Source organism: Lissotriton vulgaris, chromosome 6 (genome assembly GCF_964263255.1).
Source record: "Lissotriton vulgaris chromosome 6, aLisVul1.2, whole genome shotgun sequence".
NCBI lineage: Eukaryota > Metazoa > Chordata > Amphibia > Caudata > Salamandridae > Lissotriton > Lissotriton vulgaris.
The window spans coordinates 1,609,921,238-1,610,065,416 of NC_141694.1; the positions used below are offsets into that span (position 1 = coordinate 1,609,921,238).

General features: G+C 44.1%; 1 protein-coding gene across 2 annotated transcripts; it reads right to left on the reverse strand.

Moving 5' to 3' along the window:
* Positions 1-38,197: 38,197 nt before the first annotated feature.
* Positions 38,198-115,905, reverse strand: SOCS5 (suppressor of cytokine signaling 5). Of its 2 annotated transcripts, XM_086927777.1 has the most exons (4): positions 115,713-115,905; positions 112,350-112,452; positions 67,671-67,802; positions 38,198-41,405 (listed from the first exon to the last, which is right to left on the reverse strand). In XM_086927777.1, the coding sequence occupies exon 4, from the start codon at positions 41,391-41,393 to the stop codon at positions 39,786-39,788; it is 1,608 nt and encodes a 535-aa protein (XP_086783903.1). In that variant the 5' UTR covers positions 41,394-41,405; positions 67,671-67,802; positions 112,350-112,452; positions 115,713-115,905; the 3' UTR covers positions 38,198-39,785. The 2 variants fall into 2 exon arrangements, with proteins under 2 accessions (XP_086783903.1, XP_086783904.1); XM_086927778.1 differs by lacking the exon at positions 112,350-112,452 and having other exon boundaries at positions 115,713-115,899.
* Between the last annotated feature and the right edge of the window lie 28,274 nt (positions 115,906-144,179).

Sequence of the window (144,179 nt, forward strand, 5' to 3'; positions counted from 1 at the left end):
TATTTAATATATATGTCAGAGGGTCCTCAGGTGTCGAAGGCACATAGACTATCGGTCCTAGACCAGGAGTTGTCATCTATATAAAAAAAGGCAGGGATCATTGTCGCAGGTGATTTCAACTGCAACTTCGAGCCCTTGAGCAACGAAGATATTCTGGGCACCAGGGATGAGGACTCCAAATGGGCTATACCATCATTAAACTTACCCCCTATAAAGAAATGGTCCCAAAGAGCCATACAAATCAATGCCTTGGCCTTAGAACATAACTTGAGAGCAGCCAGTGGCAGGACCCGCTCAGATCCCCATGGGTCATGTACCTTTAATAGGATCAGTTCTCCCTCCCGCATCGATTACATCTTGTAAGACGTGTCTCTCTGGGCTGACCTTCTCGATATGGAGGTCATCCCTAGTTTAGACAGTGACCACAATCCCCTGTCCATGCAACTTTTAAGAGATATAGAAAACTCATTCATTGATAAGGGCATCATACGACTGCAGCCTACTAGGGAGGTTTTACCTTCTCACTGCAATCGGCGCTTAAAGTGGCACATGGTCGCTAAACAGGACCAGGCCCTTGAAAGTATCAAGGATCTAGTGGAACTGAAGATCCAATAACTCGATAATCTACCTAGTCTCATTCCACCGGTCACGCAGGACTCCAAATTCAGTGACATATATCAGGAAACCACTGACAGGATAGGGGAGTTTTTTCGTACAAGGGACATTGGGGACCGCAAATCTCACTCTTTGCAACCAACGAACCTGTGGTACATTGCCCTTTGTCGGGAAAAGAGACAGGAGCTGACTTTGGCCCTTCGAGCAAAGGATCAGCTAAAAAAATCCTTGGCAAGAAAGTCCTATTACAGGACCATAGACAAAGCCAAGCGGGAGTGTGAAGAAGCGCATTGGCAGGAGCTTAAATCTGCCGCTCAGTTGAAAGACTCAACTCCATTTTGGGAGCTCATTAAGGTCAGCACAAGAAAGGGAGAGGCCCTAATCCCAAACCATATTACAGGTAGACAATGGTTTGAGCACTTTCAGGGCCTGTACTCCGGAAGGGAGGGGATCTTGACAACAGAGCAAGGGAGAAGGTTGACTCCTGCTGGTTTCCCCAAGGAGGGGGCTACCTTTGAACTCAAGGAGATCCAATCGGCCATTGCAAGTATTGCGCCTGGTAAGGCGGCAGGTCCAGATGGCCTACCAGGCGACCTACTACGCCATGATGGCGAGCTCAGGTCTCGTTTTGTTCTTCGGGTCCTGAATTGCATCGTGGGTGGTCACCCTGTCCCAGAGTCATGGAGGGGTACAGAGGTGGTAACTATTTACAAGAAGGGGGATAGGGAGGACCCCGCCAATTACAGGCCGATTAGTTTAATCAATGTAATGCAGAAAGTGGTTGGCAGGGTCCTTCTCACGCAATTGAGGTCATGGATAGACAAAGATAAGATCTTGTCCCATTTTCAGGCGGGATTCAGACATGGGGTAGGCACGATGGATCAGGTCTTGATATATTGGAAATCTGTAAAGATTGAAAAAGGCAGGCTTTACCTGGCGTTTATCGCTCTCAAAACGGCCTTCGACCTGGTCCCTCGTGCCAAGCTCTGGCGGGTCCTGTCTGAGCTGGGCATCTCCCCCTTGATCCTGGATCTGATCGTGCGTTTGCACGAGGAGAACTATGCTAGAGTGAGGTAGGGCCACTTGACAGAGAGAGTTGGGGTAGAGAGAGGGGTACGTCAGGGGTGTGTCCTGGCCCCAACCCGGTTTTCTCTTTTTGTTAACCGGGTTGTGGAGTACCCGAGGGAGGACCCTGCTGATGCGCCAACTGTGGCAGGGGAAAAATCACCCACGCTGCTTTTCGCAGACGACACCCTCCTGATCTCTAAAAGCCCGATGGGACTACAAAAATTGCTGGATCGGTTCAGCCAATTTTGCAAGGCCAGAGGCTTATGTATTAATACATCTAAGACCAAGCTAATGGCTTTGGCACCATCAAAGCGCTTTAGAAACATCATCAAGCTGGATGACTCCCCTTTAGATTTAGTGGAAGCTTTTGACTATTTGGGTGTACGGGTCAACAGCTCGATGAAATGGAACTCCCATCTGTCAAAAATGTTATTAAATCACAAACGTGTGTCTGGGGCAATAGCAAGGCACCAGCGCCTCTCTTATAGACGACCTGCTGCCGCTGTCATCAAGGTATACAAGGGGAAAGCCCTGCCCTCTTCTATGTATGGGGCGGAACTGTGGGGGTTCGAGAAAATCGAGGAGTCAGTGAAATCTGAAAACAAATTTTTTAGGGACCTGGTCTCGCATTCTCCATCTACTCCTCTGGTCCCCCTTCACCACGGTTTCGGGAGGCACTCGATCAGAGATATAGCTAGGGTGCGCCCTCTCCTATTCTGGGTACGTCTCAGAAGGACCCCTGAACTGCACAACTATGCTTCCGGCCTGAGCGAACTGCTGCGCATAGGTGCAGGCCAAAAGATACCCTGGGTCTCTAACCTGAGACACCTGGTGGGGTCCATTGGCTTAGCCGATGCCTGGGAAAGCCAGTCCCCGCCTCCCAAGCAAATAGTCAAGAAGGCCTATTGGGAGTGGGTGTCAAATGAAACATTATGAAACCTGAAGCATGGCTCCCTGACGGAGAAGTTTCTAGATTCCAAGCCATCCCCTAAAATAGAACCCTTCTTAGACCGCATTGAATCCCCAAGAGATAGGGCATTGTACTTGAAATTCAGGCTTGGCACACTACATTTGAACGCTTTCACGGTGGGGTGGAAAACCTTGGGTGAGAAGGAAGAAGGCTGCCCTGGCTGTACCTCCCCTACAGAATCCAGCCCACTTCCTCTTTGCCTGCCCAGCGTATGGCCAGGCAAGACGGAAATGGTTGAAACCTGTGTGCTCCAATTTAGGAACCAAGCACCATAGGGAGGCACTGCGCATTCTTACATCAGACCCCACTGTTTCCAGTGGTGTGTGGGACAGCTAAATACCTGGGATGTGCCTGGCTAGTTAGATCTAAGCTTCGGGAGGCGCACTAGCTGTAGACCACGGACCCCTTGTAATGTCCTATGCTCTTTGAGGTCTCCCATTGATGTGATAATGCTTTTTAAAATCTACGTTTTAATGGGTTTTTTAACTGTTTAAGAAAAAAAATTACTGTATTTCTATATTCTCTATTTTTGTACTGTATGACAATGCGATATCGCTTCTTTTTTTAATATAGATGTATGATCTGTATACACTTATGATCTATTTTATCGAATAAAGTCATACAACAACAACAACATCGGAATTATGATGGATTCCCCCCAAGTCGGCGGGACACCATTACTCACAGCGGCATTAAATACAGTGGTTAACACAGGGCTCCACAACTTTGGGGCTGTTTTATACACGTCAATAGGAACCCCATCTGGTCGCTGGGCCTTCCCGCCTTTACTAGCATTGATGCCTAGTTCTACCTCGGCAATTGTGAAATCCAGAGGGACTACAGGCCAAGAACTATTATTGACTCAGTGGGGGTTGTCAGACTTAAATATGGTAGAAAAGTGAACTACCCATGTCTCACTGGTAACATTAGATGCAAGTTCAGGGACCAAATCGTCTTTTAGAAAAGGGGAATTGACTGTTGCCCAGAATAATGCGCTATTTGAAGTTTCTGCGGCCTCTGTCAATGTTTCTCAGGCCTCTTGTTGTAGCTCTACCTTTCTACGCTTGAGGGCTGCTTTATAGTCGAATCTCAGTTGGCTTACCGCTATCTTATCTCTCGGCCTGACCGCTAGGACTCGCTTTAATGCGGTTTGCAGTGCTGTACAGGCGTGGTCAAACCACCCTTTATTACGTGTAGTTATCCCCGGGTCAGTTTTTGTGAACATAGTGTCAATAACTTCATTAATAAACATAACATTTCTTAGAATGCAATCGGGGTCATGATCGGTATTTAAAATAGCATTAATTTCCCCAGTGCACCCTTTTACAATAGATTTTAAAACCTATTCTGATTTTTCCCCCTTCCATCTTAATCGCACGCCGTTGGGTCTGTGGGGTTCAATATTCATCACAATACGTGAGATGGGTGGTGGTCTGCCTTCCCAGATAGTAATTTCTAAAATAATACAATTGTGATCACTCAACAAGGTTTCTACCATCTTTGGCGCCTTACATAGCGGGGAGATATTAGATGATACATATACATGGTCAATCACCGTGTTAGCATTTCTACCCGTATATGTAGACTTGCCATAAGTCAAAAGTTCCAAATCTTGGTCCGCCATTATTTTATTTAGTGACTCACCATATAAGTTATGAGGGAAATGCAAGTCCTCCTCCTCTAATTACCTTTTACCCCAGACACCCCTAGGTTGGACAGTGGACAAGTAGGTATATTAAAATCACCCACCCAAATGAAATCAAAAATAACATTTTCCCCTGCTATCCGTTCACCTAGAGCAATCTCTAGATTTTTCACAACTAGGTGCCGCGTATTGTCAAAAACATTATTATAAAAGTTCATTAAAAGGACATTGCGGGCTTGTTTTTCTAGCAGCCATAGAACTTGTGAATGTGCCCCAACCTTCAAGTACCTCTTCACAATAATGGGGAGGTCAACTGATACCAGTGTCAAAAGGCCTCCTTTGGCTCTGGCAGAAACAGAGCCCACCGCTGGTAAATTATAGGAGGTGTAACCATCGTAGGTAATCTGATCCTGATACCAAGTTTCCTGGAAACAAATGATGTCATCAGAATGAATAAAGTCTGACCAGCCCAATGTATCCCCTTTTGAGGCTAGTCCGGCAATGTTCCAACCAACTATAGAGTAATGTGAGAGATGATTGTCTTTGTTCTGCGGGAAAACTATTTGCTCCGGGTCGGGGGCTCCAGACCTCTAGACCCCCTCCGATTGCATAATAATCAAGCTAGCCCTATCCTGGACGTCGTTACTGGATTCAGCCACATATATGGCCCCTGACTCCCTTGTATAGCCCTCTCAATTTCAACGCGTGTGGGTCTAACCAGCTCACCCATTGCAATATGATCCTGATTGAGTCAATCATTTGTGTCTAGGGTGCTCAGGTATTGATATCGATTAGATACGGGTACCTGAAACGTGCTGGGTATGTCAGGGGTGGGCATAACTCTCTAATAGGTCCAACACTATTTTGATACAGTAGGTGGCTATAAAAATAACCAGGGGGGGTAATGTAATTCCTTGTACATTGTGTGGTAATGATGTTACTCTGATCAAGGACGTTGTAGCAAAGTGAGGGTTTCTAACATTAATGAGAACACAGTCTCCCCTGGTGTTCTTAGTTGATTTTCCAATTCAATTGACCCTTCTCGTGGTAAGGATCTGGTCAGATAAAGCCACCGGGAATCCACACTGGTTATTAAGCCACTAGACAGTTTTGTTTTTAAGGGATTCATGGGACTCCATCTGGTTTGGAGCCAGGTTTTCGTTTAATGGTGGAACATTGGTTAGGACAGCCATGTATGGGGCACAACCAGGGGGTAGGTTGATCCTCTTACTTCGTTTAGCATTGTGATTTATTCTGCCCCCCACCCTGGGTTCAAAGACTGTTTTACTCTTTTTAATTTCAGGAATTTGCCTATTTAATTATCAAAGAAAAAACAGGCATTGATCAGGCACCCTCACAAGATATGTAATCTTCCAAATGATTATTCAGAGTTTATAATAAATAGTTCATTGCTAGGAGAAAGGCTTCCAAAACACGGATCCAGAGCCAGGTGTTAGACTTCAAATCTTTTATTTCAAAATTATTAAAAATTGTTTCCAGCTTGTCCTGCCAACTTAAAAAATTACTTCTTTTTCAACCTGAGATCTGGCGAAATAATCCTTTCATGTAAGGTAATCGACAACAAGGCTGACTGCTAAGCTTTTTTGATATAAAATAATCGTAGTGAATTTCTCCCAAAAATCTAAGTCTGTTTCTATTTTATGTCCTTTATGTGCAGGCAAACCTACATCCATTTTTGTAACGTATGGTAATAAAATATCCAAGCGCAATTATTGTGCTCAATGAGAAGATCCCACCCTGTCTTATTTGTCAATGAGAATATTAGTTGTAAGTTCATATAACAGACGTACGTTTTAACACCTGGAACCAATATGTATATAATGTCCCAATGATAATATCCTGTTTTCCTAGCTTAAGCGACCTGTACCATACGGTTAAAGATTTCAAGCACACTGTATGTGCTATATGAGACGAAGCCCATCAGCCATTCTTGTTCAGTATTAGTGGTAAGTCCTTGTCATAGGCCTATGCTTTGTTACCCAGAATCCACATAAAATGCATCAATGCTAATACTCTGTTTCCCTATTTAAGGTGACAGTATTCATAAAGTTTTTTATGAACCCAGTATTGAATCCTCCAGTTCGTCCAGCTTTATCTCTAAAAGTATAAGTGGTAAGGCCTCGGCTATGCTCTACCTGTGTTGATTGTAATCACTTATCCGATGTAACAACAACAAATTTAAGAATTTAGGCCAATAACCTGTCTGATTACTTTAGGAGAACGATCCACCACTTCCTTGGTTTGACCATTGGACCTCAAGGGCGCTAGAGAACTTTCTGGGAACAGGGTGTAACCTTGATCTGATGACTAAACAATATCCATCATCCACCATCTCCCAACTCTTGAGATAGGTGAGCCTATGACTAGATTCTGTACAAATCTTTGACGTATAAGTACGTGCTTTAGGCACGACTTGACAACACGTTTTTAATTGATGAACTGTTTCTTCATCCTCCCACCCTCCTTGTAATTAACTGACAGGCAGGGTGCTTTCTCTAATTTGGTTCCTTAACTATTCCCTAGGAGAAGCCCACCCACAACTTTCTCCGTCCTGACGAAGATCCGACCTGTAAGGAGCACTATCCTACGCCTATTCCGGGTCGAAACGTAGACCACGTAATCCTTGACCTACTCCGATCCCAAGCAAGACATTTACAGCTCCAACGGAGTCAGGCCTTTGTTTATTAGTTACACTCTCGGACTCTTTTTGAGCTTCCTGTGTGGCCTTGTATCCAAAGGACCACATGTACGCAGTTTTGAAAATTTAGATTGATGATTTGTCACTGAATGACACTGATTACCCTTACCCTTTTGACACTTTCCTCACTCACACCCCTCCCCCTTCCTGTTGTGTATGTGGGCACGAATATTTAAACCTGTAATGTTCATAATATGATGTACCATAGTTATTACCTTTGATTAAGATGAACATGCAAATCCTAATTAAATTCATTTGCATTCAATAGCTTTGCTCTCCGAATTTATTGTATATTAATTGTATTTAGTTTGTATTATTTGTTTCGGTCTTGGAACCCTTCCTTTCATATTGTGCCAGAATACAAGCAAGGACCAGGTGGCTTCAGATGCAAAAAAAAAAAAGAAAAAAAAAGTTTTGTTTTCCGCTTTAACTTTATCTTTTCTTAGACTTTAGACCTTATTAAAGCTGTTATTCAAGGGCACAGTGGGTGAATACGCAGGTATTACACGCTGTCAATCCATCTTGTGTTACAGTCTCCAGCCAGAAAAAGTGACAGAAGGAGCCCGGAAACAGCCTCGAGGCCTCAGCACTAGCAGCACAACCGAGAAAGAGGAACCCAGGGAGACAGCCTGCCATCACTTTCAAATCTCCAGCCTCCCTCTCCTCTCCTCACCTTCCTGCCTCTGGCCGGCGTCCAAGAAGAAGCAGCAGCCCAGGCGTTAGGAAAAAAGAAACGTGCTCCTCCGCACCACAGACTTAGTCCAAGGAAAGCAGCACCGCTCCGACACGAAAACTAAGCGAAGGAGCAATGACTCTCCTACCGGTTCGGATCCAGCTCCCCGCCACACCGCACTGCCGCGCAGAAGCTACGGCCTCGGTTGGGGAAAGAGAAGAGCGCCAGCTGTCCGTAGGCTCACCAGGTACAGAAACACTCAATGTGTATTGCTTACCAGCACTTATCCACGTATAGAACCGATCCCTGTGACTGAAGTGGATTTGAATGCTGGAGAAAGACATCACGGCTCTAACAATAAATTGTGCACTTACAACAGTTAAAGAAGCGGTAGCTTCAATTAACCTAAAGCTCCAACAGTTTAGGACATTGTGCAAATTATTTATATAACACCTCTGAGAAGTTAGCAGGCTGGTGGGAGAAGGGTGGTGGTCAATCCCCAGATGATAAAACAAAATGTCCCAAAAGTGGAGCTTTTGCGGCCAATATTGTACATTTGTTTGCTACTTGTCCCTCAATTTTGGCATTCGGGGGGTGGGGGGGGGGGGGGGGGGGGGTAGATAAGTTTGCAAAGCTAGTTTTGGTTTAGAATGAACTTTTACTATGTAGGAGATTATGATGGGATAAAAGGCTGACCCTAGTCCTGCACGCCGAGCATTTTTTCTATCATATTAGTCACTGCTAGGCTTACCATTGCAAGGGCCTGGATTTCCTCGAAACCTGCAGCACAGTAGAGTGGTGGACAATATTGGTCGAGATTTTTGAGAGAAAAAAAACTTTGGCTAAAGCCAGAGGTATACGCTCAATGCGGAAATTCCAAGCTGTTTGGCACAATTTATTTATGGATGAAAAATGTAATCTGATTTTCCGGTTGCTTTTTTGGGGTTGGATTGGTCCATATAAAGTACATGATTGTGAAGCTACCCTCTATTACCATTGCTGAATTTCTGTATGTACTTTGATGATCTCCTTTGCATCAATACAAATAATTAAAAAAAGATTTACCTGTATGCCTGTCTAGTTCTGTATCCTGTACTCTACATTAAAACAAACACTTGAATTAAAAAAAAATAACAAAAAATTATTTGATTATGGCACACCGATTTTCACTTCACACTGCACCATCACTTGGAGCACCATTTTGGACAATAGATCAGTCTCTTTAAAAGCCTTGTTGTAAATGTAAACTTTGTGGCAAGTACAAAAATTGGAATGATTTACATTCTCAGCTGGATTTGTTCCAAAATCTTGAAATATTTTGATACAATTTTTCGAAACCTTTGTCCATATTTTTTTCCGTTTGTAAAAATATAAAATCCTTGTACAACTTTTGTTCATTTGTAGCTTTATTAGCCTTGTTCTAGGGATTACAGTGTGCCCCATTGGTTTGTTACTTCCAAGGATTACCTACCACATTTAATGGAGTAAAAGTAGCTGAATAAACCCTTTAACTGTCAAGGCTTTTTCACCCCAGTTCTGAGCCTTTTTTTGGCTATTTGAGGAATTTCACGCCTAAGCCTCCAAAATCTTTTTTCAACATAATGTATCCACATCAAATTTGCGTCCTTTTCCCAACATCATGGGGGAGTGTGGGGGTTGGGCGGGGCTAAAAGATTTTTTATTTTAAACGTTTTATATAGCGGTAGCTAGACCCAAAGTTATTAGATCGATCCCTTTACATGATCGAGAACAGAAATAACGTAAATCAGGCGTGTAAACACAAATGAGGCAAGAATTTAAATAGATAATAGTAAACATCAAAAAAAATAAGTACCAAAGAAAAGAGAAGAAATTCAAGAGGATCTAACAGACTGCATACATAAATAACTATGATCGTAGGCAATAATTAACCAAAATCAATAATTTAGGAGTTAAAGTATTTATTGAGGAGGAGGAGTTTCAGGATTCTTTCGAAGCAAGGGAAAGAGGGGTTTCATCGTAGGTCACAAGGTATAGAGTTAATATGCTCTGAGCGTTTCTGCAAAAAGAGCAAGACTTGGTTGGTGAATATTTTAGATTAGGAGGTTTCCGAAGGGCCGAATGGAGCCCTCTGAGAATATGTTTCAGAGAAAACTTAAAACTTTTCTCTTCCCTCTGGCATAACCTTGTTCCGTCTGTTCCCTTCTGACCCACCCCTGTTCCTTCCTCTAAGCTATTCTGCAGTATTCAGCGCGGGGACACACTGTTTTTGGGTAACCAGGCGCTTTATAAATGGTTTTATTATTATTATTATTATTGAGTAAAAGTGTGTTGGAGCTTCTCAAAGATCTGGAAGTCCCAGTTTTCGTCGGCTTGTTTTCTAGGTAGTTGGGTATTTGTGAGTGAAGTGCTTTGTGGATGATGCAGGCAGTCTTGTAAGTACATCTTCCTTCGATGGGAAGCTAGTTGAGGTTCTTGAGGTCAGGAGTGATGTGCTTAAATTGTTTGACATCTGAAATGAGCCGGGCTGCCAATTTAAGAACGGATCTAGGGGGGAGCAGGCGAGGTGAGGTGAGGTGAGTTTTCAGCGTCCCAGCGAGAATGGCATTACAATAGTCTAGTTTGGAAAGGACCAATGATTGCACCACAATCGTGAAATCATCAGCGGGTATGAAAGGTTTAATTTTCTTAATATTTTTTTTGTGTGTACAGCGCTGCTTTTGCTGAATTTGTGATGTGTTCTTTCATGGACATGTTGTCCAGGAAGAAGCCAAAGGGACTTTGCAGAGTTGGATAGAGTGAGAGAGCAATTTAATGCATTCAGGTCGTTGACCCATTCATGGATTGGTACGTGGTTGCTTTTGGGGGAGAATAGAATTACTTCTGTTTTTATGGGTTTTAGCTTAAGGTGATTAGAGCAAAACCAGGATTGTAGCTCCATCAGTGTGGCGTTAAGATGTAGAATGTCACTGGGTGATTTGATTTTGTAGTAAAGTTCAGTGTCATCAGCATACAGGTGGTATTTGATCCCTGCCTGCTTAAAGATGGACAGAAGGGGTTCCATGAGGAGATTGAAAAGGGAGGAGGATAGAATTGAGCGCTGAGTCACTCCAAGATTGACCCGTGAGGGTTTAGATAGAAGTGCTGATTTTGATTTGTTGCGAATGGTGTAGGTAGGATGTGAACAATTAGAGATGGTGCCATTGATGCGGAAGCAAAACTTCAGAGATTTAAGATGGGCTGGGTGATTAACAGTATTGGACTGTGCCAATAGGTCAAGTAGGATAGGTAGGAAAGCGTCACCCTCGTCTAAGTATCTGTGAGCATGGCTGTTTCAGTTAGACAGCCTTTTCTGAACCCGGATTGGAAGGTGTCCAGAGGGTGATTTTTTGTATATGATGATTAAGTTGCTGTAAGACACATTTTTTCCAACGTCTTGGCTAGGAACAGGAGGTTTGAGATAGGATTGAGGTTTTTGAGATAGTTAGGGTCAGCCCTGAGATTTTGGGGAATGGGAGTGATTTGTCCTCTTTGGGGAGAGATTAGTACACAGCCCGTGTTGGGTGATGTGTTCATGAGTAGAGTCCAAAAAGGGGCGATGATGTGGTTGAGATTTTTCATCATCGTGGATGGGAGGGGGTCCTTGGTATGGACTGATGGCTTTAGATTCCTGGCTATATTGAAAACTTCCTTTGAAGTCAGACCAGTTTGCGTTGTTTTTCAGTTTGAATTGACTAAGGAAGCTGTTTGTACCTTTAGGGGTCGTTTGGTCAGCAGTGGGAACTGGAGCTGGCGTACGGGGGTGGGGGCAGGAGGTGATTTGGAGACGGAGGTAAGGACGGGGGAAAGAGAGGAGACTTATAAGAAGGATTGCTCAATTTTGGTGACTGTCAGAGGAAAAGCAAGCAATTTCTTCACATCGTTCATTAGTGGAGATTAAAGCAAGGAAAGGTGGGGCCGGGGTCAGACTCGGTTTATCTTTTCACAATTTTGAAGAGCTCCTTGGGTCTGTTTTTGCACGGTCCATTTGCGGAAGAAGGAGGCTTTTTCTCTACAGATGTTTTTGTTGTTGTAGGATAGCCTTGTAGTTTTAAGTAGAGCTTGGTGGGTAGTCGAGGTGTTTTGTTTGTTTGTCCTTTCTGCGTGTCTGAGTTTTCTTCTTTCACTGTTGAGATCTTAATTAAGCCATGAATTTGAAGCTCTCAGTTGTTTTAATTTGGGTGAGGCCAATTGATCGAGATCATTTGAGATCGATGAGTTGTAGTGTGAAGTGAGCGCTTCAGCTGTGTACGAGAGAGGGAGATGCTGTAGTTGTTCACAAATCTTGGACAAGTTCAAGAATTGGGACTTGTTTGATATTTTTGGCTAATTGCTTAGGATTTTTAGTAACACCTGGGAGGGGTCTCGCTGTGGTATTGATAATGAAAAGAATTAGTTGGGGGTCTGACCAATCAATAGGTGATATGGAGCTGATGGGGATCTTGTCATTTTTAGTGATAATCGCATCTAGGGTGGAGCCTTTGATGTGTGTTGGTTCACTACAGAGTTGATTTAGGTCATCAAGATCCAGAAGGTTCGTAAGTAGTCGCACTGAGGGGTCTTCTTTGTTGTTCCAATGAATGTTGAAATCGCCCAGGTACATATCCTTTGTGTCAGTTAAGGCAACCAGAGTAATAAGGTCTGAAAACTCTTCGCGAAGAGGGCTCAATCACCAGGAGGATGGCACATAGTGTGGCATTTGATAAGATGAGAGCCTTTGGTTATAATTTCCGCCCAAGGTATTCAAAGGTCGAGTATTTTGCCTTACTTAACGTGGAGAGTTTGAATCATATTTTGTGAATTATGGCTACACCTCCCCCACATCTTTTAGGTCTGTCCTGTCGAATGATAGTATACCCGGGGAGATACTCAGGGATAGTTAATTCCCCTGAGGAAAAGAAAACAGCCAAAATATATCTAAATTGAGTTTTTGAGGAAAAATGTGCTGCACCAAAAAGTATTTCACCTGAAATGTAAGGAAAATGCATAATTTTAGGCAAAGTTTGAGGTTTCCAGGGCATTTTAGGTGAGAAAATCTAGTGTGATTCACACAAGGCACACCACACTGGAATACCCTAGGTGTCTAGTTTTCACAAATGACTGTGGTTGGTAGGTTTCCATAGGTGGCAGCCAAAACAAGCCCAAAAGGTGCAGCCGCTCACTAGGGCAAGTGGGAAGATACTTGGATTTTGCTCCATTCTCCTGGCCCATATGTAAAATCAACATCCAAAAGAATCAAATGTCTTTTGGACTGCCGCTGGGATGGCATGTATAATCAGCAGAAGTACTATTGAGGCTTTAGGGGTGAGTATGGGGACCTTATGTCAGAATGGGCCAGACCCAGTTCATTTTAGATTTACAAATATAAAGAAAAGTCATGCTATCAGTCCCGCCAGTCCTCCCCAAAACCCCTGTCTGCCTCTGGTTGGGACAGAAAGTCTGGTTTGCCCCTTTTGGTGTGAGAGTGTAACCAATACCAGAGTGCAACACCCGCACCTCTTTCCTTTGGTCCACTTAAAATATCCCCAGTGTCTAGAGGGCTTTCTATTCCCTAAGGGCAGATTTGCGGCAACCTCCTCAATTGGGACAAACCTATCTGCCCGCTCCATTTTGAATACCCCGGTGTCTAGTAAGCCTTCTTTTTTAACCCGCACTCCAGGAGGAGGCAGATTGGGTCAAACCTCCAAAAGCTTGAGCATTGCAGAAATCTAGTGGCTTTTACAATGCTTGTTTGGTATGGATGGGGTCTTGCTGAACAAATGTGGAAGTGATAGTTGAGTAATTTTGAAGTGAAGTGGGGATGTGGCATAACGACCAGAGCTACCAAAAGGGGAACTGGAGAACCAGGTTTTAATCTCTGGGTCGGCTGAACAGCTTGTCATTCTAGGCAAATCACTTATGCTCCCCGCTGCGTACGACAATGAATGGGTCATTGTATAATGTAACTGGTGAACACCTAAAGCTCTACAAAATCATTGGCTGGTGTTAGCACTATGGCAAGATGGAGGCCGGAACAAGTGCTTCAATACCATTGAATCGCGGACAAAAAAATACATAAAAGCAGCAGCGACATGAAGCAGGAAGGGATAGGGAGATGAGCAAGCAACGACGGGAGAGTGCGGTTAGAAGCAACAATGAAAGGGGATATAAATATTTGAATTGAAGCATGATCAGCAACAAAAATTATTGTCTCATTGTGTAATGTAGCTGGCGGAGCTACGTGGTATTGCAAGATGGAAGACGGAGTGAGCGCTCAAATACCACTAAGTGCTATTCGTGTTTTAACAATTTACTAAGAAATGCATTTATGTACACATGCATTAGTTAGTGGTATGTGTGTATGAGTACAAGGGAGACAGCCTGAACACACATTTAGTCCTATGGAGTGCTTGAAAACACAGAAAACTGTGAGCAGCCTAAGGAGAAATGTACTTGGTTCATGCGCTATGGGAGGGTGAAACAAGAGGGCATGATGCCTGCACACCACGACGAACTGCATCAAAGATAATGAGAGCAATGCTGAAGTTTACCAATAGTAGGAGATGGACGACCTGTAAGCCCACAAATGGAACACAGCATGTGCTGTTCAGCCGAGACATAAAAATAGATTTAGCACAGACACCTCCTGGCTTTGCCAATGCTTGTTGTGTTTGCTGTGTTTAGAAATGGGAAGTTTAAGTGATTTAGCCTTAATAACAAAATGTGGACTGGAGGCAGAGGCTAGCAAGATGACATGGTGTTCCTTCTGGAGAGGATGTGGCATAAGGGCCAGAGCTGCTGACTATGGAGCTGGTCGGTAAATAGGGTTCAAGTTTCAGCATCTTCTCAACATCTTTGATTTTGGTCAAATCATTTAATCTGGCTGTGCCTACAAAAATTAATATGGCCATGTGTAAAGTAACTAGTGCTAATGTGAAGCACTCCAATACCTTCAGGTGGTGTCTGCGCTACATAAAACTGCACAAAAATGTTTGAAAAACTGAGTGGTGGGGCATCTGTAATACGGAGTTCAGGGGGACAAGCAGCGACGGGAGGTGGGCGGAACACAAACAGCAAATGAGGGCAGCCATAAAGAGAGTAAGTGTTTTGCTCATAATCACAAAAAGTGAAACCGAGGATTTGAAGCAATATAGTGAGAGGATGTGGTGTAAGGGCCAGAGCTGCCAATTATGGAGCTGGGAAACTGGGGTTGAGTTTCGGTGATGGCTTAACATCCTTGAGTCTAGGACATCGCTTAATCCCCTGTGCCTTCAAAAAATGCATGAGCCCTTGTGTAAAGGAGCTGGGCTAATGTAAAGTGCCCCAATACCTTCGGGTGGTGCTGGCACTATATAAAACTGCACAAAAAACCCCAGAAAGAATCACAATGTTAGGCGCGTTTACAGTAGCGAACATGAAGAAATACATTACATCAGCAACCACATTAAAAGGACTACTTTTGTCCTGGACACTGAGGGCAGGCAGTCCTTGATGACATCAATACTCCGTCTGGCTCCTTTGAAGAGAATTCAAGTTAAAAAACAATGGTGCAGGTCTACTTTGGTAATGTCCGCATTGGAACTTAGTGACATGCCATTAATATTGTCAACATTATGCCTACATATGCTGAATCGATGCCAATTTCTTTTTTTCAGGAATTTGCAACTTGCAAATGGAAAAATGAAGTTTAAAAAAAAACCACAATGGTGCAAGGAAACACCACTATGAATGCAGTAAAAGGAAAGTGTCCAGAGGGCAGAAATTTGAAGAAGAAAAAAAAAGTCACACACTTTGAAATAAGAGGCAACAAGGCGAAACACGAAAATTTCAATCATTTTGCACAGTCGAAACGTGGCAATGAAATTACAGCAAAAGACACAGGTACTTTAGAAGGTCTGACTTGCTGTGTGATAATGCATACCGGATACACTCGAGGTCTGATTTTCCATAATAAACACCATTGCCAATAGACCATATAGGATATAAACATGCGCACCTCCTGGTACCCACACATGCAGAAAACAGACTACACGTTTGTCAAGTAATCACAGGCGTGCACACATGCTCCAATCAGCATGTCGGCTATAATCTAAAAGGACACTTGAAGGCAGACCACCACCACTCACTAAAACGAAACAGACTACAATGTGGGTTTAAATCAGTAAGTGGTTCAGGGGAAAGGGTGATTTGTGGAAGGGTCAAGCACCGAAACGTGCGAGGGAGCAAGCGGAGACAGGAAGGAGGTGGTTGGCGAAACGGAAATCAGCAAAAAAGGGAAAGGCAGAAATAGGGGAGAGGGTAATCTATGGATGGGGGATGATGCGGGAAGGAGGAGACAGAGCTAATAAAACAATGCGCACTGTAAAGAGTGCTGAAAAAGAAAGAAAAATATAGGTCGTAAAATGTATGTAAAAACTGGAGCAGTGGAGTGTTTACAAGTACTTGGTCTTTGCTCAGGGAGAGTGCTAAACACAAGTAGCATGCCCATGCATGCTAGGAGCAAATAATGACCAAGCATACGATAGACGATGAGGTGAGCTAATGGGAAGCGTGAGGGAGACCTGAAGCCCACATACTAAACACAACATGTGTCTTCAAGACAGCGCATGTGAGGTCTAGCTAAGACCTAAACAGGTATACCTCTGGAGAGCAGTGTGGGCATCAGCCATCTAATACAAGCATTAGTAGTTTTTTTACAAAGATAAAGCAGGAGCATTTATTATCTATACATAGTATTCTTATGGTTACAAAAAGAGCTGCACCATGATCATTTTATACATTTCTTATTGCAGATCTCATTGATGTTGGAAATATTGCATAAGTACATCAAATCCGACCCGAATGTACAGGAATCTCAATTAGTATTGAAATGTAGACATGTGGTCTTTATGCAAAATTTCTTGATTTCTATTCTTTTGGAGATACAAATAGCCCAGCCAACTCGTTTTGTCCTGGTGGACTTCATCAAGGCTGAAAAATGTTAAACATATACAACAATTCATATAGTACTTCTCAAAAAAAAAAAAAAAAAAAAAATTATATATATATATATACATATATATACATATACACACACACACACACATACACACAAATATTTACAAGCAACTTGACATGCATCTTACTTCTACTAGTACAAGATCCAATATCCTTAATTTCATATACCTAAAATGCATATATGTACATAAAAATAAGTCAAACTTTTTATAAAACATGTTTAACAGGCAAAGAAGTTACAATGAAGATTAGTCACCTATACTATCCTAAACAAGCATTTAAAACGTAAAATGTCTCGCAATAGAGAGATTTTGACCTATTGCCATTGTAAATGGCAATGCCTTTTATAATTTTAAAAGGCATTGTCATTTACAATACCAATAGGTCAAACTTTAGCGAAAGCAAGACCTATTGTATTGTAGAGTGCAGTGTCTGGTAAGCGGGCGCTGCGCTCACCAATAAAGTAAAATAAAAAAACAAAAAAATCAGAGAGCAGAGTCTCTGAAGTGGGCTCTGCGCTCAACGTTATAGTTAAACACTGAACTGAGCACGGTTGATCGAATTATTGTACCCAGGAGTCACAGGTGCCCACCGTCCTTAAAGACCAGAATATTTCTCTATGCAGATTGTATAGATAAAGAGGTCCTTTCTTAATCGTATAAATGCACCTGTATCAATTAAACATCTGCACGCCCTTCAACAATGTATGCATTTCTGCACTGACACCTAACTGAGACATATCCTGCTCAGACTCCTGGGCCCGCTTCTGCCTAGGCATCCTGCAGAGTTCGGGCTTCTGGGCCTTGGCGCTGGTATCAGAAGAGTGTCCGGGGAAAGAGGAGCATTTTGTTCTCCGTAGTTAACAACAGAACTGCTTTATGTACATCCCTTCTATCTGTTTTATGGAAAATACTGATAAGTTGAAACTCGGGTGTGGGCAGTCCAAGGGCTCTGTGAAGAGAGGAATATCTGGATTCAAGCAATCTAAGCTGTTTCAATCGCTGCCTATTCAGCTGCCAACATAAATGGCCTGGAGGAGTGTGGGAAGCAAGGTATTATATCTCCCAGGCGTCGCGCTCAACATTGTAGTTAAAAAATAAAATGAACTGAGCGGGATGTCCCTAAAGCAGGCGTCGTGCTCAGCATGCAATAAAAAAATATATATATATATATATATATATATATTTTTTTTTTTTAAAAGGTGAAAGAACGTGCAGTGTTCATGAAGCGGACGCCGCGTTCTTCTAAAAAAAAGTAATAATTCAAAAAAAGCTTTGCCATTGCGCAGTGGGGGTAGGGGGCAGCCGCTTTTAAAGTTAGAGTGGCATAGCACTCTACGAAATAAAAAAGCAGCTGCAATTGTTTGTCCCCATAGTCAATAAACAAAATAGTGCTCACCCACATATAATGCAGACCATGTAACAAGCAGAGTAAAAGGTCCAGTCATTATGGGGGGCAACAAATGCAGACATAGTGGTACCAAGGAGGACTAACAAGCCTACTTAAGAATCAGAAGCAAGCATTTATGAAGGACAGTGACACAAGCCAATGACAAATATGAGCAGTGAGTGGGCGGGGGATCAAGTGCATACCCTAATACGGCATGCCTCGCACAGCATGCGTGCTGCCCTTAGGCTCGACCTAAAAAAGGAAAACTTGTAACTTATATGCTCCATCAACACTCACTTGCAATTTATCTCCAATGTTCAGATAAGGCTTCTATAGAAGTGCCCTGCAATGTGTGAAAACATATATCCAACGACAACCTAATTTTCTTTAGCCGTGAATTAAAATGATTTAGGTGTAGGTTGGATTTCACCATTCCGGGGGGTTGATCGAGGAAATATGTTAGGCTGAGCAGCTAGGTGGACCAGAGGGAAAACTACTTTCGGATGTAGGATTGTGTTCGATTGGAGAGAATCTAACCGGGATTTCTATTTGTTGGGAAATATATTTAAATACCTAATAGGGATTTTTTTTAGCCTTTAACATCCTGAATCTTGAAGAGTGAGGTTGTTGCTTGATTCGTTATGAAATACAAAAAAGTACCTATGATATCCGGTCCAGCTAAGCCAGTAGAGTTGTTGGGTTGGAGGGGTTGTCAGGCAGTACTATGTTTTTAGATTGATTAAGGGATATGTTGGTACATGTATTGATCTTTAATTGTTGGAAACTACTATTTAATAAGAAAACAAATAAAACTATTAGCAGTTTTTATAGCGGATATCCTATTCCCCACTAAATTTAGATCCCAGTAAGGAGACCCTATCCCTTTAGACTAAGGACAAGTAGAACAGCAAATATTGACTTACATACACACTGATGGGGATAGAGATACACTTTTGATGCAAGTAATTAGGTTTTGGAGAACATATCTTTAGGATATTTATATTACCATTAGTTATTATTAGTTAGTATGAATCATGTTTTTCCACAGATTTTTGTCAGATATTTTTTTACACAGTTCAAGACACTTCCACAGAAGACTTATCTGAACATGGGAGATAAATTGCAAGTGAGTGTTGATAGAGAATGTCAGTTACTAGTTTTCCTTTTTTATGATATTATAGGTGACTAATGTTCATTGTAACTTCTTTCCCTGTTAAAACCGTTTTATAAAAACGTGGTCTTATTTTTTGTACATATATGCATTTTAGGTATATGCAATTAAGGATACTGTATCTTGTACTAGTGTATAAAGGTTTCTGGTGGTTGAGTCATGCTTTATTCTGTATCTATTTTCCTTTTTGTATAAATAAGATGTATGTTAAAATGCGTGTAAATATGTATTCATATTTGATAAATACTGTATCAATTGTATATATTTTTTTTTTACATTTTTCAGCATGATGAAGTCTGTATCCAATACAGAATAAAAATAAAGCAAGCAATTTTGCATTAAGACCACATGACTCAATTGCATTACTAATTAAGATTCCTGTTGGATTTGATGTACTTATAGCAGATATCGTTGATGTTGGAAATATTGCATAAGAAATTGATATGGTCATGGTACGGCTCTTTTCGGAACCACAAGAATATTATATGTCTGGATAATAAAACACTCCTGCTTTATCTTTGTAAAACAAGCTTTTCTATGTGGCGATTCATGGGCAGTAAGATCACAAACAGTTGAGCGTTTTTCTGTGTTACTAATAGGATAGATACAATACGGGTGTGATTGTCCAATAAGCCTTAATTGGTTCCTCGCCTTTACTCCCATTAAGAAGGGTTAAGGGATACTCTCTGCAATACATTTTCAAATGGTAAGGAGTACTCCAAGGGATTTTCTTTTTTCTATTTACCACCATTTCACTCATTTGATGTAAATCCACAAGATCTCCCATAAATTCATGCACAAGGCACATACACAGGTAGAAGCAAGGTTGTGTTTAGAATACCAAATAATAGCTCTGTTAGTCAAAAACGCAATTTAACACCTGCTTTCATTTACCCTCACTACCTATTAATGCAGGAGCCTGTCTGTACAGATATGACAAAAAAGTAGGACATTTGTGCTCAGTGATCTCTTTATCTATCCTGGCACCTTCAACTATATGAGGGGCACCTTACGTTGTACCTGGTTAGTCCTACAGGTTCTTCGAGCTGGGTAACAAACCCAAAGCCAACAGTTTTACATTTCCCATTAGTAGGATAAAGTACAAGCAGCACCCTACATGAATATCATAAAGCAGCATTATCTCTAAAAAGTAATTCATCAGACGTGCGCAGTTTATTTTTTACAGCTATCTGTTGGTTGGCCTACTTTTTCTAATTCATAACATGCTTACAGTAAGTTTGAAAAGGAACGGGTTTGAGTTGGGAGAACAGGAAGCAATGGCGCTCTGAGCAGTGTGATCTTGCTGCTGAAATTTTCGTGCAGCATGCACACGGTGCAAAATGGGACAGGGGAACACAAACCGAAAGGGAAAACAACCCCAGAGATGGTCTTGGTAGGCCTAAACCAAAAAGGAAGAACAGATCCTGTGCACACGCTTGTGAGGTGCGTTGTCCTGATTTAGGGACTTGTGTACAACCCCTAACACAGATATTTTGCGTCAAAGTACAAAAAAGTCAAACACAAAGGTTCTTGTGAGTGAAAGTTTGTTTATAAGTCAATTGTTGGTCAGTACAAAATAGTAGCCAGCTATTTTGTACTTTGACGCAAAATATCTTTGTTAGGGGTTGTACACAAGTCCCTAAATCAGGACAACGCACCTCACTAGCGTGTGCATAGGATCTGTTCTTCATGCTTACAGTAAGCCATTTGCTGAAGACTGGGGTTGATTTTTGTTGTGTAATCTTGATTCAGTGACTTTCTGACCTATTCTGATTTGTAATCCTCACCCCTCCCCCAAGGAGCATTTTAGTCTCAGTGTTCCGATTGGAGGAGTTTTATTTCTTTCTGTGCCTGACTTCTACAAGTAACCTTTTCATTGTGCCCACTCCGCTCCCTGTCCCGACCCCACTAAATATAAAACATTTATTTTTTTACATTTTATTTAATGCTGTAGTTGAACTGCAGGTGCAAAGTGCTGCCATGCAGCTCGCGTCCTGTGTGGGGCTTCATGCATAATATTTTTTACATTTTAATCTACTGTTCTTACACAGCAAGCACCATGTTAGAAAATTATAAATGGCTGCCATGCATCAAAATGCATGCATGTGCTTCGACTGATATCTTAGCACACATTTTCTGTAAGGGAAACCCTCTAGTAAAATGTCTTGGCGCATGTGCGATTGCCAAAAACCATTGACAAAGACATGTACAGTCCAGCAGGTTAATGCAACTATGACAGCAACCCCTACTCTGCATAATGGTGGGCAACAAGCCTGTGCAGCCTTCCAAAGTTTTTATACTTCTCACCTCTGAAAAGGGTGTTTCTAGAACCAATCTGAAGCATGGCAGTAAGTAAACCTTGCGCTAGACTGTGCCACCACACCATTTAGCAATTAACATTGGTCAGTCATGTCAACATATCAGAAATCCCCTTAATAGAGAAAATAATATATACGTTACAAGGGAGCGTTTGCTCTTCATGCATACACCGCGACCTTCCCCGAGACACTGTCTGCAACCGCACCCTACGCACACGCTTCCACAATGTAGGGATCTGAGACAAGGCTCTGGAATGGACCACCTCCTTCCTCTCAAGCAGAACTCAGAGCCACCGCCTGACCCCTTTCCGATACGAAGCCTGCGAGATCACCTGCGGCGTACCCCAAGGATCGTCTCTCAGCCCGACATTGTTCAACTTCTACATGGCACCGCTTGCCCATATCGCCCAACTGTACTACCTCAAATTCTCCTACGCCACAACACCCAGATGATCCTCTCCCCGTTACCAAGGACCCGCCAAAGCCAACCTCCACGAAGGAATGAAAGCCGTCGCCGAGTGGATGAAGACCAGCCGTCTGAAACTGAACTCTGACAAGACAGAGGTCCTCATCCTCGGTTCCACCCCCCTCAGCCTGGGATGACTCCTGGTGGCCCACCGCACTGGGGGCAGCACCGACTCCCACCAACCACGCACGCAACCTGGGATACATCCTCGACTCTACACTCTCCATGACCAAGCAAGTCAACGACGTCTCTTCCGCCTACTTCCGCACCATCCGCAAGATCTACATGTGGGTCCCCTCTGAAACAAGTATAACAGTCACCGAGGCCCTCATCATCAGCAGACTGGACTACGGCAACGCCCTCTACGCAGGAACAACAACCAAACTCCAGAAAAGACTCCAACACATACAGAACGCCTCCGGCCGCCTGGTCCTGGACATCCCCGTCGCAGCCACATCACTGCACTGGCTCCCTGTCAACAAGAGGATCACCTTCAAGCCCCTCACCCGCGCACACAAAGCACTGTACAACACCGGACCAGCATACTTAAACAGACGACTCACCTTCTACGCCCCGAACAGACAGCTCCACTCCGCCGACCTCGCCCTTGCAACCGAAGAGCAACCACTGGCGGTAGGTCATTCTCCCACCTCGCCGCCAAGACCTGGAACACCCTCTCCATCCTCCTACGGCACACACAGGACCTACTAACCTTCAGGAGACTTCTCAAGACCTGGCTATTCGACGAGTAGCAGTAGCAGCTCCGAAACCCCCCCCCAGCACCTTGAGACCCTCACGGGTGATTTGCGTGCTTTACGAATGTTGTGCTTGATTGATACACACTGTAGCAGGAATATAAGTTAAGCAAGCAGCACTGATATGGAAGTGATAGGGAGGCAGTGGGTTGTCATACACAAGACTCTCAGAAAAAATAACCACCATTCAACTGCATAGTAGCAGCTTCCTGCTTTTTAGGTCTAGCCTAGTGCAGCGCACATGCGCTACTCTGACCTCTTGTAATCGCTTCAGCTTTTGAGCGAACTCACTGAAGTGATTTGCCGTTGATTGTGGCTTTCAAAAATGTAAAGCCTGCAATTGGCAAAAGACAGATGCATGTCCCGGTTCTCCCTAAACGTTAACTCCTCTGGCCTAGGGAGCACGGGAGGGAGCACAGGAGCGAGCAGCAGCTCGGCTGGATGCCAGCTGCATTCCCGACATTCCTTGTTAGCATTGTCACTTTAACTTTCCCTGCCGCGCTTGTTTATAGAGCATTGTGCTCATTCTGTCCAAAGCATTTGCTGTTCCTAAGATGGCGCCAGAGGACCTGCACTCCGAGCCTCACACCAGCAATCGATCAAAGGTTCCAGGGGTGGGATGGTCAAATCCATTTTCTCTCAGTCTGCTTTGAGGGCACAGAGATACATTGCTTTGCTCTGCAAGCTTTATTCATCAGTCAGTTGTTTCCCTCTGTATATTTACAACCCAATCATAGCCTGGGCTGAAGAGAGCACATCTACAGACCTACCCACCCCACCTCAGTCAAAGGGCACGGTCTCCAGAGGGGCGTGAACAATTGGTTTATTCTGGTCAAGCTCCTTGCCTTGTGCGTGCCAGTTGAGGTGTTGGCGCAGAGGGAGGATGGTGAGACTAGGGACACGGGGCTAATGCGCCTCGCATCTTTGAAAGGCAACTGCTTTAAATTGGCCTGCAGACATAGCTGCTAGGTGGTGTCTGCATGTCGAGCCAGTTCTCATAAGAAATGCACAACATCTGTCTGTGAGAGGGTCCTATCCTAAGTGTTCATTCACCAGAATGACATGGCTAAGTACGGAGAGGGTTTTGAGCCGCAATCTTTTCATTTCATGAGTGAACCATAGCAGGTTAACCCAACGTGCAGGCAGGATTGTTACGCGGTAGGTGGGGTGTTGGGCGGGGCAGGCTCTCGGGCCCCAAGCTGCCCTCTTTTATGGGCCCTTCGCTGCCACTAGTAAATGTAGTTTTATATCACAAAAGCCTAACTTGTGTTTGTGACATTCATGGTGATGCAGCTAATGCTTGTCACCACTAGAGGTGGCGCAATATACAGCAGCTGCCTGGAAATGGATTCCAGGGCAGTGTTTTTCTTTCGAAGGAGGTGCTCCTGCTACAAGAGAGGAGCTCCGCATGGCGTTAGGTACCCGTGCTCGCAAAAGCTTCTGTCAGCTCTGCAAATAGGAAGGGAAAAATCAATGCTGCGCTGTGATGAATGTGTGAATGTGAACTTAGGGAGAGAGTCACTGTGGGGAAGAATGACTAGTGTATGTTTAGAGAGAGTCGTTATGAGGACGAATGACTAGTGTATTTTTAGTGTTATGAGGGCCCAGAATGTGTCAGAAAGCATTGTGAAAATGAAGTTTTTTTAAACTCACAATATACTCAGAATACAGTAGGCAGTCATAAAATGTGCAAAAAAATGAAGAAAAAAGAATAGATTTTAGTAATACACCTTCAGACTGTACCTTGTGCAAACATTTGTATGTGTCCATTAAAATCACGCACAACAGTTCAGCTGCTGACACCCATACAGCACCTCTCTAGTAGAATAAATCTGTCATCACAAGGCTTCAAGGGGCTCCATCAATTAAAGCCAATGCCAGCTTCCAAGCATCCTTTACATTTGCTGATTAACCAATTGCACACATTTGCATTTCTTTCTCTCTCAGGCTCTACTCTTCTACCTTCTCTCTTTCTTATCCCACATTTACCCACAAACTCATCCTCTATTTCAATAAATATCTCTACATTCACGCTCAATATAACACAATATCTAATTCTCGCTCTTACTTTCATTATCTCAAGATCAACAACAAACACACATTATTTCTTTCTTTGTCTCTTGTTTCAAAAGGCTAATCACCCATGAGGCCCCAAAGGCGAGACCTACTGGCTGTGCCAATGCTTGTTCTAACTTGGATCCATGAGCGCTTTGGTGTCTTGTAGGCTTTGCTATCAACAGTTCCAACTTCCGTATGCACATAGTTGTGTGGGTGTCCACAACAATGGAAAGTGAAAATGAGTAATAGAGATTCAGTATGGAGGGAGTGTGCAGCAAACCAGTGATTATTACCAATGAGGATTTCTTCTTTGAGGTTTTGTAGATAGCTTGTATAGAAAGAAAATGGAAGACCTACCCAATTCTTGATATCTTCTGCTCATGCATAATTTTAAACATGAATGTCAAACCTTGCTTGAACACTTTCAAACAAAAAAGAACTTGATAGGAGGCATACTTTTAGACATTTCTTTATTTTGTTAAGACAGAATAATGAATATTAAGCACCAAGAGTGTCAGCCTTAACCATTAGAAACTGTGATTACCCTAGTTGCTAAATTGGTATCTAACAGGATTCACTATAAACTGAGACCAAAAGTTGATAAGAGCATGAGCAAAAAAATACACAAAGCAATTTTAACATAGACATTTGTATAACATTTAGAATATTTCCATAAAGATGTAACAGGTTACTACATTTGAAGCCTAGTAGAATTTTAACACGTTAAATACCGTAGACATGAAATTTACAGGAACTGCACCGAATCAATTGACTAAGGCTTGGAGGCTAACTTTGTATCACAGACGTTTGAGTTAAAATCTCTGTATATTCTCTGCAAATTGAAAAACGCTTCCAACTGTACCAGTTACTGTATGAACACTACTAATTCAAAGTAATGCTCCACACTTCAAACGGAATATAAAAGTGAAGGAGAAAGTGCCTTCAATGCGGGCTGTAGAATTAAAGTTATGAGTTGCTGCAAAGCATATTTACATGGCAAAATCATAAGTGCGTAGAAAACCAGGTTTGAGCCAACTGAAATTAAATATCAGCTACTTTGTGCTAGTACACCCTACTAAGGAGCAGCAATCATTTCTACCCACGGGGAATGCACAGGCCTTGTCAATGTAACGAAGATGATCGAACTTCTTTATTTGACTTTTGTACCAAGTAACGGCACTGCATATTTCCTCTTTCCCCCCACTGCTTCGATCTCGCAACAAGAGTGGTTTCAGATGTTCTGCATGGCATTAATGGCAAACCAACCCAGATTTCACAACCATAAAATCGTCAGTGGTAAAAGGCAGCATGAGCAGTCGTGGTTACGATTAAATCCGAAAAATAGACGGTGAAGTTACAATTTAGTGTGTGCCATGCAAATTTGAATTATAGAGGCGCCCTTTACTTTAGCAGTCCTTTAAAATGCTGATGCAGTCCACGACTAATATTTAAGATTTTCAAGTGTTAAGTGAGTTATCTGCAGCATTGGTATAGTGCATTTAGCAATTCATTAAACCGTTCCTTGCAGTTGGCATTAGAACTACAATCTCAATTACAGACAGTTTTCCGGAAACTAGCAGATCACTAAAATATGGATATATCCACCAATAGTGTTTCATAAATTCTTTTATCATAAGTGAATACTTCTGTCCACACACAGGCTTCAGACAAGGCTTTAAAACATGCATCCAATTGAATACCAGTGCTTAAAGCTGCATCTGGCATGCCCACTATTTTTCAGCAGTTTATTAGTTGGTTAAGCCGATCAGTAAAAATTAGTATATAGTCATTCTAACATAGGTCACCGACAGTAGGTTACTCTATAGGTCTGTTAGTGAAATTAGCCTGTTTGGAAGCTTCTTTTAACATTACTGCACTATCCTGGCTAATTCAGAACCAAAAACAGCCAAGCATCTGATTAATAGGAAACTTGAATCTATATTTAAATTCATTAAAACTATTTGCACATATTAAAACTGCTCCACCATGGGAAAAAAATATAACTTCAACAACATAGCCATGGTAAATGAGAAACATTCACTGTAAGTTCTACTCTGAATAGTCTCCAGTCCACCTCATCAATGACTTGGAAATAATGCATAAATTAACTTTTAGTAATCTATGTTACATAACAATTTCCAACACTACCCAATTCATCACTCAAGTGGGGCCGCCAACCCTCTGGAAAATAGTTTCTTTCCATTAACTAAATGCTTAACTTGCCCTTGATTGGGTTGGAGGCCAAAATGAATGCAACTGCAAGCATAGCATGTCAACCAAGCATGCAGAACAGCAAGTCCAGGTACAGATGAGGAACAGACTGAAAATCGGTATACAGAGCGGCAGCAAAAAGTAGGTAATTTTGGTACAGCACTTGACAAAAGGTAACAATGAAATTAGCAGCTATTTCTTAAAATGTCCAGTGGCTTCATCCTAGAAAACAAAATCACTATTTTTATGAAAAGCAAACTTCTGCATCCCATTTAGAGTGCCATGCACTAGACCTGTTACAAAATCTGTTGAGGATGAGCGTAAAAATAAATACAGAACCGTTACATACCCTGCCCCGCAAACAGGTTAATGAAGGGAAAAAAATGTGACAGAGGAGTTTGTTTGGGAGAAAAGTGAGAAAAAGATAATGAAGAGCAGGAAGAATACAAAGGAAAGGAAAGAAGGCCTCCTCTGCCATTGTATTAAGAAAAATGCATCTAAAGCATCAGAAATCCAGAAGCAGGTGGGGGAAGGTGCATTCGAAATTCAACAGACCAGGATTGACTGAGAAACGAGGGATCCAAAAATGTGAACTTTTATTACTACTGCCTAAGCTTCGCCATCAACCCCTTTCTTACGATAATAGGTGGAAAATCCATGTTAAAGGATAGCCAATTGATGTGTGCAGTTCAAAACACCAGAAATCATTCAACACCATGGCCCTTATTATGGTGCAGTCTCAGCTTTGAAGCAAGCTCACGCATTACAAGTCATGGCAGTGATAAGATAATGGAGTGTGTATCCAATAGAACTGGAAGGACAGTTCAACCTCTGTCTTGCTGTAGTTTGTGAGGCCTTGTCATGTAATAGGTCTGTCCATTCACAGTTAACTCAACAGGAAACCATTCCATTCACAAATTATTTCAGACCTTCCCTTCTTGAGCAGAGTCTTCTAAGTGGTAGTGCAATCTCTTCCACCATATGACCTCACAAGATGCTTGCTAGGATCCAAATCATAGATTAGTGCAAATAGCTAGCCCAAGAAAATGATTACTTTTGAAAAGGTTTCCTAAAGGCAACAGACAAACTGTTTGGATTTTCACTGAGCCTTTACATGGGAAAAGCAAGTTACCTAAATGTATAGCAAGGCTTTTTGTAGAAGGAATGCAAACTTTTGCTTCATGTGATACGAAATAATGTTATGTAAAGTTAGTGATTCTAAAAAGACATATCTTTTATGCTTTAAGATATGCCACCGAATTGTCTAAGGATCTTAGAGCATCACTACCTATTAGCACAAACCAAACTGCTGCGGATACTACAACAAAGTGGATATTATTGACAGTCTAAGATCTAAACTAGAAGTAGAAACTGTTGATGCAACCAAGCACAATACATCAATCGTCTAGATGCATGGTAACTTTGGAGTCAAAAGGGCAGCAATGTATGGAACCTCCAAATAAAAGCAGGAAAACTTGAGCTTTCTATTTTGGGACACCACGTCAACGCTTCACTCCTCTGCAAGCTCATAGCTCTACATTGAGTGGCAGCTTTGGTATTTTGGCATACTGGATTCAGGACGATTAACTCAAATGATCAAGTGTATGCTTACGCCAATAGGGCCATTTATATGTTATACAACAGATGGCTGAATACGGTTATACAGCATGTATATCCCTGGGAAGTCACCAAGCCAAATTAAAAACAAAAGTGCCTTAAATGAAAAATCTTGAAGCGATGATCAATGGTTTTCCACTAAATGCTGTTCTTCAATGAAAAAGCAGGCCCCCACGAGCCAGGTACTTTGAGAACATGTTTTGGCAAGAAAAAGGTTTCATAGCCCAAAGACTGAACTGTGGTGTGACATTTACTTCTACCCTGCGAGTGTAGTGATTGACGAGGAAGTGAGGAAGGAAGGCTAAGTGAATGAAGAAAAGAACATGAGTAAGAAAAAGAGGGAGTCATTGCACACAAATTATTTTTGGGATGAAACTCCCTAATACTTCACAGAAGGAGGAATACCCAGCATTTCTGTCCTTAAATCAGATGTACATGCACAGCAAAGCCATTGGAATGGCAGTTTTAAACAGTCCTGATGAATGAGGTAAGAAAGTGGGCATTTACGCAGCATGGTTACCCAAACTGTTGCGAACACCCAAAAACCTAGAGGGTTTTCACAAACTATTCCAAGTCAAGAAGAGCTTGCGAATGTATTAATTTTAAATTCTGAAGTAAGTACATTTCCTGGGTGGGGAAAAACTACCATCTATCCCCAATACTTAAAGGGGTACAACGGAACTTTTTCCGAACAGGGAAAAGGGATTTTATAATAGTGAATACTTACACACATTTTGTTGTATTTTTAATTGCGTAAACTTCCATCATGGCGCCAATCAAACAGGCTAGTACAACGCTGTGTACAGCAACCCAAAGACATGCAAAATTGGTGATGGAGCAGAGTTCCCATGAAAAAATTGTACCCTGTACTACGTATGCAGAGATTGATCTTATTAAAGCACTGTGAAGAAGGCACAGAGACTAAAACATCGAATTCTTTCATCCAATACCAGAAAAGACATGAGAAATTCACAAAAGACTGCCAATTTAAAAAACAAAAAACATAATTATCAGTCTGCCCATTTCGAATTCCCAATACCAGAAGGTGATCATAGTTTTGATAGTCCCGTTCATAAAACGAGAATTAATGACATCAACTCAGTTAGCCAATGCAAGAAGGATTTAGCTAATAAAAGACAGTGCTGTAACTAAGTCAAACAAATATAGAGATCAGACAACAGAGGGCAAAATTAATGCCTGTATCAAGTTGAACCGGTCATATCTAGAACACATAAAATTACTTATGAGAACAATTGTACTTGAAGGCAGGTAACTCGCTATTGGATACCTTCCTTCTTCAGATTGTCGCTTATGAAAGTCTCAAAGTGACAAATGCCCAATTGGAAAAGATCCCTGTTGCAGGAAAATTCTGATCACTTGCCCAAAAGGATCATCATTTACTGCAGCAGAATATGCACAGCAATACCAGGTAACTGTATGACTAGAGGACTAGGTAGGCAGATGTTCAAGATAGGAACACAGCAGTGTAAGTCCATAGCTGTAGATCTACCACAGATGAATAGGGCCGGATATCGTTTTGACCAAATGACGTTTGAAATACTAGAACATCGACTGCTATATAGTCTGGTCACCTACTTTGATCCAACAACGCCTACATATGTAGCTTATCAAGCTTCCTGAACTCTGATGATCACTGGATGAAAGGCATTTGAATTCTCAAGATGTCTCTGCCTTTGAGGCAGTCCAAAGAAACATTTGCAATGCGATGCAATGCAAAAGGTCTCACATTTGAGAGAGTTTAAGCTATTGGTATTGTAAATGACAATGTTATGTTTATCTAGTTTGATAATTAACATATAATTAAAAGACACTCTCATTTACAAGGCCAATAGCTCAAACTCTTGTAAATGTGAGACCTATTTCATTTAAAAGAAGCGGCCGCCATTGTCCCGGGTTGCTTGGAAAGTGAAATCATGCATGGCATGCTGATTATTGCAGGAGAGCATGTCATGCATGCAGTAGGAGAAACTCATTGAAGAATACAGTGCTTACAAACTAAATAAGACTTACTGTGTAACAACAGAAGTAAAAGGGCAAGTCCTCATGGGAGGTTACAAATGAAGACAAGACGGTACTAAGTAGGGACCAACAAGCCTATTAACGAATCAGAAGCCAGCGTTTACAATGGACAATGACAAGCCAATGAAAAATATGGGCGGAGCTTCAAGTCCATACTCTAATACCACATGCCTCGCAGAGCAGCGCATGCACTGCCCACTCGACCTAAAAAGAAGCTTATGCGGATGGTGATGGCAGCTAACTTTTAAAGCAGAAACGGCTAGCACAAGAAAGATGGCAATCATCAGAATCTTCAAGAAACTAGACTGCATGTGCTCAAATGAATCTGCCATCAAGATTCAAGTGAGCGAGAATATTTGATTAGTTTCTTAAATTAAGACCTTTCTAAACTTCATCACTGTGGGAACTGAAAAGTAGGACTCTTGATCAAGCAAACTAGAACAAAGCACTAGCAAAGCTAATAGGCCTGGGATTTGGTTAAGAGAAGCGTTTTTAAATGTTCGAGCGATGTGTGTTGCGTTCAGCTGTCATGCAAATAAAACCCCTTAAAGAAGCAAAATACTGGATAAACCTATGTAAACCGGGAGTAAGGCTAGTTTAAAAAACAGACCATATTAGCAGAGTTGAGCTGCACCCGTAAAGAAGAGTGTTAGGAAAAGGCGCCAGGGGCGGACATCTAAAATTTGGGAACATAAGAGGCACAGGAAGCAAAATATTGTACAGCACATATTTATGACACTCCATCACAAAAACCTGTTGGAAAAACAATCTGGACTGTGTAACCATCCTTGAAATGCCATGGCCCTGGATGGTCTATCCAAACAATGGTAAAGCATGAAAAACATAAAAGTCAAAAACGGAAGGAGGCGGATTAAAAGCCCACTTTCTCTTTGTTTTATTTGTATAGAACCTTTTTTGAACTATTGAGATGAGATCTTCCAATCAGCTAAAGGTGCCGGTCACCAACTATAAAAATGTACAGCATAGACGGACAGCACACAAAAGCTGCAACAATTTCAAGACTTCAGCTGTCTTGACTGAATGGATCACACTGGAAGTCAGTGCATTATGATGATACTGTCACCACCAGTCCGCATAATCTTTACTTAAAAGAGGAAGGGGGGGCAGGACAAAAGCCAGTTTGAAGGGCCCTCGGTGCCAGGGTGTACAGATTGAGTTTGCTGTTCTTAGGTTCTACTTGTTGCTCATCAACAAGCCTGCCAAATAAGACATTCCTCTAAAGACAGAGGACTACACCCATGTCAGGTTTCCACAGGCAGAGGGCATTTATCGTATGTATGAGTTTGTTGCAGCTGAACCAAGTCTCTGATAATCAAGGAACGTCTACCCAAAGAAATCAAACAATCATTCTCCATCAAACGGCAGGCTTATTTATGTTAATGCGAGACCTGGTAATAGAAGTGCCTTCATGAAAGACTAACCTCAGACTAAAATTTTATTTTAGAACGCGTTATTTTCGTAACAGATTTGAAGCAAATAATCAGAGCATCTGTCACTTTAGAACTCTTGTGAAAGAAGACAAGTCCCATGGGTCTACCATAATGCATGGAGTACTCCAACTCTGCTGAATTGTTGGTCCAGCACAGGTGAATTGTTAAGTCCACTGGATGTAGGCACACCTGTAAAGGAACTGGGGAAAAGAGATCCCCATGGTCGTCACGTCTCTAATGGCTGCTTTTTATCTCCACAAACCCACATCACTCTCAGCAATAATCCAGAGATTAATGGTCCTTGTGAATAAATAATTTAAAATATGGCAGAAAGCCCATGAACATCCACTTTGTGTGTAATCTTAACTTGCAGATCAACCTCACATGAGGGGAAATCTTGGGGTAGTACAGAATTCAGTTTGGTACCAGAGCAGTTTATCATGGTCAGAAAGGCTTTGATCTGAGCATAGCTCTGACAATCTAATGGACAGCTGTCATGGGGCAGACCTGAAGAAAAACAGTGGGACTACAGAGGGCAAATGGGAGCCAAGACATGTTAGGGAGGGAGCAGACTGGGACACAGAATGGCAGATTTCTTAAAGACCGACAGTATGGTCCTATATTAAACCTGCAGATGATTTATGGTGGCAGATGGAATGATATCTCCCCACTTTTCATTGCAGTGCCTTCTGGGAGATCAACATTTGGGTGGTTCTAGAGACTTATTAGAAGGTGCTTGCTTTTCAGTGAATGAAGAACCATAACTGTGGTCTCTTTTATACTATTGCACAAAGGATGGTGTCTGTTCAGTCTAGCGATGCTGAAGTTGAAAGGGGATAAAGGGGCTTTGACTGGTGGAGGATGGGAGATGTCGAGAAGGGCTTCTGCTGGTGAGTCAGCTTCAGTGAACAGCCACTTTTATCCAATACAATAGGAACAACGAGGACCTTCATCACTCATTCCCAAACAACCATCAGATTTATCAACTAAATAAACTGCTGTACCAGAGTTTGTGTGATGGTTGTAACTAATACAATACATGCAATGGCACATTGAGTCAATCACAGTTTACTGAAATCTGTTGAGGTTTTCAATGGTAGCATACTGACAAACATCTCAGAAAAAAAACCTTTGCGAAGAAGGCAAACATCTAAACAAGACTGTACTGCAGAAAAGGTGACTAACGTAAAAGGGTATACGTGTCATCATAGATATGTATGAAGACCTTATGCTGGGTCAATACTTTATGGTGTACAAACATTTATGAATCCCATCTACACCTGGAGACAAATGATTTTAAGGTGAGAAATTCTTGCCAACAAACGTTAGCACTCTATTTGAAGAAGCTTGCTTCCTCAATCACCGATTGTCCTCCTTTAAAAGGCATGCATACATTCAAAGTCTCTTTCTAACTTTAGCGGAATACTGATTGGATTAGGCCATGGAATTGTGTGACAAAAAGACAACTGTGTTTAAAAGAAGAACGGTGGAAGCATTTCTAGAGAAGATTTTTTTAAACCTTGTGCAAACGGCATTCTATGTTAGTATGTTAAAGTAAAATGCAGCGAGCAAAATATAAAAAAAGTCCACTATTGAAATGTTTGATGTGAAAAATAATAAAGAGCTAGAAATTCTCAAAAACCCCACTGCTGATTTTTGCGAGCATATTTCGTTTTAGAACAATTCATTCACTGAACTGTGCTGGGCTCTCATTCTCCCAATTAGTTTTGAGCCCCTTATCCCACCTGTACTTTTGCCTGGTGCCTCACAATTTTTCTGCCATCTCCCTCTCTCCAAGACAATGTGCATCTATCAGGCAAATAGTTCGGGAGTGACTATATTTCATACATGTCACAATTTTTCTTAGTTTAACTATTCTTTCTTTATTCCAAATATTATGAAATGTGATAGTTTGTTTTTACGCACTACCATTTAAGTCGGAAGGGGTATGGGTATTGACACTTACTCAAAAAGCTCTCTGGCTCTGGCCAAACTTGGTTTACATTTTTCTCTTAAAACAAAATGTGGAACAACTTATAGCTACTCGTTTGTTTATACCATGACATGCCCAAAGAAGCAACGTTTTCAAATTAAGTGCTTGTGGAAGATTCCTTTTCCTAAATTCCTTCCATTATTAAATTTACCATTTCTTTTCTGGCTTTTTTTATATAAAAAAAAAAGCCTTTTTCTGATGATCAATTCATTAAATAACAAGACCAAACCTTGTTCACACAGTTATGTATTTGTTGTGTAAACCTATGTGAATTCTGTGGCATTACATATTTTCATGCTACACTTTTGTCAAGCACAGAGTGATCACCTAGAATGTTTTCAGCATTCAAAATGTTTGCATAGGCAAACAATTGAATTTTGAGACTGTTCAACGTAGTAGGCTGCTGTCTCTCGGTCTCTCTCTCTCTCTGTACATTTGCGATCCTAGTTATACTCAAAGATTAATGTCACTAAATGTGTCACATCCTTTTATCAATGAAAACATTTGAGAGACAACAAACAACAAACATCTTTTAAAAATGCAGCTGTTTAAATACATTGATTCTAGCTTTAAACCAACAAAGTCCCACATTACATCTGAAAAGACCAAAAGAGCACGAGTCACCCATGCAGATCATTAAACATGGTGGCAAAGAAAGTTTCAGGCAACCAAGGGACAGCCAGAGACAGCATAAAAGACATCCGCACTACAGAACATGCACACAATGTAACACTTTAGTATAGTCACAGTTCTCCTAAAAACAAAGGAACAGTTTGTGGATAGGTGTCTGCTAGAGAGCAAGAAAAACTATAAGTAAATTGTATATAGCAAGACATCAATGCCTGCATGAAATTAAGCTATGTACATGTTTGCTGATTGGAAAAAGAAAAGCATACTTGTAATCTCATAAAACAAGAATGTTGCCTAAATGAAAATCAGATACAGGACTAAAGGTGAATACGCCATTGTTTCCCTTGCACTCCAAAGGGAACATAGAAGTTATAACAGAGAGCACTCCTTTTTTAGGATTATAGAAATTGCATCGTCCTAAAGTAATGCAAAGCTAGAGGATGCAACAGCCTCCATAAATTTCCAATGGATCTTCTAGAACCACAGAGAGCATTCTTCAGTAAATCACTGCAACCTTTTCAGACCTCCTGCTGGTTATCGATATCATATACTGGAAAAAATAAGAACTGGACATCGAGTCAATACAAAGTTTTTCCATCAAAGGTTGATTACCAGATGCAATACAAAAAGTGAATATAAATAATAATAAAGAATATAGGCTGAACAAAACGGACAGCAAATGTCATAGTACTTAAAACAGCGATGCCCAAGTGGATAGATGTATGTATTACTAAAGCAAACTGGACATCTTGGTCGAAAATATTATGCCTATTTGAAGAATGGCAATAATGAATAGTAATAGGTAGTCTATACATATACCGGTATAAGGACTTTCAAATGGCTCCATCAGTTTTTTTTAAGCTATATAGTGAGGTTTATTTACCATGAACTGGGGAAAATATTTGTAGTGCACCAGCCAATAAGAAGATATCACAGTAGCCAATATAGTCACAAAACACAAACTTTGAACTGAAAACAACATCAGAAATCTATTAGATGACAGAATTAGATAATAGTTAACATTTCTTGATGTGTTTTGGGATTCAAACTTCTCACAATGTGTATCTTGCACAGTTTTAGCACATTTAAAGAGCAAGACAACACCTTTGTTATTGATAGTAAAGGTAACATACACAGAGTGCTTAACATTTAATCTAAGCTCAAACCCCGTATTGTTTTACATAACAAGACTTAAAAGTGCTCCATGTGTAAAGGTTACTATATTTGCCCTTTATCGCTCAGTTATGGTTCACCATTTCACTCATGTATAACCATGCACCAAAATAAAAATAAAATAGTTATACAGGCAATGTACACCATATCAACCAATTCAATGCTGTTGATTAAGCAAATAGTCACTTTGGTGGAATATTTAGTAGTTACAATTTTGGCTCTATGTGCCACCAAAGCTAGCAGTCTATTTTATCCCAATATGAACCTTTGGACAGCTGAAAAGAACTTTAAAAATATGAAGTTTGATTTCTATTAAAGTGGGGGGTTCAAAACAATGACATGGTCATTGAAGGCTACATAACCAACAAGCCTGGTACAATGGTCCAGTAATGGGAAGCTGAGTGGGTGTTTAAATGATATCACATGGCAATACAATGAACAAAATACATGGCACATGGAGAACGTTCATTTCGAAATTGTGCACTATTAGAGGATGTGTCAAGTATTAAATGCTTGGAAGCTCAGCACTGAAAGGACTATACAGTATGAATTGCAAGTTTGACGGATTGTCTATAAATTTATTAATGTAAATATTTAAAGGTTTTTAGCACTCCATGATAAACATGGTAAAGGCTGATGAAAAAACTGTCAAAGCTATTTGCGCAGGAGTTCAAAATACAACTGAATTTACAAAAAGACATGTCCAAAAAAAGTTCTTTACAAATACTCCAACGTACCTGGAGTAAACCTTTAAAATAATTGAATACAAAACTGCAGACCAAGAATGAAGTATTCACTAATATTCAAAATAAGCAAAAGCAACTTTTTCAAAAGTTTGCTAAATACACTGCATAGTGAAAGGAATAAAATATGTTTAGCTTCACCGTTCGCAAATCTCACTGTGTAAATCTAACTGATCCACAAAAAGGGACCTGCATCATGATTTCTTTGTTGACAGCCTGTAGATAGCACACTCACTGGAAAAATGCATTCAATTTTAGCTTGTAGATTACTTTTATATTTTTAGCTTCTATAGTTTTTGGAAAAATGTTATGAAAATATATCACTTTCACCAGTCTTCAGATATTTGTATGGCATAAAACAAGCCTCTATGCTTAGACATATAACTTTCAAGCCAAACCATAGGCAATAATATCAGCAGCAGTTAGCAGCACAAGAATTTGTAATCGCATAAACTCAGTGCATTGTGTAAATAGGAATCGTGGAAGGTGTTTGTCTTTAAGAGATTGCATTCCTAGTGATGTGCAAACAAAAACATTTCAATTATTTTACAAAACGGGGGGGGGGGGGGGGGAGGACTTCACACTGACTTTCTACAGAACTGTAGCAAGCTCATTCAAAGAATATGAACAGGAATTACAGAGAGACGCAGCTTACTGACACTTGGTGCAATTTCATGCTGGTGATTTAGTTTAAGGAGCAAGTCAGATTTTTGTAACTGAAGAGGTCATGTTCATAGTCACTACATACATACGCACGCACATATTCACTTAAGTTACTATTAGTTTTACACTTTCACATAAAAATCACAGAACATGTACGCATGTTCATATATTTGTTTTCAACATCTGAAATGCGACAAAGTGCGTTAGCTAGAAAAGAGGCAACAGGCTAGGGCTCAGTTTCCTACAAGCATACTTGGTGTCTTTTGAGAAGTGAATGCTATTGGTCAAATACATGCTCCTCAGGACACTTTCCATAGAGGTACTTTTCATACTCATCCCAGGTATTTGCTAATTACAATGTGAATTGCCAGAATCCCTATTGGCTTGAAAAAATAAATGTTTCAAATTCAACCCCATTTTACTGTTTCAACTGTATTGCACATAAAGTTAACAAGGATCAAACTATACGTGTAAAATACTTTGGTTTACTAATGTTTGGGAAAGAAGGATCACAAAACTTTTTTTAGACTCCCTTTGCACACAAGTATTTAAAAATGATCTTTGGCAATTAAATCAAAATAAAGATGGAATATTTTGAGGAGATGTTTAACCCTTTCGATGCTGATGACGAGCTCAGCTCGTCATCACCCACGGGTGTCGTGTGCTGATGACGAGCTGAGCTCATCATGGTGCCACTAAAATGGCATTTTCCAGCACAGGGGGGGGAAAACGCCTAGCAGCCATGTGGTTAAAGGGTCCCAAAGCTCATAACAAATGGTGTAAATAAGTCATCTGTTATGTTAGGACAGCCCAAACGTACTCTCAATACAATGTGAGGGTTGGGGCGATGGGAGGCGGCTTAGAAAGTTAACATCCCTACTAGTAAAGGAAGATGTGCAACCAATGCTAATTAACCCCAGCAAGATGTGGAAACGTCACCAATGCAACTACAAGGAAACTGTACAGTCCACAATATACACTGAGACAACATAAAAGGTGAAGATTTCTAAAAATGTGTAACAATTGTATCAGAGCTAAGCTTATTTTCACTATAATTCACACCATATATCTGCATTTAATTTGCTAACTGAGAAATGAGCTCATATAATGATAAACGTAACCCAATTAGCTGCTACAGAAAATGCAAGCATTATAACTAGCTTACACCACAGAAAACTAAACTTATTCGAGAAGCAGCCACAAAAAAGCCATATACGGGCACCACAAGAAAGACAGAACAGGAAATAATGTTGCATACAAATATAGTCTATTTTTCCAGCTTGTCAGTCACAAGCTCATAGTCTTTCCATCAAAAGATGAAATGTTCTGTAGAAGGTGGTAAAGAAGCTAGGGAACAGTAACCAGTACTATGTGGTCAGAACAACATTAATTTGAAAAAGGAACTTCGCTTATATTTAATAATTGCTGAAAGTAATTATGTTCCACCAAACGCTTTCCGAATGCTTTTGTGATTTAAAATTACATTTTGCCAGAGGTCATCATGAAGCATGACTTTCTAAAGTACTGAAGTGTCATAAAGTGCTAATGCAAATACAAAATATTTACAATTCTGAAACTTTTCTGTCACTTATAAGGAATCGATGATCAGATTTTCCAGCGAACAGATTTTTCTTAATGGAACATTTCATGTTATGACCCACCCACTTAGTTAAGGAAAGCTCAGCACAAACACCTAGTATTACTGCCCTAAAACATTTTTCTAAATTTCGAACATTATTTCTTCACTATCTGGATTTTAAAAAAAAATGAAATCCCACTCCAGCCTTCTGTAAACACAAATGCGTACATAGCGGCTTCTGTGACACGTAGGAATCCAAATTATGTGTAGCCGGTCTTTGATTTCAGTAAATGCCTAAGTACAAAAATGTGAAAAACGTGGCATTAAGCAACTGCAGTTATTCAATTATCTGCCAGAAGTAAGGCACCAATTAAATAGTTTTGCTATTACAATGCCCTTTTTAATTCCTTCATTATTCATACAACTACATTAAGTAGTTACAGATGAATCTTAATTAGAGAGGAGCGTTTCACAAAGAAACCGATTTTGAAAACTTCAAAAGTGAGTGTGTTCTTTAAGGAAGTTAAAGTGTAACACTGATGAAAGCCCATGCTTCAATTGCTACTACTGTGGTTAAAGGAACACAACAACTGAGAGATTAGTAAGGATATTATAGTTTCGGCCTTGATGAACACATGCAGGTTCGTTTCCTGCAATGTTCTTTTGAGCTCTGATGACTGAACCAGACAGCAGGAGAAAGAAGAAACTAAAATATAGAAAGCTCAACTGTACATTACGTAAGAACTCTAAACTCTGTCACACATGTGCTTATGAATCCTCTGTTATGAGCACAATGTAGCAGATCTGGAACAAAAGTCTAGTGGGCTCTTAAAGCGGTTCCAATTTATTTTGCTTTAACAGGCTCCCGTTCCAGCCAGCGGACCCGGACTTTTTGTTTATAGTGATACTCCTTTAGAAAGTCTTGCAATATTGACGGCAATGGAAGGGCATCAATTCCATCGTATGTGGTAGATCTGCAGATGACTGCCCTGCAGACATACTGAAGATTAAAAGGAAAAGTTCTGTTGAGAGGAACAGTTAGCAATGGTTCGAAAAACATGCATGAGCTCGGATCTTTATAATGTTCAAGGAGGCCTGTAACGGTGGAGGAGTGAAACACACAAGGGTCATGGGCATCAAAACTGAAATTGTGATTCCACTGTTCAATACGAGCATGTAATGATCGGTTGTACCGACGGAAGCTCACGGAGAAGAGGTAATCCTCCTGTGCAGAATCCCTGAGCAAAAAAGTGCCTTCGGGTTTGCCCTCTAGAAGTGCTTCTGCTTCATAACGGTCCATCACACCCCAATAACAAGGATTGCTCGTGATCTGAATCAAATCTGGTACAAGGCAGTGTATATAATCAATCTGAGTGTGCACTTTCCAAGCACCTTGTCGGATGGTCTGGGCATGACTGTCTCCGGAAACCTGGCGTTGCTTCTGCCTACGCGATTGTAGGCAGAGAGTAGTTGTGTCCCCTTCTGGTTCACTGTTCCCCTGTGAGGCTGCACTACTCTCACCTGGAGAATCAGCCATTCCAGCAGCTAATTTTGGTCCAAGTTTATATATGGGGTTAACCTGTGCTGTGGCCTCAAATGTATGTATTTGAGCATTTGGAGGGGGATCAACTCCTTCTTCAATACTGAGCCTCCGTCTCTCTCGTAGCCTATCCTCTTCGTCCTCAGCAGAAATCAAAGTAGAATCAAATGTATCAAAAATTGTTGAATGAGGGCTCACAGGAGCAGTATGTTGTTTAATTAGATGCCACTTCTGAGCAAGATCTGATCCAGGGGCAAATGGACAATTCTCCAGCATCAGTTCAGAGAGATGGATTTTTCTTTTAGTAGCAAACATAGATCGGGTCTGTTTGCTCCCAGTTCGCATGGGGAAACACAAACCTACAGTATCATGCAGTCGCTGACGCAATGATCGAGCTCCAACAGCTCTGTTTGAAACACTCTCCATATCATGAACAGAGCTAACCCCATACCTTCGCTCCCTTCTTTGCAGTCCACTCCTTGTTCTTCCAAATCGTTTGTCTGTGTCAACTGAGCTCTGTGTTTTGGTGGAACATGAATGCTTTTTCTTTCCCCCCCAAGGAGCATGACGGGTGTATGAGTCTCTCCGGGCAATTCGGGTCCCACTGCAAACCGTCAAATCATTTTCTTTTTCAACACTTATTTCAACAATCTGTGGAATCTCTGCAGCACAGTTTTGACTCCGCCTGAGAGAGTTATTTAAAGGGCCCAATGCAAGATGTAAACTAATGTTCTCCCGTAAAGGACTGCTGGGTGGCTGCAGATCAACATTTGGTGCACCATCACTTTGATCTTTCGAAAAACACTCTTTGGCATTCACCTCTACAGATTCATTGCGATTTTCACCCTCATGGTTAAAGAGGCTCTGGCATCGGTACTTAAAGTTATTCCACATCTTGCTCAACTTATCCATTAACTTGTTCACCTGCATTTAAAAGAAGAAAACGGTCAGTAGGCATGTCAATTTTAATTTCATATTTAAATGTTAAGTGAAACATTGTAATCTGGATCGGTAAAGAAAAACATTGCCAACATAATCTTAAACATAAGCACTATTATAACAAAGGGCAATATTGCATGTAGGAGATGAGGTCTTGGTTCACAGTCACTAGAATCCAAACATAATAGAATAACAGCAAATTGTTGGACTAGGTGAAGGGAATTCAATCTACTCTGGTAAAAATACCTAGTATTTTTGCTTTGTAGACCCTTCAGTTTTACCTAGGATGGGATCTGTGGAACACAGCCTATGTGAAATGACTATGTTGCTGCATTGTCAGAGCATCACTGCCACAATGGGATTGCGCTGTTTAATTTGGAAGCCATCCTATTTTAGTTTAATTAAATAAGGGCACAAGGCACCATTCCTCCGTTCAAAGACTCAGTTATCAAGCTTTGAATTAACATAGGTGTGGCCCACAATTTGGAAATGCTGTTACAATGTAAGGCCAGGAGGATCCTAATGTTATGATCTATACAGGGAAAAGATAGTTTTGTTTGTAACAAGCCAAAAATCTAAATTTAATGTTATTTAAAAAAACATAAATAAGAGCAACAATAGTTTAAAATTTCCTAGTCGGAAAAAACTCATGGAGCTATAGAGCACTCCTCAACAGAGCAAGGAAATCAAATTTAGCTTACAATAATTTAGTCTGCTGAAATCTGCAAGTAATGTGCATATCAACATCTATCAGCACAAGAGATGGATAAATATATTTCCTCCCCTGCCAGGAGCATTTGACTAGCTTCTTTACTGAAGCTTCTACTCATGACCTACCTGGACTGGTCCATTTCTTTCACAAGCACATGTGGAGTATGCTGGTTACATTAAGGTAACCTTTGTGACAGTAGGAGCATTTCATTTAACAACACCTCTTTTCCAGTGGTAAAATTTTCATTTTACCCACATGTCTGCGGTGTGATTGGATAAGTTTGAAACCAACTATAAAAAATGAATTACAATATTTTGCTTAGAAGAGATTGCGATGAGGAATTAGCTTCTTAGGCTAGACCATCCCTAACTAAAGACATGAATAGATTAGTCAATAAAATGTCCAACGCCTTGCATTAGTGTGAGTTGCAGGCCTGCAACGGTTGTGGGTAGTTGACATGCTTGGTATTTTCCAATGGAAGGTGTGCCTTGGAAAAACAAATCTGGTCAAAAGGAAGCTGCTGACCTGTGTTGTACTCTGGAGAGCTGGAACAGTAAACCATAACGGGACGAGTTGTGAAAAGCAAACTGGTCTTGCGTGAACGCCATTCCTATGCTGCCACTACTATCGTATCACCCACAAGTGGAATGAGTCAATGGTGAGTTGTCATACAGGATTTCAAAAAGATTTGAGGAAAGTATAACTACCTATGAGCATAAACAAAAATCTCATCTTTGTATTAGGAGATGGCTCAATATTAACCAATCAAGCTGGCGTTGAACCATATACACTGAAATGATCACTCTCAAAGGTTTTAGGGACCCCAACTGATGTTTCGATTGCTTGTGGAGCGGACAGTAAGGGATCTGGTTGTGAGGCAGCCTCACCAGGTACCTAGTGTGCAGCTTGCATCACTAAAAATAAAAAAAAATAACCAACTACCAAAATGGAACTGGAACCCTGAGCGAACTACAACTTTTAGCTGGTAGCATTCACATGCTGAGCACCTCAGGTTTAGGAGTTTGTAATGCTTGGAATACTTCAGCCAAATGCCCATGTGTGATCGAAACCTCCTTCTACACAGATCCAACTATCTTGGAGCCCGCCTAGGACAGTCTCTCCAGTACCATCAGACAATTTTACTTTGCTTTTTGTTGAAAAAAAAAAATATATATATATATTTATTTAAAAAAACTTTAATACTTTCTCGCGGTTTTTGAGTATTCCACTGCCTTTTAAGGTTTTTAACATTATTCTATTGGTGACATTGTGGTTGCAACATTATTTAAATTGTGATATTTTAATTCATGTTTGGACCTTGTATAGCCAGGCAATTCTTTAACACCAATTTTTTTATTTTATTTAGCATGTGTAACTATTTTTGATTTTCCAAGGATTTTTGGTAACATTTTCCATTTAGTGTTTATAAGTAATATTTTTTGCATTTCTTATAACCTTCAAACCCTCACCTGGTTTTCTTCCTTTTTTCCAAGTATTTATTTAGCTACTCTTACTTAGATATGTATTAGATATTAAACTACGTGCAAGCTCAGTTTTTTGGGGAATACTAAATTCTTTACTGCATTTCTGAAAGTGCTGTACAGAAATGCAAGAGGTATTTAAGATTATCTGCAGAGGAGGTGTTTACATAACAATATGGTGACATATGACATCGCATTTAGAGAGGTGTGGCTCACTGGTTAGAGGAGGCAGACCCGGAGGCTGAGAACGGCCCGGGACCAGGGTTCGATTCCCGACGCGGCAGGGTCGAGGACCAGGGTCAGCGGACTGATAATTCTCGCCTCGGTGCCCACTTTGGGCAGTGATCACACTCGGTAACTCTGGGCATTAAGCTTGCCTCATCTCTACAACGGCCCCCCACAGACGCCGGGGATGCCTGGCTTCACCTGGGAGATACCCAGCATGGGACCATCTCACAGGGAAAGCCAGGACGGGTTCCCCAGCGGTCATTCGCGCCAGGATACTCCGGTAGTAATTGAGCGCGCTACAAAAACACCTTACATTTACATTTACATTTACATTTAAACTCAAAGGTGGTAGGGCAGAATACCTCAGGAGAGGACTAACTAGTTTACATAGTCCAAAACTTGATATAGTACCAGAGACTTGGTAGAATAAGAAATGTTAGCAGATGTAGAGAACTTTAATAGGTATCTCATTGCGACAAAGTAAGGCCATTCAGAGTATGGCTTTGGTTCAAAATGCGCTGTACCTTGCATCTGACAGACAACCAACTTGGAGGAATTTCCTAAAAGAGCTGCCAGAATTTAATGGCATTTAGGAGTTCTTTATTTTACCGATTTATTTAATATTAGAACATTGGAATGTTGGGAGCTCCATTGCAGACAATGGAGTGCTCCCTGCTTCTACGGGCCGGTAAAGGCCAGCAGAGCAACATTCCAATGTTCTACAAAGGCTTCTCGAAGCTCGAAGGGATTTATATCCCCTGGATCTTCGAGAACCCTTTGTTTAATTTGTTAGAACATTCTGCCCTCTAGTGGCAGAATGTTCTAATAGCCTTATATCCCTTCGTAGCAGGGCTATACCGGCAATTAAAATCCCGCTGTCTCGTTAAAGTCCCTCGCCTTCGGCTCGGGCCTTTAACGATTCAGCGGGCCTTTAATAGCCGGTATAGCCCACTAAGGCGGGCTATAAGGCTATAGTAATGGTCAGTCATGGTTGTACTCATTGAATTCTGAGGTGGCTAGTTAACCACACAGGGAAAATGTGATGAAAACTAAAAAGTGTGGATGTATACATGAAGAAAGAGGAAGGGCCATAGGGTACAAAAGAAAAGTACACATTTAATACATCTTTATATTGGTGTAACCTTTATATATTGTTCTACTTTAAGAATTCACAGATGCAGGTTAAATTTTGCATAGAAAACAGAATAAAGCAATATTTAAACAGATATTAATTTGAAATCAAATTAGAGCACATATTTCAAGCTAAAATAATTTTGGGTTCCCTTACAACAAATTGCAAATAACTATTATTTTGCACCACCTATTTAGCAAACAGCACACAGACAAGGAGGGCCTAGTAGCAAAGCATAGTTTATTAGTTAATAAAAACCATGAACATGAAACAAAGAAAAACTAATCCTACATTTAACCATTAGACCTAGATTTAAAAACAAGGATGCAACATGCCTATCCCTAGGGGGCCTTGCGCAGGCATCCTCCTCATAAAAGTAAGGAAAAGACCCAGTACTGCTTGGGACCTGCAAAGGGCAAGGTGCAAAGCAGCATGGTTCTCCAGGAGGGTCTCACCATGACAGATTAGTTTATCCACTATCGCAGGTTGTCCTTAGTGTAGCGTCTTCCTCACCCTGTTGCTTTGAGGTTCTTTGGAACCTAGAATGTCATGCCTGTTTGTGTTCCCTGAAGATCAGTTGCTTGCTGGTAGCTGATGGATGGGGTGTTTTCCAATAAACCTCTTTGACATACCATAAACCTGTATGTCTTTATTCTACTGAACTTTTCACTTAGCATGGACTATAAACATTCACAAGAAACAAAGGGGTTTCCAGCTGCTGTGATCAGACATCTAAGTGCAAGGCCAATTACCAGGGTTCTTGTATGTACAACTTATCTTTGCAGATAGCTTGGAGCTCACACATATGGCTAGTCCACCTTTTGCTATTCCAAAGGGTTTGCTTGTGCATGCAAACCTGCTGTATCCCACAAAAGTTAAACAAACTCAGGTCTCTTAAATCGCTATTATATCAAACTTAAAAATAAAATAAAATCCACCGAAGGGGCATCCTCCGTTTTTGACAGCAATCCTGTCAGATTCCAGAAGCATAAAGGTAGACTACTCTTTTCTTAGTGGCGCCAGTCGGGTTCATTGCTATTCAGTCTGTGTGGTTGGCCACAGATAGGGCAGATGGGAGCCAGCTCCAGCATGCGTGTTTTTGCCTAACTATAGTTCTTCTCTGTGTGGGAAGCAGGTACTCCACTTTTGTGTGAATCGTCAAACCATAGACCCGAGAAGCCGCACTTCTCAATATTGATTTTGTAAGGCCATTCCCCTTGACATGGTGGTCTTGCTGTTGGAGGGAGGGCGGTGGGGAGGAAGAGAAAGCGTAGATTTAAGCTGGGGGAAGGGGAATAGCAGTCCTCCTGGAAAATATTTTAATATCCCCAGCTTCTTAACAGCTCTTTAGTTTCTAGTATTTTTGTTGGGAGGAGCTTTGCATTTAATGTAATCAGGGTGGATTAGGATACCAGGTTTCTTTAGACTGGTAGGAACTTGATAGAGAAGACATCATCAGTCACTACTCGCTCCAGGCCCGGCAGGGCCCTTATCAACTTGAGGACATTTACACGGTTTAGAACATTCTGAAGGCCCCTTCGTGTTCAATTCTGGGATCCACACAATTCTTATTTACTGTCCATTCAGTTTCTACCTGTGGTTCAGTACTTTCTTTTTCTTGATCGAACACAGGCTAGAGCTGGAGCATGGATTTCTTCAGCAAACTGTGCCTTCATATGAATACTTCCCAGGGTGAATGTTGACTTTTCAACCCCAGGCTGTTGGGTTTTCTGACCAGGCCCGGCTAACCTTCTTGGCAGCATACCACATGTAGTCATCACTATGTTCTGAGAGGCAGTGGGTCTTGTATGGTCTTTACTTCCTCATAGACGAAAGTATGCCTCGTTAGGTGTTGACAGGCTGCATCCCTCTTCGTGACAGGTTGAAACTATGCCACTCACTTGGGCAGTGCCAGCCAACTCCAGGCTATTAGGCAACTACAGCGTTGCTCTCTTCCTTGAAGGGGAAGGGGGCACACTTAGGTGCCCAGGCCCTGGATCTTGTTTCTACCGCTCCTGTCCCACCTGCTTTCCTGCTTCAACAGCTTCAGCAGAGGGGGGTGGGGGGTGGGGGACGGGGGGTGGAGGGGGGCGTTGAGTGTTCGGCTGTGTAGTAGCTGATTCCAGTCCATCCTTTCTTGACTCGGATAGGTTTCCAGGTTGGATTCACCTCACTGCTCAAAAGTTCTCCATGCAGACTCTCTCCCCCCCCCATTCTGTGTTTAACGATCGGAAAGTTCCTTACTTCCCCCAGAATTTCTTCAAGGACTGCTGGTAACTGTGCCAGTCTGTCTATAACTTCTGTACATCAGCATATGGTGAAATTGGTGTAATTATTTGCTTGTACTCGGATTATAAAAGTGTTTCATTTTTCAAGTTTTTTATCAATACCAGACACAAAACTGCCATGTTTTAGCAAGCAAGTAAATCTACTTCTATATCCATTTTGTTGGACCGTGGTTAACAGCACTTACAGTTGCTTGCATAGAGCTTAAGATGGCCGCCCAAAGCTTGTTAGTCTGCTGAATCTGATACAATGATGTTCAATTCCTCGTTTACAGCCACATCCCAAGGATGCAAGGCAGGGGGTGCTATATTCCAATAGTTCCGCTCCTGTGATGGGCTATTAAGTCCATGAACTCCCAGAGGAGGGACTGGACTATTGGCGGGAGCCACCTTGAATGATTCAAATGAACAGTAACCCGATTGAGAACTAGGAGTGCTTTTTGGGCTGCTTGAACTGGAGGTCAGGATTGATGAGAGCATGGATGAGGTCAAGTAGTGGGCTAGCTGGTGCCTGCACATGGGTGAGGACGTCACAGCACATTCCTTTCAAAATTGAAGCGCACAGCATGGGCACAGGGGGAGATGTTCTAAGATCACAACAGTAGGAAAAATGGACCAGCAAGGGACCTGATCAACAGGAGGGGAAGGGGGGCAGTTTAAGGCAGTGAGATGGTTCATTCAGAGGTCTACCTTGGGGGTAGGATTCTGAGGAGAAAGGAGCAAGAATTTGGTTTTGGAAGTGTTGAGTAGGAGGTGGTTCTCGGTTAGCCAGTTTTGAATGTTCAGTAGGGTAGTGTTGAGTGATGTAAGAATGTCAGGAAACTGTAGATTTTCAATTAAAGTTGTGAGTCGTCTGCGTACATATGGAAGAGAATGTTCATTGCGTTTAGAGCATTATGGCTGCTGCTAGACTACTTACTGGCACCAGGAAATTTGACCATATCTCTCCACATCTGAAAGCTTTCAACTGGCTCCCCCTGGAGGCCAGAATACAGCTGAAGCTGGCATGCATCACACACAAGGCTCTATACACAAACTCCCCTGCTTATCTGGCACAGAAACTAGTGGTATCTGGAAGAAACAGGAACTTTCGGTCTGTCAGAGACCTCTTGCTCCAAACTGCCCGTTTCCGGAATTAAAAAACCTACAATCGGGCTTTCTCCGGGGCCACACCAAGAATTTGAAACCGCCATTAGAAGAATCCCATCTTTGGCACGCTTCAAAAAGGAGGCCAAAACTTTCCTTATGGGTAAATTCCACATCTAAGCTCCGCCGTCGACCACTTCAGTTGTGCCTTACTAGTATAAGACTACCGCCTTTGCCGCAGTTCACCTATTCACACCACCAAGATTCAGTGGTGTTTTTAAAGGTCTCTAACTGTTAACGTAACCATCCACTTGTGTTTCCTTTACTCCCCATGGGTCCAGCACTACTGCCCCTCTCCAATGTTTTGTGTATACTGCTGTACATATCTGCCTTTTTATTTGTTCTCTTCTGTAAACCTTGTAAAGCGCTCTGATACCCTCACGGATCAAGTTCCGGCTCTATAAAACACGAATAAATAAGTGGGTCCAAGAATAGGTTGAATAGTAAGGGGGATAAGGTGGACCCCTGTGGGACACCCTTGGATACAGGCGTAGGCTGGGATAGGGAGTGGTTCACCTTTATTCTTTGGGATCTGTGGCGGAGGAAGGAAAATAACTATTGCAGCACCAGACCAGAGGCCCATCCTGTGTTCCAGAACAGATAATAGGTTGTCGTGATTTACAGTGTTAAATGCAGAGGAAAGGTCAAAGAGGATCAGAAGGCAGGATTCATTGTGGTCGAGCATTTTTAAGATGTCATCGAAAACATGAATGAGAGCTGATTCAGTCCGGTGTTCTCTCTGAAAGCCGGATTGGTGATGGTCTAGGAGTTTCAAATTTTCAATTTGAGCACAAAGTTGAGATTGGACAAATTTTTCAAGGAGTTTGGCCAGGGTAGTGATGTTGGAGATAGTGCAGACCTCAACAACTTCTGTCCTATCAGCATAGGGGAAACCTGATCTGCTTTTAGGTAGTCAGGGATCATAGCTTGAGACAGTGAGGCATTGACAATCTTCGCCCAGAGGGGGGTGATGACTTCCTTGATTTCTTTGAAGACAGGGTGGTAGCGGGTCATTAAAGTGATTGGATGGGTTGATACTCTGAAGTATCTTGTTATCGTCTCTTTCACAAAAAGGGGTGGTGTTGTCCCAAGAGGCATTGTTTTTGATGCTCAGGCTAGCTGGTTCGGGCTGTTCTGCAGGGGATGGAGGGTGCACAAGCCAATAGTATGGTAGAAAGGCCTTTTTAGATATTAATGAGTCTCAATTTCTCAGAGAAAAGCGTAGCCAAATCGTCGCAAGAGGGTGGGTTAAGTCCTGAGTCAGACCAAGTGGGTGCGTCACTCAATTGTTGTTTAACAATTTTAAAGAGTTTCCTGGGACGATGTGAGGCTTGCTTAAGTTAAGCTCTGAGGTCCGCCTGGGCGCTCTTGATTTGTTAAAAGAGCTCCTTACATTTCTGAGGACTTTTACCTGATCCGAGGAAGGATTGGATTGCCATTATCGTTCAGTTTTCCTTAGGTTGCGTCGTTCAGAGTTTAGGTTGTCGTTAAACCATGGTTTGGAGGTTTTTGTTGATGCATTTTTTTGTTGGATTGGTGCAAAGGAATCCATGATACTTGAGATAGAGTTGTAAAAGTCCGTAAGTAAGTGAACCTCTGGCTTGACAACTTGGGTGGAAAGGCCAAGTTTACATTGGGTTGCTAGTTCAGCTGTATTGATATGTCTACGGTCCCTTTTCTATACATTTAGCTTCTTCGATTGAGGCTTCTCGGCTGACATCTCCCGGTTGATGTAAAATAGGATGATATGATGGTCAGACCAGTCACAAGGGAAGACGTTATCCAGCGATATGGTGTTTCCTTTGGAGACAATGAGATCCAGGATTTCTCCTTTATTATGCATTGGCCTGTCACACTATTGGGTCAGCTCGTGTTCATCTAAGAAGGATTTTAGGCATGTAACATGCTGTGGTGTGTGTGATTCACCAAACCAATTCTAATAAAAAATAGACCCTTGTCAACCTGAGAAGGAAAGCCTTTGAGCCCTTATTTAAGGAAAATACCAATTTATAGCTCTTTAGGGTCTTGTAGTGCAAACACTCCTTGTGTTCAAGAAGGCCTTTGCTTTAATTTGATCTCTATACACCTACAGCAAATTCCACGTAATGTACAAAACTGTAAACAAACATTCTTAACAAGTCAAGTGTGTTATTCTATACGCTCACAAACTAAATATTTTTCAATCCTTTTCTGCGGAGGCTTATACCACCACACCAGTGCAGAGCCCAGTTTTTGATGTTTGGAACATTTGCCTAAATGTTTCATAACTTTAGTTTTCCACAAACGTTGTCCAGGGCAAACCTGCGTCTCTACACCCCCCTCACCACCCCAATGTTTAGTATTCTGAAGGAAGCATATTTTGGGTTCTAAAAATTCGCGGGCAAGTTGCGCTTCACAGATTGGGTTTTTCCTGTTCAAAGATGGCACGATTTTAAACCCTCAACGTCAGGTGATATGAGCCCAGAAGTACTATATGGGCCACGATTTCTTATAGGCGTGTTTGTTACTTATTTTTTTTTAACTTTTTCCCTTATTGTGCGCATATTAAGAATTGTTAAATTTCGTACCTGTTGGTGTCGTTTTGCAGCTTGAAGACTTTCTGGATTCACTATGCTGTGCATTATTCCGCCATCTAGTGGTTGGGTCTGGAATTGTAGTCTTTTTTTCTCTTTTTTTTCATGGCCCAGGTGGGCGTCGACATACCACCATTTGGTGTCCTTCGTAACGCCAACGTGCTTCTTCCGGAAGCTCCTACCATTGGTCGCCATCTTCGGATTCTTTTTTCTTGTCTTGTGTTATTCTTGTTTTTTCCTCATATTTTCTAAAGTCGTGTTCATCTTTAATCCCTTTTCTCCGGTCTCATCTTTCTGGCGGAGTCAAGTCAAGTCAAATAATTTATATAGCGCGCTACATACCCAGAGGGTCTCAAGGCGCTTGAGGAAGGGTGGGGAATTACTTGTCGAAAATCCAGGTTTTAAGTTGCTTTCTGAATGCTAGGTGGTTCTGAGTGAGGCGAAGGTGAATGGGAAGTGAGTTCCAGGTTTTAGCTGCCAGGTAGGAGAAGGATCTTCCTCCCATGGTGGTTTTGTTGATGCGAGGAACCGCAGCAAGGGCTTGGTTGGAGGAGCGAAGCTGGCGGGAGGGGGTGTAGAAGGAAAGTCGTGTGTTGAGGCATTCGGGTCCAAGTTCGTAAAGTGCTTTGTGTGCGTGGGTCAGGAGGCGGAATGTTATCCTCTTATTGACGGGGAGCCAGTGGAGGTTTTTCAGGTGACTAGAAATGTGGTCTTTACGCGGGATGTCTAGTAGGAGTCTGGCTGATGCGTTCTGGATGCGTTGGAGTTTTTTCTGAAGTTTTGCGGTGGTACCGGCGTATAGGGTGTTTCCGTAGTCCAGGCGGCTTGTAACCAGTGCGTGGGTGACCGTTTTTCTAGTTTCGGTGGGGATCCAGCGAAATGTTTTTTTGAGCATGCGGAGAATGTTGAAGCAAGATGATGAAACGGCGTTGACTTGTCTGGTCATCGAGAGTGAGGAGTCAAGGATGACGCCCAGGTTCCGTGCGTGGTCCGTCGGGATGGGTGCTTTTCCAAGGGCCACTGGCTACCAAGAATCATCCCAGGCGGAGGGAGAGGTACCTAAGATAAGGACTTCTGTTTTGTCTGAATTCAGTTTCAGACGGCTGTGTTTCATCCACTCGGCTACTTCTTTCATTCCCTCATGTAGGTTGGTTTTGGCGGTGTTAGGGTCTTTGGTGAGTGAGAGGATCAGTTGAGTATCATCAGCGTAGGAGATGATGTGGAGGTTGTGTTGTCGTGAGATAGCCGCGAGGGGGCTCATGTATACGTTAAAGAGGGTGGGGCTGAGTGAAGATCCTTGTGGTACGCCGCAAATGACTTCGGTGGCCTCTGACTTGAATGGTGGGAGGCGGACTCTCTGAGTTCTTCCGGTGAGGAATGAGGTGATCCATTCCAGTGCTTTTCCTTGGATTCCGATGTTTCTGAGGCGTTGTAACAGGGTGCTATGACAGACTGTGTCGAAGGCTGCGGAGAGGTCAAGGAGGATGAGGGCGACTGTGTCTCCATTGTCCGTTAGAGTTCGAATGTCGTCTGTTGCTGCAATGAGTGCGGTCTCAGTGCTATGTTTGGCTCGGAAGCCGGACTGTGAGGAGTCGAGGGATTTGTTGGTTTCGAGGAAGGCGGCGAGCTGGTTGTTGACAGCTTTCTCGATGACTTTGGCCGGGAATGGAAGGAGCGAGATGGGGCGGTAGTTTTTGAGTTCGGTGGGGTCAGCTGTAGGTTTTGTCAGAAGGGCGCCGAGTTCGGCGTCTTTCCAGCTTTCCGGGAAGGTGGCGGAGTTGAGGGAGCAGTTGATGACGTCTCGAAGGTGTGGTGCTATGATGGAGTCTGCTTTGTGGAAGATGTGGTGAGGGCATGGGTCTGTGGGGGATCCTGAGTGGATGGAGTTCATCAGGCGGATGCTGTCCTCAGTGGAGATTGGGTTCCAGTCATTAAGGATGCTCAAGGGGGGTGAAGGTACGGCAGAAGGTTGGGTGGGTTGGTTTCCTGGTTGGTTGTCGAAGCTGTTGTGGATGTCTGCGATTTTGTTGTGGAAGAACGAAGCTAGGGAGTCGCAAAAGGGTTTGAGAGGGAGTGATGTCGTTGGAGTTGGCAGTGGGGTTGGTAAACTCTTTGACGATGTTGAATAATTCCTTGCTGTTGTGGGCGTTGTCTAGTTGGTCTTTAAATGCGGCTCTCTTGGCAGTCCGGATCAGTTGGTGGTGAGTGCGGGTGGCATTTTTGAAGGCGTCCCTGGTGCTGGTGTTTGGGTCTTTTTTCCAGGCCTTCTCAAGGGAGCGACAGAGTTTCTTGGTTTTCTTAAGATCATCGTTGAACCAGGGGGCGTTTTTGCTGCCTAGTTTGATTTGGCGTTTTTTCAAAGGTGCTAGGTTGTCGGCGCTGTTGGTTAGCCAATGAGTGAGGTTAATGGCTGCTTGGTTGAGGTTCGAAGAGTGGGCAGGGGGGTTTTGAAGAAGCGATGAGGAGATCTGGTCGATGGTGATTTTGTTCCAGTTTCTTCGTAGAGTAGGTTGAGGATGGTTGTGGTCTTTTTGTAGACAAAGTGAACGCAGCTGTGGTCCGTCCAATGGAGAACTGTGGTGTGACTGAAGGAAATATGTTTGCTGGAGGTGAAGATAGGGTCGACTGTGACCTGCGTAGTGAGTGGGGGTATTAACAAGTTGTTTGAGTCCGAGGTTGGCGAGATTGTCCAGAAGGGTGGTGGCGTTGCGGTCGTTGCTCTTTTCCAGGTGAAAATTGAGGTCTCCCAATAGAATGTAGTCTTCGGAGTGGAGGGCGTGTGGGGTGATAAAGTCAGTGATGTCTTCACTGAATTGTGCACGGGGTCCTGGTGGCCTGTAGAGGAGGGTGCCTCTGAGTGTGGTCTTGGGGTCGGTGTGGATCTGGAAGTGAAGGTGTTCGGCGCTAGCGAGGTTGACGTCTGAGCTGGTTGAGATGCGGATGGAATTCTTATGGACGATGGCGATGCCTCCTCCTGTTTGGTAGGAGCGGTCTTTTCGGATGATCTTGTAGCCTTCCGGGATGGCAATGGTGATGTCTGGGGCTGAGGAGGCGTTCATCCATGTTTCGTTCAGGAAGGCGACGTCCGGAGAGATGGTGTCTAGTAGATTCCAAAGGTCGATGGCGTGTCTGTGGACCGATCGGGTGTTGAACAGGATGCATTTTAGGTGGTTGGCGTCAGATCTCTGTTTGGTGTTAGTGGATGAGGAGTTTGGTCTTGGTGCCGTCATACTTGCAGGAGTTGCAAGTGAAGGGTCCATGGGTGTGACCAGGGGCGGCTTGGGCGCAGTTGGGGAGTCGGCCGGGGTTTAGGGCTAAGAGGGTGGCGGCGTCGTATGTAATTCAGGTGGGGTGGGTGATACGGGGGCCAGGGGGTCTGGCGCTGGGCGCAGGCTTGGCGCGGACGGGCGTAGACGGGCTTACCTTTGGCGCACCTTCGGCACAACTGGGGCGCGACCGCTGCGCGTGAACGCTGCGCGTAGAGAGATCAGTCATATGTGGATAGTGGAGGGGGCGGAGCGTGGGCGGGTCAGCTGGGAGGCGGGAGTGTGGTGGAGGGGCGGTCTGGGAGGCAACAAAACAACAACAAAATGGCTGCAAACCGAAGTTGGAGCAGGACGAGATTGGGGCACAGATAAGGAAGTATCACAGATGCGGGCAGCGGCACAATCAGGCACAAAAATAAATATTTAAACAGGCAATGCGAGCTGACAAAAGCGCTACGGGGTTGCACAAGCGCGATGATGGCTAGGCACTGAAAGCGCTATGCGTGTCACGCAGGTAAATGGCAGGCTGCAACCAATAATGCGAGCAGGGCACAGATAATGGCAAAGAGATCAACAAAGCGCTGACACAGAACGCACAGAATGAGGGCACAGATATTGGCAGTTATCACCCAAGCGCTACGATACCACCAGATGAAGAGGGAGCGTAGGGGAGCGACCGCATCCGATCGAGTCAGGACGGAGGAGGGTGGGTTCACTGGTGAATCCAGAAAGTCTTCAAGGTGCAAAACTACACCGACAGGTAAGAAATTATACATTTTGCAGCGTGAATCTTTCTGGATTCAGTATGCTGTGCATAGACTTTGTAGCGGTTTGTCCTCATTGTGGTGGCTGGAGTGGAAGATGAGCACTGGTTAGTGAATATGCGTTATAAGACCTTCTGTCCCACTTGCGCTTCTTTGTTCATTGGGATATCCACACAGCAGTGCTTTGTGAACGTGTGCACTGAAGACCATGTTGCCGCTTGGCAAATGTCTTGAGTTTGTGTGTTGGCCGAAAAAGCATTTGTTGCTCCTTTCTTCCTTGTTGAGTGAGCATGAGCTGCTCCTTGTAACAGTTGTCCTGCTTGTTTGTGGCATAGTTGTATGGTTTGTGCAATCCATCGTGCAATGGTATTTTTTGGAAACTGGTCCTCCCAAAAAACTGCTTGCGAAGGAGACATCGGTGCTTGGTCTTTCTGCAATCCTTTGTCCTTTCTATATAGTGCATCACAGCCCTCCTGGCGTCCAGTGTGTGCTACGCTCCCACTGTGCTTGTGGTTAGTTTTTGGGGAAAAAACTAGGTATTTGGATTGTTTGGTTGATGTGGAACCGAGACACCATGTTTAGCATGAAGTGTGGGTCTGTTCTCATTACAATCCTATCACTGTGTATCTGCAGGTAGGGCTCTTGGAGTGTTAGCGCCTGTAACTCACTTACTCTTCGTAGTGATGTGATAGCCACTAAGAAGGCTGTCTTTAGCGTGAGCATGTGCAGTGTAGCCATGTGAATTGGCTAAAATGGGGCCTTCATCAATTGAGTCAGCACTACATTGAGGTTCCATGCTGATGCTGGCATGCTGTTTGGAGGTGAGATTCTCTTCGCTCTTGCTAGAAATCTTTTTACTACTTGGGAGGTGAAGAAGCTTCTTCCTGGTTCTCCTCTTGTGTAAGCCACTATCGCCTCCAAGTGTACCCCTAGGGATGTCTAGCTTAGTTTACTTTGCAGTAGAGGTGTTAAGTATTTTAGTACTGTTGACTCCTTTCTGATTTTCCTTTGCAGTTTCTCTCTAATGCACCATTCTCCATTTTGCTATGTAGCATTTCCTTGTGGTAAGCCTTCTTGCCTCCCTGAGCACTGCCATTGTGCTTGTCGGTAGTTTGAGGTGTGAAAACTCTAGGTTTTCAGGAGCCATGCCACCAGGCTGAGGCTCCCTGGCTCTGGGTGTAGCACCCTTCCGTTCTGCATGGTTAACAGGTCCCTTCGTTCTAGGAATCTGTGTGCTGGTGCCTGCACCATCTCCACTATTTGTGAGGACCAGGACTGTAGGGCCCACTAAGGTGCTATTAGGATCAGTGACATGTTGCTGATCCTGCGTTTGCGTAGTACTCTGTGTATCAATGGTATCGGGCGAAAAGCGTATGCAAAAGTCTTTGACCAACTCATCCATAGCGCATTCCCTGGTGACCGATGGTTGGGTTGTCTGGATGCGAAATGTTGGCATTTTGGTGACTTGAAAATAGGACTATTTGCGGTGTGCCCCACTTCCGAAATACTTTCTGTAATTCCTGTTTGTTGATCTCTCATTCGCAGGATGCTGATGTCTGCCTGCTGAGTCTGTCTGCTTCCACATTGTCCTACCCTGGGAGATGTATTGCTAGCAGGTCTATCCTTAGACCTGCTAGATCCTTATCCATATCTCTTGCACTAGCCCCGACGGTGCTACTGTGTTCCTCCATGTATGTTGATGTAGAACATGGTTGTGGTGTTGTCTGTCTAGATCAACACCCCTTTTCTGTAAAGCTCATTCTGAAAGGCTTTTAAGGCTAGGAACACTGTCTTTAGTCCCAGGTAATTGATGTGCTTGACCGCATCATGTTGCGACGATAGCCCCCTCACCTTGAGCTTGTTCATGTGCGCGCCCCACCCCAGCTGGGAGGCGTCCTTTGTGATAGTCACTGTTGGAGTTGGCTGTGTGAATGGTTTCCCCTGTGATATGTTTTTTTGTTCCACCACGCTATTTCCTGATGCACTGCGTGTGACAACCACTAGATCTTCCTAACTCTGTTGCCTGTGACCATTGCTGCTGTATCCATTCCTGGAATGGTCTCATGTGGAGTTGAATATTTTGGACTAGGTGATGATGCCATCATTCCCATCAGCTTGCTCACCGTCCTCACTGTCAGAAATTTCCCCTTCCGGTAATGAGATGTTTCCTTCAGTATCACCAATGTTCTCTTCCTGCTGGGGAACACTTTGGCCTGTATAGTGTCGATCTCTGCCCCTAAGAATATCTTGATTTACTCTGTTTCGGTTGACGATTTTTCCCAATGTTTTGAGAAACCCAGGCGTGTCAGCGTTAGTATTACTCGCTTGATGTGTTGTTTGCATTGGCTGTACAAACTTGCCTTTATGAGCCAGTTGTCAAGATAGGGGTATACGTGTATTCCTTGCCTTCGTAGGTGTGCTGCGACAGCTGCTAGGCATTTTGTTAACACCCTTGGTGCAGATTTCAGGCCGAATGCCAGTACTGTGAACTGGTAATGGCTTTGGTTGATCACAAACCTTAGTAGGAGTTTGTGGTTGATGGGAATGTGGAAGTATGCATTCTTTAAATCTATAGTTGCCATGAAATCCCCTTGTTGAATTTGTGGTATTACCTCTTGTAGGGAAGTCATCTTGAATCTGAGTTTTTATGAATTTGTTCAGGAACCTTAGATCTATGATAGGTCTTAGTGTTTCGTCCACCTTTGGCACCATGAAGTAAGTGGAGTAAACCCCTTTGTTCATTTGGTTCTGCGGCACCACCTCTATTGCCACCTTGCTGATTAGTTCTTGTGCCTCTAGTCGCAAGAGCGAGAGCTCCTTTGCTGGGTGTGCCTTTCTTCTTGGTTTTCTGTTTGGAGGTGGTTTCTCTAGATCTACACAGTATCCGTATTGTATGATGTTCAGTATCCATTTGTCTCACGTGACCTTCCTCCATTCCTTGATGAAGTCTCTTATTCTGCCCCCTACCGGTGTTGTGTGTTCGATGTACTGTGTCGTTGAACGTGCGGTTGCAGTTTTTTCTTTGGCCTCTCCAGAGGTGTTGCTAGGGTGGGGTTCTGTTTCCTGGTGAAGTCACTTGGTTGAAGGCTGTTGGCTTCCTCTTTGTGTTTGTCTTTGTCCATTTGCGTTCCCTCAAAAGGACTGTCCCCGGGGCTGGTACTGACAATTCTGCTGCTGCTGCTGCTGCTACTGGCCTTGGTTGTTCCCTTGGTATCCTTGCTGGAACGTCTGGAGCGATGTAGTCGGCATGTTTCCTCCCCTACCACCTGGCCTTCTTGTGGGCATACCCCTTCTCATTCCTCAGAACTGCAACGCTTCCATGGACCTTGCTGTCTCGCTCTCCTTCTTGAGCTGCGTTAAGCTTGTCGTCAACTGGTGTGCTAAACAGTTGCTCTCCGTTAAAAGGTGTACTCAGGATGTTGCTTTACATCTTTGGCTTGAATCCAGAAATTCTGAGCCATGCATGTCTTCTCCTTGTCATTCCTACCATCATCACTCTGCTAGATGTTTCTGCAGCATCCAATGCGGATTTTAGGTATGTGTTTGTCATCCTTTTGCCCCCTTCTACCAGGTGAGCTGCTTTTTGTTGATACTGGTCTGGTAGCTGCTTTAAGAGTTGCCCTACTTCTTCCCAGTGTTGGTATGCGTGCCTGTTGATCCGGGCGTTGGAGTTTGTGATGCGCCAATGGATTCCCGCATTTCTCTCCACCTTTCTCCCTCTGAAATCCATCCTCCTACTCTCCTTGTCTGGAGGTGGTCCGGCATTAGTAGGCACATTGGCCCTCTTCCTAGCCGTTGCTGCAATTATGGAGTCGGCTGGTACTGACCCTTGGATGTATGCAGGGTCCTTTGATGAATGTTTATACTTCTTCTCTTTTTTTGGAGTCACAGCCTTGCATACTGCTTGTTCCTTAAAGGCCTGTCTTCCTTGATGCAGCACACTAGGGAGCATTGGCAGGAATTGGTTCCTAGTTTGTTGAGGCCGTAGAGTCTCTAGGAGAAAACATGCCTTGGGCTTCTCCTCTTCCATTTTCACTCCATGTGTCTATGCAGCCTTTTAGACGACCATATTGTAGATCCCTATGTCGTCCGACGGCAAGGGCCTCGAAGGGTAAGTGTCTACCCCTTCTTCCGGCGATTCGGTGTCGAGATCGTGCCATTCTAAGTCTTGTGCCTCAGAGGACGTTGAGTCCCGGTAGGATTGCTGATGTTAGTCACCTTCGAAATAATAGATTTTGTCCTCCTGTTCCTCGATTTTGTTTGGGCGTTTGTCGGTTCGGCGTCCTCGTCGTCTCTTCAGACTTCGAGCGAGGGTTTCGGTGGGATGGTGTATTGACTCATCTTCTACAAAGTCACTCTTCGCTGCAGGATATTCGCCATTTCGGCCTCAAACAACCTCTTCTTCCTCTCCATCTCGGCTGCATGTTCGGGGTCGAGGGTTGGAGCGTCTCTCTTCTAGGCTGTTGACGTCTATGTAGGCTGACTGTCCATGGTTGCTGTTGACTTAGTCAAGTGTTTCGCGGCAATTCTCCCTTCTTGGATCGGAACGCCGAGCACGTGTTCCAGTCTTCACTGCTGTGGTCGAGCAGCAGAAAGAGGTTGCAGACTGGATGCTGGTCCTTCTGGGCATACTTGTGGTGGCAATTGGTGCAAAACTTGAACAATGTTTTGTCCATCCCCACGCTCAGGGAACCCCCTGCGAGTGCATTCTCCGTAGAACGTCGAGATCTTGGTCGAAAACCTTCTCCCTAGTCGTCCTGGTTACCTAATCTGTAGTCCGGTGTAGCTGAACACTTGATTTGTCGAATTTCCTTGATTCCTCTTCCAAAACTCTGGAACCCAGACTCAACGACGGAAAAAAGAATCTGAAGATGGCGACCAAAGGTGGGAGCTTTCAGAGGAAGTACGTCGACGTCACGAAGGACACCAAATGGTGGTATGTCGACACCCACCAAATGGTGGGATGTGGACGCCCACCTGGGCCAAGAAAGAAAGAAAAATACAATTTCGAACCCAATCACTAGATGGCGGAATAAGGCACAGCTTAGTGAATCCAGAAAGATTCACGCAGTAAAAATGGATTTGGTTCAATTACAAGACCAGGAACTCTATTGGGAGATATGTACATCTCATGCATCACTGTTCGGGACTATATATATATATCTTTATACCATTCAACGATGACGTGACTTTAATACATCCGTGTCATGTGACACGAGCCGGCTTTAATCACAAGACCCGAACCGTTTCACAGGTGTAGCGGTTTATACTTTCTTTTTTAGGTATAAAATGGTGAGATTCTCTTTTCTGAACCGGACACCATTTCAGGTGCACGGGCGACATATATGCGTAAATTAGTTGTGATTTTAGCCTAAAACGAAACACTGGGCAATAGTTCATTGTTCAGCATTATATCTATACTACTATTATAAAGGAAGAGCTTTGAGGCGGGTAAACTCGGGAACCACAGCGCCAATCCAAACACCCAATACATCGTTGGAATCCTCAGGGTGTGCAGATAGACATATGCTATATAAATTTAAGCAAGCGTTGGAAATGCAATAGGGCTCGCATTAGGAAAGTTTGAGCTATTGGTCTTATAAATCAGTTTTTTTTTATTTATGTGTTATTTTTTAAAATAGCTAAATTATTAGCTTTGTCATTTACAATGCCAATAGATATAACTTTCGCAAACACCTATAGCATTTGTAATGCAACATGTTTTGTATTTACGTGACTTAGATGTATTGATATTACAAATAACAATGGCTTTTAATTTTTAAAAATAATTAATACCTAAATAATTTATTTAATTTGTAATGGCAATAGCTTAAACTTTTGTAAACAACTTTTGTGAAGATTATGTTCAGTGTTTTTTTTTGTGACGAAAATCCAAGAACAGAAGTGAAATATTAACATCTTTTTGTGATTTGTAATAAAGCATGAAAGCTTGAAAACAGCTTGAAACATTGAAAGAACATATTTGAACCAGTGATGCTGTGGTTGCGCTGAGTGATGCTGTGGTTGCGCTGAGTGATGCTGTGGTTGCGCTGAGTGATGCTGTGGTTGCGCTGAGTGATGCTGTTGTGGTGGTGCTGAGTGATACTGTTGTGGTGGTGCTGAGTGATGCTGTGGTTCCGCTGAGTGGTGTGTGCATCGGTGGAGCTTAGTCGGTGCATTGGTGGAGCTGTGTGGTGGGTGCATTGGTGGAGCTTAGTTGGAGCATTGGTGGAGCTGTGTGGTGGATGCCTCGGCAGAGCTGGGTGGTAGGTGCATTGGTGGAGCTGTGTGGTGGGTGCATCGGCGGAGCTGTGTGGTGGGTGCCTCGGTGGAGCTGTGTGGTGGGTGCCTCGGTGGAGCTGTGTGGTGGGTGCCTCGGTGGAGCTGTGTGGTGGGTGCCTCGGTGGAGCTGTGTGGTGGGTGCCTCGGTGGAGCTGTGTGGTGGGTGCCTCGGTGGAGCTGTGTGGTGGGTGCCTCGGTGGAGCTGTGTGGTGGGTGCCTCGGTGGAGCTGTGTGGTGGGTGCCTCGGTGGAGCTGTGTGGTGGGTGCCTCGGTGGGGCTGTGTGGTGGGTGCCTCGGTGGAGCTGTGTGGTGGGTGCCTCGGTGGAGCTGTGTGGTGGGTGCCTCGGTGGAGCTGTGTGGTGGGTGCCTCGGTGGAGCTGTGTGGTGGGTGCCTCGGTGGAGCTGTGTGGTGGGTGCATCGGTGGAGCTGTGTCGGTGGAGCTGTGTGGTGGTTGCATCAGTGGAGCTGGGTGGTGGGTGCATCGGTGGAGCTGTGTCGGTGGAGCTGTGTGGTGGGTGCATCTGTGGAGCTGTGTGGTGGGTGCATCTGTGGAGCTGGGTGGTGGGTGCATCAGTGGAGCTGTGTGGTGGGTGCATCAGTGGAGCTGTGTGGTGGGTGCATCGGTGGAGCTGGGTGGTTGGGGAACGGTGAATGATGGGACAGTGTAAATGAGTAGGCCCTGTCAAGCTGTCGAGAGACAGAGAAGCGGCGGCGACGATAGAGAGCAGAAGACAGGCAGGCAGACGCCCGCTGAGAGAAGAGAAAGAGGACAGACAATGAGACAGCCAGGCACGAAAAGCAGAGAGCAAACAGAGAGACAGTCCTGGAGAGGAGGGGGCACTCAGATAGACTGTCACTGAGAGAAGAGAAAGAGAACAGACAAAGTGACAGCCAGACATGAAGAGCAGAAGGCAAACAGAGACAGTCCTGGAGGAGAGGAGAAGGCATTCAGACAGACGGTCACTGAGGAAGAGGACAGGCAGAGAGACAGGCAGAGAGACAGCCAGATATGAGGAGCAGATGGCAGACAGAGAGAATGCCCTTGAAAGCAGAGGACACTCAGACAGATGGCCGCTGAGAGGACAGAGCAGGGAAAGAGACAGCCAGATATGAACATCAGAGGACAGACAGATATTGGAGAGCAGAGGGCACTGGGACAGGTGGTCACTGAGTGGAGAGAAAGGAGACAGACAAAGAGACAGCCATACATGAAGAGCAGAGGGCAAACAGAGACAGCCCTGGAGAGCAGAAGGCAGTCAGACAGACTGATGAGAGGCGAGGAAGGGGACAAACAAAGAGACAGGTAGACACGAGGAGCAGAGCGAAGATAGAGAGACAGCACTGGAGAGTAGAGGGCACTCAGACAGACGGGCAATGAGTGAGAGTAGAGGCAGAGAAAGTCAGAGATGAAGAGCAGAAGTCAGAAAGAGAGACAGCCCTGGAGAGCACAGGGCACTCAGATGACGGGCACTGATATCAGACAGAGACACAGGCATAACGAGCAGAGGGCCGGCAGAGAGACAGTCGTGGAGAGCAGAGGAAAGTGGAAGAGTACACGCAGAGAGACACCAGACATTAAGACCAGAGTGCAGACAAAGACTTCTCTGGAGAGCCGAGGGGGGCAGGCAGCCTTGGAGTGCAGACCAAAGGGATGCAGATGGCCTTGACGCCGGCAGAGGAAAGACAGGCAGCCACTGAAGGCAGCGGACGTGCGGTCTGTACGAGTAGCAGACATGGGGGATCTCTGAGGAGAAGACACAGCAGACAATCCCTCAAATGAGATGACTGGCTGGTAGCGGGTGAGCGCAGGACAGCTGCACAGTCCTAGACAGCAGCGGACAGACTGACAATCACAGACAGACAGTCCTTAGAATAAATACTCTTATCCACTGAAGCAATAATAAACCTACAAGGAAAGACCAACGGTCAGCTTAACAGCAGACACAGTGAGAGAGCTTAAAACATACGGACAGAACTGGCAGACCAAAAGACAGACTGAATCACACACACACATATAATCAGATACTTACAACTACTAATCAGAACACACCATGAAGTACAGCCAGAGGAAGAGATAATTAGGCACGTAAAGAAACAGTGACGGAGAGATTGCTTTAGATAGGCATAACAGATGTTGAAAAAAATAACTGATAGCAAAGCCTGAGATAAATACTGACACCAAAACGTGCTGAGAGAACTGAGGGACACCGGTATTAAAACGAGAAAGGTATTCAGGCAGGTACGCATTTAAGGCATACACTAAGAAACCAAAGTAGATGCATGAAAGAAGACACGGCCGGCGGCCGTGAAACTGAAAGTACGGCCGGCCGGCCGTGAATAATTAGGGGATGAGCGCACAAGGAAAGACCAAAGGTCAGTTTAACAGCAGACACAGTGAGAGAGATTAAAACATACGACAGAACTGGCAGACCAAAAGACAGACTGAATCACACACACACACATATAAACAGATACTTACACCTACTAATCAGAACACACCATGAAGTACAGCCAGAAGAAGAGATAATTAGACACGTAAAGAAACAGTGACGGAGAGATTGCTTTTGATAGGCACAACAGATGTTGAAAAAAATAATTGATAGCAAAGCCTGAGATAAATACTGACACCAAAACGTGCTCAGAGAACTGAGGGACACCGGTATTAAAACGAGAAAGGCATTCAGGCAGGTACGCATTTAAGGCATACACTAACAAACCAAAGTAGATGTATGAAAGGAGACACGGCCGGCGGCCGTGAAACTGAAAGTACGGCCGTCCAGCCGTGAATAATTAGGGAATGAGCGCACGCTGATAAGCTTGTGGGAGGGAGGCTGGGCTGCCTTTGATGTGGTAATGCGAGGCAGGCAGGCAGGCGGCTGGTGGCATTGTGCACGCGCTTTTTAGGGCTTGCGCAATGACCTAAAAAGCACATGCACTTCGTGGAATCGCCAGTGGAATCCTGCTTGGTTAAACACTGTTTAAGCCCCTATAGAGCTTCGCCAGCTATGCGCATGCGCACAGCAGGCGAGCCCTAAAAATACGTTATATTTAAAAAAAATTACATTTGAAAAAAAGTAGTCCCCCCGAAGTAGCGCCGGCCACGACCTGCGTGCTGACGTCGTCCAGGAGCGCGAGGAGGAGCGGCGGACATGGCGTGGGGGAGGAGCACTGACGAGCAGGCACACAGGCGGTGAGCAGCAGCAGACCGCCGGAGCGGCGAGGAGCACTGAACTGGCGCGGGGGAGGAGCACTGACGAGCGGCACACAGGCGGTGAGCCGCAGCGGAGGCGCGAGGAGCACTGAACTGAGGAGCGGTGGCTGAGGTAGGGCTCCGGGAGACAATGTCAGGGCAGGCGGGGGTCGGGGCACGCGGTGGACGGGGATTTACAACAAAAAGGCTCCGGGGTCGGGACAGGCAGGGGACCCCCTGGCATAATTGTGCTCAAGCTCCCGACTCCCGCCAGCCGCCTCATACCCTCTGAACTCCTACTCTTATCCCTGCAACCTCTGCTCATCCTCACCTCCCTGCAAACAGAGCACCAGAGCCCCACTTGCCTAGAAAGCTCCCCAGTGCCTCAGGCGCTGCTGCTGGGCACCACTGCAACACTGGGCCTCTGGCATAATTGTGTGAGGCAAGCCTCCGGAGGACAATGTCTGGGCAGGCGGGGGTCGGGGCAGCCGGGGGACAGGGCGGACGGGGGCCCAGGCTGCTGCCAATGTTTGGGCAGGCGGGGGTCGGGGAATCCTGATTGCTCCCGGACAAGGTCGGGACGGGCTGCTAGTTGCCTATATAGAGTGAGCCTTTACCATTTTAAGATTTGCGAGGGGCTATATTTGTTTACATTTTGTTGTAGTCCTCATTTTGGGGGCTAGTGCGGGTCTCTTTCACATCAAAGCATAAAGCGTTAATCATCGGGTGTAAAATTTCAAAATGTCGCCCGCTCTTGAATGAAAACGTCCCGATTTTTGTTATCTTTCAGAATTGGATTCCATTTCTGCATTTTTATGATGCTTGTAACCGACAGGGATCTCATCTGTAAAGTTGGGCTGATAACTTATTCTTAATGGGGTTTGTGAGCGGTTTCATGTCATAATTTCTATCGCGAAGAGTGGCGATTTTTAAATTGCTTGAGCTTCGACATGTAACAATGCCGTTACTAAGATATGTGAGCGTCATGTGTTTTAGGTCTTGTCTATAACTCTTACCTTATAACTTGTTACAGGCTTCATCACTTCTGGAGATACATATACTGTGCTTTTTGGGTGCTCGAATTTCTCCAAATTTGGGACCCGGACACTGATGCATTATATTGGGAGAATTATTATCTGCAAGTTTAAGGATACCCGTTATCTTGACTTTGATACCACTTTAGTTCTAATTTAAAACCGGTCTATCTGCCACTCAAGACGGGACCTTCTTGATAGCCAATCGTGGGTAATTTGGTCACAGCACAACATAACTTGGACTTCTCTCGCATTGTTATGATAAATTCGGATGAGTTTCCCTTATATTCATTTATTCATATTTCAAGATGTCGTCATAAGATTAGCTCAGGTTCAGACTTATACACTACCGGTCTTCATACTATAGGTGTTGTGCATTCTTATAATAGACTATAGTAAGGATTGCTTTCCTTTTACCATCAGTATATGGGTGTCTAAACCAAAGACCCATTGAGCGTTTGGTATGTTTTAGCACATTTGATGAGATTTAGCTAGATTGTATCATAGCCGTTAAAATAAAATTGATGATTTTACATATTATATTTGAGAAATATCTGTGAAGAGCGTAGTGGAGACAGAATTATGTATTCAGGTCGTTATTAAAGGGAAATCGGTGTTCTATCTCTTTACAGATTTACGTGTCGTAATATCAATCAGACTGCTCACATAAGAGCCACACTTCAAAGAAAGTCTGATACATATCATTGATCTATTAAGGTACGCTAGAATGACCAAATAGCGTGTTTAGATATTCTTCTGGTTCGGAGTCTCTTGTTTCATCCCTTAACTTTTTGGTGCTTTATTCTTGAATTTATTACATTAATCTGTTGCAGTCTAATTTGTTCTCATGGACTTAATGCGATTCATGACATTGATAATTTATTGGAAAGTCATTGTGTGCAATCTTATTTGCTACTTTTGGACTGTACAATATATGTGTTAGTTACGGTTCTTGTTCTTTCGTCCCCTTTAGAGTGTCTAATATATTCTTGTTTTGTGTCTTTTTTCTATTAAACTGTTAAATTGATTGTCTTCCCAGGAGTTTCAAAATATTGATTATTGTTATCATATAAGAAAGGATAAGATATTTTTCACATGAATTACAAGTAACGTTTTATCTGGTTCACTTGTATTTTATGTTTTGTATTGGTCTACACATTGTAAACAGTTTCTTGTTTGTATATGTATTAGCCCTGAAGAAGTCCTTAGAAGGACGAAACGCGTCTGCAGTCTTGTCCATTGCACGCTGTATTTTAAGAAATTGTCTATGGATTACAAGAATAAAAGGACAGTTTTCTACAATCAAAACGAACACTGTTCTTTTCATTTGGGAAGATACCAACTCATTTCTTTATGCTTGATTATGGACAATAATTTGCCTTCACTAATAATGTACTTGTTGTCTTGAGTGCAGGGCCATTTATGTTTAATTTATTTTTGTGGTTTGCATACCACTTTCTAGGGACGTATGGAGGTCACATCACAGGCTCATTGCACCTAGCTTTATTCATAACTGTAGCCACATTACAGGATAACGATTGGGGCATGATTCTTTGCCCGGACCCTCCTTTTTTGTATTCTGTAACTATGTTTGCTAAAAGATTTAAGTCAGTACGATCTCTAAAGGCGACAGATTTCAAAAGGGCCAGGATAAGCTTCCCTGCAGTTCTCGGAGTTGTTAAGAAGCTTAATTGTTGTCTGTTGTGATTTTTGCTTCTTTACACATTTCTGGTAGTCTCTTAAGCAGGGGCGGACACATTGATGAGATCATCAAACTTTTCATAAAGTGATGACCCGCTACAGTGGCTACTGAGACTGGCAGCCAGATTGGGGGTGACAAAATGCAGAGCAAAATTAGACCTAGAATAAAAACAAGAGAGTAAATTCATTTCAAGACGATACAAGATCAAATTTTTGTTTCTGTAGGGTAAGCAGTGGCTTGGTTTGCTGTATCTGCACGAGGAGGGCAACCAGTGCTTGCCACAGGGAAGCAAGTTGAAATAATGAACACAACATTTAACAATGTAATACAGTTTAGAAAAACCTAACGCAACTCACATACAAGTGTTGGTCAATAGCAACAATTTTATACATGGAGAAATCATTCTCCATCTCAGAAAAGTTCAGTCTGCACGAAGTAGTCATCCATCACCTACCTTATTTCAGTACCTGATCCCATTTTGAGGATCTTTAGTGGCCCTTCGATGAATTAAGGTTCATAATGTCCTGTGCTCTCGTCCAGCAGTACACAGTCTAAAGGAAAACGCAACCAAACCTGGATCGAAAATCTGGTAAAGAAGAGAAATGCAATTATTTACAACATCAAACTGGTTTTCACTATATTAATACAAATTACTAGCTATCTCCGACATCAGTTCATATTTTAGTTTCTGAGGGTACAACACTAATTCTACAGTTCTGGAGTACTTAATTACATTATACATACAAATAGGCGCAACATGCATTACAAAGGTATAATACACCCTACAGAGTTTACATTTGACTACTTGCAAGGACCCATCAACCAGTGGCGCAACAATATCCCCTGTGATGCGGACCACCCCTCCCCAGAGTACGAGGAGGCCCCCTCCGGTACTGTGCACCAATGGTCCTGAGAGCTCTTGACTGGATACCGAGAGCAAGGGGCCTCTCCATGCACTTTGCAGGGTGTCCCCGCAAGTTTCGTCACGCCACTGCCATCAACTACTGCCCCAACATACAACGTGTACGAAACAAATTCAGAGCACCCTTAGACATAAATTGTGATAAGGTTTTCATATCCCATTAAATTGTAGACATGTTCGCAACAAGATACATGCATCAGAGACAGAATATTCCAATCTGGAGAAAGAACAAACCGAAGTCCTCCACGCGGACTAAGTATAACAACCCACATAGGAGGGAGACAATCTTTGTTCTTCTGAATAATTGAACAGAAGTTAATTGACTAAAACACACAATTTGCCAATTTCTTATTTTCTCCATACCCAGACAAACAGTATGCATCTGGGCTCAATCCTTTAGCTATATTGTCTTAATCTCTAAATGGAGTCATTTAGCTTAACCACATCAATGCTACAGCAATTCTCCCTCTGAGGAGTCTTTGATTTCCATTATTCATGACGAGCTCAGCTCGTCATGAGCACACAAGCAGTGTACTGCATGACGAGCTGAGCTCGTCATGAGCATGGAAGGGGTTAATTACTCATGATAAGCAAATATCCATAGACCAATATGCTGATGAAACACAGCTGGACCTCAAAGTTTCCAGGCCCTCAGAAGTCACACTCTGGAGATGCTTTGCGAAAAGGTAATATGGATGTCTGGTTTCTCTAAAACTGAGGTCAAGCCAACCAAAGTTCTAGCATAAATACCTACAATAATAAATACTCGTGTGATGTATGACTTATACAAATATTCTCTGAAATTCAATCAGTCTGTCTTCAAAATGTGTTTCATCTGTCTTAAAAGATTTCCGTAATGGGAGACTCTAGATTCTCCTGGTCCTCTGCCAGTAGTTTAACTAAGACTGAATTCAATATATATTGCATTTGATGAATATTAGAATTCTCTGAAGCTAGAATTGAACTTCATCAACATATACAGCATGGTGAATGGCAGTCACTGCTCATCAGAATATAGTCTATTCAAGAACAAGACCGATTGACATGTAAGAACTAGGTTTAGTCTCCAGCATACATATATAGGACTCACCATATGTAGAGTGACATTCTCTTGATTTCCTAGAAGAAGAAAGCCACATGTCCCTTGCCCCTGAATCAGACCTCTCTTGTTGCCCATTCCACATAGAATTCAAATCTCCTGTAAGTATGTCACCTAATGCAAACTCAACAAGGGTCCTTACACAACTAACACATCCTTTTACAAATTTGCGGAATATGAGGTGTACACGATGGCCTTCCATAAATTGCTGCAGAACAACAAACTGGCCTTCCTTATTAGATTTAGTTTCTATTACAAACAGTAGGAGATCCTCTCCCACAATAACAGAGATTCAATTATGTTTTAAGGAGGTAGGTAAGTAGTAGGCTGTCTGGAAACCTGTGTTTCATCCTTCTTTGGTGCGATCTGCAAAGTGAGCTCCCAGTCTTTTTCAAAAACAATATCAGACTTGGAAGCTCCTACCAACCACGAAATTTCTTGTTTTTGCATCCGAGCCATAACACCCTTGAAGTTACTATTGTTATTATAGAATACTAACCGTCTCACATACCTTTTTCTAATTAAGCAGGGGTCAGTCAGGGTGAACCTTCTATAAGTCATGCATTCATGTACTGCCATCTTGCAACGAACATAGGCTCTTCCAATACCAACATAGAACTCTTCTGAATTGCTACTCGCTTCCCCAAACCTTAACCTCACATAAGCCGTAATAAACAGAAATAAAAATTCCCTTTGATCACCCTGTTAATTGTAATTAAGTATATCGAAGAGGTTGTCTAAATATATATAACAGGTGATTTACACATAACTTGGCCTCACCTAGTTCTATAGTAAGTTTTTTTATTTTCAGCATTATTTCAACTTCAATCAGCAAAGCATATTGCAACCGCACAGATCAAGGATCATATTTCACACAGGCTCGGATAGTGCTATTCCATAAATACTATGCCCAAATAGAGTCACCCTCACATTGAGCTGATCTTACTCTTGGCAACAATCCTAAAAGCCTGGTTTATTTCTTCCTGGCACTTTAATAAACCATTATCACGCAGTTTAACTGAGCCAGGGACGTGAAACACAGTCACCCAAATACCAATTTGGTTTAATTGTCAGCGTAAGGAGCACCTCTCTGTTTTAATTTGCGTGTTTATATAGCGCTAGAATCACTCCCGGGGGAGTATCTCCGCGCTTCGACCGCTGCGAAACCCTTCCTGGCTTCCCTGAGAGATGGTCCCTTAATGGGTATCTCCAGGGTGAGACCAGGCATCCCCGGCGGTCTGGTGGGGCCGTTAATGAAGATGAGGCAAGCTTATGCCCAGAGTTGCCGAGTGTGATCGCTGATCAGAGTGGGCACCGAGGCGAGAGAATTATCGAGTCCGCTGATCCTGGTCCAGAAACCTGCCGCGCCGGGAATCGAACCCTGGTCCCGGGCCGTCCTCTGCTCTCGGGTCTGCCGCCTCTAACCAGTGAGCCACACTACCTCACTACCAAGATTGCATCTGTTCCTGGTGCACACAGTTCAGCATAGAAGACTGCTCCTCTAAAGAGGCACAATCTGTCAGAACATGTTACTCATAGTGGTCGATTGTCTGGGACAGATACAGGAGTTTATTATCCCTGCAAAATTTTCCCGATCTTGTCACCATGTCATGGAGCGCTCACTTGACCTAAACATTGTATTGAGCACCAGGGCCAGGTCCACTACTTTTCTAAGCCCAAATCCATAAGAGTATCTCCTGCGCCCTCACCGGAACTGTAATGCTGGTAGGAAAGGCATGGTAAACAATAACACAAATAGTCCAAAAGTTGGTGTGCCACTAGTTTGCCTAAAGAAAGTATGCATTTTTCCAATAGGTTAAAAACAGCCCTGCATGCAGCAGTTCTCTCTCATTTTGCAGTAAACACCAGATGCCCATACTTTTAAGAAAGCAGACTACCTCGTAATAACAAAAGGAGAGAGCCCTGCAAGTAATGGCAGTAGAAACGTTCAAAGCATGTATATACACAGCTTCACCTGCGACAGGTGAGTAATCTGCTTATTGAGTTACCATTTAGGTTTGTTGCCTGCATCCCGTGGGAGCGGCAGTCCACGACGCGGAGGCCTCCTGAGTAAGATAAGGGGCATTCGCTGATCATTGATGTAGGACACACCTGGTGATGTGCATGCAACACACCGGATTAATCTTACCGAGGTGACTTTGGGCCTCCTGGCACGCTGAAAAGTTTACCTGTTTAGCCAGGCTTTGCTGTAGGTTTAGGTTGCAAACATACTGTCCTGATGAAGACTCGCAGCATAGTTTCCAATTCCACATTGCATAGTCGAGTCGAAACGTCGACAGTCTAACTTTGATCAAGACCTGTACCTACTACTTACCTCACCATACCATTGAAAGTGCATTGAATGCAGACCGAAAATTTACAGAATTATATATAAATCGTCTATGGACAGGCTTGTTGTAAACTGATCTTCATTATCAGTATTGAAAAGTTTTGAATTGTCTATTTCCTAATCTTTGATTCACCTTCTCACTACCCAACACCACTATTCTATCCTTTTCACCTCTCCTTTTGCGCGCAACCTATGGTCATTACAAGAATAATGGATTGGCTTTATAATAAATAACGTGCAATTTATTATATAGTGCGGGGCTTGTGTTTTTTATGTGTGGCTTATTGAATTGATGCAAGAAATAGGTATTTTGTACACGCGTCATTATCTTCTACATGTTATTCATTCATTCATTCGCAAAGTTCTTTGCAAGGTAAATTGTAATTGGTTCGAATTCTGGTCACAGACCATTGTTTTCATTCCAGTATTAGGCCCAGGTCCGGATTGACTTTAGGGGCTACCCCATTATTAGTAATGGCTACCAATAAGGTTAGCCATAAACACATACCAGTTTGTGGGCAATATAACACTGTGTGTGTAAAGCTGTTCTTCACCCTAGAACCAGTTCAGTAAGAAAATAATAAAATGATATTAGTTAGTCTTTATATAGACCTTTTCTGAACATCACTATACAGATATCTGCACTTCATAGGGTCAGGAATGGAAACTGCTCCTACAATGGGTTTTTTTCAGAGCTCTGCGTAATGGTACAACTGGTCTGATAAATATAGATCTCAGTTTGGTGTCAGAAAAAAAGGCCAAGGCATGCTTCACGTCCCATTGGAGGAGGGTCACCTCAGCTCAGGAGAAACTTGGAAAGAAAGTCAAAAGAACAGTCTCCATTTTTAGACTGAACTAGAATAGCTGGTTTGGGGTAAATTAAAGAACAGTCCACAGAACCACAGTCTCAGAATATGAAGATCACCAAGGAGTGCAAATATTATGACAACTAAGAAGTATCCTTAAAGGTTTCATGTCTCATGACAAATATCAGCTGAAAATGCTTGTGCACCTGCCTACTAGGAACAGGTTAAGATCATCAGGGATGGTAGAAGCCACCAGGATCACATAGCACCTTAGGCTCTTGCTTAACTTTTGGTGGACCTGTCTATAAATAGCAGCGGTTGAGGGAAAAACATACTGGAACACTCCAGTCTACTTTTAAGCCTTGACGGTGAGAACTGGTCCTTGTCTCTTTGAAGAAGCACAGTGATCACAATTGCAGAAGAAGAGACTTGCAAAAGCATCAATCGAGGATGCTTCCAGGCCTCAAAGATGGGCGTTATGAAAAATGTCAAGAGAACGTTAAACTCGCTGACAAGTAGAGACACCTACATAAGCAATCAGCTCTGATGTGCTCAACCGCAGATAGGAAAGCCTGCAATGTAAAGCAGATTGCATTAAAACGGTTAGCATGTTTATATAAGGGGACAAATAACTAGTCCTATAGGCACTGATGGTGTTTCCTGCAATGTGCCAATCATGCATATTTTGGCAGTCAGTGGTTACTGTAGAATGGACATAGGACCTAAGGCATACACACCTGCACCACAAAATCAGATTGTGTCATGTCTACAACATCACACATAAACGGGCTGTCAATATGTAATCTTACTTGATGTTTTATCGCAACATAATTACTGGTATGTAAATTGTGTGCTCAATATTACTGAACACACAAAAATAAAATCAACGGCACAGATATGTCTCACAATAGGTTACCTTAATGCTAACAGCAGCACCCAATAACAAGCATTTGCAATGCAATAGGTCTCGCATTAAGTTTGAGCTATTGGTATTGCTAAATATTGCAACACCAATTCCAACAAAAGTCTATAAATTGTAGGCCCAAAAAATGTGTATGTATTTTTGTAGCAATGGTGGCATGCTGCGCTTTAGATGAATATGTTTAAAAGTGAAGTGTGCCATACTGCGATTGCTACAATAGTGAATTGTGGATGCATTAACAATTGATGTGTGCACTGATGTCTGGTGGTGTGTGTGCCTGGTGGAAGTGTGCACTGCCGGCAGGTGGTGTGTGTGCCTGGTGGAAGCATGCACTGACGGCTGGTGGTGTGTGTGCCTGGTGAAAGCGTGCACTGACGGCTGGTGGTGTGTGTGTGCCTGGTGAAAGCGTGCACTGACGACTGATGGGGTCTGTGCCTGTTGAAAGTGTGTACTGACTGTGTGGGTGTGTGTGGCTGTGTGTGTGTGTGGCTGTGTGTGTGTGGTTGTGTGTGTGGCTGTGTGTGTGTGTGGCTGTGTGTGTGTGGTTGTGTGTGTGTGGTTGTGTGTGGTTGTGTGTGTATGGTTGTGTGTGTATGGTTGTGTGTGTGTGGTTGTGGGTGTGTGGTTGTGGGTGTGTGGTTGTGGGTGTGTGGTTGTGGGTGTGTGGTTGTGGGTGTGTGGTTGTGGGTGTGTGGTTGTGGGTGTGTGGTTGTGGGTGTGTGGTTGTGGGTGTGTTGTTGTGGGTGTGTGGTTGTGTGTGTGGGTGTGTGGTTGTGGGTGTGTGGTTGTGGGTGTGTGGTTGTGGGTGTGTGGTTGTGGGTGTGTGGTTGTGGTTGTGGGTGTGTGGTTGCGTCGCCCCACTGCTCATTGAGCAATGCAAAAGAAAATGATAATAACAAGAAGTTATTATTATTTTATTTGCAGGACTCCAGCCAAGTCGCGCGGGCTGGCTCGCCACCGTCAGAGGGAGCAGGAGTGGTTTGAACTTCCTCCCCAAGTGCGCATGACGGCTTGGCCGGTCCTCTGGGGCTCGCAAAACAGCCGTGTGCACTTGGCATGTTCTTCACTGGGCTGTGTTGCACAGCTCAGTGGAGAACATTCCCAGCCTCCCTGGTACTGGGTGCTTAGGCCAATCAACGCTGCTCCTGCAGCGTCACGCTGCTCTTGCAGCGTCGTGAATGGCTGCAAGAGTCCGGGAGCTTCCAGTGGCTGAGAACGAGGATGGAGGAGAGATGTGCGGCGGCGAAGAAGGTAAGTTTATTTTTTATTTATGCCTCCTCCTGCTCCTCCTCCCTCCACCCGCGTACAGAGGCAGCCACCACTGGAGGTGTTACAAAAATGCTAAAATTTTGCCAATTTTTTTTTTTTTTAGACGTTTATGGTTTTATTCAACAATTCTGTGGAAGCGGTGGATTGTTACGTCTGTTTTTGTAGGCTCCAACAGGATTTTTTACTTTGTGACCTGCACTAACATCGATTTTTAAAGAGGATGTTTAACTCTGCTCTATCTTAGCGAAACACACAAAAGGACATATTGGCACTTGATTGCTTTTTTCACGCTTGTAAAGGATGCAGCTTAAGTATATGCACACATGAGTAATAACCTCAGCAATTAAAGAGTTTCTGTGTCATTATATGTAAAACAAAGATGTCTGGAACACACAATTTCGAGTGCAATATCAGCCACCTGCACCTACTATCTAGATGTTAAAACCCACTTATTGTAGAGCTGGTGAGGTTTACACTTTCAGCTTTCATACTAAAATAGTAGGCGCTTGATTTGCCATTTTTGTAATAGTGATATGGGTGCATATTGATATTATTGCAGTAAATGGTTTCTATGACTTGTGGTGTAGATATTTTTGTTGTGGAAATTGTAAGTGACTAAGGAGTTGGTTGCAGTGGCGTAGCTTGGTCATTAAGATTGAGGTGGTGCGAGCTTAAGATTTCCCGACAATCACGCTAGCATATAATGTTAAAATACATTCTACGATAAGTGGGGCAGATGAGAGGGACTTAAGGGGCAGTGGAAAGGAAAAGAAATGCAGGTTGGTATGGGTACTATAAATCAATCAACATTTTTCAGGTTTTTCAAAACGGAGATGAGAGAGCGTGTGTGTGTGTGTTTGTGTGGGTGTGCGCGTACGCATGTTTGTGTGTTTCTCTCAGTGTGTGCAGCCTGCAGGCAAAAATCCCAGGTGAAATCCGACACTTCACCATAACCTACTAAAAGCACCTGTGCCCAACTATTCATTAGAAATGTCAATTATTAGGGGGGTGTAACACCCCAAACACCACCCACCCCCCAAAGCTATGCCTTTGGTTGGAAGGGAGTACAATTTATCACAAAATGACGTTAAACATTGTCGACCAATCTGCTCCTGAACTGTCCCTCATGCCGGTTATAACATTACTTCTGCAGAGGTAGTGGGGATTTCATATTAGAAAAGGGAAGCATTACATGAGGGACATGGAGATGAGGACATCCTCCCCAGTGTCATCCTGAGGCCCTGGAGAAGACATGTTTTTGGGGCCTCTGTTCGCAATAACTTTGAATTTCAGTACTCATTTTCTGCTTATAGAAGATCGAATGATACCAAAAAACTTTCAAAAATGGGGTCCCAAAAATAAAATATGCCTTTCCGGGGACCCCAAAATCCTTAAAATGGCACTGGAAAAAGAGAGACAGAGGTAGGCAGAGGAGAGCGGCTGAAATATAGAAATACACAAATGTGCGCCAGAGAGAGCGAGAGAGTTCACCTTCCCAGAGGGCCCCTTGGAGGACAGGGTCCCGAGCAATTTTACTCACGCCTTAAAATGTATCCGACCCTCTTCCCCTGCCGCTACCTTATAGTCTATTTGAAGGGACCCACTTCCACGATAGCTTGTAACAGGCCTCCATGTAAAGCAACTGCTTCAATCAGTCCCATTCCTCAACCAAACTCGTGATAACAAATATATCTTCCTGCCAAGCACTAACCCCGGCCGTCAACCTATCGCCCGCTCTTTTTTTTTTTTAGAACTCTTTTTATTGAGAGCAGTAGTTTAAGTATACAGTAGCATGACAGAGACAGTAACACTCTTACAGGTATCAAACATGAGTACATTTAGCAGGTCCAATTATACATATTCAGGATTCACACTAATCAGCTAACATAGCTTCATCGTGGGCAGGGAGGGTGGGGAAACATGGGGGAACACAGGAATATCCACGATATTCATTCCATTTCGTCCATATTTGAGACAATTTCTTTGGTTGGACATCCCCTGGATATCTATCGCCCGCTCTTGCTACGATTGTCCACATCACAGACAAAATACCAGGCCAGCCGTCTCTCCTGCTGACGTCACTTCCTGCCCCCCACACGCCCTCAGCAACCCAACTACAAACACATGGTCAGCAGCCTCTGCCTGTCTGTTTATCAAAGGGGCGTGGTCAGTGTAATTAGGGGCGTGGCTTTAAATCACTTACGCAAAAAATCTGTGCTTAGCGTGCTGCCCGACTTGTATTTTGCCGTTTGTCATTGCATCCAGATATTTGATATAAGTAACATCATACCTACATTAAGTAAGGAATATTGGCTTTGTCAATGGTTATTACTTGCAGAAGATAAATAAGCTGCAACTATGACTTGTATATAATATTGACAAAGCTTCCAATTAAATTCCTGGTGACCCTACCACAATAATGCTGCTCCTGAGTTTCAGAAAGAGAAGGAAAATCCAGAAAGAAAATGACAAAGGATTTCCCTTCCCCCACAACGCTCACCTGGCATAACGTCATGCTGTAACTTCTCTACTACTGAGAAGTGAGCAGTGTGAGCAGAGCACATCCATGTGCCTGCTGTCTCGAAACAGGTCTCTATCAGGCTTTGTTTTGCGCCTTGGCACTTTTTTCCGGACTGCAGTGACAGCAAACAGCTGTCACTGCAGTCTGGGGAAAAACGGACTGCCTGTGTCAGGGCTCAAAACGGAGCCCAATAGAGACTTGTTTCGAGGACCCCTGAAAAAAACTGCAGGTGCTCAGACCCCTTGAGACCCGGCCCACTTAAAGCCCTGGCCCAAGCCACCCCATGCCAACAATCTATTCTGCTGACGTCACTCCCAGCCAAGGCCACTGCCACCCTGCATGTTACCACACCTTTTAGCGGCATCTAGCCGCAGCAACCACCGCCCACCCCGTGCAATCCGTACTGTGCACATGTGTATCATTGAACCCTAGTCAAGGACGCATACAGACCCCAGCCCTCCCCCTTAGACCCCGGTTCATGTTTATAAAGAGCTGCTGTTTCAAGTAGGGGTCGCCTGCTGATAAACAGCACAGCGGTACCAGCTGGACAAGGACAGCCTTATCGCTTATAGCCAGGGTGTGCGTTGAGGATCATTGGTTTCTCGAAGCTTTGGAGCGGCCAGTGACAAAAGATGGGTGGGTTAAGGGAAGCACCTACCCTCCCATCCCCATTCGGGGAAATTTCAAAGGCCGCTCTAGCGCCACCTGAAGTCAGGATGTGCGAAGCGCCGAAATCTTTGAGGAAGGCCCATTTCTACTTTTCGTTCACTCCCCTTACAATATATCATATAATTCACGTCTGCCTATGTCATCTCCGGGGAAAAGACTTACCTCTGCGCGGTCGTTTTAAGAGCCGATAAAAGGAGGAGCTCTCATGAATACCGCTCCGCACAGCCGAAAAAAACACCTTTAGCGAAACAGGCTAAACTCATCTTCTTCCAGAATGATGCAAGGATGCACGTCTGGGTGCTGTATTGCTCATATGAGTTTAATTTGAGGCAACAAATACATGCAGCATCAAAAGCAAACATTAACTAGATTCGGTTCTGTGAGATTCCACTGTGACATTTTCCTGTATGGAGGCTAAAGGGGGATTAGAAAAATCCAGACATCAGTGGTAGAATTTTTTGTAACTAAAGTTGGAGTTTTGATACGTGAACAGCAGACCAGATGTCTGTTTTGAATGCAATGATTTATGCTAATAATGCTAAAAATATTTATAGTTTGCAATCGAAGCAACTAGACGCCGTTGGAGTGTGGAATGAGCTCTCCCAGAGACACATACCAACCAGTTCAATGTGCTCCGAGCTCGAACAAACTTTGAGAAGCACAGTGACGGCCCAAAGGCTTTAGGATTTACTTCTTTATACCTTTATTAACAAGCGCACACCGTTCACACAAAACAATGGCCGCACCATTCCAACCTAGCACCTGCTGCAGAGTTAAGAAACAAAGACAGCCGCACTGTGGTGGAAGCGAAGTTGGCATGGCTCCGGCTTCACTCTCGGGTTAGCCCTCTGCCTGTCTCTTACACCCCCCCCCAATCCTCGCACTACCAGCATACTTGCCAGTGCATAATTTGTATACAGGATGCTGCGCTTACCCCCATCTCACACAGCTCACTGAAGCTCCCAGACACACTCGGGTGTAACCCCACCCTCTCGCAGATGCTGGACTGCGGGGACAGCACACATGGACCTTGGAATGCCGGTGAATGCACACGTGCCTCTTACACTGAATAAGCAAGCCGCTGTACGGCTCGCCTACCCCGCCTGCCCAGAGTGGAATCCCTTTCTGACACAAGTTTAAACAAGAGCTGGCCACGCGCACATGGGGCTGTGGCGCGCGGCGGAGACGTCGCCGTGAGCGTGCACATCAGCAGCTCCGACACGGACTCACGCTCGCGAACCAATCCCATGCGCGTCTCTCCCTCTCCCATTGACTATGCTGGGCGCGTGGCCAGCTCTCGTCTCCCCTTGTTGTCGGCTGAGCCGGCAGCTATAGTCCTCGCTGCGAGAGCGCGCTTTCGCCAAAGCGAGACATAAAAAGAAATTCCAGACAACAATATTAAAAGGGAACATCTCTTTCAAAATTACATAAATCTGCTTGAACTGAAATTAGCACTTGCCAATGCTCGCTACACAGTCCTGTAGAGACTAATTAGAATTCACTATCCCCCCCAACAAAACAGGTTACAGAAACTCCATGACACTTGCATTCACAAAACAGCACCAATGACAAATAAGCCCTGTAGGAGGCTGGCTTAGAATATGGTGCTCACATATTCAAGTGTAGCACCCTGCAGTAATCCTTATGGTGTTTTTAATTGTCTTAGACAACCTTAGAAAGCTCTCCAAGTAGTGGCTTTGGAACGCAGACTTCAGGCTTTGTCCAGAAAGAAGGGGGCAGCATGTTTTACCAGTACGAATGATATAGTGTAGGTTAAGTGAAAAAGAAACCGTGTAGTTATAAAAATATGTATTTATTATAAACACTCACTAACACATTGCAATACCTCCTACCCGGAGATACAATCACAATGCACACAATGGTTTAGTACTAGAACACGTTAAGTAGCACAAATACACAGTGGTCTCCATGGGAAGACCAAACCATATACCAATAAAGTGGAATGCGAACCAAGGCCTAAGTCGAGACTGGACCCAGATGATGTAGAAGAGCTGGGTACCCAGGAACCCCACGGAGGCCGTGTGCAGAGTGGGAACATGACAGCGTGATCAATGTAAGTCAACGGGTGAACTGCGGTTGCAGTTTTTAAGAAGGACCCTGCAGAAACCCTGTGGAAGATGGAAGGTTGGAGAGTCACCCCAGCCGTGGATACTCTGGGAACCAGGATACCTACACCAGGGAAGCTGGGTTCATAGGTGCTAAGTGTCGCCAGAAACCGCCGTAGACCACATGGCGTTTGCAAAGAAGATGAAAGAGTCCTGTGGAACTTAAAGGTGGATCCATGATGAGATGTACCTGCAAGCAGAGGGGACAGAGTCTATGCCACTCAGGAGTGACCAGGATCCGTGAAAGACTGATGCCCACCGATGTCGGAGATGCAGGAGAGGGGACGTTGCCCTGGAAGCTATGCAGACAAGGTGATGTTTGGGAAGACCAGGAACAGTTTACGAGCGCCCCACGTCGGATGTCAAGACCCTGGGGAGGGGAAAAAAAATTGATGTCCTTTGGAAACACCAGCAAGCCTTGGCAATGACAACAAATGTAGTATGAGAAAAAGGTGTGGTGTCAGGTCCAGCAAGGTACAAGTGAATCACCACGAGCAGGTAAGTCAGAGCAGGCCCTGGAAAGCAAGCAAGCCCACTCAAAGACGACCCTCAAGAGGACCCACGGCCCATGGCACAGAAGTCCTAAGAGGATGGATGAAGACCCACGGTGCAGAGCATGCTGTGCAGGCGAAGATCTTGGTTGCAAGAGATGCTTGAGGCTGGAGCTTCTTGAAGCCCGAAGATCACTGGTGAAGAGTCAACAATTATAGGCAACGAAGTGCACAGGAGTACTGCTCAATCGTTCCAGACGAGGGATACTGGCTTCAAACTTGCTGTAAAGACAGGGCAGGCCTCAAAGGAGTTATAGAACTACCACCTGTTTGCCTGAACCTTTCAGAGTCCATAGGAGGTCAGAAACAGCACACAGGTCAGCTTCGATGCTCTAGTACCAGAGGAACTCCCATGTATTGGGACAACGTGCTGACCTTTGACTGCCATTGTTTTAATTGATTTTAGGTGTTTATATTTATTATAGCTTGAATGTACGACATAATTTGTTCTGCAGGTGCACTCAGCTTTGAAGATTTCATCCCATGTCTACTTGGAGCTGCAGAGTGGGAGAGATTTCACGGAGTAGAACAGCCTTGCCAGGAACGGAACGTGTGGGATTTGCATTTGAAAGCAAGAGAGAACCGTGCAGAATGTACTTCTCTGTCTTGGAGTGTAGGGTTATATGCAGTTGTTAACAAATGTGCATTGTGTTGTACATTGGGAAGTATATAAAGTTCTTACTATTGTCTCTGACATGCCCTCATGCCATCTTGAATTCTGACTATGTCTAGCTTGAGCTTTGCAGGCACAAGCAGGCCCCAGATCACTCAAGTGGTTTAGGCGATTCACGTTCCATATGGTTTCCTGCACTTTTGGCGACTTTCGTAAGCTTCACCGAGATAATGTGTGGGGTGAGTGCTTTGTACCATTCTGAGCAGAGATTGCTGTTGGCAGAGAAATGTGTGCAATGCACAGCTCTGTCTCAGGGTCACAATACAGTGGACTGGACAGCTTATGTCTTGACCCTGACACAGACGCGTACTGTCAGCTCGCTTTTCGTAACAGAAGAAAGGGGGCGAGGTTTCTAGAAACTTCTCAGGTTGAGTAAAAGGTATTAAAGGCAGGAAATCTTGGCACTCAGCCGGAAGCTTGCTGTGGAGCAGACGTGTTGCCACAGGGAACTTGTTTTTAGGGCCCCATTCGAGGCTTCTGCCTAGCTATCAAGGGCTCCTCCACCAAGTAGGTAAGAATGCAGAGAGAGTGAGTGATCGGTAATTTTTACCTTTTGATTATTGGCATTGTGGTGGGAGAGTGTCTGTGAACACATTCAGGTCTCCAGCGGTTATGGACAGAGACAGAGACAGAGACAGAGACAGAGACATATATATATATATATATATATATATATATATATATATATATATATATATATATATCTTTATCTTTCCGATTCCTTGCATTTAACAGTGCTTATTTTTGTAGTGAACGTCCTGTGTAATCTGCTTGTATTTTATTCTATGCCTGTAACAGCTGCATTTGCTTACTTATAAGTGTGCTATTATTGCTTACACACACACACCCACCCACCCACCCCCATTTGACATCTGGGAATGACTTTGTTTAAGTGTGTTGCACAAATAAAACTCCATGCTTTATTCTGAAAACGGTCTTTTGATGTGTCTCATTCTAGTAGTGTTAAATCCCATTCTAGGCGTTTTTTATTGCTTCGCAGGGGTTGTGCCTCCGAGTGGGAGTGCAATGTTTTCTAATATTTGGGAGGGCGAGGCAATACAGTTGCAGTGACTGCAGATGCAGGGAAGTGACTCCTTCATTTCAAGGGAGATTCCTTCCAGTGTCTTAGATGTCCACAGGCCTGTGAAAGAACCTGTATGGAGCACTGGCACAGAATAAGTAGAAGACTGGCAGGACGTTGAGATAAGGAGCAGCAGGAGTCTTCCCAGTTGCAGTCTTGTTTCCCAAAGATAACTCCAAAGTGCCCAGACGGTTGAAGGTGAAGTGGTTTCGGATCTGAATCTTGTCCCACTGTGAATGAAGGGAACCACCCACAGGTAAGCCCTTAAGTACCATAAGGAAAGGGTTGGGACGATTCATGGGTCCCTCCCACAGGAGGTGCTGGATAGCAGGGAGGATACACCCATGTCCTTAGTCCAGTTTCGAGCCAGAGTGGGAGCCAACAGCTCCCTGAACTGATTCCAACTGGAGTATGCAAGGTGGGCACCAAATGTGCCATTCAAAGCAGTTGAATGGTGCTGGAAAGCGCCACCATCCTGGCCCAATACACAAGGTCCTGTCTGGGAGGTAGTCAAACCTCCCTGTGACAGGAAACCTATTGTCCTGCCTTCCCCTGCTCGAGCTTGGCTCACCAGTAGGAGGGCAGAATCATGTCTCTGGTCGGCAGCAGCCACAGTTTGCTGTCAGAGTCTAGCAGACTGGTACCAGGAGCACTGAGGGCCTCCCGGAGGAGCTTTTACAGTGCATGCAATCATACTTTCAACACAGTTTACGTTGTTGGGGTAGGATTCCAACATGTTTGATACCAAACACAACAGTGTTTATTACAGCCAGTTTAGAGTTAGCCATTGTGTAATGACGCATGGCCACGCATGGCATAATGGCTGATGCACTTACAACCCAAAATAATGGACTCTGTGAATTGTAGGGGTGTCCCGCTCATGCAAGGGCACCCTCACGCTTATAACCAAGCACCCTGCCTTCAGGTTTGAAGGCCTGCCTTAGGGATGACTTATAGGTTTTAAGTACAGTGACCTCAGCTATAAGGAATCTTAGATCTGTTGGAAGTGGTGCTAGCACCAGCTTACACAGGCTGCAATTGCAGACATGTAGTCACAATTGGAGTGGTCTCCCATGGGTGGCATAACGCATGCTTCAGCTCATGAGGGACCCCAGGTGTACCTATGCCCTGGGTACTTATTACCATATACTAGGGGCTTACAAAGTTACCCCAGTAGCCAACCTCGGGGTACATAGGTAACCACCATGTCCAATGTAGGTAAGAAGCACAGACGGGGGTCTTGATTAGCAGGATCCCAGTCAGGCTTGTCAGTAAACTAAATGACACCAGCAAAAAAGTAGGAGTGACCATAAAAGCAGATCCTACCCTCCAAAAAGCTGGCAAAGCGCTGACACCACAGCAGTACATAAATCATCAAAAAAATACACATCTTAAAACAACGTATAAGAAATTAGCTTAAAAATACCACTCTATCACGCAAACATTACACTGAAGTTATGTAATTATCTTGCAATGCCACTTTATGGTCTACTCGGCAAGGCAATGAACTTTTGACCCCAGTGGAACGAAGTAAATGTCATTTCAGCACACAAACACAGCCACACACATTGTTCATGGTAAAGGTCACGGGCAAGTTCAAACATTTTCTTTTTCACATTAACCAATACTAATCTAGTTTAAGCACAACACTGCTCTTCATTAGAAACTAAACAAGACAGCACGACCAAGTCAATTAAAGTCCATGCGAGGAAAATCCAGTAACCTCAATGAAAGGGCATCCAGCATCAAAGCTCTATGGATGCCATAGAAATGGTTTACATGCACTATTTAATGCTTCTATCGTAACCCGCCAAAAGGACATGCAAGTCAGGGCAAGCAACACAAACAGAATCCATAGAGTCGCATGGGAAAGGACAACAAGGACGAGACAGAGTAACAGGGCGGAGAAAAAGTGCTAGGGCGCGTCTTAGCCCTTTTTTTTCTTCCTTATGGTGAGAGGGTAACAAGGACAATGGGAGGGTGGAGACTAAGTGTAGTCCATTGCTTCAAGCCACTGCTAGCGCTTGCCAACAAAGGGAACTGGTATGATGGCGATTTCCAAACCGAATGCTCAAAATTAAACTCCATGAACCTTACATTGATGCAGTCATTGTAAAGTTATTACATATGCATTTCAACCAACAAAACACTAATTATGTAAAGTATTAATGTATAACTGCTGTCCATATTTACAACACTCACTTGAAAGTAAATCATCAGTACTGCACAAAGTAAAGATACCAGTGGCTCTATATAGTCTTAGTAAATTCTCAAATCGCAGATCATACACTCTTCAAAATAAGGTTGTCCTGTTTTTAAATTAGGCGTACAACTCTAGACATCATACCTGGAAGGCAGGTACGGCATCCTACCCAAACTTAACTATCCATGTTCTATAAAAGGTATAATGCGAACAGATTATGCAGCCATCTAAATGGTAATGCCTTGGATACGCACGTACTAAACTTCATTTATAAATGTGTTTGATCAGTAGGCAAAGTGTCACATTAATTTTTACATTCGGACTGTAGCATAAAATATATTGAAAGCAACTGCTGCTTTAAGATATGTTGGACTTGACGTCAAAGGCAGCCTGGATAATAACCTAAGTATAACGTTCTTGATGCAAGATCCTCACAAATGGAATTCATTTACTTTTATAGCAATTACACTGGATCAGTTGTGAGGGAGGAGCGTGATACAGACATGTAGTGGGATAAAAGAAGCAACACGGACAACGAGGCAACATGGACCAAGATGACCAGGGAAGAGGAGGGTCAAAAATAGTACCTATCACAGCGTGCTTAGCGAAAGGACTGCAATCAATCTAAAGCTATTGGTATTTAGTCCATGCACCAGTCGAAAGAAAAGTAACTGAAGCCGGCATGAGCTGGCTAATTAGAAGGCAGCAAACAACAGTGACAATGAAGGCCATAGTAAGCAATGTGCCATGCTGCAAGCCCATTGTTGTATTTAATATCTCACGAAGGCGAGAGATCACATGCAGCGCTTGCGCGGTTGCTGGCGAGACCTAAAAAAGGAGGAAAATTTTCTACTTTACCACAAAGCCTAGATAAAACATGGACATCATTCACACATTATTGTGGATGCATTTTCATCAGGGTTACCTCCAAATCGGTGCATGCAGCACAAAACAGGGTGGTATGCAAATATCCAGGTTAGCTATAAAACAAAAACAAAAATTATATATTTTTTTTTCCACTGAAAAAACCATAGGTTTCAGACCAGTTATAGTTAGGAATTAGCATTTAAAAAACCTATTAAATTCACTGAAAAAAACAGAGGTTTCACACCAGTTATAGTTAGCTGGAAATTTTACTGACATAAAACCATTGAAATTCCCACGTTATAGTTAGTTGGACTCACTATAACTTGCGCACCTGCAATGCACTGCTGATGACGTCACATATTACATCACTCACGACATGGTCAGTGACATCACTCATGACATCACTGATGACACCATCCAGTGAATGTGTGTCTTTCTGAAAAATAAATCTGTTTTATATATGTATATGTAAAGATCGATGGAAGAATAAATGTTTAAATAAGTGTCTAAATGGATGTTTAAAAAAAAAATTGATTGATTAACTGGCTTATTAAGCGTATCTTAGTGAATACATATATTAGCGAGTAATGTTTAAATATTTAAATATATGTATCAGTGTTTCACTGTGTATAAGTGGCTCATGGGTTGGTGAGTGTGTGTGTATATGGGTTATTAGTTGTTTTTTTAGTATCAGTATGAGTGTCTGCATGGTTTGGTGGGGGTGTTACTTAGCACATAGATGCATCAATGACTGACTCACTGTTTGTGTGTGTTTTGAAGACAGCATATGTGCAGGACTGTATGGGTGGTTGAGTGTGTATATGTGTGTGTTAGTGAGTTAATGAGTGTCTCACTAGGGTCTTTATCAGTAACTACATATGTTTTAATCTAGTATATGTGAGTATTGATGAATATAAGTGAGTATGAGTGAGAGATTGTAAGAGTTCCTGTTTAACTCTTTCGATGCTCATGACTAGCTCAGCTCGTCATGAGGCACAGTTGAGCTGTGCTTATGACGAGCTGAGCTCGTCATGAAACTATAGTATTCAAGCAATTTCAGCACAGGAGGGGAAAAGTCACAGCAGCCAAGGTGTTTAATAAGTTTGTGTTTCTATAAGTGATTGCTTAAGAGAGTAAGTATGTGTAAGTTTCCTTAGAAGTAATGTGCTAGTGTGTGTATAGTTGTATATGCAAATAAATGGATGTTCAATAGTTTATTTGCATGTGTGAGTATGTGTGTGAGTAACATTTGGATGACTGTCGGTGTGTAACAGGATGTATATGTGTATCACTACATATGATGAGTGAGTATGAGTGACTATATAGAACTGTTGGTGAATGAGTGGATGCGTATATAGATGGTGGAATTAGTGAATTGGTTGTTGTAACTGGTATGGGTATCTCCATTTTTTTGAAAATTTTAGTTTCTATTTTTGAATGTGTGTTTCAAGGGTTACAATACACTGAAAGGAGGTCTGTCACAAGGATGGTGTCATCAGTGATGTCATGAGTGATGTCAATGACCATGTCATGAGTGATGGAATATGTGACGTCATCAGCAGTGCATTGCAGGCGCGCAAGTTATAGTGAGTCCTACTAACTATAACGTGGGAATTTCAATGGTTTTATGTCAGTAAAATTTCCAGCTAACTATAACTGGTGTGAAACCTCTGTTTTTTTCAGTGAATTTAATAGGTTTTTTAAATGCTAATTCCTAACTATAACTAGCGTGAAACCTATGGTTTTTTTAGTGAATTTCAAAGGTTTTTTAATAGCAAATTTCTATAGCTAGGTAATGTAATATTTTTTAAAATGAATCCTATATTATATATTTATGTGATACTATTTTTTTTTATATTCATATATTTGTATTTTTTTTTGCCCTGGAGCGCTCCCGGTGCGCGTACCGAAGCGCGCACCGGTAAGGGCTCCCTAAAAAAATGTGGGAACTCAATTTACATAAAAACCACAGGACACACTTTCACCAAATATAGAATAGGCCCTACTACATAGCAGTCCCTACCATTTTCCCAAATTTGTTGGTATTCCATTGAGCCGTTTAGGCTGTAGCCCTGTCTAAATATCCTGAGGTAAATTACATGACGAAAACACATATGAAACTGTTGGAATTTACAACCAATTAAAATGTTACTTACATTTTGTACTTTTATGTGCTGACATTTGATTGGTTAAGTACATGAATATATATGAAAAATGAGAGGGAAACACAGCCATTTCGACTAATACTACCTGAGGTACATTTTGAAAGAATTTTGACAGAAAACTTCAACTACTTTGAAAAAGTAGGTTGTTAATTTAGAAGGGGAACTATGTTGTGCACATAAAGTTAATTTGGGAAAATGTTTTCTGATAGTTATATACTGTCCCTCTGTAAGAGTTAGAGATTGAGATAGACTTCTCTGTTATAATTATGGTTTGAGTTAGGCTGCTCTGGTATAATTATGAAATTACTTCGGCTTCATCACATGCACTTTTTAATAGTTCTACTTCCTGCCTGAAACCATACACTGCCCAAAAATTACTTCACTGTTAAAAACTCAGAAGTACCTGTCTGAACTTAAACCCAACAGTACCCTAACTCTACTAATATAGTTAATTTTTATGCAATTTTCAGAAAGAAAATGGGAGAAATACAATCAACTGTTATTTCTTTCGAAATAAAGGTGAAAAATCCAGAAGAACAGAAAGATGAACTTGATTTCATAGATGAATCTTTGGACCAACAGTTAATAGAATGTTTGGAACAAATAGAATCATGTACTAATAATTATGAGGAAATTCCGGACAATATTATTTTAGAGGTTTTATTAAATTTTGAATACATTTATATTTAATAATTTAAAATTGTTTGAGACATTATTCATGAAGTAGTACCAAAATGATTATATTATAAAATGAGACTTGTAGTATACTGTGCAACTTTGTGTTACATAGTAAGTTTACTCATAGTTACTACCTTTCTCCCACTATATTATCTCCAATGTGTATTTTACACCTCTTTTTCATCATAAGGGAGCAGGATAGACTACCCATGATCCCCTAGGACTTCTCAGGGAGTGCTTAAAGGATGTTTCTGCTTTCCTGACAGACTATGTTATGGATTCCATATACCACAATAACTTCTATAACAACATGCAAGATATCTACAGAGGAAACGCTGTACATTAAATTTAAATCTCTACATTGGTACCTACATGTAGGTACTAAAATTAAAAAACAACAAAAAGAATTTTTTTTTAAAACAGCTACTTTTTTTTTTAAAACGGTCATTCTTTTTTCCCCATGGTACGCTCCCTGGTGCACGTACCGGGCGCTCCCCCAGCGAAAATCGATTTTTTAATTTTTTCTCCCGCTGAGCCCTTTTATAGCCCCCACATCAAACCTAGGGGGCCAGGGGGGGGGGGGGGGGGTCTACTCTGCCCCCTTATGGTCATTTCCCCCTTTGTTTTTGCCACCTCTTGTGTCTCGATCTTACCGAGACACAACATGGCGGCCGCTCCGGACTGTTTCGAATGTTTACAGACACCCGAGAGCCAATCGGCTTTCCGCGCGTAAGTCGCGTAGCGCGCCCGGGGCGCGCTTATAGATATATTTTTTTTTTAACCTAAATTACTCAAAAACCACTGGAGCACATATCTTGAGACATGGCAAAGGCACATCGGGCTACCAGTCCCTACAATTTTGCCTAGTTTGTTGGAAATCCATTCAGCCGTTCAGGCTAACAGTGAGGTCGACCGACCTATGGAAATTAACATGGAGAAAACACGTTTTGGGACCCCCCTTTTATCTCGGCCCCCGCTTCACGAATCCCCCCCCCCCCAAACTTTTAGGGAAGGACTGGAGCGCCGAGAGGCAAATTTGAGGAAATATTCAGGCAGATTCCTCAACCGGCGCCAAAGTTATTCCCAATAGAATGTTGAGATTTTGCATTGAAAATAATCCTAACTATAACTACCTACTGGCGACCGCCAGCAGGATATATATAGATATAGATATATAGATATATAGATAGAGAGAGAGAGAGAGATCAGGGTCATATTCCTGAGCAGCTAAGAATGTGACGGAACACATTTTTACATCAAGGAAGCACATTCATTTGCAACACAACCATGGGCTTTGGATTCAAATTGAATGCCCTTTTCAGAAAACACTTAACTCACAATGTTAAATTGTAGCTTTTAGTACATTCTGTAAATTGTATCCTCATCCAAGGTTTACTGTAATTCCATGGCTATCCCCTGCACCCTCCCATTCACCATTATCAAGTGTGTCATGTCTGTGCTTGCATTAAGAAATGTGCAGATATTTCACTACTCCGTTCTAGGCAATGCTAATTCCAACAACTGAATTAGTCTATGTGCTGAAGGGGCCATTAAACACTATCCTGCTAGAGCTTTTAGACATTCTGGCAACAACAGGCACAGCAGCTGAACAGATTAGGCAGAATATTTACACAACCAATCATTAAGGTTCTTTTTGGCACTTAGCATTGTAATACTGCTGAGGTTTGTTGAATAGCAACAGTACACTTTACTGTTGGGGTAAGTTTAAATCACGAAGGGCCTATTCCGATCTTGGTCAGACACCATAGCGGGATGGAATCCACCCATTAGTTGGCAACTCCACCAGCTGAATAAGGATGCAACGGCACCATAGGTGGTCAGAAACCTCAATTTTTCCTTTGCACCTTGTGCGGTGGACAGAAAAGGGCCACAGAACAAGCTGCAATAGAAAAAAAATAGTTTTCTTACATACAGGCACCTTGTACCAAGCACCCTGGCTGGGGGCCCCCAAATCCCCCTTCTGTCTGCATTTCTATGGCGGTTGGACCGAAATGGAAAGGCAGATGGAGGGAGACATCTTAACACCTACGAGGTGCCAGAGCTGGCACTGCCACTATTGAAGGGATTACGGTCCTACAGCAGCTGGCGGTCCCTCCCCCCAGATGCCTCTGACCGACTGTTTATGATCCTCTTCAATGGATGTTGGTGGGCCTCTGGATGGCTCGTCTTCATTTTCTGGCTAAAAGTATAAATAATAACTATGGAATTAGTATATTTTTTTAAGAGATTGTTTAAAGACGGGAGGGATAGAAGGGGCTATGCATTAATGTTGGACAAATGTATCACAAGTAATCAAACCTCTGCGGAGATGCTAGTCCCTTCTCATTTGGCACAAGTGCAGGGACGGTTTATGGAGCTATGCACCTGTGGTCCAAGGAGAGACTACAGCCTACTGTCCTGCAAAAAGACGCGTCTATAAATATTTGATACAATAACTGACAAATCGGAAATAAAATCAAGGAAATGTGCATGCATATTGCCACCTGCAGTACATTCAAGTGAACAAGGTAAACTTTGACATGGGAAATAACTGACAGTGTACCTGACCTCAAGATGGCTAGAACAGTAGACCATTAACTCACTCTTTCCAAACAGAATAAAACACTGGTTATACACACTGTGAATGAAAAAAAGAAATTACTTCTTTCTTTCTTCGTGATCTTGCCCAAATCCAAGGTCCAAATATTTGTTAACTTTGGGAGTTCGCATTCTATGGCAAGACTGGAGGCTCAGATTAGGTTGCTCAATTTTTACTGCTAATTTTCAGCAGGCAGCCAAAACAGTAAAAAGCACAAACTACATTACCCATAAAACCAACCACCAATGAGGGCACTCAACCCCCTTTTTTCAGTCCAAGACACTGTAACAACTCCTCTTTTCTTGCTGCTGTAGCTAGACATGTTGATTTTTCTGTATACACCTATTATGTTACATTTCTTTATGATTTTTTTTCTGGTCAAAACAATTCATTTGATCATGGTCTGGAATGAATTGCTCTGTTTGACATTGCTTAGTTCCCACTTGCTCCATCTCCCTAGTGGGAGCTTTCCTTTTCTCACTGCAGTGCGTTAGACATGCCCCGCTCTCTTAATCACGAGAGTGTTTCCCACAGTCCTTTTTTTAGGCCAATGGACAGGTCCACTTAAAAGCGACACGTAATGCTTCCCGCCATGAGTAAAGGATGCTAGTCCGGAAGAACAAGCCACCCTGGTACTTGTGAGTGCACAGCCACCATTTCATCTTGGTCCTTGAGACCTGGGGATTTACGCCAGTGATTCCTGCCTCCTTGACTTTCCGATACACCCTATTTGGAGACTGTTGGGGTTTCTATAATTGTTAGACACATGGCTGCCCTGTAGAGCTGGGAAGCACAGTCTCCTTAACCTCTGCAGGTTAGCACAATGTGTAGCATCTTGACTGCGCCCTCCCAATTGTACTTGGTACACCTCCTCCTGGTATTTACAGGGTGCTTTCTTTTGCCTAGCCTGCATCCCTTACCTTTAGTTATGGATCAATCAAGGTCTTTACCTATCGACCAGTATGAGCCTTATGGATAGGAGAAATACTAAGTAGTGGAGGAACTACCTACAGCGCTAGACAACTCCATACAGCAATCTGAATACAGCATTGGTTCTTCCCCTACAGCTGTATACTAGGCAATTGCATACCGTTTTCCTACTGCATCACCTCCCATTCCTCCGGGTCTGCTTGAACTTCCAGCAACTCCCCAATAGGAACAGCTACAACGGAAATCAGGCAAGTTGTCCCATTCAGATGCCTTCACCAAATTGTCTAAATCCTTCAGGGCAGAACATGAGTAAAGCACTCTTCCAGAGTTTGAATCATTGCAGTTTCTTTCTGCAGACTTCACTAATGTCCCTGATGACTCATTGGATGCGTCAGACCAGCCTACCACCTCCCCCCGCAGCTTTACTTAAGACAAAGAAACTAAATTCGGGGTCCCCTCGATCCCAATCCCAGGAAACCCCAGTCTGCAATCTGATGTCCTTTGACCTTGATTAAATAGTGCATCCCGATCCTCTAATCGGCTTCCATGGTTGTAGAGTACATGCAAAACAGGATTCAATAAGGATGTGTAAACCAGGATAAGGGTAGAATGCCCACATCCACAGAGGGTCTAGCAGCCAATGGTCTGTTATTTGGTCTCCTTGTTAAGGATCTGGGAAAATTAGCCAGCACTTTTAATGCCTTGGACAAGGCTCAACTGTAGAAAGGACTCGACTTTTTGCAAGGGCATGACGTTATCAGGGATGACTGCCTGGTAATTCTTTATTCCAAGGTCCCCAATGGGCTTACAGCAACCAATGTTGAGGCGCCTGGCAGGACACAGGCAGAGGTACCTTCTATTCCACAAGGCCAAGCTACCAAAGAGGCAAACTGAGAGGCAGTTGCCATGCTATTCCCTACTACGGATCACAAGCATCCCATTACAGGCGAGGTTAATCCCTTCTTCGGAGGTTGCGTGGGGAGGGTTGTCCCTTCAGATTTGGTTACAAATCTCCTAAGTCACTGGGTACTTCAGACAGTGCAGGTGTACCAAACTTTTATGGGTCTCCCATCTAACAAGCTCGCCCCCGATAACGGACATTTTCCCCTTCCAGAAAGGGTTTTCATACACGAGGAGACTCAGGACTTATGGCAAAGCAGCTATACAACCCATTTTGCAGGACAGAATGCTTGATTCCCAAGTAGGGAGATGGTCAATTTAAGATATCTGCTCACCACAGTTAAAGTACCATTGGCAGGGATACTCAGTTCTGCCTTTTGACCTGTCTTCTGTCCTTGGATGTTTCACCAAGCTGATTAAACTAGCTGTCAAGACCCTAAGGGACTAGGGACATACTGGCTTGAAGTGGGAGAACTCCTGAATGTAGTTACTGACCGGGAGGTGGAATTTGACATGGCGGCGTGTTTATTGCTTTGGTTCCCTCACACAACGAGGACGAAAGTCACAAGCAAATTTATCGACCTAGGACTCATATTGGCTCAGAGAGGGATTACCTGGCACTGGAAATCCAAGGAGGGCCCGTCCGTGAGGAGATGGATGAATGAGTTGTTGAAATGGTCCGGATGTGAAAGCGTGATCAGAATACGACAGGATACCAGAACTGACAATGATAAGAGTTTAGAGATGGCGAGGGCATGGGAACTGATAGTTCAAGCGTTGCGTGACTACATGATAGAGGATGAAGAATAGGCACATTGAGAGAATAGGGCTCCATGAGGCTTGAACAAACAAATGCAACACCCGATCAGTGGCGTGCTCCTTTATCAGTACAGAATGATTATGCCCACATCAGTAGCAGTTGGGGGGAGGGGAGGGATGGTTGGAGGGGAGTTAATAGGCACCGCAGTAATATCAAGAAGGAGGTCTGCGATTGGGACCTAGGGCTGGTTTTCCAACAGTGAGGTCCCTGGGCAGGGTACAATAGGTTCCCGTGGAGCGGTTCTTGTCAGACCCTGGAGACTGCCACCACGGAAGGGCACTAGCAGGAACACGTTGGAATGGGCGTTGGGAATACCGACATCGCCCCCATAGGGTGCCTAGATATGCTTGACGGTGTCTAGGGGGGAGGGAGTTTAGGGGGGGTAAAAACGCAGATACTGAATGGTGTTGTTAATCAGACATTTTCTTTGCAGGTACGAACTGGTGCGCCGCCCGGCCTCCGGGATGTGGGCTGATTGGCTGTGTACGATTTTATTGTTATTCCTATGCTTTGAGGTGTCATGAGTGTAATGGTTGACCTACTTCGAGGTCTTGTTTCTAACTCTGCAATAAAAACAAATTAAAAAAAAAAAAAAAGACCCTAAGGGACTAGATGATCTCATTCTCGGTTTAGGACAGATCCATTCTGCAACATTTATCTTGACCTGTCAATCTCCGTCAGAAGTTGGTTTTTCTCCTAAACAGGAAAAAGTCCACATTGACTCCATGTCAGTCTGTTGAATTCCTGGGATTCCAGATCGATTCAGTGGTTGCTGGCCCAGAAGATCGAGGATGTGAAGCAAGAGTCGAGGAAATTCTGATAAGAGACCGAGTGTCCTTGAGAGAGGTAACCAGATTGGTTGGCCTCTCTGACTCCTCCATTCAGCCCATTTTCTCAGGCCCCTTCATTACAGGGCGTTGCAATGCTTAAATAGCAGGCACCTGCAAAAGGGACCAGTTACTCGACCAGGGTTGTCTATCCTCAGGAGCCCAAAGACGAGATGTCATAATGGTAGCAACAAATGGATGCATGGAATGGCGGGGTGATATTTGGCTCCCAATCAGAAATGATAATCAAATCAGATGCCAGCAGATCGGGCTGGGGAGTCTTCTTCTGCCTGGTCTCCACCGGAGGAAGCTGGTCAGTGGCAGAGTTATGCTTTCAGATTAACTGCCTGGAGCAGTTAGAAGGCTTGTTTGCCATCCGCAAGTCAAGCTATTGTATTCTTCTTCGGATAGACAATGTTTCAGGGGTTTGTTACATCAACAAATGGGGAGGGGGCAAAAAGCCTAAACTGCTCGCAGAGATTGCCCAAGATTTTTGGCATTACTTGAGTATCAGGTGGTTTAACAAACTCCTCGTTCAACCAGGTTTTAACCCATCGTAACAACGGGGCCATTTTCAGATGATCAGAAACATACCCCAAACCCACTTCACAGTGAATGGAAAATGTGGGGGTTGATTGTGGGAGTGACAGGAGTGATCTGATAAACTTATTTTGTATGATTTGGATCCCGGGTGATGGCACATAGCCCCAGATGTCAGACCCGTATGAGGCAATCGCCATGCACTTTGACTTCTAGATCCCAATCATAGCCTCCATGGGTCTTGCTCCCAGTCTCTTTGAGAAGTTCAGGAGAGCTGTGGTATATCTTGCAACCACATTACTCTTGAGCTTCAACTGGGGACCTCAGTTCCCCCTTTCATCAAATACAACTCCCAAGTAACAAAAGAAAGGCACCCTTGAAACTTCTGTACCGTTACATGTGAAGGTTTTGACCTTCATGCTCTTTTTACATATTCCGGTCACCATTATATGGGATTTTGAGGTGTTAATTTTTAAGTCCAGTGCTTCCATGAAAGTAACAAAGTGATCTAACAGTCTCTACAGTCCTATGCCTGTGCGTGCTAGTAGGACGGCATCGTCCGCGTACAGGAGGAACGGGATGCCCGACCCACCCATACGCGGAACGTCCAGAGTGGCCAGGTCCAGGGATTTGCCCAGGGCATTGATGTAGATAGTAAATAGAAGAGGGGCCAGAATACAGCCTTGTCTGACCCCTCTTCCCGAGCTGAATTGTTCAGTACACCTGCCATCCCTTGTTACCCTGACGGAAGCCGACAGGTTCCGATGGAGATCACTTAAAAAATTAACTAAGGAGGCGTCAAGACCCATATCCAGCAGAATAAACCAAAGTTTTGAACGATTAACCAAATCAAATGCAGAAGATAAGTCCATGAAACCTAAATATAACAATTCTTCCTTCACCACTGTATTTACTAATGATAAAATGCAAATTTAAACATTGGTCCATGGTCCCCCTGTGAGCTCGAAACCCTACTGCAGATTAGAGAGGATCCCACTCCCATCGAGCCAATCCCCCAGTCTCTGTAAGATGACTATGCCCAGAATCTTGACAGCAGAGTCCAGCAGGGAGATTGGCCTGTAGCAAGCGGGGTCCCCTCTATTCCCCTTCTTAAAAATCGGAACAATGATGGATGATGACCAGGAAGACGGGAAACCTGCGGTGAGTATTGCGTTAAAAACATTTGTTAAAATTTTAGACCAAAATTGTGGGTACAGGATATACAAATCTGCAGGGACCCCATCGGGACCCGGGGCCTTATGTTTACTTGTATCTTTTATCGCCCTTTCCACCTCAGAAGTATTAAACTTAATGGACATAGTGTTTCGGGCTACAACAGTGTCAGGGGGAGTTAAGGCCCCATTCTCTGTGTCATAGATGTTTTTAAAGTGCTCAAGCCAGCTCACATCCGCAATTACACAGTCCATGTCCGATTTCCCGTCCTCTGTAAAAAACGATTAAAAATGACCCAGAATTTCTTGCTATCCCTTAACACATCTGTGGATTGCAGACTATCCCAGGCCTATTCCTTAATTTGGTGCTTACGTGATGCAAGTGCAGATTTATATTCCTTACGGAGATTCGCCACTAATGCTTTATTCCTGGGTCTGTGTTTCAGTGCTTTAAGTAAAGCACCATGGGCAAGTGAACACTTTGTCGAACCATCTATGAGCCCTCCCACAGTGTGCGCTATCACCGGACTCTAACTTCTTAGAGATCTGCATGCAAACCTCAACATAAGCAGCCACGACCTCGGCCCCTGATGAGATAGGATCTAAGCAGACGGCCATCTTAGCCTCGGTTTCCTGTGCAAGTTCCTCAAAAAAGGCCTCTGGAATGACCCTATCCCACTTAATCCGCCTACCCTGATCCCTTGTGCCTTGGTGCCTCAACTCCTAGGTCCCTCTCAGACACGAAGCTACCAAGGTCCACTACCAACAGAACCAGGTTGTGGTCACTAAAGATTCCAGTCACTACCCTATAAGCCAAAGTTTTAGCCAACATCCCAGGAGATAAGAAAATATAATCGATAATGGTATTAGCACCCCTACCTATAAATGTAGGTGCTCTGACCTCACCTTTGCCCAATCCTGGTTCGAATAAGTTTAAATTAGAGAGGAGGCTCTCGAGGGCTTCTCCCTTCTTACTTTGCTCAAAATGGGGCATCCCCTCCGCAGGCGAACCTCCATATCCATCATTGTAGCAATCTCCCAAACAGGGGTGAATGTTAAAATCTCCCAGGAGAACCATCTCTGTGACAGAAGTGCAATCATGTTTATAGACTGACAAAAAAAATGTTCTAGGGTAATCAAATGCTCATTCCAAGATGAACCCTCCCTAGAATGATAAAAATTAATGAGTAAACATTTCTGATGGTCCGAGATGGACCATTCGATTATAAGAGAATTCCTAGGAGCAGATTCTACTTTCTTGAATACCCCTACCAGATGTAATGAAAACAGGGTAAGCAGACCCCCTTTAGGTCTTCCCACTAATCCAGGTACTGCTGGAGTAGAGAAGCGGAGGTAACCATCCAATAAAAAACTGGACGATGTATACCAGTTCTCCTGAAAAGCTAGTATATCACACTGTTTAACAAACTTCTGCCAAATAGGATCAGAGGCTTTAGAACGGACTCCCGCCACATTCCAGGTGAGAATTTTACATCGGGACCTCTGCGGGCTAGGCTCCCCCCAATCCACAGCTAAAGTATCCAGCAGTCAATCGTTCATCTCCATTGGGGTCAAGGGGGAGAAACGATTAGTAAGGCTAATGGCTACTGGGTTTGAGCCATCCTGTAACACAGGGCCAACTGAACTAGAAGAAACTCTAACCATCCTACCAGACAGCTCTCGGCTAGATCTTTGTTGTGCGGTGTTAAAGCGCTGCTGGTAAGATGGGCGTGAAGTGACACAGATGGGCCCCTCCCGACGTGTCACCAAAGGTTTGCCAGAAGGCCTTGTTGGCCTAACCGGGGGATAAAAGAAACCCAGAGGGAGGGGTCCGATTCCATCATTTGTCAAGTCTGAGGCATCCCAGAACAGCCAATGTGCGCTAGCAGAATTGTTCAAATTTACCACAAGACAGTCCCCTGGGATAGTTTTTGTATGGTGCCCCACCCAGCTCACTCTCCTTGCTGCGATAACAGTACGTGTAATGTCTGTACTTCCACTGCAGAACTCTGCGCAATATTCCCTAGCCAAAACCATCAGGTCATAACTGGTTTCACCTTCACCAGCCCTTACTCGTGGAAGCCCTGTAAAAACAGCCACCAGAGGAGCCGCCTCTGGGGCAGATGCAAACATTTAGCTCTATAATGAGCCCCACTAGATACTTGATTATTGAGGTTTAAACTAGACCCTCCACAGTGCCCTCATGAACCTGAGTACTCTCACATAAAACTTCCCTATGATGGATTACGTTGTTACCACCTGGATCGCTAGTATCAACAGGTGGGCGGTTAACCAACTTCTCATTATGGCTTGAGTATTGTTTGAGAAGGGTATCAATTTTCTTACATTTAGCTAGTAGACCCGCTACATATTCATTTAAAGTGTCCACTATGTCCTTAGCTACTGCTTCCAGGGCTGGTTCAAGTCTTTTAGTAAACAGTTCTATCACAATGTCACAAACATGGTCCTTTAAGGTAGCAGCTTGATGGATAGATTTACCTTGGACAATTCTCCTCTTGGCACCCTTTGCATGAGATCTTCGTCTGCACGTGGTCATGAGCGAGGGGGCCAATGGGGCTGCGGCCTTTCTAGGAGGATGTGGGGGTGGGGGACTTAGAGGAGCAATCAGGAGGGAGTGTTTATGGTGACTATAGGTTCCAATGGTATACACTGTATGTTCAGGGATGGGTGCGGGATCTAGAACTGAGTTAATATTAGTAGGTTCAAGGCCAAGTTCCTTTTCAGCATGAGCTATTTCCTTGGTCAAAACCCCCACCGCAGAAGTCAAATATGAGATGATAGAATTAGATTTCCGAGGAATCTTTGTAACCTTACCTTCCTGGTCGCCTCGACATGTCTGTTTTCACTTCCCCATAGCAGGTTTTGGTGGGGTGGCCCGACCTCTGCTGGCCCCAGATGGCCCGCCCTCTGCCCGGGCTCAGCCCGCGCGCGTCCAGTAACGCGGGAGGAAGTGCCGAGATTTAAGCGCCTCCGGGCAGAAGTGTGTGCTGCCAGGCGGCGTCCCTGTCAATCAGGGGACGCTGGGAAATGAAGTCCGCTATCCGTCCACCCCTTTCAGCGGCCGCGGATGAAATGCGGCGGCGGGGGCAGGCAGCGCTGGTCGCGGACTCCTTGGCGGCGATGCAGTGTGCGGCAGTGACCCCAAGCAGCTATACAACCCATTTTGTAGGACAGAATGCTTGATTCCCTAGTAGGGAGATGGTCAATTTAAGATATCTGCTCACTACAGTTAAAGTACCATTGGCAGGAATACTCAGTTCTGCCTTTTGACCTGTCTTCTGCCCTTGGATGTTTTACCAAGCTGATTAAACTAGCCGTCAAGACCTGAAGAGACTAGATGATCTCATCCTCGGTATAGGACAGATCCATTCTGCAACATTTATCTTGACTTGTCAATCTCCTTCAGAAGTTGGGTTTTCTCCTAAACAGGAAAAAATCCTCATTGACTCCATGTCAGTCTGTTGAATTCCTGGGATTCCAGATCGATTCAGTGGTTGCTGGCCCAGAAGATCGAGGATGTGAAGCAAGAGTCGAGGAAATCCTGATAAGAGAAGAGTGTCCTTGAGAGAGGTAACCAGATTGGTTGGCCTCTCTGACTCCTCCATTCAGCCCATTTTCTCAGGCCCCCTTCATTACAGGGCGTTGCAATGCTTAAATAGCAGGCACCTGAAAAGGGGACTCAGTTACTCGACCCGGGTTGTCTATCCTCAGGAGACCAAAGACGAGATGTCATAATGGTATCAACAAATGGATGCGTGGAATGGCAGGGTGATATTTGGCTCCCAATCAGAAATGATAATCAAATCAGATGCCAGCAGATCGGGCTGGGGAGTCTTCTTCTGCCTGGTCTCCACCGGAGGATGCTGGTCAGTGGCAGAGTTATGCTTTCAGATTAACTGCCTGGAGCAGTTAGAAGGCTTGTTTGCCATCCGCAAGTCAAGCTATTGTATTCTTCTTCGGATAGACAATGTTTCAGGGGTTTGTTACATCAACAAATGGGGAGGGGGCAAAAAGCCTAAATTGCTGGCAGAGATTGCCCAAGATTTTTGGCATTACTGCCTTCAGCACAACATTTCAGGTCCGGTGGAGTATTTGCCTAGGTAGGCCAATGTGTTAGCTCACTGAATTCCAGGTTTATGAGGGATATCAGCAATTGGAAGTTACTTCCTCTGCTTTTTAAATATCTTCAGGATCTTTTGGGTTTCTGCCAAATGGAACTCTTCCTATCTGGTCTCAACAAGTAGGTGCCATGCTTCTACAGATGGTGGTCAGACCCTGGCCATGGCTACAAATACATTCCGCATGCAAAAACGCAGAATAGCTGTGTGTCACAACAAATGGGAAATGAAGGCTAACTAAGTACCTGACCAACCACCGCCCTCTATGGACCGGAGGAGCGGGAGGAAAATCCCTCAGGAACAGGCAGGGTCGTCAACAGGGACAGCCTCGTGATGAACTTAAGTACTCGTACACTAACCGACATCGAAGACAAAGTATTGAACATGGGTCTGGGTTTTGTGGCTACAAACACAGGAGATCCTTTTCTTACTCGGGTCGAGATGGGCAAATTCTTTAGGAAGGTCCGTCTGCACTTCCTTTTCAAAAGAACGAATGAAGACGATTTGGATTTGATTACTTCTGACAATAACACTGGACGAAAGAGACAGTCTACCTTCAATCCATCGGTGATTGGCCTTCCGGCTAAGGTCCAAGCTTTTGAAGAAGCTGTGGAGAGCGACATTCAGAAACTCTACAAACTGAATCACAAACCCTTTGTAAATTTTCCTAAAAAAGAGCAGGATGCCCTTAAGGGACTAACAAGGGATGATTCTCTTACAATTAAACCTGCTGACAAAGGTGGAGCCATCGTTGTGATGGACACTGGCACCTATCGTGAAGAATGCCTGAAACAACTGAACGACACTAGATCCTATGTACCACTCACTGCAGATCCCACAGAGCGCCTGTCTACCATCATAGGCCACATTGTGGAGGAAGCTCTATCTGAGGGTTGGGTTACTACCAACGAGGCCGAATACCTATGTGCAGCACATCCAACGATGCCGTACTTTTATGTGCTCCCTAAAGTGCACAAAGCTCTTCGACCACCATCAGGACGCCCCATAATATCGGGCAGAGGCTCTCTTTTAGAACAGCTGTCCACCTTCGTGGATTTCTTTTTGAGACTTCTGGTCAAAGAGATGCCTATGTTTCTGCAGGACACGAAGGATGTCCTCAGACTCCTGCCTGACATCGAATTTGACATGGATACTGATTGGCTAGTGTATTTTGATGTAGAATCTCTATATACATCAATCCCTCAAGACAAGACCCTTGAGGTAGTAGAGAATCTCCTACGTGATCGAGATATAAATTCAATCACGCCGGTATCTTTGATCATGAGCCTTGCATTCTTGGCAATGAAAGAAAATTTCTTTTGTTTTGAAGATACGATTTTTTTTGCAGACGTCCGGTACCAGTATGGGCAGCGGTTTCGCCCCAAGTTTGGCGAACTTATATGTCCATACATTTGAACAAGATCACGTCCTGAATCCGACCAACCAGTACTACAACTGCCTACGTCTCTGGAAACGTTTTATTGATGACGTTTTAGTAGTATGGAGAGGGACTGAAGAAGATCTAGTGGAATTTCAGAGTGGCTTGATGGCAGGAGCACCTTTTTACGATTCACGGAAGAACATGACAAGCACCAGCTACCTTTCCTAGACCTTTGAATCTCAGCTACACCTTTAGGCTTGCAATCAGAGCTGTACCGCAAACCCATGGCCCGTAACTCGTTACTGAGTTATGAGAGTTGCCACCCAAAGGCGTTAAGAGACAATCTGCCTTACGGCCAGTTTCTTAGGATACAACGGAATTGTTCCACCAAGGAAACTTTTCAAGATCATGCAAAAGCCCTAGATAAACAGCTGGTGGCTAGAAAATACCCCAGGCGACTGATACGACAGTCCATGAAAAGAGCCTCGAACAACAACCGAGAAGGGTTGGTGGAGCCCGCTTATCCGAAAGAAAAACAGAACCGTAGGACATGTGTCAATACCTACTGTACCCTTTCCAATAACATACAGTAGATTGTCAGAAAACATTGGGCCATCCTCAACACCGGATCGAACACCTTACCAATGCCTTTGTTTGCTTTTAAAAGGGGCCACAACCTGAAAGATCATTTGGTACATACGAGACCTAGGACTAACATCCCCTGCTCAATGGGCACTTTGTGGGACATGCCCGCGGTGGCGGGACCCAATCCTTGCGGCAATTGTGCAGCCTGTCCACAAACCTCTAGGTCCACCACCATAGATATAGGCAGTGGCCGACCTTGGCAGCAGAAACGGTTCACAAACTGTAACAGCCACAATCTGATTTATCTAATAACTTGTCTGTGCCAGCTCAGGTATGTGGGCATGACAACCCAAAAAATTAAAACTCGCATCTCTGAGCACAAGAGTACCATCAGATGTCGACTTTTCAAACGCGTCGCTTGTTTGCAAAATCATTTTCTGGAAGTGGGTCAAGGCCCCACTGACTTTGTCTGGACTGTGATTGAGCAGCCGCTCATTCCGACCAAGTGACTGATGTGAGCAAGTTTCTGTTCAAAAAAGAACAAAAATGGGTTTATAAATTGAATTCAGATTAAGGTGGTCTTAATAAAGAAATCCAGTGGATGTCCTTGTAAATAACATCAGTGCAGATCTCATCTGTTGTGAAGTAACATGATACCCAACGGGTGATAGGATGCAACCATGATATTGTTGCAGTTGACATCTCCAGGCAACGAGTGACTACCCTGGGGGCAAAACTATTGCAATGATATTGGCTTTCCCAGGGTACAAGGTTCAGAGATATCAATGCTATACATCTTCACCGGTGGTATACTGTGGTGCCATCTCGAGAATCATGATCCTTGTATACGTTTTGTACCCCCGTTTGTTCTGTTGACTATTCCTGTTGATAAGTTTTATAATGATGGCCCATCCTTGAGTGATAATTCGATATAATAGTAATTCTGACTCATATTATTATGAACCATGAGAGAAACATGTTCTTTAATGAGACTAAAAGACTCCCTTAAAAATCCAGGTTAACCCAAGAACTACGAGGGAGGAAACTACAATTCCCAGGATACAAAGTAGTATTGTGCACCCACTGAGAGTCTGTGGCATAAAAATAAAAGCTTCGGCTTCCTAATCTCTCATAGTGACACCCCTGTTAATATCTATTTTCGACAGTGGTTTAGTCTAGTGAGGAGACACAGTAATTTAGGACTGCATATCCTAGGTTATTCGAGATGGTGCGATGACGTTTCTGGGGAGGGAACTACAACTCCCATGGTATTTAGCGGCATCGCGCACCAACTGACAGGCTGTGGTAAACCTTTGCCCTTATTTCTGTATACGATCATGATTAAAATATCTCTATGACCATCCAACATTAGCTGTGGCTTACTTTTACAAGGAGTATCGAACACTGGTACGATTCAAGCACTCAGGACTACATTTCCCATGACACCCGGGATGGCGCGATGACGTGTTTCTTCAGCGCCAGACCAGGAACTAAATAGGCGTCTATTTGCCGCCCCAGTACCTCCCAGTGACGGCCCAGAGGAACACCCGGAGTACCGACTGGACGGTAAGCACATATCTTGTTCCCGAGAGTGTGTTGCCATCATTGAGTCGTAGGCAGAGCGCGAAGCTATGTATGCCGTAAGAAGAGAGAGCGAGATGCTGTTTAAGCCTCATGCAGCAATAAGAGGCGGACGCCAGTAAAAACAATTAGTTCCTATTTATTTACATCTACAGGATAATCGTATCTATGTGGTTGGTGTCACTATCGAAGAGAGGGTGACGCTGATACTGAATTCCCTGCCACTGTTCCATTCTCATACAAACGATCATGCAACCCTGTTAGTAGCGTGGCCTCAGTTGCATTACGTTCTTATTCACAACGAAATATTCTCGCGATTTCGGACAGTGGGTCATCTTTTGAAACATTGTGTTGGGATTCCCAAGCTCAACTATGCCTGATAGCGCCAAGAAAGACCTACATGCGTACTATGCAAGCAGCGCTTTAACCAGTTGAGGGATGCACATACTGGGTGAATGAGTCTGTGAAGTCTGTCTATGATCGACATGTCTTTTAAACTCTCCCATTTTTGTTTGTTCCCCTACTAGAGCAGTGTTCTATTTACCTGCGCCGCGGCCAGGTGAGGTGGAGTTTTTCTCTCCTGCAAAATAGGTAAGCAGGAGCCATACACCCTAAGGTTGGGTGAGTGTACACATGATTGACACAGAGAAATACAACAATGGATTTTGTATTCTAATTCTGGCTAAAATAGAAAGTAATCTCTGCCTATAAACTAATGTTGTGTTTTGTTTGTCTTTCTTTGTACCTGCATGTGACTACTACTTTATCTCCTGGTTCATGGATCACCTAACAGGAGAATGAATACACCTAGGAAACCCAGGTGAAATTCCCTTTTTATTATTAATATTTTTCACCACTTTTCAAGCAGTAGCGACAATCGGTCCTGAAGAATACAGCAGATACCTACTGGGGTCAATCAGACTGCAGAAACATGTTGACCTATTAACACTTTTAGTAGCTATTTGGTTGAACTACTATTCGCACTGGTTTTTTATTGATTTGGAAGTAGAGAGGTAACGATTAAAACTATTTTACCTCTTTGCTCTCTAATTTTATCTTATGTCTCATCACTTTTTCACTTCACTATTTTCACGCACTGCTTTACAGTTGTCACCACACGTCCATATCCTTCTAGGATACACCGGAATACATATATTGTACAACCTGTAGTAAAATCACTTCGGGCATGGTTGTAACATTTCTTCTTTCCAGTGTGAAGGATCCCAAATGATGACACGGGCGGTTCCGGTCCACAACTGATGGGTATTTTTCCACTATCAGAAGATACCTCCCCATATAGTAGTCACACTGTATTCCACATGATGGATATATATATATATATATATATATATATATATATATATATGTCTGACTTTTTCACTCGGGTTGTTGGTCAGGTAGTTAGCCTTCATTTCCCATTTGTTGTGAGACACAGCTATTCTGCGTTTTTGCATACGGTCTTGTTTTTTGGGGGTAGTAGCTGTGTAAGGTCGGTAAACATCTCCTTGGACCCTCCCATCACTGCTTTGTTCATACAAATGCATGATCCCCACAGTAGCTGCTTAGTTGAGGAGGCCGAAATAGAGGCTGGTCTGGAGGATTCCAGTCTGACAGTGCAGCCTTTGTTTCAGAGTATGGTGTTAATTGTCTTGTGTCCCTCAAATTAGTCTTCTTTCCTTGAGGTTCTCTTGGACCAGGGGTTGAGGAAGCTTAACCCTTTAATTCTGGAGGGATCTCTACATCTTATGGCATGGCATGTTTCAGGGGTGGTTGGCCATTATCTGGCCTTCAACAACAAGCTGAATTCTTCATGGACCAGTCATGGTCCTCTATTAACCATAAGCGATATGCTTTGGCCTGGCGCACATGGGAATATTGGTTTGACAAACAACATGTGGATCCAGTGGGGATTGACTTTTACCTGGTGAATAACTTGGTCCTTCTTGGCAGCGGATGGGCTGGCCTATCGGTTGGTGAATAATTCTGGATCTGCTATTTTGGCACATTGTGTGCCTATTGATGGTAAGCACCCTATGGTAAACAAGTTATATGGGGCATTAGATTGGACAGTCCTCAGCCTCGCTGATCCCACTTGTGGGCTGTGTATGTTGTGCTGGGATTTCTTAAAAATTGGCTGGATAGTTTTTATTTTTTCCTCTAAGGAAGCAGCTGTCACCCAAGTTAACCATGCTCGTGTCTGGTTTCATGTAGAAAAGTTTTGGATGTGAAAGCCTTGGACCTTATAGGTACAGCATTTTGATCTGAAGGAGTAACTTTTAAAATTGTTAAAAGTACAAAGACTTTGCCTAAATGCATTGATTACCCAAGTTTTCCTGATAACCCAACGTTGTGTATTGTGCAATGATTTAAGGCCTAGGAGGATGATACGAGACAAATTAGACAGAGCTGTAGGGGTCAATTGTTCATTGCCTTGCAGAAGCCGGTTGGCCCATTCTCGTCAGATACCCTGGTTCAAAGGGTCAAGCGATTTATGGCAGAAGTCAGTATTGCTGCGAGTACATTTGGGGCCTACTCAGTGAGGGGAACAATGGCATCCAAGATATTTATCTTAACTTTTAGGATGATATGAGGGCTGCCGATTTGTCCTCAGACTCTAGTTTTAAGAAGTCTGAGCCTCTGGACCGGACACAGAATAAAACAAAAAAAAAATCTAGCTGTTGCAGCGAGACTGTTCAATTCTATTAAGGACATCAAAAAGAGGGTTACTCCAACTGTGTTGTGTTATGGAGGAGAAGAAATTTTGTTTGATCATCATGATTGTGCGTATATATATTCCTTGGTCACCTGTTGGCTATTGTACTTCACTATGCCATGGGACGGATGTTACCTGTGAATCTTTTGGTTACAGGTTCCAAATAGAAGCAGGATTGAGTGTCACTCTGGATAATAAGTTGCAGTCACCGATGATGGTGTTATGTCCCAGGTCCACTCCTGTGTTCTCGTCGACTGTGTGTCTAGGTGGGCTGAAGATATGGTACTTTCGGTTACAATTGACTTTGTTCCTGGAGTAGCTTCTTTTGGAGGTTCTCCTTCATGTTGGTTCTTTGTTAGACTATTTATTTCCAGAGTTGTTGTCTATCTTGTTGATTGGAGCAAAGAAGAAGGATGAATTAGTGCGACTTTGACTAATAAAGATAGTGGTGTGCCACGATTAGTGGTTGGTTTTTATGGGTTATGTACTTTGAATTTCTTACAGTTTTGACCGGCTACTGAAAATTAAAAGTAAAGATTGAGAAGCATAATCCACGCCTCAGTGTCCTTTTGAAAATTCCTGACGCGACAGCTAGAAACTTTTTTATGCAACAATTTCTTTAAGATGTCTAGCATAATCAAATGCAAGTACACTCATTTTACATTTTTCATTTATGAAGGATATGGGCTGGGCACTTTGCATGGAGACTATATATTCAGCAACCTCTACACAGCAGGAAAAAACATGAATGGCGTTTTCTTTAAGACACTTCTGCTTACGAGAACTGTAAACTAATGACACCTCAACAAAATCTAGTAAAATGAAGTATTTTTATTTGTGAAATCTATCGCTGCAAAATGCTAAAAAAAAAAAAAAAATCTGCAGGTCAACATATGCTTATGTATTCTGGCAATGAAAATCTTCACTGAAACTGAAGAGACAGGGGAAATTAACTTGGCTAGCTTGGAATTATTCGGGTAGCAGTGAATGAAAAAGGGTTATCATGTCAGCTTTGCTGATGTGTCCAGGTCACAAAACGATACCACTTAGTAAGCACCAAATATTTTTTTCAAACAAAGAATTAATCCAAGGTGGAGGTACAAAAATAATAAAATAAACAATGACTTAATGCAAGAGCCCATCAGTCTAACACGGAGAAAATAAAAATGGACAACTGTTGAATCAATAGTAATTTTATCAGAATCTGTGATAAATGGAATCAAGGAATGCACATTTAGTAGCAATCTACAATGGGAAATAGAGGAACAGCATTACTAAACAAGCACATAACCTGCCTAAGAGGCAACACACCGAACAGTAGGTGGGGCAAGCATCAGCCTTGCATAAGCAGAATATGAAAATAGGACAAAATACAAAAAGAATGGTAACTGCCCGACAAAAGCAGCAAATACTAATGTGAGAGTATTAGATATCAGAAGAGATGGAAACCTGGAGAATTTTTAATACACAACATTAGTATTCCGGCAAATTAAAGTTTTAACATGCTGCACCCTTCTGCCCAGATGAAGCAAAATGGCCACCCCACGCCCTTTCCCCTCTACTTATTATATGAACTAAACTCACTGCAGGACGCATCATGCTAAATCATTATGCCATTTTATACTACAGTAGCTATGAGACTATAGCCAGAAAAGCAAATACTTTGGATGAAAGTGGACTTGTTGGTCCTGCCTGAAACAAAATTACCTGGCCTGGTCAGACATGTTATTGCTATAAACATCATTTGTGCGTATATTACAAAGCAACGCTACTGCCCATCACACATTTTGATATTCAGAAATTAGCATTCTAACTTTACTAAGCAAAAACTTGTGAGTTGGTGCGCAATACACTACATCAATAGATTTCTCTAAATCTAGGCATCGTTGCATGATTTGCAGTGTTTGAGGCCCAACACTACCTTTTGCATAAGGACCCGACCTCAAAGCAATGTGAGAGTGAAGCAGCCAGAGCCATATCACCGATGAGGCTCTCCAGCCCTCCACTGAACAACACACCCCCCCTCTCCAGCCCTCCACTGAACAACACACACCCCCTCCTTCCTTAAACCCCTTCCCCCAACTAACAACCAGCGAACTCTGCACGAAGTCAATGACTCCCAAATCTCACTCACAACCAAGTGGTGATCTCCCACACCCAGGACTACCAAAAGGGACATCTTGAACAATTCTAACACCAAAAGCCAACCCCCCCCACCACTCCCCCCCAACCCCCAAGAGCCCACTCAACACCCACACCCGACACCCACTCTCTCTGACACCAATCATGCACGACCACCCAAGACTCAACGACCCAGATTGTCCAACACCCCATTCTGGAACCAGAACAACACCCCCATCTGGGACTAGACACAAAGACCCTAAAGATCCAGAGACGCAACAACCTCCCTGGATGCCCCCACCTCCTTTTCCACAGAGATGACCCACCGACTTGCCCTGCTGGAAAGCCAGCTACAAACAGCAATACTGGGCCTCACCGAAATCTTACGGAACCTCACCACACCACAAAAGCCGAACAAACTCCCGCCCTCGAAAGCCACACTCTCCAACGCCAATCACGCAAGGCCTCAAAAGACCAAATGGCTCAGCTGGACCACAACCCCCCTCCTAAACCAGACACTAAGACCCAAAAGAGCAAGAGCCGCAATGTCCCCGAGTGAAGCGATAAATCTAGCCTTGTCGTATAACACATCCATCACCGCCCCCTCCAACTCCAAGATCCAGGTCATCACTGGATTCGGAAGAGACCGCTCCCACCCTAGACCCCAAAGACCACCAGCCTTCCTCACCAATATCCCCAGGGCCCTTTAAGGAAAACCCTGTAACGGAGGAGGAATCCTCCACAAACTGCATGCTTGTTAACTGCAGATAAGCCATCAAACATGCCACAGAACTAGCTGAGAACATCCTTACCCACGACATAGACATAACGTTCATCACTGAAACATGGCTGAATGAGATCTCCCCCCCCCCCAACCATGGACATGCTTGTCCCTCCTGGTTTCACAATCCTCCACAAAGACAGAATAAACCAACAAGGAGGAGGTATAGAAATCCTACATAAGAACGACATCCCTGTGGTGGAAAAAGGATGGCCCAGAATACAACTCCTTCGAATGTCTCACTGCCTCCATCAAGACAAGCAACAACAATCCATTACTCTGCCATCTCCTCTACCATTCGCCAGGAAACACTGCCTCATTCGGAGAACACCTCTCCGACCTGATAACTCACTACTTACTCCGTGACTCCAACAACTTATTTCTGGCCGACCTCAATAAACACTGGAAAGAAAAAAACAACACGCTAATCAAAACCCTTAACAATCTCCTAATCAACTACAACCTCACCCAACACTGCACTGAGAAAACCCACAAAATAGGCTCAATCCTGGATGCCATTATTGTACAACCAGATTTAGTTTCAATTAACCACACCATGCCCGTTGATTGGTGTGATCACCATATCATTCTCTTCCACATCAACCAAAAGACACTATCAGTCCTGCACGCAAGACCCCCCGATGGGAAAGAAATTTAAGTCAGATTCTCCTTGAAGACCTGGAGGAAAGGTTAAACTCCCTCCTCCCCAACCACAAAGGAGAGCTCTCAACAACAGAACTCACCTCCCACTACAACTCTACCATGTCCTCTACTATGGACCAAATAGCCCCCCTGAAACTAAAAAGAGTCAGGAACATACCATCAAGATCATGTTTCAACACAGACAAACTACGAAAGAATATAACTAAGAGTTGAATAAAGACTCTGGTGCAACAACCCGTCCACAATCCTACGAAATAGACTGAAATCAGTTTGACGAAAATATAAAAAACACATAATGAACGAAAAATCTTCCTTATTTTGTAGTGCCCTTGCTAATGCTAAAAACAGGTCCAAAGAACTCTTCAATCTCATTAGGCAACAAACTTCCAAACCCACTTCAACACTAGCTACGGCCTCAAAAAACCTATGAGATAACTTTGTCAATGTCTTCACTGACAAAATCACCAAGATAGAACTCTCCTTGGACATTCACCGTAATCCCCCTGCCAGCAAATTGCCTCCAAAAACGGAAGAAACTACTCCCAAGTACCCCGTAAACCTATGGAAATCTTTCAATCCCATCTCCGAAGCAGAGATTATCAAAATGATCTCCCAACTCCAAACCCTCAGCACACTTCCTGGATCCCATACCTGCCCAACTGGCCAAAAAGCTCACACTCTCCCTAGCCCCGCTCTGGACAGAGATTAAAAACAGCTCCCTAAGCACTGGAACCATGCCGGACTGTCTCAAAATTGTCCAAGTAACACCTCTACTGAAAAAAACGGGCTCAGACACAAACGAGCTGAACAATTCAGACCCATCTCCAACCTCCCACTCCTTGCGAAAATCCTGGAAAGATGTGTTCTCCTCCAACTTAACCAACACCTGGACATCACCTACCTTCTTGACCCCCACCAAACTGGTTTCAGAAAAGGATGCAGCACAGAGAAAGCGATCCTAAATATAATAGACCATATGCACAAATTTCTTCACACAGGTCAATGCTGCCTACTCATACTCCTGGACCTATCGGCAGCTTTCGACACGGTTGACCACAAACTTCTCATTAATACACTTAAAGAAAGGGTTGGAGCTGAAGAGGTGGCCTTACAATGGTTCACCTCTTTTCTACAAAACTGCACCCAAAAAATAAAAATTAAAAACTTCCTGTCCGACGTAGTCCGTTAGCAGGGGTGTCCCACAAGGATCAGCTTTTCAACATCTATATGGAACCACTTACCATCTTATTAAAAAACAACAACATACCCTTCCACCTCTATGCTGACGATACCCAGATCTATCCGGAAACCTCCTCCATCGAAGACATTCAAAGACTAAACGACACTGAAAAAAGTCAAGCACTGACTATCACAAAACCACTTGAAACTAAACCAAGACAAAACAAGACAGAAATCTTCCTCATCTCCAACAAGGATCAGAACTCCCAAATCACCGAATGGTTAAAAGCTATTGAGGCTCAATCACAAACCCACTCCAGCAGATTCTGTAAAATCGCTGGGAATCACTCTGGACCCCAAGTTAGACATGAGTGAACACATAAAGAACACTGCCAAGAGCGCCTTCCTCAACCTCAAACTACTCAACAAAATAAAACCCTTCATCCCTCTCAATGACCTCAAACAAGCCACTCAATCCCTGGTGTTGTCAAGACTGGACTACAGAAATGCAACCCTCACGGCATCAGCAAAATCTCACCTAGCCCCCCTCAGATCAACTCTGAATGCAGCAGCTAGAATGGTCACCAGAGTCTAGAACTATGAACACATCTCACCTGCACTTAGAGAACTGAAATGGCTCCCAATCGAAATGCCTGCCAACTTCAAAACTGCTTGCCTCACACACAAAGCGCTACACACAGGGAATCCCGCCTACCTGGCCTTAAAACTCCAGAAGGCCAGTCAGACAAGAAGCCTAAGGAGCACCAACACCTTATTCCTTATCCCACCGAAAACTCAAACAGAAAACTGCATCGCGCTCCTTCGCAGGTAATGCGCCAAAAATCTGGAACTCCATTCCAATCCATATCAGGACCAATCCCTCTATCCTAATTTTCAAAAGGCAGCTCAAAGACCTCTTCTTTAATCGATCCCTCACGAATGGATAACTAAAGCCTAACTAATCAAAACCTGCCCATAGCAGCACTCAGGCACTTTGACACTAAGACCTAACCCCATTAATCTCACCTAGAGCCACAGTGCTTTCTTCCACATCATCGCTGTGTAGCGTCACAAGACACGGGACACCCTACTATGCTAACTTATCTTATAAAGGACAATGCGCTCTTTTTCGAAGATACTCTGCGATACGTCCTGACTCACTGTACATATCACTGTGTAATTTTGTCCTAAATGTGATAATGCTGTAAAGCGCTCCGATACCCTCTGGTCTAGCTAGAGCTATATAAAACTTTAAAATAAATAAATACATAAATAAAAAAAAATAAGACAGTGGATTTACCTGAAAGCAATTCTGGATTCCTTATTGTGTGATATCCTAGTTCATCAGGCCAGTTTAGAAATGGTTTCTTTGTTGGCAGCTTAGATAGAACACATACTCTCAGCTGTTGAATATAAATGTAAAAAACCTTACATTATTCATGCCCGGCAGTTTGCAAAGGGTGTAAAGGGCCTATTTAGTGGATGATCTCACAAAGGATTTACTACAGAAACCAGAAACCAGCAAACAAATTTACATTCCAACATTCTTTTTATTGATGATGTCCACAGTAGTTTAAACTTTATTCTGCAGTTTACATTTCATAAATAGGCAAATATCACAATAAAAAAAATACATACATCACCATAGTACAAAAATATTTCAATTCTACCCATGTCCTTAAAACATCAGTTAAAAATGATGCAAATTTAAAACTAAATAACATCAATAATTTCCAAGTGATTTAATATAAAAATCATACAATAAAAAAACTGCTTCTCCTAAGACACTTAGGGGTCAATCCATATGAAATAGCCAAGTCTGCAGAGGTACAGTTAAAGACCATACAGAAAAAATGAATGCAACTGCGTTTCATTATTTAGTACTATTTAGCTGCCCAATGATCTTAAAAAATACGTGTTACTGCATACATTCTCCTTCCATAAGGCTAAGTTCTTCCCTCCGTTTCCATACTGCCCAGAGAAAAGTGGCCAGAACAAAACACACTGAGGAATTTTCAAGAAGCTGAAGATACTGGAGCGCTGCCCTGTGTTGCAATAAATTGGCACTACGTAAAAAGGTACCAACATTCTTTGCCTTTGTTGGGTATAAAATGGGTTGAAAAACACTCACTATATGCTCAATGGACTGGCCAGATACCTCATCACAGGGACATCGAGTAAGATGTTTATGGCAATGGGTATTTACCTGAAAGCCCAACATCAACGCAATACAAGTCAATCGACATCTGGTCAGAATAAAGCGGCGCTGCATATGGTGGACAAAAGCCAAATAAGACTGTAAGCCCTGTGCCACTGGGGTAAGCAGAGTGATATTGACGAACACTACTTTTATTTTTATTGTTATCCCACCTTTGGCTAGCTGCTTTTTCCAAAACGATATGTTTTACCTTCTCCTTAGGGAAAGTTATACAATTTTCGAGAGGCTCAATGAGGTCACTCAAAATCAATTTTGCCAAGCATGGATCCAACATATTTTATCCAAGGAACCTCTTTAGCTCGTTTCAATTTGAGACAGTCCATTAGCATGGCTTGATTCAGTAACACAGACTGCCCCCTCCTAGATGGGATGCCAGAGTAGTATTGGAGCCAGACTAATTACATCGCCAATATATGGGAGACCCACCTCACTGTGACATATGTAGTTACAGCAGCTTTTAGTTAGTGAAAGCAGCCTCGTAAAGGGATCCTCCACATGTTGCAGTGACTCAATATCTGCTGTGCCCCATTTGTGGCAATGGCTTTTGCCAGATAAATGAGGAATATTTTCGGTATGGGTTTCATCCACACTTTCTTAGTAAAGTTAAATAAGGCTGAGATGCTTCTCTCCAAGAGTAGAACTCTATTTGAAACCGTGTATACCCCAGAGGTATCTACCATCAAAAAGAATTCCCATATACAAGAACAAATCAGCCACCTCAATCCTGTGCTGGGATACTTGGATAACCGGATGTTTCTTCATCGAAGGACCAGTAATTAAAAATATTGGATTTAGACTCATTACGTGTAAGCCCAAGGAGGCCATTAAACTATTGATGATGTCAGATTGAGTAAGACAAAGAGTTTCCTTTTCATTTGCTGGCCCTTTTGTAGAATGGGATTTGGTAAGTTGTAAAATACAAAGTTAAAATAAATTAATTCATTCATTTGATAACTTTATTTCGGTCAACAGACCATAATAGTGCAGATAAAATACATACATGGTAGCACAAGCACTAAAACAATAAATAAGAAGCCAATCAAGTATTAGACATAAAAAATTGATTAAACTAGATGGTTATCAAAGAGATAAAAGTATGAAATTCATGATCACAGGTGTTATAAGAAACTTTTCCTTCTGCGCCACAATACAATTAGACGTGATCTCCAGGTGATCAAAAGCCACCCCTTCCCATCTGGACTGAACTCAAACCTATTTAGACTGTAGAGGATAAAAATCACACAAATTACATTTAATGTATTAGGGATGAACCTCATTGTTTAGTTCATATGAGGATTTTAATTTACCTTGATGCTGCCTTTATTAAGACCTATACCCAATACCATGAATTGATACCATTTTAAACCAAATGCAATTTTAACTTGTTTGGTGCATTTAAAAAGTGTCGTTTTCCATACAACAAAAAACAAAATCTCTAAACTGAGTGTTATAATGCTTGGATGCAAAAGATCTGTCGTGGGAGATAGCCTTAGACGATCATGTCTTTATTTTCACACACATTCGTTTGGAAAGCAGACACTTGGCAATACTCGTGATGGTTCGGACATTAAGAAATGTGAAAGGTCCCGGACTAACCCCTGAGATCTTAACATAACGTATGGGGAGGCCCAGGAGACACCCGCCTTTATAATCTCGAGCGTTTTACACTCGAACACTGGCCATTTTAAATGGACTGTGTTAATGATGACACATTATTCTTAAAATGTTGATTTTTTTCAGCAACATGAGACTCCAGTTTGAGCAAAATAAGATTGGGCGCTCGGTTAGGCAATGTGCATACATCTAAGCAGCAAGAAAAGAAATACCGCTCTATTGCACAGTGGAAGAGTCCTTTCAGGTCGCATAACTGCATAACTTGGAAGACATGCACACCAATTCGACAGTCCACTAATCGGGTTCGATACTAGAATGCCATTTGAGGCTGGCTGGGTACCAGTAAACCTATTAGTCAAATTCTAAACACAGAGCTACATGTTCATCTTAAGGAACAGCGGCGGCTATAATTTACGTGGACAATTACTTCCAACCCTAGACTTTTCCGGGGCGGGCATTTTAGTTTCAAGTAAGGGCCAATGTCTAATAATAATGCTGGGGCACAAATAGCGCGACAATCAAGTTGTGTACAGCAGCTCGGTTAATTGGGGTTTCCAAGGCTGAAGTTTGAGCGAGAATTGGAAGCAGAGCATACATTTAAATGACAACTCAATTTTTAAAATGATGACGAAAAAGCCCCTTTACAGCCAATGCGATTGGCTGCGGCAGACCCCCGTTGGGTTGGGAGTACATGGCAGCTTAAGCCCGAACCCAGTAGTAAATCGGGTAGCAGGTCTCCACTGAGGACTGAAAACGGGTCAGAGTGAGAGGCGAGGACAAGCCCATCACCACAGAACGGTGGAACTACTCCTCTGTAGATTAACCACTCACCTTTATCGTAGCAGGGATGAAAGCCGATGCAGGTTCGAGACAGCTGGGGAGCGCCACAACAGGAGAGGAACATCCAGGTCCGCGCTACATAAGGCCGCGGGAGCCCTAGTACACACCGTGCACCCGACACGGCGGTACAGGATGAGGCCTAATCCCGAGCGGGACCGACGGTATTCCAGAGCAGCAGGAGGGAGGGTGGGGCGGAGGTGACGCGCTCACGACGCAAGTACAGACCGGGTGGCTCCCGACGGCGAATTACGCCACGAAACCGGTGATATCCACATTCCGGCCGCAGTGATTCTGCGTTGGAGAAAGTCTAGTTGCACCGCGCAAATGATCCAGTGGCTGCGGGCGACTGAATCTTCCGGGGGCGGAGGGCGAACCCTTTTACCCAGGAAGGGCCAGCATCTCTGTGCCTTTCTCTCTATAGTACACCTGCCGCCCGGCACATCATGGACTGGGCAGCATAAGAAAACTCTTCCAGGGCGCGCTCCAGCTGCCCGGGACATTACCGTCAGTGAATTATTGCCAGCGTTGTAACAGCCAATCGAAATCCACGGTACAGTCTCCGTGGCCTCGAAGCCAATGATCAACTAGCAAGAGTTCCTCAGTCAATTCAACGTCACCGCTCTTTTCCAATGTTTTAAGAGACTATACTGCTATTTATTCCATGCAGCAAAAGCGTTAGGGATGCTTAATGTTGACTGTTGCGTATAATTGTTCATAGATCCCACAATGATGTAGATAAGAGCGAATTATTTACTCTGATCCCATATATGCCAACATTTAAGAACATGTAAGTGGGAGATTATGAAAAATTAATTTGGATTTCTCCATTGATTACTATTGAGGGAGAGGCAATTCCAAATGGGGAGGAGGGGCAGCAAAAATAAAGCCATTTTGGTCTTAAAAAAATTGGGAGTGTCCCGCCTGAATCAGATCTCTTAGCACAGTGGTTCCCAAACTTTTCACTCCTGAGGACCCCCAATAAATCACTACTGGAAACCGGGGACCCCCAAGCAATTTGTACTATTAACATTTTAAACATTAAAACAGAATTCCGTAAAAAAATACAAAGACAAGTACATACCAAACAAATACTCTAATAGCTAGAGATTTGATTATTTTATATTGAAAAAATGTGCAAAAATCCAAGGATTTTAATGGGAAGGTTGGTGCTGCACCTCGGCGACTAACTTTTTTCAATGTTTGCTTTTATTTTGCGGTATGAGGCTCCTGCTTCCGCCAGGGCCGTACTGGAAACCCATGGCAGCCCTGGCATATGTCAGAACAGTCTCTCCACTGTGTGCACCAAGTGAGTGAGCGTGACCACTACAAAGGGAGCTTTGGGGGGCTGCCCCCCCATTCCACCCCAATAAAATCTGGAAAAAGTGGCGCATTTCACATAAATTTGTCATTATATATTGAACTGTATAAGCTTTTAAAGCATAGTAAATTATGACCTTACTGTGTAGCAGGATACAACGATCTTTTGTTTGGGCTCCTCAATGATTCCCTCACTGTTACCCTCCAACAGTGTTTCTTATTTCTCCATAGTTTCTCTGTCACATGTATTGCATTTGTTTCATAGCATCTCTCATACCAGTGTAGGGCAGAGACAATGAATCCTACATGTGCAAATCAGTGTACAGAAATTGTTACATAAGGCAAAGGTGATTTCAAGGTGTGGGATTTATATCATCTAGAAGCACAAACTCAGGATTCAGAACATAATAGTGGTTAGCACTGATGTTAATAATAATCAATCAATCAATCATAGCATTTGTAAAGTGTACTACTTACCCGTGAGGGCCTCAAAGCGCTATGCGGGGGGGGGGAGGAATAAGCTGCTACTGCTCAAAGAGCCAGGTCTTGAGGAGTCTTCTGAAGGTCAGCAGGTCTTGGGTCTGCCTTTGGTGGATGGGGAGGGTGTTCCAGGACTTGGCGGCAAAGTGGGAGAATGATCTGCCGCCGGAGGTCGTTTTTCGGATGCGAGGGACTGTGGTGAGGGCTAGGTCAGCGGAGCGGAGCTGGCGGGTGGGGGTGTAGAAGCTGAGTCGTCTGTTGAGGTACGCTGGTCTGGTGTTGTGGAGTGCCTTGTGTGCGTGGAAGAGGAGCTTGAAGGTTATCCTCTTGTTGACGGGGAGCCAGTGCAGGTCTCTCAGGTGGGGTGTGATGTGGCTGCGGTGAGGGATGTCGAGGATCAGGAGTGCTGAGGCGTTCTGGATGTGTTGAAGCCGTTTCAGGAGTTTGGCCGAGGCTCCTGCGTAGAGGGCATTTCAGCAGGAGGAAGAGACGGCATTGGACTGGGAACCCAAAGCAGCCCTGGCAATGTTGACGGACCAGCCCCCCTGCTGCTTTTGTTACTGGGGGCCGATATAGAAGCACTGCCACAAAACCAGCACCCAGTATAAAAAATGGCCCTCACCATGGCAAAATCGGCCCCCACCCTTCCAGCCTTCCTTCCAGGGAAATGCCTGATGCCCTGCTGTGCACTAATTTTCAAAGCCCTTCCACTGGGTCGTTTCATCTCTCATCACGAGGTTCAGGAGCATCAAGAGCACTTTCCCTTAAAACAACATCAACAGCAAAAACAATCAACATTTTCCTAATTCCCACCCAAACCCCCCACCTCCGGGCAGAGTATGCAGAACTCCTTCCAGCTCAACTATTGGTTAGAAGGGTACTGGTCACCGTACAACTCCCTCCCTCCTCCCCTCCTGCTCCTCTACTAAAATGGTAACTAGGTGTAGTACAGGCTGAGGATCCATGTCCCTACCGATCCGCAAGACCGACATGGGGTACTCTGCAGAACGGAAGAGGACTGGCCCTCCGCCATCTCCAGCCACAGAGCAGTACATTGACTCATCCATCATACATTTAATATCAATTTGCATCAAAGTTGGCAACCCTAGCTGCCTTGCCAACCCTCATGGAGCATCAAGTAGAATTTCATGCAGCAACAAATTTGAAACACAGTCATGCAAACAGTGTTTTAACATTACAGTTTGTCACCAGATCACCATCTTTCTTCAGTCCTCCCCGGGACATCTTGACCTTCTGGGCATTGGCATCACACCACAGGCATATACTTGCAGGAGAGTCCTCTACCATGACTTCCGCCAGCGATTTCCAAGTCAAATCTCTTCAGTGCCCTGCCTGGTGCCATCCTAAACCTGCAGAGCCTAACCAGCATCTGTGCTATTACTCATTGTGTCAGGGATAAGTCTGATCTGTGAAAAAGCACTGTGTTCCAGCATACCCGGAATCTCCGACCTCAGGGTGCAGTCCAAGTACGCCAGAATGTGATCACCAGTAGGGGTTCTGACCTATCCAAATTCCCCAGCTGCATCTTCCTGTTATGGCCGAAGTGCCACACGGGCTCGTACTAGTCTGGTGTCAACTTCGAGCACCAGTAGAGCTTTTCCGTCCCAGGGTGTCTAGCCAGTCCACTCCAGAACCTCATGCAGGGACTCATAGAAATGAACACATCCATCATAATCTACACACAGTTTGACAGGGAATAACAGGCTGAGTTTGATGTTGCAGCCTCTCAGTTTCCTTTTTACAGGTAAAATGTTATTGCGCAAATTCTGGACTCTGTAATCAGGGTAGATAAATATATACTAATCTTCATACCTGGAGGGGGGCTGCGTGTGACACATGCTGACAAATAGTATTGCGCTAATTAAAAAGACTAGCTATCATGGGGGAGGGGGCGATCCGGAGCACTGCACCTCTGCCAGTGCTCTATGTGCCCTCTCAATAAAAGAAATTGGATAGTTTCTGGGTCAGAGGGATTTTGTGACTCAGTTCTCCAGGAAGAGTTCCACCGAGGGGCCCTCTGCATACTCCGGGAAGCAACCCAAGAATTTATTTTGCCACAACTGGCCTTCAGCATCCCCCAGGCATTCTTCCACATGCGTGGCACTGCATTTTAATTCTTCCTCTGTGGCTCTCAATGACTTACCTTCCTGTTTCAGAGTGTCCACAATCCACATCATCTTCGATCGCCGTGTTACGATCTGCAACTTTCCGTAGATCCAGTCGCAGATGTTTAATCTCAATGGCTATATAGTCCCATTTTCCCTTCCAACGCGACAGCCCTGAATTGCAACTAGGATTTCCACAGTGGTAGGCCCCTGATCAGGTGTTCCTGTAGGTTGTTCACTGTCTTGGTTTACGTTAAGCGCCTCCAGCCTCGTCACTGTGTATTGCTCAATTTTATTGGCTTGAGCCAGTTTCTCCCCTTTCTCTTTCCCACTTTTAAGCATCTACCGAGTCCAGCGTACCCCTCCTGTGGTATCGGCTCCAGGTGCTGGAGTCCCAGTATGGTCTCCTCGCAGGATGTGTGGGAGAATGTGCCTGCTGCGTATCATCCAGGCAACCTCTACAATTCACAGACTGTCAGTCCCCCGAGGCTCCATTCGCGGTTCTAGGGCCCCACCTGGTCACAGCCAGTCAGACCAGGACCCGAGCTCCTCTTCCCCTTGCCATCCAGCTTCACTTCACCCCTCAATACCACCTGCAGGCAGGGCACTATTCCGGAAGTATCCATGGCCCTACTCATCAGGCCAGCCCACGGTTGCTCAGCTGTCAGCCAGGCAACACAAATCTGCAATGCTCAGCTGGTGCCCAGTGCCTCTGTGTCGAGAGCCTGGCCTAGGCCGCCCCCAATGCCAGCACTAGTTCGCACTTTCGGGTGGCACTCAAGTGCATCAGTGATAACCCCTGGGCAATGGGCCCTCGCAACATGTAGGCGTGCTCCTTCTCCTGCCCCCTCTTCAGCCTCTCTCTGCCTACACAATTTCATCCCAGGGGCTCCAGCAGTCCCGCAGTGCCCATTACAGCACTGCTGTCCGTGCAGCAGTATCAGGGCTGCCGGTCAGCCAGTCCTGTACAAGAATTGCTAGGTCCCATTTACAGCTGCTGAGCCTCATACTTTGAACAAGCAGAAAATTGCTTTGTTAGACATCTTTTTAAAAAGTCCATATACATTGGTTATCTGGCAAGCTCTCACTGGACCACATTTAGTGTCAGCACCTGGGGATGTATCTATCAGCGAATTGCGGCCCTAATCTGTCCCTGCATACGTGGGGCAGAAGTGCGATGTGATGTGGCCACATTGTGTTCCTGTATATGTGGGAACTATACTGCGGCATGGACACGATCTTTCTCATCATCCGCACGGACAGTAGTGTGTTGTTATGTTATGTTATGTTACAGCTGCTTATATAGCGCAACGGCTGCCCCAGCGAAGGGGCGTCCCGGCGCTGAACCAGACAGGAGAAAGCGCAACATACCACAAGCTTTAGGATAAGCTTAGCAGAACAAGTGGGTCTTAATTGCCTTTCTAAAGGATAAAAGGTCATTTATGCTTCGAATCCACAGTGGTAGTGCGTTCCATAGTTTAGCAGCCATATATTGGAAGGAACGTCCGCCCGTGCGGGCGAGTCTGACACGAGGAATCGTGACCAAGTTTTGTCCTTCTGATCTGAGGGATCTATTGGGAGTGTAATGCGTTATAAGGTGACATAACATGGGGGGGTGAAGATTTTTTTAGGATCTTAAAGGCCAAGCACAGGGCCTTGAAATTGATTCTTTTTTCCACCGGTAGCCAGTGCAATTTTACCAAAGTGTTGGTTACGGACTCAAACCGGGAAGCCCTGTTAGTGCCCGTGCTGCCGCGTTTTGGACACGCTGCAGACGTTTTTTTTCCGCTTGATTAGCTCCCAGGAGTAAGGAATTGGCATAATCTATGCGAGAAAGGATTGTGGCTTGGATAATCAACTGACGTGTAGAGGGGTCAAACATTTTTAGTATAGGTCGCAAGTTGCGAAGATACCAAAACTAGTGGCAGCAATTTTTTTGGTGTGGCCGACAAAGCTCAGGGCTGAGTCGAACCACACCCCCAAGTTCTTTACCTCTGTTTTGGGGTCAGGGGGAGGGCCAAGAATCTCCGGCCATCAGACCTTTTACCCAGGCTTTGGTATCTTTTCCTACTATTAGCACCTCCGTTTTGTCTACATTAAGTTGTAAATAATTGGCCGTCAGCCATTCAGTTACTGCAGCGAGGCCATGTTTAAAATTCAGCGCTCCTGCTCCGTTATCATCACTCAATGTCACCACCAGCTGAGTATCGTCAGCATATGAGACGATGGACAGGTCCCACTCCTTGGCGACCTCAGCTAGCGGTTGGACATATAAATTAAAGAGTGTGGGGCTGAGCGCTGAGCCCTGGGGTACTCCCTGCATTATGTTACTCTTTTTTGAGAGGAATGGGGGGGTAGCTACCTGAAAAGATCTGTCTGTCAGAAATGCTTTAAACCAGGCCAGGGCTGAGCTCTTCACCCCTACTGCCTCCAGTCTGTACAGAAGCACCTCGTGTGAGAACGTATCATAGGCAGCGCTGAGGTCGAGCAGGATCAGCGCTGCTGTTTGACCGGAGTCTCTAATGGACCTAAGATGTTCTGTCACACTGAGAAGTGCCGTCTCTGTGCTATGGTCTGCACGGAAACCATGCTGGGAGGCGTCCAAGATGTTATTGGCATAGAGGTGTTCCGTTAAGATGGTGTTCACGTAAGACTCAGTAACCTTGGCTGGCCATGGTAACAGGGATATAGGCCTGTAATTTTCGGGTATTGTCGGATCTAAATTGGGTTTTTTAATTATGGGATTTACCCACGCCTGTTTCCATTTAGTGGGAATTTCTGACATCGTCAATGACTTATTAATGATGGCTCTCAAAGGTTCAAGCACTATAGCATCTGCTTTCCTGAAATGTTCGGGCTTTAGGGGGTCTAGAGGCGAACCTGATTTGACTTTTTGACAGAGCCTGTCAAAAACTTCCTGGTCTAATTCTGGAATGCTAGTAAGTTCAGATATCATTTCTATTTTTGAAGGACTAATCGCGGGCTTTGCAGGGAATAGATTATACATTTTCTTAATTTTTTCTACAAAAAACAGGGCCAGGTTATCGCAAAATATCTGTGATGTAGAGGTATTCACTTCTACTTTTTTTGCGCTCAGATCTTTCAGGATTTAAAAAATAATTTTGAAAGGGTTGGGGCTTGCATTAATTTCATTGGCATAATATGTCGCACGTGTCTTACAAATCTGCCTGTGGTATTTTTTGTGGATTTCGCTGTATTGGGCCTTTAAGTTGGTATCGTACCGTTTTCTCCATTTACGTTCCGCTATTTTGCAGCTTTTTTTCAGGGCTAGTAGCTCTTCGTCAAACCAGGGGCTCGACTCTTTAGCGCGTGCTTGGATCCAATATGTTGGGATCAATATATCTAAGGCCTGGATTATCCAATTGCAGTAATTTTCGTAACATTGATTAGTGTCTTTGGGGTAGGTTAGCGGGAGTTTTTTGAGCAGATTAGCAAAGTCTTCTAGCCGTAATTTCCTCCAAGGTCGCTTGTACACCTTGTGGGTTGGTCTGGGCTGGGATTTAGCCCGGCTGGGAATGGACATAATGGTTAACATGTGGTCCGTCCATGTCATAGGTATGGGCAAGGACGCCTCAGCTTCTTCTATGTTTGTAAAAATAGGGTCCAGGAGATGTCCTCCATTGTGAGTTGCTCCTTGGACCAACTGCCTGAGTTGAAACCCTGCTAAATCTGCAAGCATATTGGTTATTTTTGCCTCATTGCTGCGATCAAAATGTATATTTAGGTCTCCGAGAATATGTCCCAGCATTTAAGAGACAGTAATGCTTTTAAAGCCAGAATGTGACCCACCGTCTCCTGGACCAGTAGCCACAGCCGAAGTGAAATTCTTTGTGGTTCGGGATGTTGCTTGGAGTGCACCCAGAGATGCCTTTCTTTACTCCATCCTTCCCTGACCCTGGCTTTTGACACCCATCATCCTACACCATCACCGAATACTTACTGATCTGCCCGTTCCTGCCTTTGGCGCTATTTCATTATTTAAACTCAGAGGTTGGAAATAACAACTTCGAATATCTCAGGGTGTAAAATAACATTTATTTCATAGACTTGAATTGTTAATTTCATGGTGTGAACTTTTCAACCACCACCCATACTATTCTGTTGCGCACTCCACATGATTCCCACATTACTGCAGCAGTTAACCCCACAGGATCACAGTAAACTTGGGCTGGGGGTGGCACTCCTCTCTCCGGCCCCTCTCACCATGCCACTACAGAGCTGCCGCCGTGTGGTGGGTGCCAGCTAAAGACCCGCTCACCAGGGCCCACTGGCTCTGGTTTCTTGTCCACAGACCACAGTCTCACAGTTACAGGCCTTCACGGGGCACTGTGCTTGCCCCTCTCATCTGTGCCGCCTCTTGTTAGGCCTCTGCCTTGCTCCCTCAGCATGTACACAGAGCTGTGCATATATGGAATCTCCAGACCACCACCAAGCCGCGACGCACGCCAACTGTTTGTGTCACCACGAAGAATCATTAACTAATTTGGTGCCGGAAAATTAAACTTACTCACCTACTGTTGGTGGCAGACACAGGGGGGCTTCGTCGGCGTGCTGCCTTAGGATAGAGTAATTAAATTATGTCCGCCCGCAAGCTCCGGTCAATAAATGCGCAAATCTGCTCGTCTTCACTCATGATCCTACAAGCAGTCACCCACAGCTTTAATTGCGCGAGGCCCAGTGGTGCGCATGCTGAAATTACATCATCCGCACCCTAGAGAGGCGCGCAAACACGGCAGAGGAGGAGGAGACAGTGCACCATTCTGCCTGCTGCGCTCAGGCACCTCCTCCGCTCCTCCTCCTGAAAAGTTTAGTTGCATGTCCACACTGCACGGGTCAATCAGACTTGCTGCTGCTGTTTTCAGAGAGCGGACTCGGTCGGAGTAACAGTATTGCTTGGAAGTCTGATTGACTGTCTGCAGTCAGACAGTGACTTCTCTCTGAAGTGACTCATGTGTCACATCATGTCACTCACGGTCCTGTGGTATTGGGTTCTCTCAGGTCTACATACTCTGCAAAAACTCCATGACACCGTAATACAGAAATTGGCACGGAAACTGAAAATGCAAAAGACAAGTTTATTTGGACCCATGGGGTGGTGATACAGTTCTACAGCACCCTTCGGCAATGCAAGACGTATCACACCGAACATCGGTGCGCGACCTCTTTTATACAACTTTACAATAATAAAAAAGTAGGTGGGATACATTTAATCAGTTTAGGTACATATAAGGGCATTTTTGGAACACAGCCAACTCATGGGAGGAGTTTTAACATCACTGGTCAGTTTGGGGCACATTCCTAAGCGATGACTGTCCACTAATACAAAGGGTTTGACTACGCATGTGCGAGCTTGACCAGTACTAAAAATAGCCTGTTGCCGGGCAAGTTTAGATGGTCATTGGTACAGAGAAAGGACAAGAGGGCATGCTGACCACGAGGCAGCATGTTCATAAAATGGAAGCCATCAAATACAAAATGGCCTCCGAAAACGTGGTCAAGATAAGGAGAAATTTGTGTAGCTGAGCTAAATGCTAACCCAATCGTTGTCAAATTACGACAGACGACCCTTTTAGCATTTAGCTGAAGATACCTCATAACGGAAGTAATCAGGATATTCATCTTCAATATCAATCATCATCATAGTCATCACCTCTCTATTAATCATTTGCTTATTCAGAGCAAGGGCTCGTTTGGATGGAATGCAAGCAGTGAGACACATAGAACATAACATAGGGCCACATTGAATACATAGGCAGAGAAAGAAGATTATCCCAATTATTATACATAAAATAGTTAATAATTTCCAACCCCAAGTGCTGAGCAAAGACCAAAACCAGTTTGAGAATGTCCATGTACCATTTTCGGGATGTATTTCAGCAGCTATTTTATGCAATTTAGAAATAGCATCATACACAGAAGGTGTATTGTCAGGGACGTAAACACAGCAACTACTACCGATAATGCGACATGCACCCCCACGGTCAGCTAATACTACATCTAGAACCATACGGTTCTGGAGCGTTACAATTCTTGTAATTTGAAGTTCCTCAGTCAGATTCCCTAATGCAAAAACTGTTTTATTGGCAACAGCTTCCACAACACGTGTTAGCCGCCTTATTTTCCTACTATTCAGGGCAGTACCAACAAATGAAAAGAGCCCTAAGTTAAAATCAACATATTGCTGCAAGGAGGTGTCTGTCTGATCAATCTCATCGATTGCTAATGATCTTTTCACTCTGTTTAGTACAAAATCGTGATATAATACAAAGTCATTATGATACATAGGAGGAGCAATAAATACAGAGGGTAATACAAAGGCTATGTAACATGTTCCTAACCATCCAATAGGAAGACAGTGATAACCTTTATTTCCACAAATGAAGTAAGTGTTTCGTGAAGCTACAAAAGAAATACCATTTGGCGTGTCAAAGGTGATGGTGGTATTACATTCACTTCTCCCTACCGGGATAGTACCTTTATTTCGGACACATAAATCAGCTTTGGTATCGATGACTGTAATCACATGTAAGGCAGACATATTTACACGTCGGTGGTTGGTGTATACTCGGGGCAATGACACATTGTCCGGTCGATATTCTTCCCACTCAAATTTAGTTCCTTCTGCTTGCGGGTATCCATCTCTGTCAATATAGCAAACTTTATTAAGCCGGAAAAGCAGTCCACCTTTTGTCGGCCATCTCAAAGTAAACAGAAGAGTATACCAATCATTACAAGAACCATTATGAGAAAACGGTAGAGGTATAAGTGGGGTGCCTCCTTTCTTTTGATGTCCGGGCAACATACCACATACCCAACAGTTCGAAGTATTCGTCATATTATGGGTGCGATGTAGAATTTGAATGAAACTGTTATTTAGATAAGTCTGTCTATGTCTTTCTTCATGATAAGGCAAAGTGAAATGGAAATGTTCAGATGGGATTGGAGTGGTAGGCAATAAATATTCTCTTGCTGGAACCAATCGTTCCACAACCCAAGCTATTACTGCTATCACCACTGTGGTTATAACAAAAAGCACGGCACCAAGAATTCTCTTGTTCCTTATCACAGTAGATGCCATAGTTCAAAACACAAAAGTCTCAAAATAAAACTAATAAAAATGAGTGCTGAGCTCCGAGGTAGCCGCTGGTTTCTTCTCCGAGATTCAAGACGGGTGTTGCTACACTGGGCAGAACTGATCCCCCCCCCTTGATATTCTCGGCTTCCGTTTTCACAAACCTCAGAGCGGTAACTCAACCAGTCTCGCACAACCAATTGCTTTCCTTGGTCCTAGGTTATATCTTTCTCCTCCAGAAACAGTGTGGTCCGGGAAGGCTCCCTCCGATTCAGTAGATGTAGTGGCTGGGCTCTTCTCTGCGTCCAAAATGTCTCGATAATCAGACAGCACAGCGGGGTTCACCAGATCCGGAGAGACACAACGGCAATGACTAGAATGCACCCATCGCTTCTTGTTCGTGACTCGCACAGCCATTCGAGTCGCTAGCAGTTCTTGCTCAGGGCCACGCCACCTCGGCTCCAAGCTGCTGGATCTCTCAAAGGACTGAACCATAACATGATCTCCAGGACGGAGATTGTGAGCCTCTCCAATGGAATTGTCGGGGAGCGCTTCTCGAACCTGTTGATGAATAGAGAGTAAATCATTTGTTAATCGTGCCAAATAATCGTTCATCATTATGCAAGGTACATCATGTAGCAAACGCGGCTTAGGAACTCCCCATATATTCATAGGCCTTCCAAACACCACTTCATAAGGTGTGAGGCCTGTTCGAGAATGTGGTACTGATCGAATAGATAACAAGGCTAGAGGCAGGGCATCCGGCCATTTCAAAGACGTAGAAGCCACGATCTTTGCTAGCTTCATCTTCAGAGTAGCATTATACCTCTCTACCAGACCTGCTGACTGCGGATGGAATACAGCATGAAACTTTTGCTGAATCCCCAATCCCTTCATGACATACTCCACAATTTTCCCGACAAAATGAGGACCATTATCACTCCACAAAAATTTACAAACACCATAGCGTGGGAAGTACTCTTTGAGCAGTACCTTAGCTGTTGTTAATGCTGTATTATCCTTCGTGGGGTAGGCCTCAATCCATTTACTGAAAGCACACACCACCACTAAGACATACTTAAGGTTATTGCAAAGCTCAAGCTGGATGTAATCCATTTGTAGTACTTCGAATGGTGCCGTAGGCGGAACAAACCCTCCTTTCGGAGTATACGTCCCTTTAGCAGGATTGTACTGCAAGCATATCAGACAGGTCTGCACTACTCTTTTGGCCGTATTGGCAATCTCAGGATGCTCCCAAACTCGCATAAGCAATTTAGTAATTGCGAGAGCTCCAACATGTGCCAATCCATGTGTCATTTGAACCATTGCTTGCAAGTAAGCTGCAGGCAATTTCCATCTCTCCATATCTTTGCTCCTCCAACAACCCTCATCATCCAACACTCCCTCCGTTGCCCAGGTTGCGAGTTCTGCTTCAGATGCTGATTTCTGAATGTCTAGTATCTCCTTTCTAGCATCATGCCATCGCTCAGCCTGCGATTTCACCACATACATAGGCGAGGCACTTTGTAACATAGCAGTTTCCCTCGCTATGCAATCTGCAAAAGCGTTTCCGTGTCCTACTTTGTCTGTCATTTTCTTATGTGCACTGTATTTAATTATCGCCACTTTCTTTGGACATAGTAGCGCATTCAGGAGATCACGTACTAGTTCTCCATGCATAATGTGCACTCCGTGTGAAGTCAAAAACCCTCGTTCCCTCCAGAGTAGGCCAAAATCATGCGCTACTCCAAAGGCGTACCGGCTATCAGTGTAGATATTCACACATAAACCAGCACTTAATTAACATGCTCTTGTTAAAGCTATCAATTCAGCTGCTTGGGCCGACTTTTGCGGTATTCGTGCTGTTTCTACCACTGTCTTAAGTGTCGTGATCGCATAGGCTGCGGAAGTTGTGCCATCTGGCAACCTTAAACACGATCCATCAACCCACAGTTCCCCATCTACATCTGGAAGTGGCGTATCCTGTAAGTCAATACGATCCTTTGTTTGTTTCTCAGTCAGGAAAACACAATCATGGTGTTCTTCCTCCTGGGTCTCAGCAACTGGATACGGCAATAAAGTAGCAGGGTTCAAAGTGGCACATCTCTTCAATGTAATATGTGGCGCCAACAGTGTTAGCTCATATCCTGTTAAACGTGCACTAGTTAGATACTGAGTTTTTGTTTGGTTTAGTAAGGCGTCTACCGCATGGGGAACTAACACCAACAATTTGTGTGACAAAACTATTCCCTCACTCTGTCGTATAGCCACTGCTGTTGCTGCAACTGCTCGGAAATACCCAGGTAAACCTTGTGCTACAGGATCAAGTACTGCTGAGAAGTACGCACAGGGTCTCTGTTTGTCCCCGTGTATCTACACTAAGACTGACAATGCACACCCATCTTTCTCGTGTACATATAATGTAAAGATCTTTGTATAATCTGGTGTACCTAACACTGGTGCAGAACAAAGAGTTTGTCTCAATTGTTCGAAGGCATTCTGACATTCATCTGTCCATTCAAGGGGAATCGGTGTAGTTTTGGACAACAATGCTAACAAAGGTTTTATAATGTGTGAGAACCCCATTATCCATTGTCTGCAAAAAGACGTTAAACCTATGAAAGCGCGAACATCTTTCTGAGTGTGAGGGACTGGTGTATCTAATATTGCTTGGATTCGATCAGATGTCAATGCACGTCCCTCCTTAGACAAAAGATGACCGAGGTAGGTCACCTTTGGTCTACAATATTGCAGCTTTTTCCTAGAAACCTTGTGATTATTCTGAGCAAGGAAAGAAAGCAAAGACAGACTACTCTCCTCACATTGTTCCTGCGGGTCTACTGCAAGTAAAATATCATCGACATACTGAATGAGAGCCACTCCAGACTGTAAATCAAAAGAATCAAGCTGTCTTTTTAAAGCCTGGCTATAAATGCTAGGACTTTCAGTGTAACCTTGAGGAACTCGACAAAATCTATATGATTTATTATTTAATGTGAAGCCAAACAAATATCGGCTATCAGGGTGAACGGGGATCGAAAAGAAGGCGTTCTTCAAGTCGATAATAGTAAAGGTGGTGGCTGTGGGCGGAATCAAGGTAAGTAAGGTGGTAATATCAGACACCACTGGATACTGTGGTACTACTATCTTATTAACTTCCCTCAAATCAATAATGAAACAATAGATTTTAGTGTCTGTATCTTTCTTTAAAATCGGAAGAATCAGGCTGTTACACACATTATAGGGGACTTCTTCCACCACGCCTGCAATAATCAAATGTACAATATGTGTTAAAGCAACTTCACCTTCCCTAGAAATGTTATACTGTGGTACACGAGGCAGAGACGCTCCCTCCTTTACAGTGATGCGTATGGGAGGGATAATCATCTGTCCTACATCCGTGTCTGAAGTAGCCCATAACGTTTTTGGAAGAGAGGCTAACGCCTCGATCTCTTGCATGAGGCACAATCTCTCTACATCTGGGTAATTCTCATTCAAAATAACCCGCACCCCTTCAGGAGCACAGCGTATAGTTGCTCGAAAATATTTAAGCATATCCAGTCCCATAATATTATCTGGAGTGTTTGGTGACAACAAAAACGGGCACGGGGCAAGAAATTTGTCAATATGAAATGTAAGGGGTTGTGACAATGGGCTAAGAGAGGGTGTTCCATCGAACCCTATCGATGTAATCATTTCACCAGACAGGGGAGCCCTTGGAACCAAGTGTTTGGACAGAGCACTGTGAGTAGCTCCTGTATCAACCAGAAACTGATCAGTAGAACCCAAAACATGTGCTGATACATATGGACCACTTTGATCTACTGGTACTTCAACCGATTCCACACCCCATCGTACGCAATCCTATGCATGTGCATAATCCTGGGACTCAGTAAATTCACCCTCATCTATCTGATACTGATTCCGTTGATCAAAAGTATTATGATCAGCCTGACCACGGCCCCTCGCTTCAAACCTACCACGATCATTCGCTCCACCCCTTGAACCTAAATAACTATTCCGCGTCCTTCCACCTCCTCGACCACGCTGATTACGCTGTTCTCGAAGCACCGGACAGTTTGAAGCCCAATGCCCAAACTGTTTACAGTATGCACACTGGTCCTCAAAAATATCGGAACGAACAGAAGACGTACCATACGATCCGCGTCTACCCCTATCATTCCCTCTCGGCTGTGTAGCATTAACCTGAGCCAACATCACCATCGTCTTTAATTCCTTCGCTTTCTTATCAATACTTTCTTTAGCCTCCAATTCCTGTCGCTCATAATACTGAGCCATAGTTAGTAAAGAAGCAGGGGTCACCGTGGTCCAGGAACTTTCAGTAGTCTTTAAACGTTTTGCAATCTCCGGTAGGAGGTTTGCTACATACTTGTCAACGAACAAATGCCTACCCGTGTCCTCTGTTAATAATTGCCCACTGTAATCATGGAATGCTTCCTCAAAACGTGAGAAGAAGTCAGAAACCGATTCGTCCACTTTCTGCTTGCAAGAGGCTAACATGGTTCAATCAATCTTTTTAGGAGGAACAAGTGTTTTTAATTCATTCAAGATAGCCGCCGGAAGATCTAAAATTAATTGACATGGCTTACACGCGGGCTCCCTATCCAAGTCAGCTTGGGCTAAGGCTTTCCAATCCGCACCCAAAATCGCTTGATCATCGAACTTACCAATCGCCCTCCACATATCAGGAGGCAATATTAACCCGAAGAAAAGGTCGATATCAACCAATGTCATAACACACGAAGAAATTGCCCCTTCCACCCCTTCATAGAAGGCTGCCGGATTCTTACGAGGGTCAGGCAGAGCAGCTTTAAGTGCCATAACATCTGTTCTGTTCCACGGCGTATAAACCCAATTATATATAAAATAACCCTTCGCATTTACAGACGTTTTATCATCATCTGTACCTTGCCCTTTAGGATGGACATATAAAGGTGCAGCTTCACGCATAGGCATAACATGAACTGTAGAACTCTTATCTGCTCCAAAGATAGGACACTCTTTGGATTTCTCCGTCGATCCAGGCGCAGGCGCGTCTGATGCCTTTTTTGCCTCCCGCAATCTTAACGTCTCATCCTGTAGCTGGACCAACCGATGGAAAAACGGATCAGCATCTGTAAGAACAAAAAGGCCTTTACGCAAATTCTCACGACCAACTGATACATCTTTAGGCTCCAAATCAGTTGAATATTTTCTAAACCGCTCTACAACTTCGTCTCCAAAATGGCTCAAGAAATACAACCGTTCTCGCTCAGACCACTTACGCATTTGGCCATCAATCTCTGAAATGGTTATAGATCTAACATTAAGTTTCCGAGCTAACCCGCGCAATTCCGTAGCTCGATCAACACTTAGCCTGGTGCGACTATCCCCTTGATCGTCTTCGTCCGAATCCTTAGTCGGGGTCGTAGGTGGAACATACGGAGGCGGGCAACGGTCTAACAATGAAAAATCATCAGATTCATTAGTAAGGACAGGATAAAGAGGACGTCGCATAGGAAATTGACCATTAATTTGCAAATTACGTTCCAGTGTCTCCCTCTTTCTTTTCCTGCAACTCCTTTTCTTCCAGCTGTAAAGCTTTATCACGGGCAGCCCGTTTCTGCTCTTTGTCCGCCAAGGCTTGTTCACGCTTCATTCACTCACGCACCGCTTTCTTCCACATACGTACACAATCAAACATATCCTGTCTAGACCTACGCTGAAACAAACATGGCTCCACATACTGAACCTTTCGTAAATCAAACGACCCATGTGGTGGCCATTGCAATTCATGATCAGATTTTGTGTATTTATGCCACAATGTACTATACATAATAGGGGGAAGGCCACATTTTACATACATTTCACGATTAGGTGTCCCCTCTGGGGGAGCCGGCTGAGATTCATTTAATCGATAATTGGTACCATTTCCAAGACAGCACATTCCTCGAAGTGTGCTTAAAACAGGCATGTAAAAAAAAATATCACGAAACGCGATATTACATAAAATGGCACTTAATATGCTTCACACATGGTGTGCCGTTCAAACAAATACAAAATCAGGGAAATATCTCTACACTGCCTGCCTATGTGAGGTGCACTCCACATATAACTCAAATCATAGATCCAAATGTTAGCTAACTCAAACAAATTCAAAAAGTCACAGTAAGTGTCAGTAGACTATCTTACCAATCAAAAGCTTACCAAGTTCTCAAATATCCAGGTTCCAACTGCCAAGTTCTTTAATCGAATCAGCCAAACAGGCACTGTACGACAACCCAACCGATCAGGATCTCAGTCGAGGACCGGCGCCACCTGGAAGGTCAGATCAGAAGGAAAGGAAGAAAACACTGTGGGTGCCAAGACTCGGGTCACTCAGTGGCAGCGTACGCGTCCATGGCGAATTTCCAATCCTTCGTCACGACCACTCTTTCGGGCATCCGAGTCGCCGATGAGTCCCTTTGTGGTCGCCAATTTGTGGTATTGGGTTCTCTCAGGTCTACATACTCTGCAAAAACTCCATGACCCCGTAATACAGAAACTGGCACGGAAACTGAAAATGCAAAAGACAAGTTTATTAGGACCCCATGGGGTGGTGATACAGTTCTACAGCACCCTTCGGCAATGCAAGACGTATCACACCGAACATCGGTGCGCGACCTTTTTTATACAACTTTAAAGTAATAAAAAAGTAGGCGGATACATTTACTCAGTTTAGGTACATATAAGGACATTTTTGGAACACAGCCAACTCATGGGAGGAGTTTTAACATCACTGGTCAGTTTGGGGCACATTCCTAAGAGATGACAGTCCACTAATACAAAGGGTTTGACTACGCATATGCGAGCTTGACCAGTACTAAAAATAGCCCGTTGCCAGGCAAGTTTAGATGGTCATTGGTACAGAGAAAGGACAAGAGGGCATACTGACCACGAGGCAGCATGTTCATAAAATGGAAGCCATCAAATACAAAATGGCCTCCGAAAACGTGGTCAAGATAAGGAGAAATTCGTGTAGCTGAGCTAAATGCTAACCCAATCATTGTCAAATTACGACAGTCCGACGGTCGTACTGAAAACTGGCACCCCCAGCCACAAAACCGGCCCCCTATCGGAAACCGGCCTCCATCTCACCCAGCCTACCGGGGGATTGCCCGGTGCCCGAAAGCACCAGTCCGGCCCTGCCTGCTTAGTCATGGAGAGGGTGGAGTCGAGGATGACGCCTAGGTTGCATGCATGGTCGGTGGGTGTTGGAGCTGTTCCCAGTGCGGTTGGCTACCAGGAGTCGTCCCAGGCTGAGGGGGTGTATCCGAGGATGAGGGCCTCCGTCTTGTCCGAGTTCAGCTTCACTCAGCTGCTCCTCTTCCATTGGGCGAAGGCCTTCATTCCTTCGTGGAGGTTGGTTTTCTGCGGTGTGGGGATCCTTGGTGAGGGAGAGGATCAGCTGGGTGTCATCAGCGTAAGAGATGAAGTTGAGGTCGTGAAGTCGGGCGACGTGGGCGAGCGGTGCCATGTAGATGTTAAACAGCGTTGGGCTGAGGGATGAGCCCTGGGTTACGCCGCAGATGATCTCGGCGGCTTCGGAGTGGAAGGGGGTTTTCGGAAGCTCTGTGCTCTGCCGGAGACGAAGGAGGTGTTCCAGTCTAGGGCCTTCTCTTGGATCCCAGCGTCATGGAGTTGTGTGCGTAGAGTGCGGTGGCAGACCGTGTGGAAGGCGGCTGACAGGTCCAGGAGGATGAGGGCCACGGTTTCTCCGTTGTCTAGCAGAGTCCTGATGTCATCGGTGGTGGCAATGAGGGCAGTTTCTACCCAAATAAACCTTTATTAGCAGCATCAAGATAATGAAAGACTGAGTGAAAACATAAATTACTACCTTGTACCAGGCAGTTTGAATGCAGCTCTTTGATGCCAGTTCATAGCTCACTGTGATAGTTTAAGATTGTAACTTATGAACTGCACAGTAACAACAGAACTCTGTGACAAAAGCCGTAATCCATTGAGTTATGCACATAAAATATTGTTTTTTTAAATGCATGGTACATGTTCTTTGCTGCAGGCATATTAAACCTCAGCATTTCCTTAGAAGAGTTAAAGCAGCCAATAGACAAAACTCCCATCTCTCTTTCCAGCAGGTACATTAATCACCGGAGTTATCTTGACGCTTTTATTGTTGCTATGAAAATTGCAGATTATAAAGGAACTTTTAGTGCTTTTAAAACTGCTGCCTGGGGACCCCCTGGGAGTGTGTCCCGGACCCCTAGGGGTCCAGGGACCCCAGTTTGGGAATCACTGTCTTAGCATGTATGCTGATCCAGCGTTTTGGGCCTACCCTCTTACCACTGGACCTCCGATGGACCTTCATTTTCCACCTGAGAATTAATGGGAGTTAACCTTGCATCAATCAATTTAAACTAACAGTGTAACCCATTTGGCTACGCAATAAGGACAGTGAATCAGTAACTATGGTTATGTGAGTTTATTATAAATAAGAATCAAGTTAAAATACACAACTTTTAACACCATTGTATAACAATACAGAATAACAACATAAAAGTCCAACCTCCGGAAGAAATGGGGGTGGACCAATATTAGGCAAACAATAAATTCAGTCAAGCAATACAAAAGGCTATCAGACATATTTGATGCTCTGAGAAGAGTCTCAGGGTTTGTTGTCTACATGGTTAAATCTAAATCAACTAAAGTAAAGTCCAAGCTAAAGGATGGTTCTAATGTCTAAACAATCTAAAAAATCAGGAAACTCAGTAAAGGAAAACAGAACTAAGCAGGAACATTAGTAGGAAGGTGTCAGCCTTTTCAGAAGGTCGGTCAAGAGTCATCTTGGGTCAGGGAAGTAAATGTCAGCCTAAGCCACACTCGGCAAAAGAATCAAGTATGGTCTAGAGGTTTAACCCTCGTAAAGTCCAGGGAAAAGTGCAGCAAGGGTCTGTGGAATGGTTCTGAATAGAATGTGAAGGATTCTGTTCTCCAACTTTGTGAACCCTAAGTTATAACACACAAGAGTCTTCTTGGGTAATACCCCTTTGCACTCATCATTAGAGGTCTATTGTCTTTCTCCACTTCTCATGTTGTCGACTGCAACATTTGCAAAGTATCCCACATTGGACATGGGAACAACATCGTCAGTAGACTATCTTACCAATCAAAAGCTTACCAAGTTCTCAAATATCCAGGTTCCAACTGCCAAGTTCTTTAATCGAATCAGCCAAACAGGCACTGTACGACAACCCAACCGATCAGGATCTCAGTCGAGGACCGGCGCCACCTGGAAGGTCAGATCAGAAGGAAAGGAAGAAAACACTGTGGGTGCCAAGACTCGGGTCACTCAGTGGCAGCGTACGCGTCCATGGCGAATTTCCAATCCTTCGTCACGACCACTCTTTCGGGCATCCGAGTCGCCGATGAGTCCCTTTGTGGTCGCCAATTTGTGGTATTGGGTTCTCTCAGGTCTACATACTCTGCAAAAACTCCATGACCCCGTAATACAGAAACTGGCACGGAAACTGAAAATGCAAAAGACAAGTTTATTAGGACCCCATGGGGTGGTGATACAGTTCTACAGCACCCTTCGGCAATGCAAGACGTATCACACCGAACATCGGTGCGCGACCTTTTTTATACAACTTTAAAGTAATAAAAAAGTAGGCGGATACATTTACTCAGTTTAGGTACATATAAGGACATTTTTGGAACACAGCCAACTCATGGGAGGAGTTTTAACATCACTGGTCAGTTTGGGGCACATTCCTAAGAGATGACAGTCCACTAATACAAAGGGTTTGACTACGCATATGCAAGCTTGACCAGTACTAAAAATAGCCCGTTGCCGGGCAAGTTTAGATGGTCATTGGTACAGAGAAAGGACAAGAGGACATACTGACCACGAGGCAGCATGTTCATAAAATGGAAGCCATCAAATACAAAATGGCCTCCGAAAACGTGGTCAAGATAAGGAGAAATTCGTGTAGCTGAGCTAAATGCTAACCCAATCATTGTCAAATTACGACAGTCCGACGGTCGTACTGAAAACTGGCACCCCCAGCCACAAAACCGGCCCCCTATCGGAAACCGGCCTCCATCTCACCCAGCCTACCGGGGGATTGCCCGGTGCCCGAAAGCACCAGTCCGGCCCTGCCTGCTTAGTCATGGAGAGGGTGGAGTCGAGGATGACGCCTAGGTTGCATGCATGGTCGGTGGGTGTTGGAGCTGTTCCCAGTGCGGTTGGCTACCAGGAGTCGTCCCAGGCTGAGGGGGTGTATCCGAGGATGAGGGCCTCCGTCTTGTCCGAGTTCAGCTTCACTCAGCTGCTCCTCTTCCATTGGGCGAAGGCCTTCATTCCTTCGTGGAGGTTGGTTTTCTGCGGTGTGGGGATCCTTGGTGAGGGAGAGGATCAGCTGGGTGTCATCAGCGTAAGAGATGAAGTTGAGGTCGTGAAGTCGGGCGACGTGGGCGAGCGGTGCCATGTAGATGTTAAACAGCGTTGGGCTGAGGGATGAGCCCTGGGTTACGCCGCAGATGATCTCGGCGGCTTCGGAGTGGAAGGGGGTTTTCGGAAGCTCTGTGCTCTGCCGGAGACGAAGGAGGTGTTCCAGTCTAGGGCCTTCTCTTGGATCCCAGCGTCATGGAGTTGTGTGCGTAGAGTGCGGTGGCAGACCGTGTGGAAGGCGGCTGACAGGTCCAGGAGGATGAGGGCCACGGTTTCTCCGTTGTCTAGCAGAGTCCTGATGTCATCGGTGGTGGCAATGAGGGCAGTTTCTACCCAAATAAACCTTTATTAGCAGCATCAAGATAATGAAAGACTGAGTGAAAACATAAATTACTACCTTGTACCAGGCAGTTTGAATGCAGCTCTTTGATGCCAGTTCATAGCTCACTGTGATAGTTTAAGATTGTAACTTATGAACTGCACAGTAACAACAGAACTCTGTGACAAAAGCCGTAATCCATTGAGTTATGCACATAAAATATTGTTTTTTTAAATGCATGGTACATGTTCTTTGCTGCAGGCATATTAAACCTCAACTTTGTGAACCCTAAGTTATAACACACAAGAGTCTTCTTGGGTAATACCCCTTTGCACTCATCATTAGAGGTCTATTGTCTTTCTCCACTTCTCATGTTGTCGACTGCAACATTTGCAAAGTATCCCACATTGGACATGGGAACAACATCGTCTTCTCACACACAGGCATGTTGTAAAATTGCTGAAGAGGCCTTTCAGTTAACACTCTGGCTCTCCATGTTCTTTCGTCAAGGTCTTCTTCTCAGGCTGTCTCCTTCTATCACTAGTACATCTATTTTTCATCTAACAATGCATGCGAAGACTTGCAAGAAATGTTATATTCAGAAAATGGAAAACATTATTTTATGCCGCACGTTAATCAGGCTTACCAAAAACAACTTAACCTAGTAACTCAATGGTGCATATTTATTATGCCTGTGCACACTTAAACACAAATGAATATGAACAGTCAGTACATTAGACCTGTAGTACATAAAGTATATAGTAAAATCTTAAATGTATATGAATGAACGAATGGGTTTATTTGCATAAGTTAACTTGTACCATTGCAATACAAAATAAAAAAGAAATAACATTTTCTTGTACAATAAAAAAGTTGATAAAATACAGTTCTTAAGTGCCAGCAATTGTCTCAGGTCTTATTTTCAAATTTGGGTTTGACCATTGAACTGTGGCCCCTCCCATAGTTGATTATCCCCACCCAGAATGTTCAGGGCTCCAGGACTGCCTTTATTGCTGTTCCTCTAGTTTTTAGATATTTATTGTGTAAAGTGATAATACATTGCTAATTCATGACCTGGTGAGCGAGATTTGTGTCTGATTACGTACAACTGTTGTGAGCCATCTGGAGACTCAGCCCTATGGGCTTGTAGTTTAATTTGTCCGGTGACTGTGACCAGTAAGGTGCGAAGGAGCTTTGGCTTGATTGCTTTTTCCTAGGCTAGTTCCGTTCTCTTTCGGGGCCCTTTGTTTGAAGTAGTCCGGGATCAGCGTTTGGAGTGTTCGAGGACAAGGTGTAATTGCGGGGGAGAGGGAGGGATAGATGGCTTGCCTGATAATTTGTACAAATGTTCCACAGCAGCCAAAATGTTGGGTTCTCTTTATAAAAAGCATATGGCAGAAGCATCGAGGCAGGTTTTTGCTTTTTCGCTTAGGCATAATTGTCTAAGGAGGAACCTCTTTTCATTTGCTAGGGCCGGGCAGCGGCACAAGAAGTGTAACCAAGAATCTCGCTTATAGTTGCACAAACTGCATGCTCCTCCTGTGTTTTGGTTTGCCCAAGTTTGGTTGAAGCCCATGATTGGCAATGCCAGCAGTCACATGTATATGATCGCTCTTCTGACTTTGGGGTTCAGCAGGACGGCAAGGTAGGCATGCGGTTTGTTTACCATATACGAGTCATTCCGCGGGATAAGGGAAGCAGAGGTTTTTAGTGTTGCCAGGGCTTGCTAGAATGAGACTAGTTGGACTTGTTTGTTTATTTGGTTTTTCCATGCAGCTTATGAGATATGAGGCAGTATGAGTGCTGGTTCATTTATACATATGGAAGCCAGGCTTTCCTGAGTTGAGTGTTCCATGTCGAGCCAGATTTTTCTAATGCATCTCTGAAGCGGCTCTTTAAAGATTCCCCCAGCATTTTAAAGATTTGTATATAGTATTTCAAGTAGTCGGCCACAAGGGTAAGTGAAGGTTTGACTAGCCCCAGCTACAACCAGAGTCTTTCCCTAGAGAGGTGTTTTGGAATTTGAAAGATTTTTTTGTAGTTTTGCATTGGGACCGCTCCAGGTTTTCAGAGCAAGCGCCCGGGATTGCTTGATGCCCATACGCAAGTGCTGTTAGAAGCGCAGCTTGAGTAAATTTCCTGATGCTCTCTGCTGAAGGACTTATGAGTTGTTGTTCAGTTTCTTTAAACCATACGTGATGGCTGCCAATTTTTTGGTCAGATCTTTTTTGTGGGCGATGGGACTTGCAGTTTCTGTGAACCAGACCCCCAAGTACTTGTATTTCTTCACACAGTTAATTTTCCTAGATCCAATGGCACAGGTAATGTGTTCTTTATGCTTTTGCTGACCTATTACTACAATCTTGGTCTTATCTGAGTTGATAATGAGATGGTTCAATGTGCTATATTTGTGTAAGCTGGTCAAAGCACGTTTGAGGTGCACTTTGGTGTGGTCCATGATGACAATGTCATCCGTGAGGAAAAGTGTTCTTCTGATCGGCATTATTTGTACCGGGACTCCATTGCTTTTTCATTGCCATCTCGTGTCAAACACTTCCACACGACCCACCTGGTCGTTTCCGCTGATGCCTGGGGAAAATCTAAACTGACACGACAGAGACCATCTTGCAGCCTGCATTTCTGCCCAGGAACTGTCGCACACCCAACCCCCTGTTCTTTGCAGTTCAACAGAAAGCCATGAGACACCCACGCCCTGTGTAAACAAGCTTGTTTTTCATCTCCTGCTCCCAGCCCGGTAAACATGCTTGACACCGTGATCAGGTTATCTGGACAATGGTCTGACTGTTGGGCCCTGATCAGGTTGATTAAACAATGACTTGAAAGACCGGGCTTTGATCAAGGCAATTGAACAATGATCTGAAAAGACTAAGCCTTGATCAAAGCCGAGTGAACAATGATTTGTGTACCAAGCCTTGACCAGGTCACCATCTACAAATGTCGTCTGGATCTGGTTATCAACTGCAAACACTGCCCTGATTAAACAATGAACTAACAGCCAACAGACTGGGATGAAAAAGTATAAAAGGCTTGTCAGCTACAGAGTGAAGTAGCAGCCTCCTCTGTCTTGTCTCTGACTAGCTTGGGACTCTGTTCCTTAGCCCGGGCTATTGAAATAAATCTGGGTTCCTCCTGCAGACGAAGGCTCCTGTGTCTCCTTTTACTAAGTATGGAAGGTATGGAAGACTAGGGCGGTTCCCCCCGCTGCCGAGACCCAGTAAGTGGGTTTAACCGGTTCTTCATCCGCGTGCTGCAAAATGTGTAAAGGACGATTACTTAGTCGAGGAGGAGCCAGGCTGCTATTGACTAGAGCATTTCCCAGGTCTGCTGTGTGCAAATTAAAGAGGAGGGGAGCGAGCACACACCCTTGTTTCAACCCTCCGGCTGTCCGGATTTTCGCCAACGGAGATGTTGGACCTGTTTTTATCCATATCCAGGTTTCTGAATAAAGTGATATTATGGCCATTAGAAGTGATGGCAGAGGGAGGAGCTTCGCGCGCATCCAAGATGGCCGCGTGAGCACAGGGCTCCCCAGACCCTCATAGCCCCCCGAATATATCCTGCCACTTATCCTGTTCCTCGTTGAACTCTCAGGGTTGCTGAACCACGGGAGAATCGAACGCTGTAACCTGTGTTCCAAACGGACCCCGGATGCCAGAGTTGTGAGGTTAAAGAGTTTGCGGCCTCTACCCCCCGGTTGGCCGAGTGCCCGAGGTGTAGTTCAACAACAACAGTGCTGTTTACCGGAAGTGGCCGGTCTGGCCCTACTTTCGCTTTCGATTTCATCAATCGACATCGACTTCGGACCTGGGTGCATTTCACTAGCACGGACGACTCTATCGCTGTTAAAAGAGCTGGTTGACTGCACAGTCCGATGAGGAACAAATTCTTGCCTTGAGAGCTGGGTTTCTGGCCGACCATCGCCGGTGCTCTGCCTCGAGGCCTTCCTGTACCCTACCTCCGTGGGAGCGGTGTGAGCGCGTTCCGCAGATCGGAGGCTGAGGGATCGTTCTTGTCCGGGCACTTGGAAGTCTTACCCCCTCCCTGAACTGTACGACGAACTGTGGATTGTACCGAAATGGCAAATAAACTGGAGGGGGATAAGCAGGAATTGAAGACCACTAGATTGGGAGGATACAACCAATCGAATGTTATGGACCGCTATGCCCAAGTTAAGGTATCGCCTAGTGGACCGGGTGGATCTCGGGATGAGGCGAGGAATTCCTTTGGTCGGGTAACTGAGCCAACGTTACAAATGTAATGGCCGCCATTGATGGGATCAAATCCTCCCTTGGGAAGCAAATGGAGACTCTTGCTCATAAGCTGGACACAGTGTCCATTGAGGTGAATTTGATTCGTACAGACCTCACAAAAACTAGTGAAAAGGTCAAATCATTGGACATTAAAACATCAAGTCTCACGGATGACGTCACAGAATTGCAGACCGAGGTTCGGAATCTGAGGGCCTCGAATGACCTCATCGTCCATCGCCTGGAGGGTTTCGAGTGGAGGGCCTGGAGGAATAACGTGTGCATCATCGGAGTACCGGAAAAGGCGGAGGACCAGTTAGCAGACCTCTTTGTCGAGGATCTCATTGTCAACCATCTTGCACCCAAAGGCCTGAGCCAGTTCTTCACTGTCGAGCGGGCACACAGGGTCCCTGGCGGGAAGCCACAAGTGGGCACCCCGCCTAGGCCTATGATAGCTCAGATATTTAATTTTAGGGACAGGGATGCCATCCTCCAGGCCTCCCGAGCGGGTGGGCCCTTGAAGTATGAGAATGCGCCCATCAGTTTCTACCCGGATTTCACACAGACTGTTCAAAAACAGAGACTCAGTTTTCTGGAAGTGAAGAGAAGACTTCGGGACATGGGACTCAAATATGCAATGCTTTTCCCTGCTAGGCTGCGGATCGAACATAGTGAGCGGGCCTACTTCTTTGGCAAGCCGGAGACCGCGGCTGACTGGTTGGACACTTTGTCGGCCCAGCAAGAGCCAGAGGGACAGAGTGGTGGTGCGGAGGGGGGATCGCAGGAGCAGGAATGAGCACTGTGGTTCTGGTATCTGGGGACACCTTGGGTGCGGATTATTGTGATGGTTCTGATCTTATTATATTGATTCATGCAGTAAGGTGGGGGGTTAACGGGCAATTGGGGGGTCTTTCTACTACTCAGATCTACTTCTTGTAGTTTAGTTTAGATGTGGGTGCGACAGGCACACTGCGAGTTGGGGTGGCTTTATAGTCGGAAGCAGGGGTGCAGGAAGGGGGATATTGTAACAGGAAGTTTGGAGGGGGTGGGGGGCATTGATTCTTTGTTTTGTTTTGATCATGTTCCTGCAAGGCACCATATCTCGAGACTTTTTCATTACTGTGCTAGACTCAACGGAGGGTTGGGTCTTCTTCCTCTTTCATGATGGGGGTTGAGGGGGATGAGCTGGAACGTAAATGGGTTGGGCGATAAGATTAAACGCAGTGTAGTATTGCAGCTACTAAAAGGCATTCTCCAGATGTGGTACTGCTTCAAGAAACCCACTTGATAGGGAATACGTGCAAAGCGATGAATAGGAAGGGGTATCGCCTAGTGGCTCATGTTGGGTTTACGACTGGTTCCCGAGGAGTTGGCATCCTTCTCAAAAATTCTCTTCTATTAGAGGTGGAATCTATTGTTTTGGTTGATAGGGGGCGCTATGCTGCTGAATCGGGACACTGGGAGGGCTCCACGCTTTCTCTGGTGTCTATTTATGTTCCTCCTGGCTTGCAGTCTGCGACCTTTGCTGACCTGGGACGGGCTATACTGGATCTTCCGGTGGCTTCTTGATCCTGGGTGGTGATTTTAATGCAGTAGTTTCCGGTGTGTTGGATCGATATCCACTTAGGGATGTCGGAAGGACCCATAGGTGGTTGCCTGACTTCATTGAGACAATGGGCCTGATTGTTTGCTGGAGGTTGCTCCACTCCAATCAGCAGCAATATACATTCTTCTGGGGCGCCCATGGCAGTCTTTCGAGGATAGATTATGTTTTGGTACCTGCGGCCCAGGCGCTGTATGTCGCTGAGGTCAGCCATATGGCTAGGGGTGTTTCGGATCATTCCCCGCTTTGGCTTAGATTTGAACTAGCTCCTGGCTCAGGGGGGAGGATAGCCCCCATTAACCCTTGGTATCTGCGCAATCCTAAGGTTCTGAATGATTTGATAAAAGTGTTGGAGCATTATTTACAGGATAATGAAGCTCAGTCTCCTCGTCGGTCTCTCTATGGGAGGCTTTTAAGACGGTGCTTAGGGGCCAGGCTTTATCCCTTATTACAGGTGTCAAAAGGCAGAAAGAGGAGGATGTGGTTAGGGTTGAGGCCGATATTGTCAGCTTAGAACGGGAGCTTGAGCAAGAGGTGACCCGTGCTAGACTACATGTCCTGCAGTTGAAGCAGCTAGAATACAGAACGTTGGTTACAGACTGGGCGAAGGCCCGTAGTCGGGAACAGCAAGGGCATCTTTAGGATGTTGGTGACAAGGCTGGCAAATTGATTGCTTGGCTGGACAAGAAAGATAGAGCTAGTAGCGTAGTTCCTGAGGTTGAGGCGGTCGGTGGTGTTTGTATAACTGATCCGCAGGGGATAGTGGACTGCTTCGCCGATCACTTTCGCTCTATTTACTCTTTTG

Excerpts from the sequence above, each read along its gene's own strand:
- SOCS5 (XM_086927777.1), bottom strand. The coding sequence starts at position 41,393 with ATGGATAAGTTGAGCAAGATGTGGAATAACTTTAAGTACCGATGCCAG.